The following is a 142,549-nucleotide window of genomic DNA, read 5'->3' as shown; positions in this document are numbered from 1 at the left end:
TGAGTCGGATGACTGAAGAGACTGAGCGCAGACAGATGCAAGTGAGTGTGTTAATGTTCTTGGGAGTCAGCATTCTCACTGTGAAAGAAGAGGCACACAATTATGGAATGGAGGAGGTTAAGAAAGAACCTGGAATCTGAGGTATTAGTGTAAACTCATGATTTTCAAAATATACATAATTTTGTGTATATGTATGCATAAGTGTACCTATATATGATGTATGCATATAGGTGTGTAAATGTGTATGTATGCATGCGTGGTGGTTAGTCACCAAGTCATGTCAGACTCTTGTGACCCCATGGAGCTTCCCAGGCCCCTCTGTCAGTGGGATTTTAGGCAAGAATACTGGGGAAGGTTGCTATTTCCTTCTCCAGGGAATCTTCTTGACCCAGGGGTTGAACCCAGGTCTCCAGCATTATGGGCAGATTCTTTACTGACTAAGCCACCAGGGAAGCCTAGTTCTGTTCCCTGAAATGTCCTAGAAACAAAGGCACCCCAGTAGTAATGAGTACACCTTGATCTTGGTCCCTAATCCTATTCTCCACTAAAAGGTACCAGGGCTACCAACCCCCCCCAAAAAATGGCTGACCTAAGTTCTCTGTTCACACACTGTTGAAGCCTCGCTTAAAGGATTTTGAGCATTACCTTGCTTGCATGTGAAATGAATGCAATTGTACAGTAGTTCTGAACATTCTTTGGCATTGCCTTTTTTGGGGATTGTAATGAAAACTGACCTTTTCCAGTCCTGTGGCCACTGCTGAGTTTTCCAAATTTGCTGGCATATTGAGTGCAACACTTCAGCAGCAGCATCTTTTAGGATCTGAAATAGCTCGGCTGGCATCCCATCACCTTCACTAACTTTGTTTGTACTAATGCTTCCTAAGGCCCACTTGACCTCCCACTCCAGGATGTCTGGCTCTAGGTGAGTGACCACACCACCATGGTTATAAGGGTCATTAAGATCTTTTTTGTACAGTTTTCCTGTGTATTCTTGCCACCTCTTCTTTATCTCTTCCACTTCTGTTAGCCTCGCCATTTCTGTCCATTATTGTGTTTATCTTTGCATGAAATGTTCCCTTGGCATCTCAAATTTTCTTGAAGTGATCTCTAGCTTTCCTATTATGTTATTTTCCTCCATTTCTTTGCATTGTTCACTTAAGAAGGCTTTCTTATCTCTCCTTGCTGTTCTCTGGAACTCAGGATTCAGTTAGCTATATCTTTCCCTTTCTCCTTTGCCTTTTACTTCTCTTCTTCATTCAGCTATTTATAAGTCCTCCTCAGACAACCATTTTGTCTTTTTTGCATTTCTTTTACTTTGGAATTAAAAAGCAGAGACATAACTTTGCCAGTATAGTCAAGCCTATGTTTTTTTCCAGTAGTCATGTATGGATCTGAGAGTTGAACCGTGAAGAAGGCTGAGCACTGAAGAACTGATGCTTTCAAATTGTGGTGCTGGAGAAGATCCTTGAGAGTCCCTTGGACAGCAAGGAGGCCAAACAAGTCAATCTTAAAGGAAATCAACCCTGAATTTCATTGGAAGGACTGATGCTGAAGCTGAAGTTTCAATACTTTGGCCACCTGATGCAAAGAGCCAATTCATTGGAAAAGGCCCTGGTGATGCTGGGAAATATTAAGGGCAAGAGGAAAAAGGGGCAACAGAAGATGAGATGGTTGGATGGGATTACCAACTCAATGGACATGAGTTTGAGCCAACTTCAGGGGATAATGAAGGTCAGGGAAGCGGGTGTGCTGCAGTTCATGGGGTCAAAAAGGCTGGATATGACTTGGAGACTGAACAATGTTCTCATACCTGTTACTTGTGAGGCAGAGTCATTTCCGAAGCCTGCCACCTCTGGAGGGACTCTCCAAAGGGCCAGCCATGTTTTCCTGACTCCTCGATGATCTAATGGTTTCATGACGTCCTCTGCTTCCTCCTGTTGAGAGTCAGGCCTAGGAGAAGGGCCAGAGTGTCTCAAAAGCCCCTCTCCCTGCAGGGTCCTTGGTTTTCCCTCACTCCCAAAGAGAGTTTGGACTTCCCAGGTAGTGTTAGTGGTAAGGAACCTGCCTGTCAATGCAGAAGACTTAAGAGACATGGGTTTGATCCCTGGGTCGGGAAGATCCCCTGGAGGAGGTCATGGCAACCCACTCCAGTATTCTTGCCTGGAGAATCCTATGGACAGAGGAGCCTGGTGGACTGCTGTCCATGGGGTCACAAAGAGTCAGACATGACTGAAGTGACTTAGCACACATGCAGGCAAAGAGAGCTCATCAGTTCTTCCCTCCGAATCCCACCTGTGTTCACCCCCAATTTCCCAGTAAGAGTTAGAAGTGCCCCAGGGCCTTGGGGGTTTGGGAACCTGGAAAGGGGGAGGCAGGGTCCAACAGGCTGGGGTCTCACCAATTCTGCAGCTTCCTTCAGACTCTGCAACAATCTAGCTACCTAGCTCCAATGCTGCCAAAGTCAGAAAGAGCAGTGCATTTGATGACAAGGCACGTGGCCTTGTGTCCCTAAGGCAATCGGGGCAGCCTTTGTTGTCCCAGAAGTGCCACTAGTGTGACCAGCATGCAGTGTTGGCCCCACATCAGGCTATAGTGCTATTAGCACAAGCCTGGTCTCCTGGTCAATTTTTCTTAGGCACCTGCAGCCTGATGTGCAGGTGCTTGTTTGTGTTGGACAGCCTTGAAGGCCATGGACAGGAGCTTATAGAACAAGTGATAAGATAAAGGTAAAGGTGGCCTCCTTGCCTCAGATTCTGCCTGGCAGCAGTTTCCACTTGCAGGTTCAAAGGCCTGGAGATGATGAGGGAAGCAACTTGCTTTCAAATCACCTTGACTCTGGGTTTTCTAAGCCTGCAGGCTACTGGGGAAGCAGGGTAAAGGGGCAGAGAGCATTCACAAATACTATTACTTGATCAGTAGGGGTGAAAACGAAAGAAAAAACATGTCTAAAAACCACTGATCACTGATTTTTAAATAACAGCATCCAGTCCTGGCAAGAATAAGGGGAAAGCTTTCTGAAAAGCAATTAGGCAAGATGTGCCCAAAGGCAGGAAAACGTGCATTCTCTTTGACCTCACAATGCCTCTTCTATTTATCTTGAGACAATCATTTAAAGATATTAATACATGAGAATATTTACTTCTGGGGTAATCACAAAAGCACTGTTTATGGTAAGAAAAAAAATATGGAAACTACCTAAATAGGGTATTCATGACGTACTCTGTGGTAAATTAATTCAACGGAATATTTTGCAAATATGAAAAGTAAAATTAGAGCAGAACACTTATTTACATCAAAAGATGTTTCTAAGTGTGATTAAAGATGAGTAATAAAATAGACATGGTACATTTATCTATGTCATTAAACATTCTTCAATAACTTCATTTAATGGCTTAAGGGTATTTTATTATATGCAAAATAATTTATCTAACACTTTATTGTTAGACTACTGGATACTGTTAGCTCTGATCATTTTTATATTAAGAAATAAAGCTATACTATAGCTGACAATAGTGTATTTTATATTTGAAAGTTGCTAAGAGACTAAGTCATCAAAATTCATATCACAAGAAAAATATTATAATCATGTGATGTGATGTATATTCATTAAACTTACTGTGGTGATCATTTTGCAATACATATGTATATCAAATCATTGTTACACCTAAAATGAATATGGTGTTATATATCAATTATATCTCAATAGAAAAAAAGAAATAAAAGCTATGATGTCCACCCTTGTAGCTCTATCTTTGCTCATGTCTATGATTCAAAAACATTCCCAGAAGTAGAATGAATGAGTCAAAATGAACATAAATTTCAAGGCTTAAAAGCCAAACTGCTCTCTATTAAGGACAGTGTTTGAGATCATTTCATACTCAACCACATTGGGAATACTCAACAGCAAACAACATTAACTTAATAGGTGAAAAATGGGGACCCATTTTTTTGTTGGTTTATTTTTTAAATTGCTTTGTGCTCAGTCACTCAGTCATGTCCAATTCTTTGCAACCTCATAGACTGTAGCCCGCCAGACTCCTCTGTCCACGGGATTTCCCAGGCAAGAATACTGGAGTGGGTTGCCATTTCCTACTCTAGGTGATCTTCCCGACACAGGGATCGAACCTGCATCTCCTGCATTGGCAGGTGGGTTTTTTTTTTTACCACTAAGCCACCTGGGAAGCCCATTGATTGATAACAGAGTGGTTAAATAGATGCTAGTGGTTAAATTTCTACTAGCATTTGAAATTCTACTAGCATTGAATTCTACCAGCATTCTACTAGCATTGAAATATTAGAAAGCCATTACAAATAAAGAGGTAAGTCTACTGATGTGGAAAGATCCCCCCAAACATACTACTAATTGGAGAGAAACCTAAAAAAATAAATAAATAAAACTCATTGTGGGATTGTGTAAACCTTTTTTGAGAGTTCTAGACAAATCTACACCAAACTAATAATTGATATGGTATATATCTGCTATGATTTTTAGCCATCTGGCACCGCTTCCTGTGTTTGGAAAAAATGTCCACTATGTGGGTCTTGGGAGTAGGCTGAGCGTGTCCTTTCCAACGGAAGCCTCAAAGGTTGGATGCTTGTTCTCCCATCCTCCTCTGAGTCAGGAAGCAGCACATGATCAGGGGTCAGGCAACCTGACCTGCCCTCCCTGGACTTTGAATTGAGAGTTAGTGATATAAAGTAGCAGGACAAGGGAGTTCCCTGGTGGTCTAGTGGTTAGAATTGGGTGCATTCTACAATGGCCATGTACTGAACTTTTCATTTTAGCTGTCATATTTTTCACAACAAATGCCTCTGGTGGGGTCGTTTTTCTAAAACTGTGCTCCTCCAGCTTCCTACTCCCAGCACTCTTTCACCTACCAGAGAAGATCAAGCTTACATTCACATCCTGTACTCTCTGCTCCAGTTATTCTGCTGTTTGGAATAGGTGATTCACATTCTCTTTAGTATACACCACTAGCTTTCTCCTAAATACACGTGGAACTTAGGCTGGTCTGTCTGAACTGACACCAGAATCATGTGTGATCAACACCTGGCCAGATTCACTTAGGAGGGAAGGAATAAAGGAAGTGTGAGAGGGGAGGGGAGGACCAGGAGTTTGGGAATAGCAGATGCTAATGATTATAAAAAACAAGGTAGCACAGGGAACTATATTCAATATCCTGTGATAAACCATAACGAAAAGGAATATGAAAATATATATATGTATATGACTGAATCACTTTGCTGTATAGAAGAAATTAATACAACATTGTAAATCAACTATACTTCAATAAAATAAAATTTTAAAAAAGGAAGTGAGAGGTGTCAACAGCCTGGCTTCTGGAAGCAGAGGGTTCTGAACATACTGATTCAGAGAGAAAACTGGAAATGCCTTCATGTATGGGCTCTGGGTTTGAATTCTGACTCAGCACTTTCCAGTCGAGTGCCCTTAGGTAAATGACTAGAGCTCCCTGAGCCTCCATTTCCTCATCTGCTAAAAAAGAGATTACAACATACTTTTATCATGAAGTTGTTAAGATATTAAAATGACTGCAAATTCTTTGTCACTACTCTCACAGAGAGGTGGGGACCATGACCCCTCCCCCCCCGGAATCTAGGCCAGCTCAGGTCTGCTTTGACTCACGGTGTAAGACACAAGTGATGCTGCATGACTTTCCTGGTGAGGTTATAAACGCTCATGGAGTTTCCACTGGTTCTCTTGGTGTATTAGTTTCCTGGGCCTGCTGTATCAAATTGCCACAAACATCGTGACTTAAAAGAACACCAGGGCATTATTTCAGTTCTGGAAGTCAGAAATTTAAGTGGCTTGGCAGGGCCACATTCCTTCTGGGTGCTAGAAGGGAATCCATCTCACTGCCTCTTCCAGCTTCTAGAAGAGGCCACCTACATTCCTTGGACTGGCTGATGGCTCCTTCCTCGCATCACTCTGACCTCTACTTCATTGTGATGTCTCCTTCTCCAACTCAGATCCTTCTGCTTCCCTTATAAGGATGCTTGTGATCACATGGGTCCATCCACATGAGCCAGGATGATCTCTCCATCTCAAGATCCTTGACCTCATTATATCTGCAAAGTCCCTTTTGCCATGTGAAGTAATATACTCACAGGTTCAAGGGATTAAGACATGGACGCGTTTAGGGGGCCATAATTCAGCTGAGCACAGCTGGATAGATGTTGCTTTTCTGTGCCTCAGTTTCTTCATCCTTAAAATGAAGGTGACAGTGGTACTCGGCTCTGAAGTTGTCTCGAAAATTAAATGAAATCATAGGTGCTTGGAAGCAGACCCAGCACCAAGAAGGGCTCAAAAGTATCAGCTATTTTCTTAGTTTAGAATCTCCCAGAAGATGTCAGTGAAATCACACAGTTAATTTGGGAAGTGTAGGAAACAGTGCACTGGTGGGAGGTGATACAGGGAAGGGAAATTGAATAATAAAGGGTAGTCTCTATGCCCGCTGCCACTGCAGGTAGCCAGAGAGCAAGCCAACAGGGAGAGTCTGGGAAGGGGGCAGAGAGCAGACCTGAGGGGCAAGGGTGCTATTTTTGCTCCAGTTTCTCTTAGTTATTACCGGAGGGCTATTCTCATAGGGTGTTAATTTCCTGGCACTCCCAGTCTGGCCCATGCAGGCAGAGTGACCTTCTGTGGTTCCAGAAAAGAGCTCACAGTTACCCAGATGCACACTGGAAGTCCACTAGGGCACCACAGAACACCCAAGAGATGATGGCAAAGCTCTGAGAACAACTCCTGGAGATGTTTGTATTATTACATCCAGCCGAAAAGGGATAAGCATTCACCCGAGCTGTGTGAATTGATCCTGTAACCAAGTCCCCCTAAAACTAAGTTCCTCTGCCCAGTTTATAATTCATCTGTCTATTCAAAATTTTATTCCCTTTCTTAGAAACCTAGATGTCCATCAGCAGATGAATGGATAAGGAAGTTGTGGTACATATAAATAATGGAGTATTACTCAACTATAAAAAAGAATGCATTTGAGTCAGTTCTAATGAGGTGGATGAACCTAGAGCCTATTATACAGAGTGAAGTAAATCAGAAAGAGAAAGACAAATGCCATTTATTAAGGCACATATACACGGAATCTAGAAAGATGGTACCAACGCTCCTACATGCAGGGCAGCAAAGGAGACATAGACGTAAAGAACAGACTTTTGGACCCAGCGGGAGAAGGAGAGGGTGGGATGATTTGAGAGAATAGTATTGAAACATGCACATTACTGTATGTAAAATAGATGACCAGCGCGAGTTTGATGTATGGAGCGGGGCACCCAAAGCCCATGCTCTGTGACAACCTGGAGGGATGGGGAGGGAGGTGGGAGGAGGGCTCAGGACAGAAGTTTACCTATGTTTACCTATGGCTGACTCATACTGATATATGGCAAAGACTGTCACAATATTATAAAGTAATTATTCTCCAATTTAAATAAATAAACTTTCTTTCCCTTTCTTTTCCTGAACCAGTTCCCCCTCAAGATTGAGGAATATCAAAGAAAGGGGAGATTGTCACCATGGGGCCTTCCTGGGACAGGACCCCTCCCCCACCAAGTCCTCCGCCTGCCTCTTGAGTGTAGAAAAACTGTAGCCTTCTAGGTCTTCCTCAAGTTCCAAAGAGCAAATTTAATCAGAGACATGAAAAAATGTGGAAACAAAGGAAAACTGTCAAACAAGACAAAATAATAATAGGTTAGCCACTCAACAAAGGCAAGGACTTTTAGTTCCTCCTCAAGGCCTGCAGATGATAACCTGGGCCATATCCTCAAAGAAGCTAACTGCATGCTCACCACAAGCACAGAGACCCCAAATCGTTTGGAACCAGAAGGTTGTCGATGCTGACTCCTGATTATCTTGTGCGTGCGTGCTCAGTTGCTGCAGTCATGTCCAGCTCTTTGCGACCCCATGGACTGTAGCCCACCAGGCTCCTCTGTCCATGGGATTCTCCAAGCAAAGATACTGGAGTGGGTTGCCATGCCCTCCTCCAGGGGATCTTCCCAGCCCAGAGATCAAACCCTCATCTCTTAAGTCTCCTGTATTGGCAGGCAGGTTCTTTACCACTGGCACCACCTAGGAAGCACCCCCACCCCGGGAAGCCCCATCCCCACCCCCCCCCACTACCTCACCACCAACCAATCAGAAGACTGTCCACAAGCTGATCACACACCCCTCTTCCTCACCCTGTCTTCACAAACCTTCCCTGAAAGCTACTGGAGAGTTTGGGTATTTTGAGCATTAGCTGCCTTGTTGGGTGTACCTCTTGCTCGGTGCCTGCAGTAAATGCTGCACCTTCCTTCACCACAACCTGGTGTCAGAGGAGATTGGCTTTCCTGCTCTCAGGTGAGTGGACCTAAGTTTGGTTCGGTGACAATCCTGAGGTCGTGGAAGACAATGGTCACACCCAGCCAGGACTGCTTTAAGGCACAGCCCTAAAGAATCTGCCTGCAATGCAGGAAACGGGGGTTTGATCTCTGGATCAAGAAGATTCCCTAGAGAAGGGAATGGCTACCCACTCCAGTATTCTTGCCTGGAATATTCCATGAGCAGAAAAGCATGGTGGGCTACAGTCCACGGGGTCACAAAGAGTCAGACATGACTGAGCAACCAACATACTTTGACACTTTTCCGGCTCTTAGTGCCAGTTGAGGCTACTTGGGCCTTCGGAGGGAAGGGTCCCCCTCCCAAAAACCTGTGAGCTCTTGTGTTGTGGGTCATCCCCACTTCACGCCCTTGGTCATGAGACATGAACTAGGTATCGATGGGCAATGGACCAAGGAGGCTCCCTCAGATCACAAGAGAGGGAGAGGCAAGCCACTCCCAAGAGGCTGAGGAAACTGCCCCACTAGGTGGACCCCATATTCAATGAATTAACTCACCCCCAGAGATGGGCACCCAAAGCAAGCCAGGGTCTGGGGTCCCTGAGGAGGCCCATGCCCACTGGCCTCACAGGACAGGAAAGTCCCACATGAAGTCATCCAAATGAAAAGAGGTTTATTATCAGGAGACCAAAGGGTGCCTCCAAATCAAAGACAGGACGGGGCTGGTCTCACGGACCTGAGCAGCCAGGGTCCCCACAACCTCAGTGTGGCGTCTCTCCATCTCCTTGAACTCAGATGGATCAGGTTCAAATTCCACTTCACACCCCACAAGCTGTGTGATCTCCAGTTGCTAGACCCCTATGACCCTCAGCTTCACTATCTGTTCTCACACACAAGAGGGATAATACTAACTTTCCTTCCAGTGGGAACACTGCCTGACCCACAGTATGGCTTTGAGTTTGTTGTCATATTTTTGTTGTTGCTTAGTTGCTTAGTTGTGTCCGACTCTCTGTGACCCCATGGACTGCAGCACACAAGGCTTCCCTGTCCTTCACTATCTCCCAGAGTTTGCTCAAACTCATGTCCAGAGTCCGTGACGCTATCCAACCATCTCATCCTCTGCCGCCCTCTTCTCCTTTTGCCTTCTCTCTTTCCCAGCATCAGGGTCTTTTTGTCACATATTGTTGTTCAGTCACCAAGTCGTGTCCAACTCTTCGTGACCCCGTGGACTGCAGCACACCAGGCTTCCCTGTCCCTCACCGTTTTCCGCAGTCTTCTCAAGTTCATGTTGCCATATATATAGTGTGTGACTATAACATACATAATTACATATAGTGCATATTAACCTTCTTAATTATCCTCTCACTGACAAGCCCTCTCTGACTTCTCACTGATTTTATGCCTCTGAAAGGCAGCCACCAGAGGGCGCCAGACTCCCTGGTTTTAAGTCCCAGATACAACTTTCTGACCCATTTGATTTTTTTTTTTTTTTTTTTTTGAAACTGATTCATTTGATGCTGGGAAAGACTGAAGGCGGGAGGAGAAGGGGACGACAGAGGATGAGATGGTTGGATGGCATCACCGACTCAACTGACATGAGTTTGTGTAAATTCCGGGAATTGGTGATGGACAGGGAGACCTGGAGTGCTCCAATCCCTGGGGTCACAAAGAGTTGGACACAACTGAGCAACTGAACTGAATTGAACAACTCCCTGAGGACTGCTGGTGCCACAGTCCAGGACATTCTGAGGCCTCTTTTCTAGAAAGTTCATGGAAATGGAATCAGAAGTCATGTGATCTTTCCTATCCAGAATATTTTGCTCAGCGTCATGCATCTGAGACTCAAACGAGTTACTCTATAGATCAAGAGCTAGATCTATTTTACGTAAATTGATGCAGCCACTATGGAAAACAGTATGGACGTTCCTCAAAAGACTAAAAATAGAGTTATGGGTTCCTGCAAACCCACTCTTGGGAATATATCCCAACAAAACTATAATTTGAAAAGATACATGCATCCTTAAGTTCATAGCAGCACTTTTTTCACTAGCCAAGATTTGGAAGCAAACTAAATGCCCATTAACAGAAGAATGGATAAGAAGATGTGATATATATATATATATATATATATATATATATGTACGTGTGTGTGTGTGTATACACACACAATAGAATATGACTCAGCCATAAAAAAGAATGAAATAATGCCATTTACAGCAACATGGATGGTCCTAGAAATTAACATACTAAATGAAGTATGTCGGAAAGAGAAAGACAAAAACCATATGATATCACTTGTATATGGACTCTAAAATATGACACGAATGAACTTATCTATGAAACAGAAACAGACTCACAGACATAGAGGAGACTTGTGGTTGCCAAGAGGAAGGGGACTGGGGAGGAATGGATTGAAAGTTTGCTACTAGCAGATGCAATCTATTAATATTACATATAGAATGGACAAACAACAATGTCCTACTGTCTAGCACAGGGAACTATATTCAATATCCTGCAATAAACTATAAAGCAAAAGAACATGAAAGGTATATATATGTAACTGAATTATTTTGCTATAGAGCACAAATTAGGAACACGTTGCAAATCAACTATAGTTCCATAAAAAACATTTCTTTTAAAAAAAAAAGAGCTCATTCTGTTTTCTTGCCAAGAGGTCTCCACTGTGTGGATGGCCCACGTTTTGTTTCTCTGTTCATCTGGTGATGGACATTTGGATGATTTCCAGTTGAGGCTGTCATGAATAATGCACGAACAGACAGACACTGCTGTGGACATTCATGCCCAAGTCTCTGAGTGAAGGCTCTGTCTCAGGTTCGAACTGCGCTTAACGCTATTTGGGGGATGGTCATCCTCAGAGATTGAACTTCGTGGAGCCACTGGAGCCTGCATATTTCTGCCCAGCGCAAGACTTCTCCAAGGGGCTGTCTTGGCTCCAGAGCTCCTCCCCAGGGGGCTGGGACTTTGTCAAGTCAGCACATGGTCTGTGGCCCTTTCTTCTCTCCTGTCGCAGGTGTGTCTTCCTACCAAACCTCTTGCACTGCTGACTCAGCCTTGACGTCAGCTTTCCGGAGCACCCAGCCCAAGGCACATGAAATGTGCTCGGGACAGTACCTGGCACGTTGTTTATCATTGTGATTATAACGTGGAGGCAGGCAGATGGGTTCTGGTGCTGGGTGACTGGGTGCAGCTCCAGTGCCCACTGAGGGGAGAACAGTAGTGCTAGAGCCTGTCCCACTTGGGCCCAGCCATCCAGAAATTTCCAGTAAAAAATCCACCTGCAATGCAGGAGAATCAGGCTCCATCCCTGGCTCGGGAAGATCCCCTGGAGGAGGAAATGGCAACCCACTCCAGTATTCTTGCCTGGGAAAGCCCATGGATAGAGAAGCCTGGAGGGCTACAGTCCATAGGGTCCCAGAGAGTTGGACCAGCTGAGCATGCACGCTGTGAGCATGCATGCCAGGGCTCAGCTCTAAAGAGGGAGGGAGTAAGGAGAGAGGGGGTCAGAATCCCAGGCAGAGAAAATAGAGAATATTCCATTCCTTTTGTTCTTTTTTTCTGACAGGGAAGGAGGATTTATTAGTGAGCATGTGTAAGGAGGGGACAGCGCCAAGGCTCTCATGAGCACAGGATCCGCTCTTTGTCCAGAGGGCCACAATTAGGGGTGTATTTAACCCCGAGCCATCTCTGATGAGCCGCTTTTCTGCTACCATGTTTTCAAATTCATCTGCCTTAAACTTAGTAAATCCTCACTTCTTGGATCTTCTGGCAGCCAGGGAACTTGAACTTGGCCCTGTGGAGAGCCTCAATCACATGCTCCTTGATCTGCAGCTTGGTGCGGACAGACATTGTGACTTGCCCAATGTGGACACTGGCCACTCTGCCCTGCGGCTTTCAAAGGCACTGCACATACCTGTCTAGAGCCTAGACTGGGGACAGCAGGCCATTCATGAATGTCCACTGGAAAGTGCTGTCTCCAAGGTCCCTCAGGGCAGTCGGCTGCAGACACGACCGAGGTGGCTGCTGTCTGCAGCCGTCGCACAGCAGTCCTACCCTTTTTCTGTCCTCAGCTTCCCAGTCTGAGGCCGCCTTGGGGAAGCAAGAATCTCGGTAATGTTCTGAGCTGTCATGATGAAACGGTGCTGCATAATTTTATTACTGAACCGAGACAGCTCTTGGGACAAAAGGCAGTTTCAAGGCCTTTGATTACTGAAGAGGATCTGAAATATTTGCATTTTGCCTGATATTGTGTCCAAAGGGCATGGAGGAATTGTCCTCATAGCTGTCCACAGGAACAAGGAAGGGAAAAAAAAAAAACAGACACCGGGTCAGCTTGTGCCCCTGGAGTCCTGATACTCCACTTGATAGACATGGTGATTCCACAGTGGTCATTTCCTGCCTCTCCCTGAACTCTCTGGGACAAAAGCCATTAGGTGGGACAGAGTTAGTGGGCAGGGGCTGCGGGAGGGCCGTCTGGCCCAGGGAAGGGAGTCAGAGTCTGCCCAGTGTGAAGGAGACATGGAGGCAGGGAGTACGCATGGGAGAAGGCCACACATAATATGCAACAGGGTCCATCACGTAAGCAAGTGAATCCACGATTACAGGAGCGGGGTTCTCACTGTCAAAGTGGCGAGGTCTGAGGCAGGAACAGAGCCAGCACGACACTGTGGCTCTAGGCTGGAATTAGGCATCAGTGTGAACTCGAGGTTCTCCATAGGTCGTCAAGAGATACAGGTAGACGTAAATGTGTGTGTGCACTGAACGGTACTGAGCACACAGATATTGGCCTCGAAGTACCATTAACCACTAACAAGAACCAGGGCTCTTTGTAGAATGGGCTCATTTTGAGGGGGCTGTGTGTGTGTGTTAGTCGCTCAGTCATGTCTGACTCTTTGCGACCCCATCAGTCCATGGAATTCTCCAGGCAAGAATACTGGAGTGCGTTAGCCATTCCCTTCTCCAGGGGCTCTTCCCAACCCAGGAATCAAACTTGGGTCTCCTGCATTGCAGGCAGATTCTTCACCATCTGAGCCACCAGGGAAAGCCAGGGCAGCAAAAGTTCAAGGTGAGCCTGAGACATCTTGTTATGCCGGAAAGTAAAGACGTGCACAAGGAAGGATGGGGTCATGTCGAGAGGATGCAGAAGTCACCTGATGTCCTCTGGCCTAAAAAGGGATAATTGGGACATCAAAATAAAACATAGTAACTTGTTTGATTTCCACAGCTGATGTAACCAAGTGCCATAGAGTGGCTCAAACAACAGAAACGAGTTTGTCTCACAGGCCTGGAGTCCAAGATCCAGGTGTTGGCAGGGCTGGCTCCTTCTGAGGCTCTGAGGGAACATCTGTCCCCTGCCTCTCTCTATGCTTCTGGTGGTTTGCTGCAATCTTTGCCTTCTTTGGCTTGTAGAAGCATCATCCTGATCTCTGTTTTCATTTTCACATGGCATTCTCCCCATGGGTCGTGGTCCAAATTTCCCCTCTTTAAAAGGACACCAGTCATGTTGGAGTAGGGACCACCCTACTTCAGTCTGACCTTATCTTAACTAATGACCCTACTTTCAAACAAGGGCACATTCTGAAGTCCTGGGGAGTTAGGACTTCAATAGATTTTAAATTGGGGGGGTATACAACTCAACCCATAATACACGGTAACAGATTATAATGTAAGGGATCAACAGGAAGCCACATGTCCATATTGATATATAGATACTGATTTAAATAAATTAATTCACTTAAAAAGCTAATGTGTGATGAGGAACAGATTTATATAGTCTCAAAGCACCTCCCCACTAGTTACTTATTCATAACAAAGGGCGAAAGAAGAACCTGTAAAGAGGCCCCATCTCCAAATACAGTCACCTTAGGGTGAGGGCTTCAACATATGAATTTCAGGGTCAGGGAGCAAGATTGGTTCCATAACAACAGCCTTGTTCCCAAAGAGGGGAACTGAGGGGATGTCACACTATGGTTCTCAGAGGTCCCCAGCAGTCACCTGCTCATCAGTACCCCTAGGGTTGCCTCCCTTTCCTCCCATGTCCCCACCCTCTACAGGTGCTTCCAGGGATCCTACAGCCAAATCAACCACATGACCTTGAATCCTGGTCACAGGAACTGCTTCTGGGGACCCCAAACTCACCCAGTACCTCTACCTCCAGCTTTGGACCAGATGTTCAGCCTGGCAGGGAGAGGAGGGGCCAGATGCCACCTTGGGGCAGGGGCAAGCACACCTGTGCAACTTCAGAATCCCAGTCTGGACACCTGACTGGCACTGGCTGACAAGAATCTCTTTCCCAGGGAATTTGGGACCTAGACCAAGAGATTCTGGCTCAGCCTCTCAAAGAGAAGTTATGAAATGGGAGCTGGGGACTTCCCTGGTGGTCCAGTGGTTAAGACTCCATGCTGCCACTGCAGGGGGTATAGGTTCCATTCCTGGTTGGGTGATTAAGATGATTCAGATCCCATGGTTCAGCCAAATAAAATTAAACTAAATTGGAAAAAAAAAAAACTGAGCTGGAGGAAGCCTGCTTTCTCCATGCCAGGCCCTGAGAGACAGGGAAAGCAGAGCTGCAGGAAAGGAGGAGAAAGATGGACAGAGATGCACAGAGGTGAGGTAGTGCGGGGCACTGATGATGCTCTGACATTGTCTCTTTTTCCTTTCTCTTTTGAGACCTGGCTGAGCCCTCTGAGCCCTCTCACAACATGTGCTGTGTCCTAGCACACCCTCCCTTCCCTCTTCCTGTTTTCTTTAAGGCATCCTGGATTAGTGCCCCAGTTACTATTGCTGGAAAACAAATTACCCCAACATCGAGCAGCTTGAAACAATCACGTTATTTTCTCTCCCACTTTCTATGGGTCAGGAATGGAGGAAGGGCACTGTGGGTGGTTCTGGTTTAGGACCCCTCACACAGGTGCAACCAGGCATGCCACTCCCACAGGGCTGATATCACTGCTGCTGATTTAAGCCACTACGTTTGGGCTTCCCTGGTGGCTCAGATGGTAAAGAATCTGCCTGCAATTCGGGAGACCCAGGTTCCATCCCTGGGTTGGGAAGACCCCCTGGAGGAGGAAATGGCAACCCACTCCAGTATTCTAGCCTGGAGAACCCCATGGACAGAGGAGCCTGGCAGACTACAGTCCATGGGGTCACAAAGAGTTGGACATGACTGAGTGACTAAGCTCACACACACACACAGACAGACACACATATCTTTGGGAAGCCTGGCATGCTGCAGTTCATGGGGTCGCAGAGTCGGACAGAACTTAGCAACTGAACAACCACCACCTTTGGGGGCAATTTGTTTATACAGCAATATATAATAAATACACCTAGAAAGTGGCAGAGCTGACATCTTGGACTTGAGATCTAAGACTGGTGTTTTTTTCTCCCTAGAAAATATTGAAGCTCCTAGCCTGGGCAGGGCCAGGAGACTTTTGGGAGACTGCAGGTGGTGATGGTTGTGGAAGGCGGCAGGTTTAATGATTTCCTGAAAGGGGAAGATGGAAGTTTTGTTAATTAACCTAAAGCAAGACAGACAAGGGGAGAGAACAGAGAAGATGGTCTAACTCTGGCCTGTTTCTTTGGGAAAGTTTTATTTGCCTTTAGTTTTACTGTACGTGTTTGTTTCTTTGTAATTCTACCTCATTTAAAAAATAGTTCATTTGTTTATTTTTGGCGGTGCTGGGTCTTCACTGCTGTGTGGACTTTCTCTAGTTGCGGTGAGGTAAGCTGGGGCTACTCTCTAGTTGCAGTGCACAGGCTTCTCATTGCAGTGGCTTCTCTTGTTGCGGAGGACAGGCTCTGAGGCACTCGGGCTTCCGTAGCTGCGGTCCATGGGCTAAACAGTCGCAGTTCCTGGGCTCCAGAGCACAGCATCAATAGCTGTGCCACACAGGCTTAGCTACTCTGCAACCTGTGGGATCTTCCTGGATCAGGCATTGAACCCGTGTCTCTTGCATTGGCAGGTTCTTTACCTCTGAGCCACCAGGGAAGCCCTCTTACTAATTTTTAATTAGGAATTAAATTTTATGAATTGATTTAATTATGAATTAAATTACCTAATTTCTAATTTTAATTAGGTAAGAGCAGTACAACGAACATCTACATTCCTTTACATCAATTTCATAAATGATTAATGTTATGCCTGATGTCCGAATCCCCGAGCGGGAAGAGAGAAGGCCTCCAAGACAATGCAACTCGCAAAAAGGGAAGTTTATTGCTGACTCGAGTCAGGGCTCCTGCCGCATCCAATGCAGTGGTGCGGGGTCAGAGAGCCCCGAGCCCAAGCTGTTACACAAATTTATAGGGTGAGCACACGCAGTTGGTAGTTGGTTTAAGCGGATTGGTCAAAACTTTCGCGCGCGCGGGACTTTCCCGGGGGTTTCCACCCCGTTCCTAATTGGCAAACAGCGGTCAGTGTTAAGCTGATTGGTTGTATCCAGGTGGCCTGACAATCTTACCACCCAGAAGTAGGAAGGCCTACTCCTAATCTAAGCTGCCTGCCATGGCGTTACTTCTGCTCGCCTCATAATTAACATTTTGCCACATCAGTTTTACGACACTCCAAAAATTTTCTCATGCATTTAGAAGAGAAGTATGCAGGACATAAACAGTCCAAATTCTCACAAAGGATGACGCCCACATAAGCATGAGCTAGAGCCTGCCAGGGACAGATGCTGCCCTTGATTCCCCTCATCCCCCACCCACCCTTCTCCCCAAAAGCAACTATCAGCATGCTTCTCGGACCACATCACTTGGGCAGGTTTGAAATGAGATTGTTCTCATCATAATCCTTCTAGGGAGGATTAAAGATTCCTTGGAGAATCAGCAGAAAGCTCTCCAGGCCTCTCTCCTAGCTGAAAATGCAGATAACACACAACAGTTGCCGCTCAACTTGTAGAGATGGCCAGCCCAGAAGCTCACCCCAGAATGAACCTCCAGGAAAAGGCGGAAGTAGACACAGCTGGCTCCAGGGAGCTCCTGGGAGACTCAGCTCAGGCAGTTCTGCAAGGATCAGCAAGAGGGTCCTGCCTGGCCTTCCTCTTCCTCCCCTGGGAATCTAGCTGCTTCCCTCTGCAAGTGACCAGACGATGCCCTTTGGTACAGTTGCTGGCTTTGTCATTTGTGTCGGCGGGCAGATGTGAGCAAGCTAGTCCTGGGCCGGACTGGGCTGACTGATGGGTTCGTGAGCACAAGTGGGATGTTTTAGAATGTAGATTTTATTTCTATTCAGGCGTGGTGAGGCCAAGAGATCAGGAGTCAACTGCCAATGGAAAGCTAGGTGATGACTCACAGGTCCCAAGATGAGGGGGATAAGCCAAGCCATGAAAGGCCCCATGAGAGAACACTGAGGCTGATCTCAGGCCTGGGTGGGGAGGTGGGTGAGAGCCTTTATTGTGGTTTATACAGGAGGGAACCGGGGAAGCAGGGTGAAGTCAGCTTAAAATTGGCTTGTTTGAATCATTTCAGTGGGCCCTGAGGCATAAGGGGCTGTCCCTAGTTGATTGATATTTGGCCCTTGGGTAATGAAGGAAGGGTGATATTGGGCCCAAAGTGGAGCGTTCCAGAAAAAGAAAGTGGCTGGGGACAAGAGTTCTGGGTTTGTTAATTTTCATATGAAAGGCCTACTGGCAGGCAAGCCTTTTGCTATCTCTAGGAATCAGCCTTCCAGGGGCGGGGGAGCCTGGTGGGTTGACATCTACGTGGTCGCACAGAGTCGGACACAACTGAAGTGAGCATCAGCAGCAGGAATCAGCCAACTCTGTAGGCTGTCAAGGGTCAGCAAGGCCCCAGATGCATCCTAATACAGAAAACTTGTAAAATGCGGTTAAAACAATTCATGAGCCAAGAAATCTGTTAAACACTTTCTCTGCGTTAGCTCTTTCAGCCCTGGCAGCGAAATTGTTAGGCATGATCAAATTTATCTGATAAGGACACTGGGAACATTTCCCACAGCTTGACAACTCAAATTTATTCACGTGCAGCAGAGGACTTCCGAATCCCCTGCGCTCTCTCCCCTAGCAGAAGACCTAGGGTTATATGAAATGTGGGGAAGGGTAGTGTGTGGGTGAAATTTAAATGATACTTTTTTTTTTGTCATGCCAAGCAGCTTGTGGGATCTTAGTTCCCCAACCAGGGACTGAACCCATACCTTAAGCAGTGACAGCTGCAGTCCTAACCACTGGACCGCCAGGGAATTCCTGACTTGGTATATTGACTGACAAAGAAAAGCAGGGCTGTGAGCAAGCGGATCAATAAGGCCTGGGCTGCAAAGAGAACTCAGCGTCCCATTTCCTTGGAAGCTATGAAATTAAGCTCAGTATGTAACACTGAGCTTGGAGACCCCTTATCTGAAGCTCTGAACCTGGGCTGGGGCTGGAGGTTATGTCTACAGGTCAGTTATTTAGACCCCTCAGGCAAAAGTGGAATGTCCCATTCTCATTAATTTGATTTCAAATATCCAAGTCTCTGAGAGTCTTTTAGAGAATGATGCTTCTCCACCTTTTGTCCTTGGAAGTCAGTTAACAAAAGCAATTTTACAGATTCACAGATAAGTACTATTCAACACCCATTTCACAGATGAGGAAACTGAGGCTCGGCATTATAAGTCTCTTGTTCTAAGTCACTGTTAGGGGAAGCACACTGATTGAAACTGCCCACCCTGGCCAGGCACCATAGTAACCATTTGCATGAGTTGCTTTATAACAGGAGATCCTGATAAGGAATAAGGATCCTGATAAGGAATGCAGAACTAATAAGCCACTACCAACTGGAAGAGTTCGGAAAAGGTCGTGTCCTTCCACTTCCCAGAATTCCTCTCGCTAGCATCCATCCTGGCTGAGCAATGAGTGCGCCACCAGGAAAGACTCTGAATTAGATTGATTGGTCAAAGACCACCCGGAAACTAATCCCATCACCATAAAACCCGAGACTGTGAGCCACCTGGCAGAGCAGCTCTCCTGGGTTCCCCTACCCTACTGCTCTCCACCCAGGCGCCCTTTCCCAATAAAATCTCTTGCTTTGTCAGCACATGTGTCTCTTCGGACAATTCATTCCCAAGTGTTAGACAAGAGCCCAGTTTCGGGCCCTGGAAGGGGTCCCCCTTCCTACAATATCGTGACTGAAGCAGCAGCAAACCATACCTATCTGGCTCCAGAGCCTGGAGTCTAATACTTCCCAGACTGCAGTGTGGGCACTAAGAGCGGGGCACTCAGAACCCCCTCCTTCGCCCACCCCAGGACTTCTAATCCATCCCAGACTCCCACGGGGGAAAAGCTAGACATAGATTTCTTATATGAGTCTTGAGCATGTGTCAAAGTTGATTTCTCACTAACAGTTGGGTTGCAGGAGGCGGGGGGGTGGGTGGGGTGGGGTGGTGGGAGGCCGGGGTTGGGGGTGGGGGACCAGCAGATAGAGTGAGCCTGGTGAGGTGGGCAGGCAGAGAGCAGAGCAGCCAGGCACAGTCTTGTTTATTTCCCCAGGATGTCAAAGCACCACATTCTCATCAGCGTAGCATTAGATGTGGGAGGACATCTTTAGGCAGGAGACGTTAATTGGAAATAATAAGCAACTTCTGAGAAGCGAAGCCAGTCCACCTGAGGCCATGGAGTTGATGCCCTAGCAGAAGCCAATTAGCAGCCAGGCACCAACAATCCATCTCCAAAGGGTCAGGTGGGGGGTCTGCCCCCACCATCTGCCCAGCAAAGGGGCTCCACGATTAGTGATCTGTACATTTATCTAGTGAGTAGAAATGCAGAACATGGTGGGCTTCAGTTTCAGTTCGGGGACAAAATGTTTTCTTTCTCAGAAGCAAGTAGGAGTGGGACAGTGTTTTGTTTGGGGCAAATTGAGCTTAAAGACTGAGATGGTCTTTGTCAAATATTTTATCTAACAGGCTCACTGCGGGAATTTTAATAATTTCACAAGCCAGCAGCACACAAGATAATGTCCCTTAAGAAGTCAATAAAGAAAGATGGCTCAGACGGTTAAGACTCTGCCTACAATGCAGGAGACTTGGGTTTGATCCCTGGGTGGGGAAGATCCCCTGGAGAAGGGAATGGCAACCCATGCCAGTACTCTTGCCTGGGAAATCCCATGGACAGAGGAGCCTGGTGGGTTACAGTCTGTGGGGTCAGAAAAAGTCAGACATGACTGAATGACTAACACTTTCACTTTTCTGCAAATCAGTGACAGATGAACTACACTATTGTTCTAGGCAAGGGAAGACGAAAGAAATACAGCACAAATTTAGTTGAGCTGTACCCTTATACAAGTTGGTTCTTGGGAGAGGCTGCTTAACCAACCATGAGATGATGTCCAGCTACCAACCAGAGAAAACAAAAGTCCTTTCATTGATAGAGCACGTTGCTAGAGGAAAATGTAGGCGTTGGCCGGCAGGATGATCTTTCTCTAGGCTGCTGACAGCTTTTTGCCTCTGAGGGGAAAAGAGTCACCTTTGCAGTGGCAGAAGCTAAAGACTCAAGGTCGTCAGAGAGTTATTTTTACTTTTTCTCTTTTTTAAAATGTGAAGTACAGTTGATTGGTTTCAGGTGTATAGAAAAGTGAGTCAGTTATACATATCCACATATCCACTCTTTGTAGATTCTTTTCCCATATACTGCAAGGAAATCAAACCAGTAAATCCTAAAGGAAATCAACCCTGAATATTCATTGGAAGGACTGATGCTGAAGCTGAAGCTCCAATACTTTGACCACCTGATGCGAAGAACCAACTTGTTGAAAAAGACCCCGATGCTGGGAAAGATTGAAGGCAAAAGGAGAAGGGGGTGGCAGAGGATGAGATGGTTAGATAGCATCATTGACTCAATGGACGTGAATTTGAGCAAACTCTGGGAGATGGTGAAGGACAGAGGAGCCTGGAGTGCTGCAGTCCACGGGGTGTCAACAGAGTTGGACATAACTTAGCAACTAAACAACCACCACCACCACATAGGCCATTACAGAGTATTGAGTAGAGTTCCCTGTGCCAAACACCAGGTTCTTATCAGTTTTTCATTTTATATATAGTAGCGTGTATATGTCAATCCCAGTCTCCCAATTTATCCCTCCCCTCTTTATCCCCTGGTAACCATAAGTTTGCTTTCTATATCCATGACTCTTTACTTCTGTTTTGTAAGGTCATTTGTACCTCCCCCCCTCCTTTTTTTTTCTTAGATTCCACAGAGAGATTTATTTAGATCAGCAAAAGGTAGTTTTGTCCAGGCAGGACATTCTTGGATGGTCCTCGTAAATTCTGCACATTTATCCTCTAAACACCTGATGCCCATAGCTGCCTTTTCACCTGTTCTTATTGACAAGCCCTCAGTAGGGTCTCCGAGCAGCTGAGCTACTAAGTGCTAATCAGCAACCACAGATGTGGAAGATGACATCCTGACATCCGATTTCACTTTGACCTCAAAATAGTACCTTTATCCTTGAAAACAACTTCACTCTTAAAAACAACTTCATTTTTGTCATAAATAAGTGGATCTGAAATCGTATCATAATCACTACACAGCAGACAGACTGGCTGGACCCAGGGGTCTGGCACTTCACCATTAGGCACTGCATCCACCTGGCGCTTCACACTCCAGTCTAGCAGCCTGCAGCTGCTGGCTGGGGAATTTGCCTAAAACAGGCATCCGGCAGATGGTTTCCTAAAGATCCAACCCACTCTGCATAGTTTACCTGTAACTCACACTCTCTTGAAAGGTTTTTTTCATTCTTTCGTTTTTCTAGGCTTTTTAAAAAAACGTGATACTGAATTAACAGTGCTGCCAGTATCAATTTCCTGATTTTGACAAGGTCCTATTTGTTATATAAAATATGAACCTTGAGGGAAAGCTGGGTGTGATACAATAGAAACTAAATATTTGGTCTTTGACCCCAGCTCCTGGCACAGTTCCTAAAACCCTTGAAATCTTCAAAGTGACAGTGTTCTGTGTAGGCAAATGAGGTGACTGGTCATTGGGGGTCCCTAGAAAGCATCAGGATAGGGGCTGGTCACCAGAAAGACCAAGGCATGATTAGAGGGGTTAAACTTTCTAACCCCAACCCTAAACTAACCCTTACCCTAACCCTAACCCTCATCCCACCTTGGACCTCTAGGGAAGGGACAGGGGTTAGAAGTTGAATGAATCACCAGTGGCCAATGGTGTAATCAATCATGCCTGTGTGATGAAACGTCCATAAAAACCCTAAATGACAGGATTCAGAGAGCTTCTGGGTTGGAAAAGACATGAAGTTTCTAGGAGGGTGGTGCTCCCAGAGAAGGCATGGAAGTTCTGCACACACATACCCCATTCCTAGCCTTATGCATCTCTTCTATTTGGCTGTTTCTGAGTTGCATCCTTTATAAAAAACAAACAAACAGAAAAACAGGTGGACAGCCCTGGCAGTCCAGTGGTTAAGATTCCATGCTTCCACTGCAGGGGGCATGGGTTCGATCCCTGGTCAGGGAACAAAGATCCCACATGCCACGAGGTTCAGCCATAAAATACCAATAATAAATCACAAAATGCAAGTTAAGCGCCTCTCTGAGTTTTACAAGCTGTTCTGGCAAATGACTGAACCTGAAAGGGAGGGGGCTGTGGAAACCCCCAACCTTGTAGGCAAGTCTGAGTGAAGTTCAGGTAACTTGGGGACCCAATGCTGCTACTGGCATCTGAAGTGAGGGCATTCTTTTGGGCTGAGCCCCTAATCTGTGAAGTCTGACTGACTCTGGGCAGTTGTCATACTGAACTGCAGGACATTAGCTGGCATTAGAAACTCAGAGACAGTATGAGAAAAGAAAACCACACATTTGGTATCAGTAGTATTGTGAGTAAAAACATCTCCGTAAGTGAAGGGTGCACACAGGAACCCTTCTCCTATTTCTGCAACTTCTTTTGAGTTAAACTATTTCAAAATGAGATGTTATACTTTTTTAAAAAAGATGTAAAGGGCACTTGGATTTAATTTTTCATTTACAATAAACTTTTTTCAAATTTGCAGCTTTTTGCAAAGGACAGCATTATATTATACACCTCTATTTTATCTACCTTGGCAAGACTTTGTGGACTTTTGAAGCAATTCGCCTAAGCACCTTTCCTTTCTAAAATAAAATTTAAATTTAGCTTTCATTGTCCACTAAATGTAATGTAAAATTTTACAACACTCAGATGCAAATACATTCCAGAGGGGTTGAATGTAAGGTAAGCCACTCATTCAGAGAAGTCACCCAAGATTTAGAAGCAGAAGTTCAGAACCTAGAACCTGCCTCCTTTGGGTAAGTGGAGGTGTTGTCTGCAGACCAGCTCAACCTAAACCTGGACAATGCAAGTAAACATTTATTGAGTGCTTATTGTGTGCCGGGCACAGTTTTAAGAGCCTTACTGGATTAACTCACTTAATCTTTACATCAACCCTGTTGCAGTTTAGTCACTAAGTTGTGTCTCTTTTGCGACCCCATGGACTGTAACCTGCCAGGTTCTTCTGTCCATGGGATTTCCTAGGCAAGAATACTGGAGTGGGCTGTCATTTCCTTCTCCAGGGGATCTTCCTGACCCAGGGATCGAACCGGAATCTCCTGCATTGGTAGGCAGATTCTTTACCACTGAGCCACCGGCAAAATGTCAACTCTACGAAGAAGGTATCAGTAGTTTTATAAGATTACACAGCCAGTGTGTGACAAGACTGAAATCTGAACCCTGGCCATCCAGCACGAGGTCTTCACCACCCTGCTACAGAAGCAGGCTGAGGCACAGGCCTGGCTTCAGACTGGGGTCACAATGTGTGGCCCCTTCCAAGTCCCTTACCAGACTTCACTGCATCCCTCTTTGCCTGGTGTCCCTGGAAACAGACTCAGACAGGAAGCTGCATGTGAGAGGTCTGCCCGGAGAGTGTTTTCAGGTCCAGCCTTGTGAGGTGGTGAGGAAGGCAGGGTTGGGTGGAGAGAAAAGCTGATCTACTGTGGGAAAGAAAGTGAGGCCTCGGAGCACTCTGAGGCTCCACGGGGAGCTCAAGTTGAGACCAAAGATTTACTGTGGGTTAAACTGTGTTCCTACCAAGATGAAGTTCCAGATTCCCAGGACCTGGAGTGAATGTGAACTTATTTGGAAAAAGGGTCTTTGCGCTCATCAAGCTGAGGTCATCAGGGTGGGCCCTCATCCATTAGGACTGTGTCCTTACAAAAGGAGGAGCATCCAGATGGAGGAAGCAGACTGGGCGGAGGGCAGCAGCCTACCCTGAGTCAAAGCAAGGCTGGCATGGTGTGGTAACAAAGAGCCAGGAGCGGGGGTGGCCAAAGGAGGATGAGTGTGGTGGGCAGGGTAGTGAGAGATGAGGGCAGAAAGCTAACTGTGAAGGGGGGTTGAATATGTCAGTGAGGTGAGGACTTGATATTTACTCTGCTTGAGAGGGAGCAGAACAAAGATGCAATTTCTGTTTTAATGGAATCCCTGTGGCTATATGTGGGGGAAAGATGGTGGGGGCAAGAAGGCAATATCAGGGACACAGGGGAGACTATGATGACCTAGACCATGGGGAACAGGGCCCAGACCAGGGTATTCCTAGTTTCTTGAAACTGGAATGATCCAGGTGTCCATCAGTAGAGGAGTGGATAAACAAATGATGCCAACTCCATACAATGGACTACTGTACAGCCATAAAAAGGAATAAGCTATTGATAACTCAGTACCATGGATAAATCTCCAAACGGTCATGCTGAGTAAAAGAAGCCAGGCGGAAACAGAGCACCTGCTGTGTGAGGCCACTTGTATAAAAGATAAGGAAATGTAAACTAACCTATAGTGACAGGAAGGTGACCAGTGGACGCCTGGGGTGTTAGAGGCAGGGGGACCCACAGGGAAAGCAACGGGAGATTCAGGAGATATTCTGGAGGTAGCGCTAACAGGATTTGATGACCTACTGGATCGGGTAGTATGAGACAGAGAGGTGCTGGGGATGACTGCAAGGTATGGGAGGGTTGAGCACGGATGTACTGCGAACAGCGCAGAGTGAAGGTGGCAATGCTGAGTTCCCATGTGGGGCTTGAAGGGCTGGTGCGTCCTATGTGGTAACTTACAGGAAACAGCTGAAAAGATTGTTCTGGGCTCTCAGAAGGGAGGTGGAGGAGGAATCCTCAACAGAGGAGGATTTTTGGGAAACATGGAATGGCGGCCATGGTGTGTGCTAGTAAACTAGTCCCCTGAAAGAAAAAAGCCCTGATTTGTTCTGCTTGTCAGTTTCTGTGGAGTGCATATTCCCACCAATTTCAAGCTACTAATGGCTTCACAAGGAGCTGGCATTCCTGAATATTTAACAGCTCAACCAATCTGGTAGGAGTTGGCTCCAGCAGCCATTATGAAGGGATGGAGACGGTAACAATCCTGAGAATGAACATCTAGCAAGTACTAGTTCTGTCCCAACTGTAACCCATCCTGGCCCCTTCAGTATTGACAATGCGCTCTCCTCTCAAAGGAGAAAATGGAGACAGAGTGGGGCTTTGCTCAAAGCCTCAGCCACCAAAGGCAAGTGGTAAGACTGGGATTCAGACCTAGCGGACAGATGCAGTGCTGCATGTATTCTGTTTTGCTTTTTGATTTGTAATGTTGTTAGTTTTTGCTCTACAGCAAAAGTGAATCAGTTATACGTACACATATATTCACTCTTTTTTGATTCTTTTTCCACAAGGTCATTACAGAACAGAGTTCCCTGTGCTATACAGTAGGTCCTTATTATCTATTTTATATATATTAGTGTGAATATATCAATCCCAATCTCCCAATTCATCCCCCCCCTCCTACCCTCCTGGTAACTATAAGATTGCTTTTTACATCTGTGACTCTATTTCTGTTTTGTAAATAAGTTCATTTGTGTCACTTTTTAAGATTCCATATATAAGTGATATCATATGATATCTGTCTTTGACTTCACTCAGGAGAACAATCTCTGGTCCACCCATGTTGCTGCAAATAGCATTGTTTCATTCTTTTATGGTTGAGTAACATTCCATTGTATATATGTACCACATTTTCTTTATCCATTCCTCTGTCAGTGAACATTTAGACTGCTTCCATGTCCTGGCTATTGTAAATAGTGCTGCAATGCACATTGGTGTGCATGTATCTTTTTGAATTAGAGTTTTCATCTTTTCCAGATAGACGTCCAAGAGTGAGACTGCTGGATCACATGATACTCTATTTTTAGTTAAGGAAACTTCATATTGTTCTCCATAATGGTTGCATCTATTTATATTTCCACCAACAGTGTAGGAGGGTTCCCTCTTCTCCACACGCTCTCCAACATTAACCATTTGTAGCTTTTTTGATGATGGCCATTCTCATGTGAGGTGACACCTTGCAGTTTTGTGTTTCTCTAATAGTTAGAGATGTTAAGGATCTTTTCATGTTCCTGTTGGCCATTTGTATGTATTCTTTGGAGGAATGTCTCTTTAGATCTTCCATCCATTTTTTGATGGGGGTTTGTTTTTTATACTGAGCTGCATGAGCTGTTTGTATATTTTGGAGATTAATCCCTTGTTGGTCTGTTTGCAAATATTTTTTCCCATTCCATGGGTCATATTTTTGTTCATGGTTTCCTTCCCTATGCAAATGTTTTAAAGTTTAATTAGGCCCCATTTGTTCTTGTTTTCATTTTCATTACTCTAGCAGGCGGGTCCAAAAAGATCTTGCTGTACTGTTCTACCTACATTTTCCTCTGAGAAGTTTATTGTGTCCTACCTGACATTTAGATCTTTAATCCACTTTGAGTTTATTTTTGTGTATAGTGTTAGGCTGCATAAGTGTTGATACTTCGATTGCTATGACCCAGAAGCTTCCTGAACTGAGCCACTCACTAGCCAGCAGGCACTATCCTAGGACTGTTACTTCTAACAAACCTAGGAGGTAGATTCCATCACAATTCCATTTTAGATAGGGAAACTGTGGGTAGAAGGAACAATAGCTTGTCTGATGGCTTATAGCTGGCTGATGATGAAGGCAGGACTTGTACCCAGGAAGGCTGGCTCCACAACTATGCCCTCAACCTCTGGGTTATGCCACCCACAGGCCGGGTTGCAGTCCCCACCCTTAATTCAGATCACTGAATCTTACTGAGAAGCTGAGCTCAGAGGTTTCGGAATAAGCAATTTTATCATGCTCTTAGTCCAGTCCATATTATGTCACCAACATTTCCTCCCATTGTTCAGTTTATCTAAAAAGACCAGATTTTAGTGACTCAGGGATTGTTCTAGTTGGCACAATCAGGACAAGGGACACCTGAAAAAAAAGGAATGGGGAGGCTGGGGAGACAGATACTAGCGGTTGCAGTGGGCATGGCTTGGGAGGCTGTGAGGTAGGGAAGCTCAAATGCTGCCCATGATCAGAGCCTCACATCAGCACCCCTCCAGTACACCACTGTACTCAGGATTCCCAGCCAGGGGAGCCTGAGGGAATCTGTTTCCCTTTGGGTGGCCAAAAATGCAAGAGAGCTTAGGGGCTGTGAGTAGCTATGTTCTTGACTCCGTGGAAAAAGTGAAGCTGCAAGAAGGGAGAAGAATGAATGCAAGGTACAGAGGGAGGCAGATATGAAAGGGAGGGAAAAAAGTCCTGCAGAGGTTTGAGCTTCTGGTCTGGGTGTCCTTGAAACACAGCCCCACCCTTATCTTGGAATTCCCTTACAACAAATTTTCCTTTTTCCTTCCAGTGGGATTCCTGTCATGCAGCCCCAAAAGAAATTCAAGAGATACACTTGCCTTGACAGGCTGTATCCTGACTTTCTTCTCCATGATAGAGTATTTTTGTGAAGACTAAGTTCAGCCGCACATAAATGAAAAACCCAAAATCATATAACCTAAACAGGGTAGAAGCTTAATTTGTTTTTACACAGAGTCTGGAGGTAGGGCATCCAGGGCTAATGTGGCAGCTTCATAGTCACTAGTACCCCGGCTCCTTCAATATTATTGCTCTGTCATCTTCAGTATATAACTTGTGATCCAAGATGTTTGATGGAGCTCCAGCCATCATATCCACATTCCAGTCAGTACTGTAAAGGACAAAGGGCTTAGAAAAATTCTTTAAGACCAACCCCGAGAAGGCCCACACAACACTTCTACTGGCACCTATTGGCTGACACTAATCAATAATCCAGACTTCCCATGAGACAACAACAATGAATGCTTACCTGTGACTCCCAAGAGCTGTAAATGGGGAGGGGCTCTGGTCTCTTGCCACCCCCAGTTCTCCCCTGGCCCACTGTCCAGACACCCATCCTACCAACGTCCCCTTTTAAAATACACACCTCCACCAACAGGAGGCGCCATTCACAAAGCATATCCAACAGAGTTATGCAAGGCAGTGGTATCCTGGTCCACATGCCAATGGAGTGGAAAGGGAACAGAAGAACTAGGTTGAGGGGGTCTATAAATTTTTTATGGCATAAAAGTATTACAGTCATATTCATAACACAGTATTGGGAACCTTGTCGCTTTTTAAAAAAAAAAAATCACATCTAAGTAAGTATAGGCTGACACACAGTTTCTCCAATTATGAGGGGGAGGGAGAAAGATATACTGGAATTTAATTCTTTGAAAACAAAGTCACAAAAACACTAAGAAAGCTAACATGTTAATTTTATATTAAATATATAAATATATTCAGCTTATGCCTATGTAAGGGTCAAGTGAAGTGAAATCGCTCAGTCATTTCAGCTCAGACCCCATGGACTGTAGCCTACCACCCTCCCCCATCCATAGGATTTTCCAGCCAAGAGTATTGGAGTGGGTTGCCATTTCCTTCTCCAGAGGATCTTCCTGACCCAGGGATCGAACCGGGTCTCCGCATTGTCGGCAGACACTTTACCGTCTGAGCTACCAGGGAAGTCCCTAGGCACCTCAAAACAAGGCTTGCACGTGATGTTCTACACATATATTCTTGGGTATTTATTGAAAAAAATTTGCGTGTAAGTGGACCCATGCAGCTCAAAACTGTGTTATTCAAGGGTTAACTGTACTCAGCAGTAAAAAGGAATGAAGTACTGGGACAAGCAACCATGTGGCTGAATTTCAAAAACACGCTGAGTTAAATGACTGCTCAGAATGGACTCAAAAGAAGGCATTCAGTGTAATTCCCCTGATGAGAATGCTGAGAGACACAAATCCAGCTTTTTTCCCCTAAAAAAGGCCAATCAGTGGTTGCCTGGGATGGGGGGATTAACTGCAAAGAAGCACAAAGGAATCTTTTGGAGTCACAAAAATGTTTTGTATCGTGACTGTAGTGGTGGTTATGCGTGCGTGCTAAGTCGCCTCAGTCATGTCTGACTCTTTGTGACCCTGTGGACAGTGGCTCGCCAGGCTCCTCTGTCCAAGGGATCCTCCAGGCAAGAATATTGGAGGGGGTTGCCATGCTCTTTTCCAGAGGATCTTCCCAACTTACGGATCAAACCTGTGTTTCTTATGTCTCCTGCATTGGCAGGCAGGTTCTTTACCACCAGCACCACCTGGGAAGCCCAGTGGTGGCTACATGGATTAAATACATCAAAATGTGCACTTGAAAAACAATCAAAGTATAGTTGATTTACAATGTTAGTTTCAAGTGTAGAGCAAAATGATTTGAACCTCCACAGATTCTCAAAATCCCCCATGATCTGGTCCTACCATGCTTATTCACAGTTAGCAGCTATCAGTCTCACATAAACCATCTATTCAAAAACCTGGCTTCCTTACAGTCATCTTGACTTTCACATCTGTAATTTTGCTTTTTTTTTTAACTTTACCTGGTACATCTTTCCCTAAAACTTCAAAGTTTGGTACATGGCGTGTCCTCTACAAACCTTCCCTGGCAGTCCCAGTTTATACTGACCTCTTTACAAACTCAATTGTTCCCGCATTAGAATCAGGTGTGGAGCTTCTGCCCACACCTGTGAGACACTGACTTAGTGGCTCTCACATGGAGCCTGAGTATCTTTATATGTTCACAGAGCTGTACTACTGACTCTGATATATACACAGGAATGCAAAGTACCTCTCTGGCATGTAATATACCTCCTGTACCAATCAATTAAGCATATGTTCAATATTGCCTTCATTGCCTGGGGGGCCCTGGGGGTACACAGACATAGCAGCATCCTTATGTTCAGGTAGCACAGAGTGTAGCTGTGGTGTTCCCTCAAATAAATGTGATGGGAACTATGAAGGAGGTACGGGTCCAGTGCTTTGGGAGCAGAATGGTAAATGGTTACCAAGGGACCATGGAGGAAGTTCAGGTGGCCCTTGAAGAAGAGTTGGATTTTGTTGTTGTTTAGTCTCTAAGTCACGTTTGACTCTTTGTTGAACCCATGGTCTGTAGCCCGCTGGGCCCCACTGTCCATAGGATTTCCCAGGCAAGACTACTGGAGAGGACTGCCATTTCCTTCTCCAGGGGATCTTTCTGATCCAGAGATCCAACCCATGTTTTCTGCATTAGCAAGTGGATTCTTTACTACTGAGCCACCAGGGAAGCCCAGTTGGATTTTATCCACTCTCAAATAATAGGGCTATTTTAGCTGTAGCCACATATACAGTATACACCTCAAGATATTCTGGTGGAGACTATATGGAGGAAATGAGATTCAGAATGGAAATGCTGGTAGAGATTAGAACATGAAGAACATCAAATACCATTCCAAGAATGTCACCGTTTTCATCTGGACAACTGAAAATAATTTAAGGAAGAAACATCCAGCTTAGTTGTTGTTACTGTTTTCTGGCACGGATTCACATGATAGTAATCTCTTTGAGTATGGTGCCCATTCACTTCTATTAAAACTGTGTCAAAAAATAAAAAAAATTTTTGAAAAGGGACCTCCCTGGTAGTCCAGTGGTTAAGGCTGTGAGCTTCCAATTCAGGGGCATGGGTTAGATCTCTGGTTGGGGAACTAAGATCCCACATGCCTTGCTGCACAGCCAAAAGCTAAAAAAAAAAAAGATATAGAAATAACAAAAATAGTAAAAACTTTTAAAAATTAAAAAGTGTCATGACAATCGTTTTGTGTAAGAAATACCAAATCCGAGTCTCTCTAAATGTATAATACTACATTCTCATCTAGTTTTTCTTTCACTAATAATTCATAATACCCAAGTTTCAAGTTATAATTTTCAATGATTCTTAAAGTGATATATCTTAACTACATCTAGCTTCAGTTATAATTACTAACAAATCCAAATCCACCAGAATGATGACCACCTGAAACTAATTTTACGTACATGGTAGCAAACAGATGAAAATAATTATCCTGTCTGCTTTTTGTTATTATTTACAATTTTTGCCCACAGCCCTTAGCCTGCCACACCCTGCAGCATGTAGGACCTTATTTCCCTGGACCAGGGATCAAAAACCATACCCCCTGCAGTGGTAGGTGGAGTTGTAACCACTGGACTACCAGGGAAGTCTTTGTCTTTCTGCTTTTTAAGGTAACTCCTAGAAATTTAAAAAAATATATCTGTGGCATGCAATATATTTCCATTGTTCAGTGCTACTTGAGACTGCAATGCTACCCACTTCCCAAGGATTGGTACATGGCTCAGTTCAGCTTAAGTCTACATGTAAAAGAGACTGATTTTAAATCAGGGGGGCAGGGGGAGTTTGATAAGCCTTAGGAAATACTGAAATAGTAATAGGTAGCATTTAAACAGACCGTACCATGTGCCAAGCACAGGTGCTTATCTATTATCTCACTGAATCCGATGAATCCACGTGGTTTCCGTGAAGGAGCGTACCTACTGCTGTGTAACAAATTACTCCAAAAACTCATGGCTTAAAAAAAACAAAGCAAAAAACTTTTAAAGCACAGCTTCTGTGGGTCAGGAATTTAGGAGCGGCTTACCTGGGTAGTTCTGGCTAAGAGTGTCTCTCATGAGATGGGAGACATAATCGGTCAAGATGAGCAAAAGTAACAGTCAACTAAAGGTTAAAAGATCTTTCTAGATGGTTCATTCCCTTGGCTGTTGGCTGAAGGCCCCAGGTCTCCACCAGGCGGATTTCTCCTGAGGGCTGCTTTGAAGTGTGAGGGAATGCAGAGGGAGGAGCCTGAGACTGGAACTGGTGAAAGGGAAGCCTGTAAATGGGGCTTGGTGAGGTGGCTACGTGCCTCAAATGTAGCAGGTGTGGGAGACTAGAGGAAGCTGGTGGGGTACCTCCCAGTAGCATCCATTCCTCCCTCTCTCCCTCGCTTGAAGTGCCCCACAGCTGTAAAATGGCCACCGTGCCCCCTGCCCTCTGTGGGGAACTAAGCACAGGAACCTGCCAAAATAAAAAGAGTCCTGATTGGTTAATGGCTGAGCCAATCATGATGCTTCTATCACCAGCAATAGACACGTGACCTGGTTCTGACCAATAGCAAGTGAGATGACGTCTTCTGCGGCCGGGGTAGGGGGCGGGGGGCGGCGGCGGATGGGAAAGATTTTATTCTGTCTTAAAGAGAGCTAGTTACCGGGTCGTTTTTTCTGCCTTTGGAAGTTGTTGGCCCACGTAGTGACTATCCCGGACTGTGAAGGGATTTGGTTTCAGAGTTCAACCTGCTGAGAGTAGTGAAGGGAGATACAGAACTTGGGTCTTTGGTGTTATCACTGAGATAACACCGCAGGGTTAACCAACCCAGAACTGCCGTATCCTTGGAATTCCTGCTACATAGGATAATACATGTCAGTATTTTGAGTTGGGTTATCCATTTTTTTTTTTTTTTGCAACCAAAAGCAACCAAGCTGATATTTTGGAGGCTGATTTTCTCACCTGATCATAGTCCCCACTCAATTAAGCATGATATGAGGTGAGGTGCAGAGACAGAGGCAGCAAGAAGGCAGGTCTATTAAAGGGTTTTAAAATGTGAGCTGAACACTAAGGAGAAGAGCCCCACCAACCCACATAAGACTTGAAGACTGGACTTGTCACCACTGTGGACTTCTTAACTTTGCAAGAAAATAACAGTTTTTCAAATGCAACTCTCTGAGAAGTGAGGCGATTGTGCGAGGTAGATTTTTTCCCCCCAATATTTGGGATAGCGGAATGTCACCATTAACTTCCAAATGGTATACAGCTTAAAAGTGACAGGTTATTTATGGGACTTCCCTGGTGTCCAGTGGCTAGACTCTGCGTTCCCAGTGCAAGGGGCTCAGGTTTGATCCCTGGTCAGAGAACTAGATCCCACATGCCAAAACTAAAAATCCAGCATGCCTCAATGAAGATTGTAGATCCTGTGTGCTGCAACTAAGACCTGGCACAGCCAAACAAATTTTAAAAAGAGACAGAGTATCGCCTTCATAGTCAAAACATTAAAAATAAAAAGTGACAGAACCTGAGTCCAAAAGACTGGCTCGGGTTCACAGCCATCCTGATAGAGCTCAAACTACAATTTTTACTTTTCTCTCCAACTTCTTCATTTTAATAGATGCAAACTGTTGCATGCCTCATGTTCTCTTTGTTAATAATCATATTAATCCCATTTGCCTTTATACTGTAAGTTTTGACCATATTGAGACTGCTTCTTTGTTTTCTTAACACTAAAAAAAAAAAAAAAAGTGTGATTGCAAGACTTTGCCTTGAAACTCTAGGCTGTTTTAACTGGTAACAGAAATCTCAGCAACAATCTCTCTTCTACAGCTTCTGAAAAGCAGAGACTTTGGCTCGTGAAATCCTCTTTGTCCATGTATTTTGAATAAAGGAGTCTTATAAGAAACCTAGACTTCAAACGCTGATGTTGCTTCATTTGAAAGCCCCCATTAACCTGCTGAATTAGTTTGCTAGGGCTGCCTTAATAAAATACTACAAGCTAGGTGGCTTAAATCAAATCAGTCAATCCTGAAGGAAAAGCTCTGGAAGTGAAAGTCACTCAGTTGTGTCAAACTCTTTGCGACCCCATGGACTATACAGTCCATGGAATTCGCCAGGCCAGAATTCTGGAGTAGGCTTTCCCTTCCCCTTCTTTTGGGAAGGGGATAGGGGATCTTCCCAACCCAGGGATTGAACCCAGATCTCCCACATTACCAGCTGAGCCACAAGGGAAGCCCAAGAATACTGGAGCGGGTAGCCTATCCCTTCTCCAGTGGACCTTCCCAACCCAGTGGACCTTCCCAACCCTCCTGCATTGCAGGCAGATTCTTTACCAACTGAGCTACCAGGGAAGCCCCCTGGAGGAAATCAACCCTGAATATTCATTGAAAGGACTGATACTGAAGCTGAAGCTCCAATACTTTGGCCACCTAATTCGAAGAGCCAACTCACTGGAAAAGACCCTGGTGCTGAGAAAGACTGAAGGCAAAACAAGACGGGGGTGGCAGAGGATGAGATGGTTAGATAGCATCACCGACTCAATGGACATGAATTTAAGTAAACTTCAGGAGATAGTGAAGGACAGGGAAGCCTGATGTGCTGCAGTCCATGGGGTCACAGAGTTGGACATGACTTCAGGACTGAACAACAATAATGAGATGGCTTAAACAACAGAAAAAATTTTCTCATACTTTCAGCAGTCCAAGATCAAGGTGCTAGCAGATTTGGTTTCTCCTAAGGTCTCTCTTTTTGGCTTGCAGATGGGTGACATCTTACTGTGTCCTCAGATGATCTTTTCCCTGTATGCATGCTCATCCCTGGTATCTTTTCTTATGAGTCACTGGACATGTTGGATTAGGGCCCCATTATTATAACCTCATTAAGCTTAATTACCTCTTTAAAGAACTTTCTCCAATACAGTCCCATGGGGGTTTAGGGCTTCAACATATAGATTTTGGGGGACATAATTTAGTTGCTAATACCTCCCAATCTGGACTAGTTGTTTTAATAATAATCTGTTTCCCCTGGTAATAATAGCTACATTGATACTCCCTTTTCCTGAAAGGTACCAAGATCAGTTTTCATTGCTGTTTCTCTCTTCTTCTACCCTTGTGGAGCTAAGAAGAACACTCATGACTCTGCTAGATCCTTTAGTTAAACAAAGTGTTGTGTCATTTAAATTAATATTTACCTCCTATTGCTATGGGCCATGACTTAAAAGAAGGTGAGAAAATTGCTTTCACTTAGGAGATAATATTGCACTTGTGTTTTCTATATGTTGGGAAGGTAGATGATCTGGTGGTATGACATTCTTGTGTATATGATTTGACTTAAGAGTGGATTGATTTTTTAAATAAATTTATTTATTTATTTTTGGCTATGCTGGGTCTTCATTGCTGCATACAGGCTTTCTCTAGCTGCAGCAAGCAGGAGCTACTCTCTAGTTGCAATGCATGGGCTTCTCGTTGTGTTGGTTTCTCTTGTTGCAGAGCATGGACTCTAGAGCACAAGTTCAGTAGTTGTGGGGCAAGCAGTTAGTTACCCCTTGGCATATTGGATCTTCCCAGACCAAGGATTGAACCCATATCCCCTGAATTGGCAGGCAGGTTCTTAACCACTAGACCACCAAGGAAGCCCTGGATTAATTTAAATTGGCTGAAAGGGACAGATCCACACCTACCGATATTACAGGTTTAGTTCCAGGCCATTACAATAAAGTGAATGTCACAATAAAGCAAGTCACAGGAATTTCTTGGTTTCCCAGTTCAGATAAAAGTTAGACTGGAGTCTAAAGAATAGACTGGAGTCTGTTAAGGGTGCAACAGCATTATGTCTAAAAAAATGCACATACCTTAATTTAAAAATACTTTATTGCTAAAAAACACTAACCATCATCTGAGCCTTCAGCCAGTTGCAGTAACATCAAAGATCACCGATCAAGCCCACTATAACAAATAGTGTAATAATGAGAAAGTTTGAGAAATTGTGAGAATTACCAAAATCTGACACAGAGACATGAAGTGAATAAATGTTGTTGGGAAAATGGCACCAATCACTTTGCTCAGCACATGGTTGCCACAAACCTTCAGTTTGTATAAAACATAATCTCTGCGAAGCACAGTGAAACTAGTAGGTCTGTACTGGCCTTACGTGTTGAATTCATACTTGCTGAATTCACAAAGAGTCTCCCAAAACACACAAAGTCAGTCACTGGTGGTGCCTTAGAATAAACACCAGTCTGTCCATGACTGGCTTTACAAAAATCCATAGCAGAAGCATCATGAGCAAAGCTTCCATTTCACTTTCATTTTCCAAGTCTCATTCAAGTATGTCAGATTGGTAGAAGTCTGGCTTCAAGGGAAGTAAGGAAATATAGCTTCCCACCCTCTGTGGTACTGGAAGGTATTCTAGAAGGGGAAGGTCTCAGATCGTGAGCAAAGAAACGCAACAATCTAAAACCCCTGGGACATTTTCTCTTCAGCTTCCTACATCCAGGGGGAACTCCACCACTGATCTTTCTCCTGCATAAGTAAGGCCTGCTTTCCAGAAGAAAGTCCAGATAAGCTCTGGTTTCTTTACACCCATTTTTCTACCAGTAGCTGTGTGGAGATTGAAGATCTCAGTGAATATCACCCCTTGTCCTGGTCTGCAGGTAGTAATAATTGAGACAGAGAAAGAGATGCCGGGGTGAGTAAGAGGGAGGATAACATGATGGTTTTATTACCTGAACTATAAGCAATAGCAGGGAACATGGCCGAGTCCTGTGGCCCAATGGGTTTACCATCACCTTCCCCTCCTTTCTGCTGCCCCAAACTGAACAGCTTAAAATTTGGCTGCGTATGACATATTCAAAATAACGATAGCTTGCATTACACAGAAATGTCATTTCTCTCTCCTGCCACAGCCCAAGCTGGTGTGCAGCTCTGCTCTGTGAAGGTGCCAAGGGTTCTTTGATACTATGACCCTTGTCCCCTTGACCCAGGATGCCAGCTCACGATGTCCCCACTCCAGCCTGAAGAAAGGGAAAACGAGAAAGGGAGGCCCTCTTCCTTTAAGTTCAGTTCAATCACTCAGTTGTGTCCAACTCTTTGTGACCCCATGAACCGCAGCATGCCAGGCCTCCCTGTCCATCACCATCTCCCAGAGTCCACCCAAACCCATGTCCATTGAGTCGATGATGCCATCCAACCATCTCATCCTCTGTCGTCCCCTTCTCCTCCTGCCCTCAATCTTTCCCAGCATCAGGGTCTTTTCAAATGAGTCAGCTCTTCCCATCAGGTGGCCAAAGTACTGGAGTTTCAGCTTCAGCATCAGTCTTTCCAATGAACACCCAGGACTGATCTCCTTTAGGATGGACTGGTTGGATGTCCTTGCAGTCCAAGGGACTCTCAAGAGTCTTCTTCAACACCACAGTTCAAAAGCATCAATTCTTCAGTGCTCAGCTTTCTTTATGGTCCGGTTCTCACATCCATACATGACCATGACAGAAAAACTCCACCTCTGCTTATGTCTCACTGACCAGAATCTGGTCACATGACCATACTTGTTATAAGAGAAGCTGGGAAATGTAGTCCTTATTCCAAACAATTAAGGGCCCCACTAAAATTTCTTTAACTATTAAAGAGGAGGCTAATAGATCAGGGAGGGGGCACCACTAGTTTCTCTTCCTTATAAACCTACCTTCCACAGGCCCTATAATCACATGACAGGAGGCAACAGACTGAAACGTGCAGATCCAAAACAAGAGAACACAAAATAGGACAAAAACCAGAGTCACATGAGCCTTACTCCAATCCCACCTTTCTAACTGGTGTGCTATTGGCCTTTTCTTTTTTTTTAAGTATTTATTTATTTATTTTTATTTGTTGGCCGCACAACATGTGGGATCTTAATTCCCCAACCAAAAATTAAACCCTTGCCTCCTGCATTGGAAGCACCAAGGCTTAACTACTGAACCATCAGGAAAGTTCTGCTATTGGCTTTTTAGGTGAGACAAATCTCTGGTGTATGGGACAGTCCCATCTATTATTGCTGGATCTTTACAGCAATGAATGTCAGTGTTATTTCATCCTCAGGCATGTGACAAGCAAAATGTAGGCAGATATTTCCAAAACCCCTGGAAGGGCCTGTGGATGCCTCTGATGAATGGCAGGACATCCTGCCATGGAAATGTGAAATATGGGATAAGCTTTGCCCCAATTTCACTTTTCACTTTCATGCACTGGAGAAGGAAATGGCAACCCACTCCAGTATTCTTGCCTGGAGAATCCCAGGGACAGGAGCCTGGTGGGCTGCCGTCTATGGGGTCGCACAGAGTCGGCCACGACTGACATGACTCAGCAGCAGCAGCATCCACATTTAGCCCCTGACGGGACAGGGAGTTCTTTTGGCCTTCAAGTTGCATTTCACAGTTCTGTCCAGAACTGCCCCACACTGGCTGTTCATAAATAACTTGCTATTAATAGAACAATGCTTTAGACTTCCCTGCTGGTCCAGTGGTTAAGAGTTTGCCTGCCAATGCAGGGGACAGGTGTTCAATCCCTGGACCGGGAAAACCCCACATGCCAGGGAGCAACTAAGTCTGTGTGCCACAACTACTGAAGCCCATGCACACTATACAACCTGTGCTCTGAGAAAAGAGAAACTACTGCAACGAGAAGCCCACTCACCGTAACTAGAGAAAGCCCGAGTGCAGCAACAAATACCCAATGCAATGAAAAATAGTTTTTTTTAAATGATGCTTTACTGCTCTCCTCCGATGCACCATCACACACACACACACACACACACACACACACACACACAAAGAAATAAATGATGCTACAAGTATTCCAGGAGCCAAGGGGACAGGATCTGACCTGTGTCTCAGGGAATGCATTGTCTGAGGACAGGAGGAAGGAAGTGAGGCAGGTTTGGGGTGACTGTGACTTACATGTGTGTGACCTTGAACAATTTATTTAACCTCAACCATGTATCTCTGTTGCCTCATATGAAAATATGAAAATAATAATATCTACCACTTAGGGATGTTAGAAGGCCCAAATGACTTTTAAAAAAAAAATTTATTGGAGTATAGTTGATTTACCATGTTGTGTCTGTTTCCCAAATGACATTAAAAGATTGTTGTATATAATGTTTAAGGTCGCAGACTCTGGAGACTGGCCCCTGGACCTGCCCAGCCATCCACCAGCTGTGTAACCTTAGGTAAGTCCCTTACCCTCTCTGTTCCCTTGATTCCTGCTCTGTAACAGGGGAATGGCAGCACGTGCCTCAGAGGGCTGCTGAAAAGATAAATGAGCTAACAGATGTAAAGTGTTTACAGCAGTGTGCCATTCGGAGTTGAGTTCTCTGTAAATGTTAGCAATTGCTATGTCAGGATTATGTCCTCCAAGTAGGACTCATGTTTGTTTGTTTGTTTGTTTCCATTAAACTCTAGACTGTATTCTAATTTCACCAATTTTTCCATTAAAGTTCTTCTGTTTTGGGATGCAATCCAGATGACCATATCACATGTTGTTTCCATGTCTCCTGGGTTTCCTTTGTGACAGTTTCTTAGTCTTACCTTGTTTTTCATGGTTGTAAAGGTTTTAAGGAATACTGGTCAGATATTTTGTAGAACGTTTCTCAGTCTGGGTTGGTCTAAGTTTTTCTCATACTTAGACTGGGATTATAGGTTTGAAGGGAGGGGAGAAATACCATAGAAATGAAGTTCCCTTCTTATCACATCATATGAGGAGCTACATAATACTCACATGACATCACTAGTGATGGTAGACTAAGCTATCTGACTCTAATGAAAATTAGAGAAGTAACTTATTAGATATTACATCTCCCATTTGCATTCTTTCTTCCTATTTGAGTATTCAGTCCCTTCCCCAGGTTAACTACGGACTTGATGATGGTTTGTTATGATTTCTAGATATGTAATTTTTGTTACTTATTGGAATATAGGCAAGGATTTATTTTAGACTGTAAAGACATTATGTACATGATTGCTCCTGGCTCTCTTCTGGTTAAAAAAAAATTTTTTTTCATTGTGGCTGCAAAAAACACCTCATGATACAAAATTTTAAGGTAGAGTTAATTTTATTTTTGAGGTACAGTTCAGAAATGTTAAGTGTCTTCACATCACGAAGCAACAGACTGGGGCTCGTATTCTTTTGGTGACACACCAAAAAATTTACACCGGTTATGTGGAAAAATATGTTTTATATTCATCATTATGTTTTAATTTTCATTTGCATTAATATAAGTTGCATATTAGTATACAATTTTGTGAATGTTAGTGTTTAAAAACTGAGTTGAGCTTATTTTAGTTGAGCTGTTTTAAGGAAAACTATGAAGTAAATAAGTTAAAATGTATGTGGGTGTGCATATGGAAGGTATTATGATGTGGTCAGAGAAAGGCTGAGGTTTGTGAAACACTGACCTGCTAAATCCTCCTCCTCCCCCAGGGTCAATTAACCATCTCCTTCACAGGGCACTTCCCCTATCATCCTCAGTCTCTGCTAGATCCCAAATCATATGGTCTCAAAACTCTATTTTTCACTTTTTCTTTCAATCAAATTTCTTTTAGAGAGAAGTAACTGAATCCCAAATCAAACTGGTCTGGGAAGATCAATGGAATCATATAGACTCACGGCAATACAAAATGTGAAGTCAACATTAGTACCAACTTCAGGCACAGCTAGATCTAGGTGTTTAAATGATAGCCCCTAAAATTTCTATTCATTCTGCCTATGCTTTCCTGTGTGTTGGCCTCATTCCTTTACAGCCTCTCCACTCAAGGTAGAAAGAGGGCCCCAAGCAGCTCCACATTTAGATCCCTTCTGCTTAGCAAGCCCAGGAGAAAGCAGTGCTATATTTCCCAGAATTCCAGTAAAAGCCCTCATTTTGCTCCTCCTTGGCCTGCTTTGGGTATGAGCCCAAGTCTCAAGAAATTACTGAGGCTTGGGGCTAAAATGCTCTGATCGGTTAAGCTTGAGTCACAAGTCCAGCCCTCACTCAGTCACTGTGGTTGAAGCGTATAAAGTGCTCTGATTGGTCAGATCTGGGCTCCTCGGCTCCCTGGAACCAAGAGGAAGTTGGTTTCTCAAAAGAAGCTCCACTTGTTGTCACCTGGATAAAAGAATGTGAATACCGGTGGAGCAGAAACCACAGAGTTCTCGTTCATAGACGGTTATTAACCATACTGCAAATATTTGTTTATTACCCATCCCTGGTCCCCTGGCCTGGCTAGTTGCCCTAGCAGAGGCCTTCAGGAAAATCATAAACAAGGCAGTATGGTTAGTACCAGTAAAGACATAACCCTGTCACTTGATGAGGGCTACTTTTAGAGATTCAAGGGGAAGACTTTGTCCCAGGGTCGGGTAGAACCTAGACATCTCTGGGAGAGAAAAATAGGAACTTCTGAGTCAGATATGAGTTCAAATTCCAACACTTCCATTATTTCATTATTTCCAACATTCATTCTTTCATGCATTCACTAAAGGAAATTTATTGGGCATCCATGATGTGCCAGGTATTAGTACTGTTCTAGACCCTGGGACATAGTCATGAGCCAAACATGACTGAAGGGCTCCTCCTGTATCTGACATTCTAGCCAGGGAGGTGGATGTGGGAGATAAGAGACAAATAATAAACAAATGGACAAAAAAAGAAATGATTTCAGATTGTATAATAGTAAATATTATAAAGAAAATAAAGCAGTGTATCTTGCTAGCAAGAAGCAGGAGGGGGCTGACTTACAGTAGGTATTAGGGAAGACCTTTGTGGGGAATTACTATTTGAATTGATATTTGACTTGAGATTAGAATAATGAGATGATTATTATCCTCATCTCAGCCAGTCATGAGATGATTTGTGAAAGCCTCCAAGGAGTAGCAGTGCTAAGGCCCTGAGGTGGCTCACTCCAAGAACTGACAAAAGCCATTATGAATAGCTGTGTGGCATTGGGTGAATTTCTTAGCCTTTGTGTACTGCTGGAAAATGAGGATCTTCATACCAATCCCTCAAGGTACTATGAGGAGCCAACCAGAAAACAATTGTAAATGGCGATAACTGGCACCCAACGGTTGTTCAGTAAATCCAAGCTATTATTGGGTGGTATTATTACTAATTTGAGAAGGAAAGACTAGGCCTGGAAGGCCAAAAGGATGAGAGAAAGAAGCTTTGGTAGCTTCTCCTTCTAAAATCCAAAATTTAGGATATATAATATGAGCACAGCCGTGAGAAAGGGCTCCTGATCATGACTTGAGAACATCCAAGATACCAATAATAATCACTGTAATTAGCATTATTGTAATAGCCACAGACATTTTTTGAGTACCTATGACATGCCACTCTGCTGAGCACCTGATTTATGTGTGCATGGGCCCCTCTGACCCTGGGGAAGGCACTGTTATCAACACCCTCATTTTACAGAGGCTCAGAGTTAATAGTCTGGAGGTCTGGAGCAAAGTCAGGAGGCCAGCAAGAGGCCCAGCTCCCCGCCTACCTGATGACCTTTGGCCCATTGTTGCCTCTGATGTGGGGTTTCAGGGACAGTTCTGTCCTAGTTCTTCATCTTCACCATTCTCCCAGCCCAGAGGGGATGGGAAGGGGAGCCAGAGAGAGAGGCGAGCTCAACTCCAGAGCCTCTTCTCCAAAGACCCTTCCCCAGCCTCCTCCCCACCCACCACTGCCAGGAACCCAGTGCTAGAGAAGAGACTTCCCAGCTCATCACTGGAGACCAAGGCTGGGCACTGTGGAGGTGTGGCCAGGGAATGGGCTGGGCCTCGCAGGGGCGGAGCCACGGCTGTGTACTTGATTGACTGTGTGGTCTAGGGGACCCCACTCCAGAAGGGCGACCTCTTCTGCGCTGCTGCCTACGCCGCCGCAGGACAGAACGCGGCATGAGGTGGCCTCTGGGCACCAGCTCCAGCCACAGCCCCGCCTGGACAAGGCTGCTTCTAACAGGTGCGTGAGAGACAAGGGCTGCACTCACAGGTTGGGGACAAGGAGCAGACATCCCTGGGGAGGGAGAGAGTCTTTATCCAAATCAGAGACGCCCCCACTCTGAGTTCTGACTCTGGTCATGTTACAGCCCACGCAGCATGAGCAACCCACGCATAAGAGCTCTTGAAATCCCCAAGAGGCCCCTGTGATTGACCCCTTTTACAAAGGAGTAAAGTGAGGCTCAGATAGGGGTGGGGTCACTTGCTCAAGAGCAGGTGGCTGGCAAAGGCAAAATAAGAATTCAGTACCCCCACGCCAGCCCCTTTCCACCAGAGCACCCTGTCTGACCCTAGCTACCCATATCTAATAATAATTTTTTGATAACAATAACAATGAAAAAGTATAACAATCATAATAAAAAGAGGCTATTGTGACTAAGTACTTCTACATGTCAGCCTCTTCTAAGTGCTTTCATGTAGTAACATTTAATTCTTAACCCCAGAAGGCTAGAGTTACACAAGCCCCATTTCATAGAGCAGGAAACTGAGACACAGAGAGGTTATGGGTCCTCCCCAGGCCACATAGCTTGAAAGTAACAGAAGGACTTGACCCCAGATGATCTGGCCACCAAGACCACACTTTCCAGAAGCCACCCACATTTACCTCTTGGAGAGTAAATGAATTGCTTCTTTTTCCAGGCCTTAAAAAGTCCAGTTCTGTGTAATTTCAAAACTTCAGCCACAGTTGAGAACTTCACTTCTGCCCCAGCTCGGACCTGGGTCAGGCTGCAGTGAGGATGTAGTGGGATGTGGTGGGCCTTGTTTCTATGTCTCTCTGTGTCCTTTCTCCCCACCCAGAGGTCTGTGTCCACCCCCTCCACCCCCCAAGGCCATGGGTAGAGGAGAGGAAGGCAAGGAGGGTGCAGGAAGGTTTCAGACTGACTACTGTAGCAGTAAGGTGGGGACATGGCCTTCTGTGTGGCTGAGGCATGATGCTGAGATCTTCCTGGGTGGGGAATCTACCCAGCAAGTCGTCTCCAATGGGGCTTTTTGCCAGGACAGGCTCCAGAGATGCCCCCATTTGGAGCTCTGACTGGCTCCTTCAGCAGCATTCACACTGGCCCATGGGAAACTTGTGGACGTCTCTGTTGTCCCACCAAATGCAGGAGGTGTGGACCACATCCATCCTGCCCACTCCACCTCCATCTGTCACCTGAAGATTTACAGGCCTAAGTTCCCACAAACTCCACGGCACACATCTCCAGCGCCCCAAGAGGTTCCCTTGGAGCTCCCCCCTCACTTAGCAGGAGGTGGAGGAAAATCCCAGCCCCAGTGGGGACCTCCAGTCCCCCAGAAAACCTCATTCTGAGCCATCTCCTCTTCTCCATGAGCTCTCAGCCTTCTCTCTTGGCAGGGGTAGAGTGGCTGGTGCTGGCAGAACTGGTGATGGGTAACCCCTGTTAGCTGGGCTTCCCTGGTGGCTCAGATGGAAAAGAATCTGCATGCAACCTGGTGGACCCAGGTTCAGTCCCTGGGTTGGGGAGATCCCCTGGAGAAGGGAATGGCAACCCACTCCAGTATTCTTGCTTGGAGAATTCCATGGACAGGGGAGTCTGGCGAGCCACAGTCCTTGGGGTCGCAAAGAGTCAGACATGACTGAGTGACTAATAGAACAACCCCTGTTAGCTAGACCTCAGTTGGGAATGGGGAGTTCTTGGTGTCTGTTGTTTTGTTCTCAGCCTCTGGAAACTTTGGGGAGATTCTGCGGCAATGGAAGTCAAGTTTAACATTCTGCTGTATTTATATTTATATATAGTGATTCAAGGAACTGTTCTGGGGTCAAATAGGGAAAAACTGAATAGTGACTTTTTCTCATTTGACTGAAGGTTAGAAATGAAATAAAATAGCCATGCTCCAGGCAAGTAGGACTTCTGGAATGATCTCTATGGTTGTAGAGATAATATATATATTTTATATATATATATATGTTATATATTATTATATATTATATATAGATTTTATAGGTATTGTGTATATACATATACATGCAATATATATTGCATGTACATGCTAAGTTGCTTCAGTTGTGTCCAGCTGTCTGTGACCCCATGGCTGTAGCCCACCAGGCTCCTCTGTCCATGGGATTTTCCAGGCAAGAATACTGGAGTGGGTTGCCATACCCTCCTCCAAGGGATCTTCCTGACCCAGTGATCGAACCCTTGTCTCCTGCATTGGCAGGCAGATTCTTTACCACTGTGCCACCTGAGAAGCCCCTCCTTTCTATTTATTATCACCCTTGTCACATCAGCTCTCCACAGCACTCATTCTCACCAGCGCGGGAGGGTTGGCGGCTGGGGCAGCATCTTGCCTTTGGTCCCATTGCTCACTTGCTCTCTCTTCTCCCTCCAACCCTCCTACAAGGCACCCTGCTCACATTCAGCACCTGCTCTGACTCGTTGGAGCTGCCCTCCTCTGTGTCTTTGGACCCCTTGACCGAAGGAGCCGATGCCCACCTGCCAGTCCCCAGAAGCCTGGATGGGGTTCTTTCCACTTCTTGGTTCCGAGGGCATGAAGTCCGGCCAGAAGCCATGATCTTCTCTCCCGAGGGCCTCCCAGGGCCTGGCCACCCTGGCCGGGAGACGCTGGACAGCCAGGGCAGCCTGATCATCAGAAACGTGACGACTTTAGATGCGGGCAGCTACACGGTGGTGCTGGAAACCAGAGGGGGGCGCAGGAGCGCGACTGAGCGGATACAGGTCAAGGGTAAGTTCACTCCCCATGCCTCCACGGCGGGGCGGGAGGGACAGAGTTCTCAGTCCGCAGAACTTAGAATAGCAACTAATTTTTTTTTAGCTCAAGATTCTTGTGAACAGTTCTGGTCTCAGCTAATTTTAGCCAGGCTCACTCCAGAGTCTGCAGTCAGCCGGTTTGGAAGGATTGCCTGGGCACTAGTGCGGGATGGCCTTCATATGTCTGGCAATGGCCTGGCTGGCAGTTGGGGCGATGTCGGTAATTGGGCCACGAGCCTTCCCATCCTCCAGCCCGTAGCCTGAGCTCGTTCTCTTATCAAAGGAGCAAAAGCTGCAAGGCTCTGGAGGCCTGGGCTCAGAACCAGCCTGCCAGTACTGCCGCCATGTTTTATTGGCCAAAGTGAGTCACATGACCGGCTTTGCTCCAATGGGAGGGAAATAGGTTGAGGTCCATCAGTCTGGGCTTCCCAGGGGGCTCAGTGGTAAAGAACCTGCCTGCCAATGCAGGAGGCATAAGAGACCGGGTTCGATCCCTGGGTCGGGAGGATCCCCTGGAGGAGGAAATGGCAACCCACTCCAGTATTCATGCCTGGGAAATCCCATGGACAGAGGAGCCCGGCAGGCTGCAGTCCATGGGGTCACAACAGTCGGGCTCGATTTTGCAACTAAACCACTACCACCATCAGTCTATATATCTGTGATTTGAAGGCCAGTTCTTCTAGAAGCCTACTCTGCCTAAAGCGTGTGCAGACTCTGAAACCCAAACCACCTGCGTCGAGTCCTTGCTTCTTCACTTCCTAGCCACATCCCTTTGCAAAGTGACTTGCCCTCTGTGCACTTCAGCATCCTTCTCTGTAAAAATAGAATCATGGTAGACCCTCCCTTGTAGGAGTGCTGTGAGGAACAAACGAATTCATCCACACCAAATACCTAGAACAGTCCCTGGCACCTGTTGCCAAAATCTTGGTTCTCTGTGTGAGATGCCAGGTAAAAATACAGAGACAGGGTTTTGGAGGAAAGAGGAGTAGCTTTATTTCTTTGCCAGGCAAAGAGGGAACACAGCAGGCTACTCCATTAAGAACTGTGTCCCCGCTGGAGGGGGTAGTGAGGAGTTTTATAATCTTTATAATGGGGCTCATGGTCTGTCATATGTGATAAGGATCAAAGTAACGAAGGTCTTGTATTCTTCTTCCTTTTGTAGAGTTTCAAAACAGTCCTAGTTGACATCAGGCAACTCAGTGACTCCCTCTTTCTGTCTCCCAGGGTTGTTGGCCTGTTATCTTCTTTCTGAAAGGAAGAATGCTATAGAGGATTGTTACAAGAAGTGTAGGGGATCAGCCATTAAAAAGAATTCATTTGAATCAGTTCTAATGAGATGGATGAAACTGGAGCCCATTATACAGAGTGAAGTAAGCCAGAAAGATAAAGACCAATACAGTATACTAACACATATATATGGACTTTAGAAAGATGGTAACGATAACCCTATATGCAAAACAGAAAAAGAGACTCAGATGTATGGAACAGACTTGTGGACTCTGGGAAAAGGCGAGGGTGGGATGTTTCAGGAGAACAGCATTGAAACATGTATATTATCTAGGGTGAAACAGATCACCAGCCCAGGTTGGGTGCATGAGATAAGTGCTCGGGCCTGGTGCACTGGGAAGACCCAGAGGGATTGGGTGGAGAGGGAGGTGGGAGGGGGGACTGGGATGGGGAATACATGTAAATCCATGGCTAATTCATATCAATGTATAACAAAAACTACTGTAATGATGTAATTAGCCTCCAACTAATAAAAATTAAAAAAAAAAAAAAAAGAAGTGTAGGGGAATGTGAACCCCAGGTGCAGGGGGTAACTCACATAGAGTCTGAGAGTGGTTAAGGGATTAGCTTTGTAAAAGGCAGCAGGCCGTGCTACATGCTCAGTGAATCAGTAGCAGTTAAACTAGGATTGCTTACCTCTTTCAGGCCAGTGTATGCTATTTCCCCAGCCTGTTCACTGGTTCCTTATTTTCCTTCCTTATCAGAAGAGTCTCATTTCTGTCTTTGCTGCAACGCACAGAGCAAGCAAATGTTTGCCATGAGTATTTCAGGGGACTTGACCTCTTCGAGCCCTTGTTTTTCCATTAAAAGGATGATAACAAATTTGAAATCTACCCTGTAGGGTTGTTGTGAGGATTAAACAAATAAATCCAGTGGGTTTCAAGTTTTTTAAATCATGACCCAGTATGTTCATATATCTACACATCACAAGTCACTTGCCTTTACAAGTGTCATAAAATAACAATTATTGCTAAGTGTGATGCATTCTGATACTTTTACATCTCATTTCACATTTTAAGTGCTGATTATTCACTCAGTGTGCTCAGTCATGTCTGACTCTTTGGGACCCCATGGACTGCAGCCCTAAATGCTGATGACAACCTACTAAGACAACCTACTAAATGATTTCACCCAAGCATGGGTCTTATTCATAACATAACAAGCCAGTAATATAACGAGCTGTAGTTAACATGTATTTAGAATGGTGCTTGGCTCATAGTAAGAGTCCAATCTAGATGGCTATTACATCAATTCATTTTTTTTAAATAATTTTATTTATTTTTGGCTGTGCTGGGTCTTCATTGCTGTATGGGTTTTTCTCTAGTTGCATTGAGTGGGGGCTACTCTCTGGTTGTGGTGTGCGGGCTTCTCCTGTGGTGGCTTCTGTTCTTGCCAAGCACAGGATCTAGGTGCATCGGCTTCAGTAGTTGTGGCTCATGGGCTCTAGAGCACAAGCTCAGTAGTTGTAACAGGGGCTTAGTTGCTCTGTGGCATGTGGGATCTTGCCAGACTAGGGATCGAACCTGTGTCTTCTGCATTGGCAGGCAGATTCTTTACCACTGAGCCACGAGGGAAGCCCCTACATTGATTCTTGTTTCCACACCCGTGGGTTCTTTCTCCTCCTGCAAGGCTTAGCTCAGGCACCGCCTCCTCCAGGAAGACTTCTCTGAGCTCTTTGGCTGGATTGAAGTTTTTTTTCACTTTTCATATTGCACCAAATGGTAATCAGCTCCATATGAAGGTCCCCAGCAGTCACCATGACATCAGATCCAAATCCCAGCTGTGCCTCTCTCTCTCTGACCATGAGTCCTGGCCCTAAGACCCCCAGACCTCAGAGTCTTTCACCTGAAAAAAAAATAAAATAAAATAAAGAACTATGGTGAGGAGGTGGGGAGGGGAGCTTCCCTGGTGGCTCAGCGGTAAAGAATCTGCTTGCCAGTGCAGGAGTTGTGGGTTCCATCCCTGGGTCAGGAAGATCTCCTGGAGAAGGAAATGGCAACCGACTCCAGTATTCTTGCCTAGGAAATCCCCTGGACAGAGGAGCCTGGTGAGCTACAGTCCATGGGGTCACAAAGAGTCAGACACGACTCAGTGACTCAATAATAACAACAAATGGTGAGGATGATGTATGCTGTCTGTAAGGAGCCCTCCCAGTAGCCAATGGCCCAGGCCCCAAGGCTTGGAGGACCCCTTGACTATCACCATCCTCACCTACATCCAATCTATCAGCAAATCCTGTGGACTCTACCTGCAAAATAATCCAGAATCTAGCCACGCCTCCAGAAGTTCCTTGGCTTCTACCCTGGTCCAGCTGAGGGCAGGGGACCCAGGGTATTTATATGCCAGTCCACACTGGTCGCTGTGGGAGGCTCTGTGCCCACTCTCCAGTGCTTTGGCTGCTCCTTCCATGAGCAGAGCAGGCTCTGGCAGCCAGTGAATGCCCTGAAGCCACAGATGCAGTGTTGGCAGTCACATGTGCTGAGGACAGCTCAGCTCCATCCAGTGTCTGGATCAACAGTGGGCACAGACCAGGCCCTCCAAACATGTTGATGAATGAATGAATGAGCGAGTAAATGAATGAACAGATGCCTCTGTGGGGAACAGAGGAAGTGCCCAGCCTCTCTGAGTAGTCTCCACCCATGTGACCTTGCTCCCTTGTTTGCACAGCCACCTATGATGGGGTGCAGCTGGTGACATTCCCGGGAAATAAACAAGGTGTCCTCCGGAGTGACCTCAACTACTCTGTGATCCTGCAGTGGGCGGCTTTAATCACACCTGAACCTGTGCTACAGTGGACCTTCAACGGGAGACCTCGTGGAACTGGAGAAAGGCTGATTGTCCACAGGTTGTCCATGAAGGATCTGGGCACCTACTTATGCTTGGCCGAGAATAGCCAGGGAGTGTACCTCTCCCAGCCTGTGACTATCATGCTGCCACGTGAGTCTCCCACCCTCACCCCAGACCCCTGGTCAGTGGCCAGCTTTCCTGATACCATTGAGCCATTTTCTGTGAGCAATTCCCTATGAGACCCTTTATAGTCAAGATGACATCCCATTCTTTCATCCTCCTGGCAGAGTGGGGATTATTAGCCCATTTTACAGATGAGAAGCTGTGGCCTAAAGACTTGAATGCTAATGAAAGCTCAGGGCAGGATCTGGAACCAGCTGTCTGGGTCCTCCTGGCTCCAATCACTTTCTACTCTGTGAGTTTGAGAAGTCTCTTTGCCTCTCTGAATCTCAGCACCTGCCAGAGGAAAAATGAAGGTGGTAATATAACAAGTGGTTCCAAGCACAGGCTTTGGAATTTGAATTCTGGCTCCACTACTTGCTGGCTGTGTGATTCTGGGCCAGTGCCTTGACTTCTCTGTGCTTCAGTTTCCTCAGTATTCTGAGGAATATAAACTTGGAAAATAATAGTGCCTACCCCAAAATGTAGCTGTGAGTATTCAGTGAGATAGGCTGGTGAACAGCTTAAAATAGGGGCGCCTAGCACTATGGAACACTAGTGAGTGCTCAATACACATGAACTGGTATCATTGCTATGATTAGTATTATCCATATTATTATTACTTTTGTGCCTATTACCGGAGGCAAGAGTGTGTACAGAGGCTCAGGTGGCAATCACAAGATGAGCCAATTATTGGGATTAAAAAAAGTGGTTGGGGAACCAGTCAAAGTGGAGTTCAGTTTCTGCCACTGTGCCTTCTTGGCTGGGTGACTTAGGACAAGTGGTGCTCCTTCTCTGGAGCTTCAGTTTCCTCCTGTGTTTAACCAATGTGATCACGTAGACCTCTAGAAAATTGCTGTTAAGGAACTGAAATGGTAAATGCCAGAAGCTAGTAGAAAATCAGTCAGCTGGTGCTTTAAATAGCAGCAGTTACGTGCATGTTATTTTTAGTATTTCTACTCATAGAGTGGTGAAGAGGAGCTGCCTAGAGAAGAGGGGGAGGCATGTAAGCAGCAGGAATCACTTGAGCCAAGGTCCAGGGCAAGGAAAGGTTGGAGACGGTGGAGAGCCTGGCTTGGCTACATTCCTAGAGCTGCTTCCTCTCCCCAGCCATGGTTCAGTGGGAGGTTTCAGGATTTGATTTTAGATAATTTATTGGGAGAAAAAATATAAATCTTGGAGCACCTGGTGACCCTGATACACTCACTGAGAATGACAGTACTTCTAAGACCCCCTTTCCTTGTTCATCAACTGTTCAGGAAATGTTTATTGAGCACCTATTATGTGACTGGCCTTTGCTGGGCAGTGCTGAGGACAACTGGTAACAGAGACAGTCCTAGTCCTGCCATCACAGGACTTCCAGTGCAGTAGGGGACAGACCTGTCCACAAATAGTAATGACCAGAGTGGGCAAAGCTGGGGTGGGAGAACTCAAAGGGCTGTGAGACCCAAGGGGACGCCTGACCCAGCAAGGGAATCAGGGAGGGCTTCCTGGAAGAGGGGACATCTGAGTTGGTACTAGGACACATAGAAATTGTCCAGGCCAGGGGGAGAAAAATGGCATTCCAGGGGCACAGATAAAGGCTTGGAAGTAGGAGAGGGAAGTAGAAAATTAAGTAGAATCCAACAAAGCTTGGTTATAAATGTAGAGGGTAGAGAGAGATGAGACTGGCCAGATGCAGGTTCTTGAAGGTCAAAGTGAAGTCCTGGAAAGCCATGGGAAGGTTCTGAGCAGGAGAGGAACAGGGTCACGTGTGGACTTTACAAAGACCCCTCTGGGGACTTCCCTGGTGGTCCAATGGTTATGACTCTGTCCTTCCAATGCAGGGGGCACAGGTTCGATCCCTGGTTAGGGAACTAAGATCCCACATAACGAGATGTGGCAAAAAAAAAAAAAAAAAAGAAAGAAAAAGAAAGAAACCTCTGGCTTCTATGTGGTGATGAGATGGGTTGGAGAGACTGAAATAGGAGATCGGGGAGGAAGCTGGGGTGGAGACAGGGAGGATGGGGGAGGAGGTGGAATGGCAGGGCAAGTGGGGGTATTTAGGGAGGGTGTCTCCTCCAGTCTCTCCCCTTCTTGGTTCCCAGAAGCTGACGTGGAACCCACAGAACCTGCACCCATCTCTCGGAATCCCCCGCTCTCCCTGTCAGGAGGATCTGCCATTACTCTCATCGTGGCCGCATCTGTGGTAGGCTTGGTACTGGTTGGAAGCGTGCTCTTCACCTTCATCCGGAAGCTAAGGTACCTGCCTTCCCTTCCTCCCATCCACTCAGCTCCACAAGGCACAGAGCTCTCTCTGCAGCAAGACTGAAGCCAAACCAACAACCTTATCCCAGGGAGCATAAAGTTCATTCAGAGAGGATGACATAGACCCCCAATGTGCCCCACCTAACTAGTCAGTTCCCAAAGTAGCCCCAGGGAAACAAAGAGACAGGAGACAGTCCTGGAGCTGGGTTCAAATCCCTGTTCTGTCACTTACCCAAAGTGAGGCCATGGCAAGTCGCCACCCACCCTGGGCCTCAGTTTCAATTCAGTTCAGTTCAGTCACTCAATTGTGTCCGAGTCTTTGTGACCCCCATGAACTGCAGCATGCCAGGCCTCCCTATCCATCATCAACTCCCGGAGTTTACCCAAACTCATGTCCATTGAGTCAGTGATGCCATCTAACCATCTCATCCTCTGTCATCCCCTTCTCCGCCTGCCCTCAACCCTTCCCAACATCAGGGTCTTTTCAAATGAGTCAGCTCTTCACATCAGGTGGCCAAAATATTGGAGTTTCAGCGTTAGCATCAGTCCTTCCAATGAACATCCAGGATTGATTTCCTTTAGGATGGACTGGTTGGATCTCCTTGCAGTCCAAGGGATTCTCAAGAGTCTTCTCCAACACCACAGTTCAAAAGCATTAATTCTTCAGTGCTCAGCTTTCTTTGTAGTCCAACTCTCACATCCACACATGACCACTGGAAAAACCATAGCCTTGACTATATGGACCTTTTTGGCAAACTAATGTCTCTGCTTTTTAATATGCTGTCTAGGTAGGTCATAACTTTCCTTCCAAGGAGTAAGCATCTTTTAATTTCATGGCTGCAATCACCACCTGCAGTGATTTTGGAGGCCCCCCGCAAAAAAAAGGTCTCTCACTGTTTCCACTGTTTCCCCATCTATTTGCCATGAAGTGATGGGACCAGATGCCATGATCTTAGTTTTCTGAATGTTGAGCTTTAGGCCAACTTTTTCACTCTCCTCTTTCACTTTCATCAAGAGGCTCTTTAGTACTTCTTCACTTTCTGCCATAAGGGTGGTGTCATCTGCATATCTGAGTTATTGATATTTCTCCCGGCAATCTCGATTCCAGCTTGTGCTTCTTCCAGCCCAGCATTTCTCATGATGTACGCTGCATATTAAGTTAAATAAGCAGGCTGACAATATATAGCCTTGACGTACTCCTTTTCCTATTTGGAACCAGTCTGTTGTTCCATGTCCAGTTCTAACTGTTGCTTCCTGACCTGCATACAGGTTTCTCAAGGGGCAGGTCAGGTGGTCTGGTATTTCCGTCTCTTTCAGAATTTTCCACAGTTTATTGTGATCCACACAGTCAAAGGCTTTGGCATAGTCAATAAAGCAAAAATAGATGCTTCTCTGGAACTCTCTTGCTTTTTTGATGATCCAGAGAATGTTGGCAATTTGATCTCTGGTTCCTCTGCCTTTTCTAAATCCAGCTTGAACACCTGGAAGTTCACGGTTCACGTATTGCTGAAGCCTGGCTTGGAGAATTTTGAGCATTACTTTATTAGTGTGTGAGATGAGTGCAATTGTGTGGTAGTCTGAGCATTCTTTGGCATTGCCTTTCTTTGGAATAGGAATGAAAACTGACCTTTTCCAGTCCTGTGGCCACTGCTGAGTTTTCCCAATTTGCTGACATATTGAGTGCAGCACTTTCACAGCATCATCTTTCAGGATTTGAAATAGCTCAACTGGAATTCCATCACCTCCACTAGCTTTGTTCATAGTGATGCTTCCTAAGGCCCACTTGACTTCACATTCCAGGATGTCTGGCTCTAGGTGAGTGATCACACTATTGTGATTATCTGGGTTGTGAAGATCTTTTTTGTACAGTTCTTCTGTGTATTCTTGCCACCTCTTCTTAATATCTTCTGCTTCTGTTAGGTCCATACCATTTCTATCCTTTATTGAGCCCATCTTAGCATGAAATTTTCCCTTGGTATCTCTAATTTTCTTGAAGAGATCTCTAGTCTTTCCTAATCTATTGTTTTCCTCAATTTCTTTGCATTGATCACTGAGGAAGGCTTTCTTATCTCTCCTTGCTATTCTTTGGAACACTGCATTCAAATGGGTATATCTTTCCTTTTCTCCTTTGCTTTTCGCTTCTCTTCTTTTCACAGCTATTTGTAAGGCCTCCTCAGACAGCCATTTTGCTTTTTTGCATTTCTTTTCCATGGGGATGGTCTTGATCCCTGTCTCCTGTACAGTGTCATGAACCTCTGTCCACAGTTCATCAGGCACTCTATCAGATCTAGTCCCTTAAATCTATTTCTCACTTCCACTGTGTAGTCATCAGGGATTTGATTTAGGTCATAGCTGAATGGTCTAGTGGTTTTCCCCACTTTCATCAATTTCCGTCTGAATTTGGCAATAAGGAGTTCATGATCTCAGCCACAGTCAGCTCCTGGTCTTGTTTTTGCTGCCTGTATAGAGCTTCTCCATATTTGGCTGCAAAGAATATAATCAATCTGATTTCGGTGTCAACCATCTGGGGATGTCCATGTGTAGAGTCTTCTCTTGTGTTGTTGGAAGAGGGTGTTTGCTATGACCAGTGCGTTCTCTTGGCAAAACTCTATTAGCCTTTGCCCTGCTTCATTCTATACTCCAAGGCCACATTTGCCTGTTACTCCAAATTTGCCTGTTACTCCTGTTTCTTGACTTCCTACTTCTGCATTCCAGTCCCCTATAATGAAAAGTACATCTTTTTTGGGTGTCAGTTCTAAAAGATCTTGTAGGTCTTCATAGAACCATTCAACTTCAGCTTCTTCAGCATTACTGGTTGGGGCATAGACTTGATGTTGAATGGTTTACCTTGGAAATGAACAGAGATCATTCTGTCACTTTTGAGATTGCATCCAAGTACTGCATTTCAGACTCTTTTGTTGACCATGATGGCTACCCCATTTCTTCTAAGGGATGCCTGCCCACAGTAGTAGATATAATGGTCATCTGAGTTAAATTCACCCATTCCAGTCCATCTTAGTTTGCCGATTCCTAGAATGTCGACGTTCACTCTTTCCATCTCCTGTTTGACCACTTAACGATTTGCCTTGATTCATGGACCTAACATTCCAGGTTCCTATGCAACATTGCTCTTTACAGCATCAGATCTTGTTTCTATCACCAGTCACATCCACAACTGGGTATGGTTTTTGCTTTAACTCCATCCCTTCATTCTTTCTGGAGTTATTTCTCCACTGATCTCCAGTAGCATACTTGGCAGCTACCGACCTGGGGAGTTCATCTTTCAGTGGCCTATCTCTTTGCCTTTTCATACTGTTCATGGGGTTCTCAAGGCAAGAATCCTGAAATGGTTTGCCATTCTCTTCTCCAGTGGACCACATTCTGTCAGACCTCTCCACCATGACCCGTCTGTCTTGGGTGGCCATATGGCATGGCTTAGTTTCATTGAGTTAGACAAGCTGTGGTCCGTGTGATCAGATTGGCTAGTTGTCTGTGATTGTGGTTTCAGTCTGTCTGCCCTCTGATGCCCTTTCTCAGCGCCCACTGTCTTACTTGGGTTTCTCTTACCTTGGACATGGGGTATCTCTTCACAGCTGCTCCAGCAAAGCTCAGCCGCTTCCCCTTACCTTTGACGTGGGGTAGCTCCTCTTGGGGTAGCTCCATTTTGCATCTGCAAAATGGGGGTGGTATTAATAGCACCTGCCTCATGGGGCTCTCCTTTGGATTTCTCAAGCCATTTGGGGCTTCCCTTGGTGGTCTTGTAATTAGATCTCTGCACTTCCACTGCAGGGGGTACAGGTTTGATCCCTGGTGGGTAACTAAGATCCTACGAGACACACAGCAAAAGAAAAAAGAAAAAAAAGACTTTAAAGCAGGGCCTGGGATATGGTCCTCATTTTCCACATGAGTAGAACTAAATTGCAGAAAATCCATCAACTTGCCCAAGGACATGCTGCTAACAAAGAGTTGACCCTGAATCAAACCCAGGTCTAACTCCAAAGTCACATTCTTAGAGGGGGGGAAAGGTGAGATATCAGGTAGTATGGAAATGCTCACTCAGACTACTCAGAGTCCCTGCCTCCATGAACAGCAGAAGGGATCACTTCCTGTCCTCCCTGCCATTCTGGCCAAGACCTATTTATGAGAGACCACTGCTGATGTCATCCAGAAGGAACCAGCCTTGTCCAATCAGCTGGGACCTGGGAGATGAGGTCATGAGGACAAGCATGGCTGTCTTGACTGTCCTGGTGGGAAGAGGCAGTCTCCAGAAAAGAGGGGTCTGGACTGAGAAGCACCCCAAGAAGGCCTGCCAAACCCACCAAGGGCCAAGGGAGATTCCCCGTAGTTTTGCAGTGAAGTTCTTGGACCCTGACGCCTTAAGCTCATCCTAGCTCTGCCATATGCTAGCTTGTGGGACTCCGGGTGACCCCTTTAACTGTTTTGTGCTCCATCTGTAAAACAGGGATAATGGTAATATAATATCTGCCTCAAAGAGTAGGTGTGTGAGGGACTTCCCTGGTGGTCCAATGGCTAAGATACCGTGCTCCCAATGCAGGGGTCGTGGGTTAAATCTCTTGTCTGGGAACTAAGATCCCACATGCCACAACTTAACAGTTGAGTTCACATGCCCCCGTGGGGCAACTAAGACCTGGCACAGCCAAATAAATAAATTAAATTAAAAAAAATTTTTTTAAATAAAGGGTAGATGTGGGACCTCCCTGGTGATCCAGTTGTTTAGACTCCATGCTTCCACTATAGGGAGTGTGGGTTTGATCCCTGGTCAGGGAACTAAGATCCCACATGTGGCCAAAAAATAAAAATAAATAAATACTAAAAAAACAAAAAAACAGGGTAGATGTGTGGATTACATAAAATGGTGGGAGTGAGATACTGTCAATATTGCCTGGCACATGGTGAGCCTTCAAAGAATGTCAGCCACGTGTATTATTATTATGGCTATTTTTGTTATTATTATTTCTCTCTCCATTGTAGGTCTGGCTGACAATGAAGAGATGGGTGAACCATTTGGGGTATTTTTCAGTTTAAATAAATTGAATAAAAATAAAAATACAAACAAATGAATCTAGACAAAAGGAGACATTACAAGCAGATCTTAATCATGAATTTTTCCATGGTATTAAAATACTAACAGCTATGTTGCCATATCCAGCCAAAATATACCTTTTGTGGAACATGTCTACTTTTCTGTTCAGTATATAATTAGTAGTGGAATTTCACAGTTGTAGAATATGTATATCTTCAGCTTTTATCTAACAGCTTTTATAAAACAGTTTGGGAGCATCAGTAACTGTTTTCCAATCAAATTCAATGTCTTTTCAGACAGTGGTTTCCACAGTGAAATACTACATAGTAGGACTTCCCTGGTGGTCCAGTGGATAGGACCCTGTGCTTCCAATGCAGGGGATGTGGGTTCGGTCCCTGGTTGGGGAATTAAGAGCCCACATGCCATTCGGCATGGCTGAGAACAGGCTCCTGGGCTCTGAAATCCCTATTTCCAATCATTCTACTGCCCCATTGCTCCCTCCCTGGAGCCAGTCCCCCCTCCCATTGCCCCCTCCTATGTCAGGGGGGTGTCCTTGTGTTCATGTACATAGCTAACAGCAAGTTACAGAGAGGGCAAGTGATTTGCCCAAAGTCACACAGCCACATCCGATGCCAGCTCAAGTCTGCCCAATGCCACAGCCTGTTTCTTAGACTAGCACTGTCCGGGAACACTGATGGAAGTGTCCATATCTGTACTGTCCACTACAATATTATCCAACACAAGTGGTTATTGAGCCCTTGAAATGGATATCATGTAACTGAGGAACTGCATTTTTTAATTGATTTTTAATTAATTTTAATTTATATATCCACCCATGGCTAATGGCTATTGCATTGGACAGTGCCACCCAAACTCCTAATTGTTAGAAAATAGTAATAATAAATCCCCCAGCAGCCATATGTGTATATTACTGACTCCATGGCAGTTCTGGGGTCCTTGCCCTGATCTATCCAAGGGTCCAGATTTGCTCAGAAACCCCTAATATTGAACCAGATCCTTTCCTACCTGAGGCATCCCACCCTCCCACATCCCTCTACTATAAAGGACAAATGAATCATTTCCTGCCTGGGCAATGGTGAAGGCAGCTGGTTCCCTGGGTCTCAAAGCTGACTGCAGCTGCCACTCGGCCACCAGCTAGAGAACAGGTGAGAGTCATTACGATAGTCCTCCCTCACTAAAAATAAATTGTGCGCATTTTCTCAAAGAGATTTTCTGACCACCTCTGTTATAAATTCACTCGCCTGGTTGAACTTTCCCATAGGACTGTTCTGCTTTATAGTACTTAGCATATTATGTGATTAAATATTTATTGGTTATACCAATTGATAATTTAACAATTATCTCCATAATAGGGCTTCCCAGGGGGGCTCCAGTGGTAAAGAATCCACCTGCCAAGCAGGAGATTTGGGTTCAGTCCCTGAGTTGGGAAGATCCTCTGGAGAAGGAAATAGCAACCCCCTCCAGTATTCTTGCCTGGGAAATTCCATGGACAGTGAGCCTGGCGGGCTACATACAGTCCATGGGGTCACAAAGAGTTGGACACAACTTAGCAACTAACCAACAACAACATCTCCATGTTAAATGTCAGCCTCATGATAGCCAGACCTGTATCTGCTATACAGTATGTGCTCAATAAATGTTTGTTGAATGAGTGAATGAATGAGAGACTAAAACCACACCACTGGGAAAATTCAAAAGCTCAGAAATGAAAGCATTGACTGAGTCTCCAGCCTTCTCTAAGTTGGAGTTTAACAGGAAGAACAACCTGACTTGAACTCCTTTCACTCTGTCTCCCAATCAGAAAAAAATAAAAAGGTCAGGCATCTTGAGGCCCCTCCCCCAACCCCATGTGGAGGGTAAATGATCATCTGGCTGCAGCAAAACAGCCCAGTCTCAGCAACCGTGGTAGCAGTTACCTTCGGAGTCCCAGAATTCATTCTCTCCTCGATCTATGAAAACCAAATCTTCAGTTTCAGCTGGGCACATGATGTCCAAGGGGAAAGAAAATCAACCTTGTCAGCAAAATGTGTAAGGGTTATGTGTGACTTGCAGAACATACCCTTCAGGTGAAGGAGCATCTTCTCCTGTTGGCAGGAATGAAAATGTGATGACTGGAACCAAGCAGATATATAGGATCATGAGGTGACAGTCTCACATGAAGGAGGACAGAGTGGCAAGTGTGAAGTGTGCCAAACCCAGCTTGTGCTGGCTCACAAGAACTTACTTGGGGAAATTCCCCAGCAGTCCAGTGGTTAAGACTCTGGGCTTCTGCTGCAGGGGGCTTGGGTTCAATCACTGGTCAGGGAACAGATCTCATGGGTCTCAGGGCAAAAAAAAAAAAAAAAAAAAAGCCCAGAAAACATAAAACAGAAGCAATATTGTAACAAATTCAATAAAGACTTAAAATGGTGCACATCAATAATCTTAAAAAAAAAAACAACTTACTGTGTACATCTCTTCCTACCTCCACATTCAATGATGACATGTTGGTAGATTGAAATCAATTGTGATAGTGATATTTACATCAAGGAAATTGGGAATTACTACAAATCAGGAAATGTTTTATCTCTCTGTTATCCCAGAGAGATAATTTACCAACCCTCCACTGAAAAACAGATATCTGGAGATTTTGTGAAGCTGTTCAACTAGCCCTGTCTTAAACACATGTGCAGTTCCTTTTACATGAAAGAAGAAACAAAAGTCTATCTTGCAGAAACCACTCTTGTTTTAGTTCCATTGTTTTTTGCAACCCAGTCTACTCCTTTTTTAAAATATTTATTTATTTGGCTGCACCAGGTCTTAGCTGCAGCATGTGAGATCTTGTTCCCTGACCAGGGATTGAACTTGGGTCCCCTGCATTGGGAGCTCAGAGTCTTAGCCATTGGACCACAAGATGTCCCAACCTGGTCTACTCCTAATGGATATATCTAATCCTAAGATTTAAGCCGTAAAGTCAAAGATTTAAATGCCACTTGGGGGACTTCTATGGTTGTCCAGAGGTCCAGTGGAAGAATCTGACTTCCAGTACAGGGGCAAGGGTTCGATCCCTGGTCAGGGAATTAAGATCACACATGCCTCTGGGCAGTTAAACCCGTAGGTCACAACTCAAGAAGCCCACGCCCCACGAGGAAAGATCTGAAGTGCCGTAACTAAGATGTGACACAGACAAATACGTAATAAATGTTAAAACAAAATAATAAATAAATGCCACTTGGCAAAACAGAGGTTGAATGGCTGGAAGAGAGCCTGTGACCATATATAGGCTTGAATGAATTGGGTCACAATGAAAGTGTGAGACAGGAACAAGGAAAATAATATGCTAACTTCCCATGGTGGCAGTGGGCGGTGGGGCAGGCAGGCTGGGGAATGCAACTGTCAGAAACATGAAAGAACTGAGAATCCCACAACTTGTTCTGGTTTTCTGGCTCTCATTGTGTAGATGTTCTGTATTCAGACAAAAGAAAGATAAAAACAAAGAAAAACTGGAACTTCCCTTCTCTGGGCAGGAATTCTCTCCTTCCCGGGCAGCTACATCTGCCGTGATGAGCTCACTGTCCATAGGCAGAAGCAAAGAAGGTAGAATAGACTAGACGTGGGGTCGAAGGAGAGGGCAGAGAGAAAGCTGAACTGCCTTCAGATTAGAGGAGATTCAAGGAGGAGCAGAAACTGATGAGGCAAGGTTACCTCCAAGATGTGTCCCAAACTCACAGCTCATCCTCTCAACTTGCTCTTCTCCCAGGGATCCCCATCTTGATAGGATATAAGCTTGGCAGAAACTCCAAATCACTGAGGCTTAAACAAGATAGAAGTGGGCTTCCCTTGCAGTCCAGTGGTTAAGAATCCACCTTGCATCAGTGTAGACACGTTCAAGTTTTGCATTAAACTTCAAGCATCGACAAAAAAAAAAAAAAGAATCCACCTTGCAGGGGACCTAAGTTCCATCCCTGGTCGGGGAGCTAAGATCCTACATGCCAAGGGGCACCTAAACCCACATTCCACAACTAGAGAGCCTGTGTGCTGAAACTTAAGATCCAGTGCAGCCAAAAATAAATATTTAAAAGGAAAAAAAAGAAAGATTCCATGCTCCCAATGCAGAAGACATGGGTTCAATTCCCAGTCAGGGAACTAAGATTCTGTATGCCACACAGCATGGCCAGGAAAACAAAACAAGATCAAAGTTGGTTTCTCTCTCGTGCAACAGTCCTGATGGATGCAGTCTGGGAATGGCATAGAAGCTGTGCTTGGTGATGTCATCCAGGAGGCCTGGTTTCTTTACCCTGTGGTCTGGCCATCCTCAGGGTGTTACACAGTCAGAATGGTGCATGGCCAAGTCCTCTTTCCAGCCAGCAGGAGGTGGCAATGTTGGAGACAGTCTCACTGCCTTCCTTTGATGGCACTACTCACATTCCAGGGGTCAGAACTTGGTCGCATGACCCCACAAGACTCTACTGGTAATTTGTTGTTGTTCAGTCGCTCAATCATGTCTGACTCTTTGCGGCCCCATGGACTGCAGCACACCAGGCTCCCCTGTCCTTCACTATCTCCCAGAGTTTACTCAAACTCGTGTCCATTAAGCAATGATGTCATCCACCCATCTCATCCTCTGTTGCCCCCTTCTCCTCATGCCCTCAATCTTTCCCAGCTTCAGGCTCTTTCTAATGAATCAGCTCTTCACATCAAGTGGTCAAAGTATTGGAGCTTCAACTTCAACATCAGTCCTTCCAATGAATATTCAGTATTTATTTCTTTTAGGATTGCCTGGTTTGATCCCCTTGCTATCCAAGGGAATCTCAACAGTCTTCTCCAGCATCACAGTTTGAAAGCATCAATTCTTCAGCACTCAGCTGACCACTTCGTGGTCCAGCTCTCATATCTGTACATGACTACCGGAGAAAAACCATAGCTTTAACTGTTCACTTTGTTGGCAAAGTGAAGTCTCTGCTTTTTAATATGCTGTCAAGTTTTGTCGTAACTTTCCTTCCAAGGACCAAGCATCTTTTAATTTCATGGCTGCAATCACCATCCACAGAGATTTTGGAGCCCAAGAAAATAAAGTCTGTCACTGTTTCCATTTTTTCCCCTTTTATTTGCCATGAAGTGATGCACTGTTAATTACCCACTCACATCTCTAGTCTCATTTTGCCCCCTTGTTGTCTCTCTCCAGCTGCACCGACTTTAGTCAGGGTTGGATAACTGCTGTAACAAATATCTCCAAAACATCAGCGGCGTGACCCAGTAAAAGCGTATCACCCACTCATACCATAGTTCACTGCAGGTCACTGAGGAGACGCCGTCCCTACACAGTCACTCCCGGACCTACTATGCTTCTAGCCTGGGTCTTTGCTCTGGGTCATGTGACCACAGTACTGTGAGAGATTCTGAGAAATGAAATCTTCCTGAGCTCCTGGAAATAAGAGGAAACAGGTTTAGGGGAACAGCTAGCCAGTTATACTTAGCGAAGTTCTCTCATGCCACCAGTTGTCTGCACATGCTATTTTCTCTGCCTGGAAAGTTTACTTACCTTTCTTCGACCAGTTAATTCCTAGTTATTAAAAAAATCTCAACTCAGTCACCACCACCTGCCTGGATTTCACTCCCCCACCCTACCTGCACACACCCAGGAAATCCCTCTAATAGTCATCACAAGTTGCCAGGTTAGGGACTTCCCTGGCCATCCTCCTTTCTACTACAGGGGGTGCAGGTTGGTTTCCTGGTTGGGGAACTAAGATCCCACATGCTACACAGTGCGGGGGGGAGGGAGTTTATAAGTGCTGGGGTGATACTTTGACAATGGAAGACAATGGACTTCCTTGGTAGCTCAGACAGTAAAGCATCTGCCTCCAATGTGGGACATCCGGGTTCACCCCCTGGGGTGGGAAGATCTCCTGGAGAAGGAAATGGTAACCCTCTCCAGTATTCTTGCCTGGAAAATTCCATGGACGGAGAAGCCTGGTAGGCTACAGTCCATGGGGTCGCAAAGAGTCGGACACGACTGACTTCACTTTCACTTTGACAATGTCTGTCTCCCCAGACAAAACTGAAGTCCCAAAGGGCAGGAACTGTATCTCCCCTTGGTCAACATCTTGCCCCGTGAACCTACAGTAATGCCAGTCCATGACGGGCACTCAATAAACACCTGCTAAAGGAATAAATGAATGGATAGAAGAAAGTTAAATATTTTTTGAGCTCCCAAAGTTCTGCAGCATGGAGTAAAACACTAATGTGAGTTCTTTTCTGTCCTCATGGGGTGAACCAAGGCATCCAGGATATAAGGGAAGGTGAATGAACAAACCTAAATGCATAAGGAATGCCTAACTATAATCTCCAGCCATAATTTCTCTCCCCAACTCTTATTTTTCACATCTGTTTGCCAGGGATGACAAAAACATTTCTTCTCAACTACCATTTTTTAAAAAATGTGATCATTGTTTTAATTCACAGTTTCCTTTTCTTTCTTTCTTTATTCTGGGCTGTGCTGGGTCTTCACTGCTGTGTGGGCTTTTCTCTAGTCGTGAAAAGCAGGGGCTACTCTTGGCCGTAGTCCATGGACTCCACAGTGCTCTGGCTTCTCTTGTTGCCAAGCTTGGGCCCCAGAGCACCCGGGGTTGAGTAGTTTCAGCATGTGGGCTCAGTCGTTGCAGGTCCCAGGCTCTAGAGCACAGGCTCACAGTAGCTGGGGCACGTGGGTTTACTTGCCCCACAGCACGTGGGATCTTCACAGGCCTGGGATCGAACCCGTGTTTCCTGAACTGTTTAAGGATTCTTTGCCACTGAGCCATCAGGGAAACCCTCAACTGCCATTTTTGATAGACTGGCAGTGGGTCCTCAGAGATCAGTATTAAGAATTCTGGGAACCTACTCATGCTCCCCAGGAAGGAATGCTGGCACTGTTGGTCGATGCCTGCTGAGAGGCCTGGACGTGAGAGTGATGTCAGCAACCCCGTATTTGCTTCCGCTGCTCATCAGCTGGGTGTCACATTCTCTGTACTCTCTGATGGGAACCGAAAGAATTTTCGGCCTACCCAAAATATACTATGATTCACAATTACAGAGGGACAGAAACATTTCTGAGCTATTTTAACAATGTCTGACACATTTATTGGGCCAAGAAATATGAACTGAGCACCATCTAGGTGACAGGCTCATGCTAGATGCCGGCAACACTACCATGAACAAGACAGATTTGGTCTCTTCTTAACAGTTTACCAATTCAGTCTCCAACATACAGCCCATTTCTTGCCCAAGTTCTCAGCCTTTCCCCTCTCTTCCAGCCCACCCTCCATTTCTTCCCTCTTTCAAACACAAACAAAGGTTCTTCTTCAAGTTCTCTCAAGCTCACTCTCTACCTCTCTCTCATACACCCAGACCCAAGTCAATGAGTAGTGAAAGTGAAAGTCGCTCATTCATGTCTGACTCTTTGCGACCCCATGGACTATACAGTCCATGAAATTCTCCGGGCCAGCATACAGTAGTGGGTAGCCTTTCCCTTCTCCAGGGGATCTTCCCAACCCAGGGATCGAACCCAGGTCTACTGCATTGCAGGTGGATTCTTTACCACCTGAGCCACACAAATCAATGAGTAAGTTTTGTCTAAATTCCAGTATTTACAGAAAACACAATTGTATATGCTAGAGCAAGACAAAGGAATTAAGGTCATATAACAATCAGAGATCAGATAATCACTAAAGTCATTCATTCATTCATCCAGCACACCTTCCTCTGGCAACTGGTATTGAATTCTGTGCTGGGCCGTACTGGGGACCCAGAGGTGACCATCACAGCCATGCCCCTGTCCTCCCAGGGCTCACAGTTCACTGGGGGACTCAGAACCATGCCCAGATAATGACAACCCAGAGTAGTTGGGGCTGGGACATGGGAGCCCAGAGAGGGCTCCTGATCCAGTCTGGGGGTCTAAGAGGTCATTTTGTGGGAGGGGTCAGCTGTATTAGAGAACACATTAAGATGATTAACAACAAGAGCAGCCATATATCCTGAAACTGATATTTACCAGACATTGTACTGAAGGGCTTTAATGCATCATTTCCCCAAACCCTGGAAAGTAGATGTTATTATTAGTTCCATTTTACAAGATGAGGAAGTTGAATTGTCACTGCCAAGCTGTCAGTTACACAGTCCTGGGTTCTGCCTCTGTGGAACTTTACAGCCCAGCAGGTAACAGATCCATTCCTAGAGAGTGATAACTCAGAGTGGGCAAGGCTGAGACAGCAGAGCTCGGGGGGTTCAGGGAGAACTGAGGAGAGATAACCCAGCCTGGGGAATCCAGGAAGACTTCCTGGAGGATGGGGTGGCTTAGCCTGAAGTGGGAGCCATTAACTCGTGAAGACCAGAGGGGAAGTGTTCTAGCCTGAAGGTGAGCAAATATGGTTTGCTTAAAAGGATTACAAGGGTTTCCGTCTGGCTGACACATAAAAGGGGAGTGGAAGAGCCTTTGACCAGGGGCCAGGTCATGCAGGAACTAGTCAGCTAGGCTTTAGAACTGGGACTTGCTCCTGCTAATGCCAGGGATGCATAAAACGGTATGGTTCTGATGAGTCATCCGTGGACAGAGGGAAGGGCAGGAAGGTTTCATTTCCTTCCTTGGGGGGCGAGAGGACTGTGGGGTTTGGAAAGGAAGGATAGAGGGGAACAGCCATTGCGAGGCACCAGTATATCCCAAATAGAAGTGCGGTTAGCAGGGCTGGTGGGAGGTGAGAGGGAGGAAGCGTCTGCTCTGGTAGCCCTTGGGGAAGAGCGAGAAAGTGGTTTTTGCTTGGAGGTCTCTCTGCCAGCTTTTCCTGCCTAGCCTCGGAGTACAGAAGATGGAAGCTCTGCCCGCCCCCCCACCCATTCTCTGTCCCAAACCGCAAAGAGGGCAGGACCACAGGGCATGTCACTGCTATTTTCCACATGAGGAACATGAGCTTTATTAGCTGCCATGAGGTCCTCATCCTGCATAACACCGAATGACTCTCTGCTGCCCAAGACTGTCCTTCCTAACCAGAGTGCACAGCAAGGCAATACAAGGTGGTCTCCCAAGCCCCAGGACGTCAGTAGTAACTGCTGCCATTTGTCAGAGCGGCAAAATAAATAACCTTTTTAGCCATATAACTTATTTAACCACCACTCTATGTTTTTGCGATCTCCTGTTTTCCAGATGAGATAAAGGAGGCAGAAAATCCATACAGGTTGCCTAGGCTCACCAGCTGTTAGTTGGTGAAGGTGGGATCTGAACCAAGGGAGTCACATTCAGGAGCCCCCACCACATCGTTCCTGTCTCACCTTCTTCCATTCTCTCCCACCCCCACCACCTCTATCTCCCTCTCTCCCTTTCTCCCCTCCCATCCCGTTCTGCCACCCCCCCCCCCTTTTTCTCTTTTTTCCCTCCCCACCCTCCCACCCAGCCTCCAGGTTCCTACATCCAATCATTTAGGACAAAACTTCACATCTGAAGTTGTAAAAGCTTCAGTTCACTGCCACATGAATCCCTGGGTAGGAAACACTGCCACGTTCCTAGTTGGCTGGCAAGAGTGCTAAATGACAACTAGGCAATATCCTCCAAAACCACAAATGTGCATGTGCTTTGACCTGGCAAATCAGCTTCTAGGAACCTAGGGAACTGATACTGTCACAGGCGTGGGAAATGGTGTGGACATGGTCACTCATCAGAGGATAGTTTGCAAATGCAAAGAGTTGGAAACACCCAAAGGGCTCATCTGCTGAGGACAGGTTCACAATTTATTGTGGGTTCGTGCACTGGAATGCTGCATAGCTGTGAATGAATGAACCAATGAATGAATGAATGAATGCTATGTCCTTGCCTAGAAAGATCACCAAGATTTGTTGCTAGGTAAAAAGCAGGAAGAGGCAGAACAATGCTACTATTTTTTTTTTCAGTGTGGGAGGAAAGAATAAGGAAATTATGTATAAGGAATATATATAATATTTATATATGTATATAAGGAAATTTGTATATGTATGTATATATAAGGAAAATACATATACAAAATAAATTCCTTATATACATAAGAAAAGAATAAGGAAATATGTTCATATTTGCTTAATTATACAAGCTTCCAGATGATTCTGTTAAAACACAAATCTGATCACATTGGCTCAAAACCCTCCAAAGTCTTCCGATCTCTTAAAATGTCAATGTTTTATCCTGACCTGTTCTTGTGATTGTTCAGTTGCTAAGCTGTGTCTGACTTTTTTCGACCCCATGGACTGCAGCTCACCAGTCTCTCCTGTCCTTCATTATCTCCAGAGTTTGCTTAGATTCATGTCCATTGAGTTGGTGATGCTATCTAATCATCTCATCCTCTTCTGCCCTCTTCTCCTTTGGCCTTCAATCTTTCCCAGCATCGGGGTCTTTTCCAATGAATCAGCTCTTTGCATCAGGTGGCGAAAGTATTGGAGTTTCAGCTATAGCAGCAGTCCTTCCAAAGTATATTCAGGGTTGAGTTTCTTTCGGATGGACTGATTTGATCTCCTTGCAGTCCAAGGGACTCTCAAGAGTCTTCTCCATCACCACAGTGCAAAGGCATCAATTCTTTGGTGCTCAGCCTTCTTTATGGTCCAGTTCTTACATCCATACATGACTACTGGAACAAACATAGCTTTGACTATACAGGCCTTTGTTGGCAAAGTGATGTCTCTGCTTTTTAATATGCTGTCAAGGTTTGTCATAACTTTCCTTCCAAGGACCAAGCATCTTTGAATTTCATGGCTGTAGTCACCATCCACAGTGATTTTGGAGCCCAAGAAAAGAAAACCTGTCACTGCTTCCACTTTTTCCCCTTCTATTTGCCATGAAGTGATGGGACCAGATTCCATCATCTTAGTTTTGTAATGTCCTTGTCTCCTTTGCTTGTCTTATTTTTCTTCATAGCTTTTACCATCCCCTGGTATGTATAGTACCTGTCTACCTTTTTATTATCTTCCTCTCCCCAACTCTCATCCAACCCAGGACCTCCAGAAGGGCAGGAACTCTGTTTCTTGAACATCGCTGTATCTTTAGCACCTAGGACAGGGCCAAACACACAGTAGGTGCTCAATCAACATGTATTGCTTGAATTAATACAAAGAGCAAAGGGCCATGGTGGGAGAGCCCAGGGAGCTGTGAGAACCAGAGGAAGGTGGTTTCAATGGGACACCAGACCACTCTCAGGGCTCAGAGGTGGAAAGGGCCTGGAGTGGGGCGGGGGGGTGATCGGGAACCAGACAACTCCTTAGCTCCACCCACCCATTCCAGCTGGCACCCTTCTCTCTCCATCACGGCCTTGCCCAGCCATATTCAGACCTGCAACAAGATGTTTGATTTTATTAATTTATTTTATTTTCGTTGTGCTGGGTCTTCATTGCTGCACACAGGCTTCCTCTAGTTGGGCCTAGATGGGGCTTCCCTTGTTGCCAAGCACAGGTTCTAGGAGCATGGGCTTCAGCAGTTGTGTGGTGCAGGTTCAGTAGTTTCTGCTCATGGGCTCTAGAGCACAGGCCCACACGCTCCGAGGCATGTGGAATCTTCCCACAGGCTCAAACCCATATCCCTTGCATTGGCAGGAGGATTCCCATTCACTCTGTGTGTGTGCCAAGTCACTTCAGCCATGCCTGACTCTTTACAACGCTGTGGACCGTAGCCCACCAGGCTCCTCTGTCCATGGGATTCTCCAGGCAAGAATACTGGAGGGCAATGCCCACCAGGGAAGTCCAAGACATTTTATTTAATTCAGAGATTTTGACAGCCTGGAGCTTTTGGCCTTCCCAAGTATTTATCGACTCAAAGGGTTTTTCCTTGGGAATACCAGCCACCAAAGGACCTTCCCCTCCTAATGACCCTCACCACATCCTAACCCTATCCCCAAGGCCCTCCCTTTTTGACCCCATCTTTGACTTCATCCCTAACCTTCACCCCATCCCTGACCCTCAGCCCTGCCTTGACCCCACTTTTCAGCTTCAACAACAGAGCCTATGGTATCCGCATTGCATGAATTGTTCAGGACCAAGGTTCTAATGGTCTGATTTGAAGCAGAGGCCCCACTCTTGTTGCCAGGAAGTCAGATGTCCAGTGAGGAGAAGACAGAATGTGGGGTGACTTGGGCCCCAAATATGACGTCCAAACATTGGTGAGGACAAGGGGGCAGCCACTAACCATCCAGAGTCAGAGAGGTGGCTACTGAAACCACAGTAGCCGTAGCTGGGAGCCCTGGGAGGAGGGGGAACCCCAGAGGTGACATCACAGCTCAGGGAGGAACAAGGCAACAGGCAGTTTCCCAGTTTGGAAATTACTCACAGGCTCCGGGCAAGAGTGCCAGAAAATTCAGAGATTTCCCCGAGACCCGCTTCCACATTTCCATTCAGAAATTCACTTACGTACATGCAGAGCGAGAGACACCCAGCATCAGAACCACCCATCCACGGCTGTGTGCCAGGAGTTGGCTGCTCCGGGACCAAGCAGAGAGGACAGCAAGAAGCAGTATCCTCCGAACTGGCCAAAGTCCAAAGGGGGAATTTTCTAGAAAGACACGAGGATGTCACAGAACAAGGGTCAGAATTGCTAGTGGGCCAGGTGGGGACCCTGGCTAGGATGAACAGGACTGGGGACGAGGAAGTCTCACAAGGTTTATATCTGAGCACAGCGCCGTCTGGGTCTCTCTGTCACCTCTTGATTCTCTCCCACCTTCCCCTCTGTCCTGTGTTTCTGTATCTTTGCGTCTTTTTTGTTTTCTCTTTCTCCCCATCTCCCAGTGACTATCTCTGAGAGTGAATTTATCTCCATTCCTCTGTCATTCGTCTCTCCCATCTCTCTCCCCTCTATGTTCGTCCCTGACCGTTATCACCTCCAGACATGATGCTATTCTCTGTATTGCTCTTTTAGTGGTCTGTTTCCTTCCACTAGAAGTGGGCTTCATGAAGGCCAGGATTTTTGTCCGTATTGCTTTCTGCTGTGTCCCCTGTGCCTGGATTACTGCCTGGTTCAACAAGTATCTGTGGAATGATAACTGAATGAACTGTCATTCTCATCTAAGTGAGGATATTAATAATCAATGCCATCAGTATTATTTTATAATAACTGTAAAGCAACATGAGTTGTTATTTGTGATCACGGCTGTTTTCTGAGTACAAAATATATATCAGAAATTGGACCAAGTGTTGTAGAGAAGAAGCCAATTCTGACTCCATGTTGGAACTGTTTCTTTGACTTGCTTTTTGTTGCTTTTGTTATTATAATCATACAGAATGGCTGACCTCAGAGAATCCTGCCCCTCTGCCTGACTGTTAAATTAAGGGTTTAATTTAATTAATTGTAAGGGTTTGGTCCACCTATCCATGGCAGGAGGAAATGAACACATTCCCTGCCTCAGGCTTGCTATTCTGGGAGATGTTTGCAAGATTAATGGCTTTTTTACTTTGCCTCCTCAACTCCTCCCATCTCTGATCTATAAAAGAACCTGGCACCCAGACCCCATAAGATGGTTATTTTGAGGCACTAGCCTGTCATCTTACTCAGGAGAGAAACCGAATAAAATCTCTTCCTTGCCTCAACCCCTGATCTGATTCATTGGCCTGTTTGGCAGGGAGCAGAACCAGCTTGGACTCGGTAACATAAGCAGTTGCATGTTTAAGTCTTTACAAACAGACTGGGTATTGTTATCCTGTCCATTTTTCAGATGAGAAAACAGGCCCCAAGAGGAGAGGCAACTTGCCCAATGTGACCCCAGGGGTGGCAGCTTTGGTGGTTAGGAACGCAGGATCTGTCCCCATGATAGACTCGAATCCCTGCTCTGTCCCTGAACTTTAGAAAGTCGCTGAACCTCTTTGCCAGCGCCTCCGTTTCCTCGGGGCTCAGCGGTAAAGAACCTGCCTGCAGCGCAGGAGGAAACCCCAGTTGGATCCCCGGGTGGGGAAGACCCCCTGGAGAAGGAAATGGCTGCTCGCCGCAGTACTTCTTGCCTGGGAAATCCCATGGACAGAGAGAAGCCTGGCGGGCCACAGTCCGTGGGGTCCCCAAGAGTAGGACCCGACTCAGCGACTTAAGCAACCACACATCCGAACCCGAGTGCTAGGGAAGTCACCGTCGTAGGTGACGTCAGTGGGGTGTAGCGAGGGGGCGGAGGGAGGGGCAGTGCCCTGCGCCTCCACGGGCGCCGGGGGAGCCAGACGGGCACCTGCGAGGGCGCCCATTTCTACTTCTTCCTCGCTGCTAGTCCGAGGAGGTCCTCCCCGAGGCTGCGGCGGCTGAGTGAGGCCGGGATTCCTGCCCAGAAGGTGCGGAATCAGCACGAGCCGCGCCCGCGCGGCTGGCAGAGCGTGCGGACTCCCGGCTCGAGCGGAGGAGGCCGGGCGCGTCCTGCCCAGCGGTGCCGAGAGGAAGCCGGCATGGCCTCTACTTTTCTCTTCACTCGGCGGCTGCTGCTGCTGCAGTTCCTGCTGCCGTTGTTCTGGGCGCCCCTGGGAGCCGGTGAGTGACCCGTCGGGATCAGGCGACCCCCGTTCCCCCTCTCCCTCTCCACAGGCCCGGGCGCTCGCCCCACCCTAAGTTGCTCGCTGCCCTTCGCCGCCCGCCCGCTCCCCTCCGCCCCAGCGATGCAGGAAAGCCGGGCCTGGACCAGACTCTTCTGATAGCTTCCCGGAAAACCGCCGGACTTCGGGAGATTTCTGAAGGGCAGGGCGGGCAGGCCTCCGGGGAAAAATAAGGCGGAAGGTGAACTTTCTCCGTGCCACACCTGCCCGGGCAGCACACCCGCGCACCTGCTCGCCGTTTGAGCGCACCCTTCTCCCCAGCCCTTAACAGCCAGCTAACAGCCACCGAGGATACTTGATGAGGGGAAGGAGGGCAGCGGCAGATAACCCCGTTCTCTCGTTCCCCTTCGACCGCGTCTGGCTCTAGGCCGCGGCCATTCATTCATTCATTCACGCATTCATCCCACACACATTTATTGAGTGCCTACTGTGGGCCGCGTTCCGCTTACTGGGAGTATAGCTCTGACGTCAGACAGCGGTGAGTTCAAAATAGCTTTTGGCATTTAACGCCTGTGTGAGCTCAGGAAAATGACCTGAGCTCCCTGTTTCCCTGAAATGTCTACTGGGGGCTGGGAGGAAGAAGGAGAGGAGAGTGGAATCCCACCTACCTTGTAAGATAGTGTCTTGGAAACACCCTGAGCTAGATGCACTGAAGAAAAACAATAATGACTGTGATGACTCACATGAACAGTAATAATACTGAACACAGACTCGAGGAAACCAGAGTCTCCTCATTTCCCAGAAGGTCTCAACCCAGGCCCTGCTCCTCGCTTGCTGGTTTACCCAGGCAGGTAGCTTGACCATGCAAGGCTCACTTGACCCCCCTGTCCAATGAGGGTGAAAATCCTAGTGCTAGGAGTGCGGATCTCATGGACCTTGGAGAGGGTTGGAGGACTGGCCCACAGTGAAATTTGGGCCTGGCTATGACACAGGGTATAAACCTAGAGAAAGGTCACTTCACCCAGTGTCATCCTCACAGAGGTCTTACCATCAGAGAAGGAGACACGCTTGCCCAGAGCTGCACAGCACATCCATGGATGAGCTGGCATTCGATCCAAGACTAGGGTCCTTAGCTCACCATTCAGTCGCCTCGTGTCCAGACCATGTCCCCCCTCCACACGCCTTGCTCCAAGCACCCCAGTCCACTATGTCCTGACCTCCTCTTCCTCGTAGCAATAATTATAATATTCACCAGTATAGAGTGCTTGGCATATGTCTTTACATAAATTTCATCATTTAGTCCTCCCAACTCCCTCTGAAGTTACAACCACCCCCATTTTACAGATGAGAAGATGGAGGCTCAGAGGAGTGAAACCATGGGCACAAAGGCCACAGTTTGTGAGTGAAAGGACTGACATTCAAAGCACTTAACTCCTTCTTGCCTTCTCCTTTATCCCTATTATTATTAATAAGGATGTTTATTAATTATGTTTATCAATATGGATAAAAGTCAACACATATTGAGGATCTAGTGTGTGCTGGGACTCTAGGGAGAATGATTTTCCTATGGAGTCTGTGGATTAGAGATCAGGAGTCTTGATTGAAGATGGCCCAGGTTCAAATCCCACCTTTGCCATTTGCCCTCAGCGTGACCTGCAGCAAAAGACTCTGTGCTTTGGATTTCCCCTCTATAAAGTGGGGCTGACAGTGGTGCTTTGCCTCAATATGCTGCTTAAGTACTAAATGCTGGGAGATGTGTGAAGCACTTTGAACAGCTCCTAATCTGTGTAAGCAACCCCAGAATGTTAGCTGTAATTAGTCCTATTTTACAAACTAGCAGTAAAGAATCAGAGACGGTAAGGAATCTGCCTGAGGCCCTCACAGCAGAGAGCTGAGGGGATCCAAAACCTTGGGGCTATAATCACCTCCCTTCTTTTTAAAAAAAAAAAAACATTTTTTAAAAAATGTGGACACTTTTTAATGGTCTTTATTGAATTTGTTGCAATCCTGCTTCACTTTTATGTTTTGGCTTTTTGGCTGTAAGGCATGTGGGATCTTAGCTTCCTGACTAGGGATCAAACCTGTGCCTCCTGCATTGGAAGTCTTAACTACAAGACCACCAGGGAAGTCCCATCAACTCCCTTCTCATGCTTGGACCCCCTACAAACATTTTCCTAACCCAAGGCCACAAAGAGTAATAATACTACTTTATTTCATGGATCCTAAGACGTTGAATTTCTTCCCCCTTGTGTGTGTGTGTGTGTGTGTGTGTGTGTGTGTGCGCGCGCGCACGCATACTCAGTCATGTCCAACTCTTTGTGACGCCGTGAACTGTAGCCTACTAGGCTCCTCTTCCATGGAATTTTCCAGGCAAGAATGCTGGAGCAGGTTGCCTTTTCCTACTTCACGTGATCTTCCCCACCCAGGGATTGAACCAGCATCTCCTGCATTGGCAGGTGGATTCTTTACCACTGAGCCACCTGAGAACCCCTTCCTCTCCTTCCCATACCTCTAAATCGGAAATGCTCTAAGAGCATCCCAGTGCATCTTAAAATTGATGACTGGAGTTAACAGAAAAGTTTTGGAACTAGATAGTGATGCTGTCTGCACAACATCATGAATGTACTTAATTGCCACTGGATTATATGTTCTAAAGTAGTTTAAGAGGCAAATTTAATTTTTTAACCACAACACAGACCGCAATTTTAAAAACTGACGATGCTGAGATAGAGGCTATACGGTAATAACAACCCAATTGTGGGGGGAGGGGGTGGGCAGGGAATGGGACCCAGTTGCAGACCCAGTCCAGCCCCCATCTCATCCTCACCCCTGGACCAGGACTGGTGCTCCGCATCCCCATTCCCCTCAACACACAGACACCCAAGGGGCTCCAAGCTCCAGGAGCCCCCTACCCCATCCAGATCAGGGACACTCAGATGTGACCCACCCTGTGTTTCCCCGCAGGGATCAAGATAATCACAGTGCAGGCCCCACTCCAGGTGTCCGGCTTCCTGGGAGAAACCGTGATACTTTCATGCCAGCTATACCCCCTGGAACACGATGTGACGGTGACGCAAGTGACCTGGACAAAACAGAGACAGGCAGAGCTCGCCCGCAGCGTAGCGGTCTTCCACCCTGCCCAGGGCCCCAGCTTCCACGAGTCCAGCCGGTTGGAATTCACGGCCGCCAAGCCCGGTGAGAAGCTGTGGGACGCCTCGCTGGTTGTGCGGGAGTTGCGCGTGGAAGATGAAGCTAATTACACCTGCCAGTTCGCCACGTTCCCTAATGGTGACAAGAGCGCTCGAACCCTGCTCCGTGTGCTCGGTGAGCTGGGAGGAGGGAGGAGCCGAAAGGGAGGGATGTGGAGTGGGGTAGGGAGGTAAGCAAATAGAGGGAAGGGCCCAGGAGGGAGGGAGAAATTCCGAGGGAAACAAGACGGAGGTAGGGCAATGACCCTGCGGGATGCAGGGGAGGTCCAGGGATGTAAGATCTTGGAGGCTGTGGGCCAAGGGGATCGGAGGGTCTGGGGATGCTAGTGGTATAGGGGAGAGTGGCTGATGCAAGAAGTAGGTGGGGACAGAGACTGGCCTGGGAAGCTGGGAAGCCACTGCTAGCTTGGGCAGGTGGATTCATCTTGAAACCTGCTTTCTTCATCTGTAAAAGAGGCTTAGTAACAACAGTGCTGCCTTCAGAAAGCTATCCTGAGGGTCCAAAGCAGTTCATCCAGGTGAACCGCTTAGAGCAGAGACCTATGTGGGCTGGGGATAGTGGGTCAGTTACTGTTACTCCCTTTGGTGAGGAAGTGAGTGAGTGACTGCTTAGTCGTGTCCGACTCTTTGTGACCCCAGGAACTGCAGCCCGCCAGGCTCCTCCCTGTGGGATTTCCCAGGCAAGAGTACTGGAGTGGGTGGCCATTTCCTGCTCCAGGGCATTTTTCTAGCCCAGGGATCCAACCCATGTCTCCTGTCTCATGCATTGCAGGCTGGTTCTTTACCCACTGAGCCAAAGGGAAAGTTGAAATAGACTGGGAGGGGAAGATTCTGATATCCAGGAGTAGAGGGCTTTCTCCAGCCAGGGGGTGGGAGGGGAGAGCATGCCGTTGGCATTGTCATGGAAACATACGTTCATTTTTATGAGTACCAGAGAAAATATGACAGGCCTTCCTCTTGGCAACTGAGTACGAAGTCTCTTTGCCTGTTTTCTCATCTGTGAAATGGAGATCGCTATGAGGATGAATAAGAACTTCCTTATTTGCTTCTTTTTTGTTGTTGTTTCTTTTTTGCTTCTGTGTCAGGAACTGTTCTGGGTCTTGTATGAATGACTCACCATTCTCCAGGGGGTCTTCCCAATGCAGGGATCAAACCTGGGTTCCCTGCATTGCAGGCAGATTCTTTACCATCTGAGCCACCAGGGGAGCTCACTATCACTTTCTGTGTCAGGAACTGTCCCGGATCTTGCATGAATGACTCATGAAAGGTTAATTCCTTGGAACAGTGCCTGACACATGCCCCCAACCAAAGGCATCTTTCATCATTTCAGAAAACTTAAGACCTCAGGTCTTATGATTTAGGATGAGAGTAAAACAGAACTGGTGAGTCAAATTAAAGAGAAATCTTGGGTAATAAGAACACAGGTACCGAGGGAAAAGGAACCACTTGAAATCCCAGGTCTGGGAATCACCAGAAAGATGAAGAAACGGGCAAGGTAGTTTTGGAGTCAGACAGACCTTGTGGGAAGATCCAGTTCTGTCATTTACGACTATGGAACCTTGAGCCAGTCACTCTTGCCTGAATCTCCATAGCACAGCTCAGCCCTCCCCTCCTCCATGCAGCCCTCAGTAACCACCGCCCCGCCCCCCGAGATTCAGGCACCCCTTCCGGGATCCCCCATCCCAGCCTTGCCCAGTCTTAGTCATCACTGTCTGGGGAAATCCGTCTTCCCTTCCACAGTCCACCCCATGAAGGCAGGGGTAGGGCTGTCTCAGTCCTTCCTGAGTCTTCAATACTGCCCATCACAGAGCCAGGCACCGTATTCAATTACCAATCATAATTACATATATTGAGCACTTATTACCTGCCAAGTACCGTTTTAAGAGCTTTACCTATAAATTCTCATCGCTGGTCATCCTCCCCTTATCCCCAGTTGACAGACAAGGAAACTGAGGCACGGACTTGCCCAAGGCCACCCTGAGACTGGGGCAGAGCAGGGATTTGAACATGGCCACATCTGGTATCCTCATCTCGGCACTCCCCTGCTGCTGAGACGTTTGTTGCATGACTGTTGGTGAGGCGTAATCCGTGTCTTTTGCTCCTCTTCTCAGCCAAGCCCCAGAACAAGGCTGAGACCCTGGACATCTCACTCAGCCCGAACCCTGTGCCAGTGGCCCGCTGCATCTCCGTAGGAGGTCACCCACCTGCCCGCATCTCCTGGTCCTCAGATGGAAAGACCAATACCACCCAGGTGCCCGGGCCCCTGCCCGGCACCGTCACCGTCATCAGCCTCTTAATCTTAACACCTTCCAGCCAGATGGACGGCAGAAACGTCACCTGCAGAGTGGAGCACGAGAGCTTTGAGGAGCCCGAGGTGCTTCCCATAACCCTTGCTGTGTCTGGTGAGTGGGTCTAAGTGTGAGCAAGGACGGGAGGGGCTGCCAGACTGTCTCCATCCTCCCCCTGCCATTGGCCAGTTGTCTCCACCCTCTCCCTGCCATTGGCCAACTGTGTCCACACTCTCCCTGCCATTGGACAGCTGTCTGCACCCTCCCCCTGCCATTGGCCAGCTGTCTCCACCCTCCCCCTGCCATTGGACAACTGTCTCCACCCTCCCACTACACTGACTCCGAGGGGCACTTTCAACATTACATCATTTCATCATCAGAGCTGACTCTCTGACTCTTGCCTTAACACCCATCCCCACATCATCTACACCGACCCCCCTGGGCCATAGATAACCCTGTCCTTCATTGTCTATATCAGCTTCTTTTTTTTTTTTCCTTTTGGCCATACCACAGGGCATGTGAGATCCCTGTGCCTACGTGCATGCTGTCACTTCAGTCGTGTCCAACTCTTTGCGACCCCATGGACTGTTCCAGGGTCTTCTGTCCATGGGATTCTCCAGGCAAGAATACTAGAGTGGGTTGCCATGCCCTTCTCCAGGGGATCTTCCCCATCCAGGGAGTGAACCCGAGACTCTTATGTTTCCTGCATTGGCACCACATGGGAAACCCTTTAGTTCCCTGACCAGGGGTCAAACCCATGCCCCGTGCAATGGAAGCGCTGAGTCTTAAACACTGGACTGCTAGGGAAGGACTCTGCCAGCTTCTTATACCACAGTTCACACTGCTCCCTGGGGGCCGCTGTCTACACGGACACCCCACGTACACTCTCTTGAGCCCGCACACAGTGCCTACACCCTCTTCCCTGGGCAACTGTCCACACTGACCTTGTGCACACTGCTACACTGCTTCCCCACCATCAATACCAACTCCCTTGTGTTTCCTACGCTGCCATAATATCGTCTGGGCTTCCCAGGTGGCGCTACTGGTAAAGAATCTGCCTGCCAATGCAGGAGATGCAGGTTTGATCCCTGGGTCGGGAGGATCCCCTGGAGGAGGAAATGACCACCCACTCCAGTATTCTTAGAAAATTCCACAGACAAGAGGAGGCTGGTGGGCTACAGTCCATGGTATCGCAAAGAATTGGATGCTACTGAGCACACACACACACTATTGTCTACACTGGCTCCTAAGGGCCCCAGACAGCATTGCCCTCACTGTCTACACCACTCCTTTAGGCCACCAGCTGAAGGCAGTTGGCAGTTGACCACTGCTGCCTTGACACCCTGCATTTTCTAGATACTCTCTCACACCGACCCACAACATTGTCTACACTGGCTGTCCTGGAGAACTGCCTACATTGTCCCCACCCCCACCCCCCGTGTAGTCTACATTCCCCTTTGCTCCACTGTTGTCTGCACTGGCTCATCTATGGACTGGGTCCTCCCATCACTGTCTGGACTGACTACTCCCTGCCTGACAGTTGCTGCACTGTCTACACCCAACCCCCTCAACTGGATCTGAGTGAGGACGGTGCCTATACTGACTCCTTCCCAACACACATACAAAAACACCCTGTCTCATTGGCCTTCCCCCTGGAGACTTTAAAAATCTTCCCTGTTGATCACATTTGGGTTGGGTAAGACGCAGACTGAAATGCGGTCATCCAGGATTCTCTTCTGCAGGACTTGTCAGAGCCTTGAATATGCTCACGTGTGTTATGAACACCCAGAAGGAGGCTTTTTCTCACAGGACGTCCCAGGCATGCCAGGACCTGGCTTTATAGGGGAAACCAATAGAGAAGCAGGTCCTGAGAAGCGCTCTCTGTTACCCCCATCCTAGCACCCTGCTGAGGACTCCCAGGCTTCTATTCTTGGGGCAGAAGCTGGAACCCATTGCCCAGACCCCTCCCAGGCCTCTCCACTGTGAGCTGTTCCCCAAAGCCGCCAAGGCCCTCTTCCTGTTGTGACATGAATCCCAGCTATCTTTGGGCCCCTTGAAGGCTCCCTGTCTCTGAGCCTGTGTGTCTCTTTCACCCAGCCCCGCCCAAGGTTTCCATATCCGGCTATGATGACAACTGGTACATCGGCCGTAGAGAGGTTGCCCTGAACTGTGACGTCCGCAGCAAACCAGAGCCCACAGGCTACAACTGGAGCACGTGAGTTCCTGGGTCAGAGGAAGGAGGGGCTGGGGGCCTGGACTCCAGGGTCTGAGGGAGGAGGGGCCGGGGACCTGGACTCCTGGGTCTGAGGGAGGAGGGGTGTAGGCAGGAAAGTTAAAAACAAAACAAGAAGTCAACTGTGGGCCCCCAGGAAAATATCTTGTATGCACAGAGTTAATGAGGTGATAAAGTCCAGGTTTATCACCTGCTCTTTATGGGGTGCCTGCTGTGTGCCAGGTACTTACCTGTACCCCACGTGATCCCCACTCTCTGGCCACAGTTTGCACTATCGCCAGGCCCAGGTTAAAGATCTGCCCAGGAGCTGTGGTCATCTGCCCGGGCACACGGGTATAGAGGTGACTGTCCTGTCGGCGTCTGGCTCCAAACCCAGTCCTCTTAAGCCCTGGGCTCTGCCACCTCCCCAGCCACCTTGTGTGACCTGCTCAGTGACCTCTTACAGAGCAAATACTGTCCCGTCCCCAATCTCATTTTTTAAAAATATCTATTATTTGGCTGCATCGGGTCTTAGTTGCGGCACGTGGGATCTTGGTTGTGGCGCACAGACGCTCTAGTGGTGGCATGCATGTCAGCAGTCGCAGCACACAGGCTCAGTTGCCCCAAGGCATGTGGGATCTTAGTTCCCCAAGTGAAAATCACTCAGTCGTGTCTGACTCTCTGCGACCCCATGGACTATACAGTCCATGGAATTCTCCAGGCCAGAATACCAGACTGTGTAGCCTTTCCCTTCTCCAGGGGATCTTCTCAACCCAGGGATCGAACCCATGTCTCCCGCATTGTGGGCTGATTCTTTACCAACTGAGCCACAGGGGAAGCCCAAGAATGCTGGAGTGGGTAACCTATTCCTTCTCCAGGGGGTCTTCCCAACCCAGGAATCGAACCTGGGCCTCCTGCATTGCAGGCAGATTCTTTACCAACTAAGCTACCAAAATTCTTTACCAACTGAGCTACCAGGGATCAAACCCACATTGCAAGCCAGATTGTTAACCACTGGAAGCTACCACCAGGGAAGTAGCCCCCTCCTGATTTTCTTGATTGAGGAGCAGAGCAATCAAAAAACTTCCTCAAATTCCTATTGAGACCAAGGATAAGAGTGGGGAAAGATAAAGGCAAAGGGGTGAACAATTTAACCTAATTTTTATTGGGCCCAGTTTTTCTTATTACAAAAATAACTTTTGAGCACTGTAGAAACTCTAGGCAATATGGTTATGAGTAAAAAGAAGAAAATAGCTCCGATAGTCCTGTACCCAGTCATCTCCAGAAACATCACTCTTACCCTTTGTTGTATATCCTTCCTGTCCTTCTTTCAATATTTTTTTCTTTCAATATTTCTAAAAAAAAAGAGAGAAAGAAACTGTGCTGTATGTATAATTTTGAAAACTTTCCTCTGTCCATGAATACATTTCTTTCATTTTTGTTTCGTCTTTGCCACACCTCACAGCATATCTGATCTCAGTTCCCTGACCAGGGATGAGACCCACGCTCCTTTGCAGTGGAAGTGCAGAGTCTTAACTGCTGGGCCACCAGGAAAGTCCCTCTCGTGAACACCTTTCCAAGTCAGGGCACATAGATCTATTTTCCCCCAGCATATTATCAAGAAATGTTTCAAGCCTACAGAAGTCTTGTAAGCATTTTCCAGTAAACATTCAAAAGCCCACTATGTGGATTCTCTCACTAACATTTTCCTGGACTTGCTTTATCACATTCCTGCCCTTCAGTCCATCCCTCTTGCCAGCTATCCAACAGTCCTCATCATTTATGCATTTCGAAACCCCACCACCTGCTTCTTTGAGGGGCTAGGGCTCTGTCACAAGTGAGGCTGTCAATGACATAACCAGTCCCACCTGGGGATACAGAGGTGCTTTCCCGTTCTCAACTATGCAAATGTCGTGGTGGTGGGCATCCCCATCTGTCCACCTCTGTGGACAGCCAGTCACATCTCAATGGTTGGCCAGCGGAGCTGCCAATCAAAGGTTTTCGATTGGTATTGACAGCTGGCCTTTACCTTCCTGTCTCAAAGCACCGCAGTTCAGGCTCACGAACCATACAGCCAAGGTTTCCATGCCAGCCCTGCAGAATACCCAAACCCATGCCCTGGTCTCCTCTGTCCATTAAACCAGAGTTTCTTTCTTTATTTTTAAATATTTATCTATTTATTTGGCTGCACCAGGTTTTCGTTGTACCATGTGGGATCTAGTTCCCTGACCAGGGATCAAATGTGGGCCCCCTGAACTGGGAAGGTGGAGTCTTAGCCACTGGACCACCAGGGAAGTCCCTAAACCAGTGTTTCTTGACTACTTACTGTGTGTCGGATGCTACTGACCCAGGTGCTGCATGCTAAGTCACTTCAGTCGTGTCCGACTTTTTGTGACCCCATGTACTATAGCCCACCAGGCTCCTCTGTCCGTGGGATTCTCCAGGCAAGGATACTGGAGTGGATTGCCATTCCCTCCTCCAGGGGATCTTCCCCACCTAGGGACAGAATTCGCACCTCTTATGACTCCTGCATTGGCAGGTGGGTTCTTTACCACTAGCACCACCCACAGGCTTCAGTAAATGAAAAAGAACCAAATTTCCCCTCTCAGATCTCCAGATCTGGGGAGAGAAACAAACAAGGTAATGTCAGAATTCCTTGCTGGGTCACAAGTTATGTTTCCACACTTTCACTGCCAAGGGCCCCTGGAGTTCAATCACAGGTCAGGGAACGAAGATCCCACAAGCTTTAGGACATGGCCAAAATTAAAAAAAACTTTCTTTTAATTTAAATAAAAATAAACAAGATACCATTTTTAAGGATGGAGTATGTCAGGTGGTGATAAGTGCCATGGGAAAGATCATGCAGAGGAGGTGGGGGGTCGCTACAGTTGAAAGAGGGTAACCAAGGAAGGTGTCACAAAGGTGATGGCTGAGTAGAGGACTGAAGGAGGTGAGAGTGAGCAGTTTGGGTACCAATGGGAAGGGCATTCCAGGCATAGGGAACAGCATATGCAAAGACCCTGAGGTGGGAACATAACTGAAGCGTTCCAGGGTCAGCAAGTCAGCCACCATGGATGTAGAGGCAGGAGCAAAGGGGTCAGTGCGTCAGGGGGCCAGTTTGTGTGGGACCTGTGCCCGTGATCAGGACTTTTCCTTTACGGAAGGGCTCTGGACAGAGCGCTGAAGAACTGATGCTTTTGAAGTGTGGTGCTGGTAAAGACTCTTGAGAGTCCCTTGGACTGCAAGGAGATCAAACCAGTCCATCCTACAGGAAATCAACCCTGAATATTCATGGAAAGGACTGATGCTGAAGCTGAAGCTCCAATACTTTGGCCACCTGATGCAAAGAGCCGACTCATTGGAAAAGACCCTGATGCTGGGAAAGATTGTGGGCAGGAGGAGCAGAGGGCAGCAGAAGATGAGATGGTTAGATAGCATCATTGACTCAATGGACATGAATTTGAGCAAACTCCGGGAGATAGTGAGGGACAGGGGAGCCTGGAGGGCTACAGGCCACGGGGTCGCAAAGAGTCGGACACGACTCAGCAACTGCACAACAACAACTGGGCAGAGGAGAGACTTTGGTTATGTTCTTTTGTTTTTAATGTTTATTTATTTTTGGTCGAGTTGCATCTTAGCTGCTGCACGCGGGACCTTCCTTGCAGCGCGTGGGCCTCTCTCCAGTCATGGTGCGCGGGCTCCAGAGTCCGTGGACTCTGTGGTTTGCACAGACAGGTTCTCTAGCAGAGGCACCTGGGCTCAGTAGTTGTGACTTGCAAGCTTAGTTGCCCCTCAGCATGTGAGATCCCAGTTCCCCAACCAGGGATCGAGCTCACGTCCCCTGGATTGATTGGCAGGCAGATTCCTAACCACTGGACCACCAGGCAAGTCCATCTGTGCGGATTTTGAACGTGGGGCAGACAGGGTTTGCTGATAGGCTGGATGGGAGTGTGAGCGGCAGAGTTGGGGGAACTCCAGGCTTGCTCTGAACTTGTATTATAGATGGCGTGAGAGTTTCTATACAGTGAGTGCCCCAACACCAGTTACTCTAGGCCTCCAACTGAGACCACTTCCTCACCCATCTGTCTCTCCTAGGACGAACGGAACCCTGCCACCCTCTGCTGTGGCCCAGGGCAGTCAGCTCCTGATTCATACTGTGGACGAGACCATCAATGCGACTTTCATCTGCCTTGTCACCAATGCCCTAGGGACCAGCCAGGCAAACGTGACCGTCCTGCTCAGAGGTGAGGAGCCCCCTAGGTGGGGAGAAGGGAGGAACTTAGGATGGATATCAAAGAGGATATCAAAGTAGGATTCCCTCTGAGGGAGGGGTTTAGAGGTGGTCCCTGGTTAAAGGAGTCCCTCAACCACAAGAATGCTCCAAAGCTCCCATTGTTTCCCTAAGCCCCTTCATGGAAGGTTCAACGGGCTCAGCTTTACTGTCTGTTAACTCACCAACTGAACCATTGAAACCACGGTACAGCCCCCTGGGCACAGCCGCTCTGCAAACCCAGGCTGGGGTAGTTGCATAATGCCTCTTCCCAATGGACTCAGGCAGGCTTTCCCAAGTATATTAGACAGACTCTGTTATTTGCAATTGATAGAAGCACAACTCAAAATAGCCCAGGCAAAAATGGGACTTTATTAGAAATTCACCTTCAGGTATGATTAAATCCAAGTGCTCCAACTATGTAATCCAGGAACTTTTCTTGACCTCTATTGTCTCTGCTTTTCTTTTGCTGGCTTTATTCCCTGGCGGGCTTTCCTCTCAGGAAGGTAAGATGGTCCCCAGCAGTTTATAGGCTCACAGCCCACCAGTTTAGTAATCCCAAGAGAAAGAATACACCACTTTCAGTAGCTCTAGCCAGAGTCCAAAGGCTGGCTCTCATTGACTCAACTTAGGTCACAGTCCACCCCCACCTCAAGAACCAGTTGCAGCAGCCGGAGAGAATGGAATGTTCTGATTGGCCAGGCCCAGTTCAAAGTCCCATCCTCCTGCATCTACACACTGCTATATTTAAAATGGATAACCAAGGACCTACTATATAGCAGGTGGAACTCTGTTCAATGTTATGCGGCAACCTGGACAGGAGGGGTGTTTGGGGGAGAATGGATACATATATATGTATAGCTTAGTCCCTTCACTGTTCATCTGAAATTAACACAACATCATTTGTTAACCGGCTCTACCCCAACACATAATAAAAAATTTAAAAAAAAAGAAAACCCAAGTCCCACCCTAGGAACCAGAGGGTGGAGTGAAGCTCAGCTAAACCATATAGACTGAGGGAGGCAGAGCGGTAGCCTCCTTCAAAAGTGAAGTCTAATATTTTGGGGGGCAGGTGAAGCCCCCCCAAAAGTCTCTCAGCTTAAATCTCTGCTTCCTTCTCTTCTGGCAGAAAGTCCTAGGGAGCAGCCACACGAGGGTTCGTCCTCTATGACCGTTATCATCGTGGCCTCGGTAATCCCGTTGGTTGTCATGCTGGTGTTGCTGATTTGTTACTGCTGGCACCGAAAGTCCCGTGAGTCCCCTCTTTTTTGACATATCCCCCGCCTGCCTGCTGTAAATGAACATTAAGCACCTGCTATGAGCCTACAAGCTCTGTACTAAGCCTTCCACGTGGCAACCTCTCTCTGAACCCTCATGCCCACACCATGAGGTTCCCCCGTTGGACAGACAGGGACACTGAGACCAGGGAGTTTTATTCATTGGATCACTGATTCATTTTTACAAAGTGGGAGCAGCTCCCGTACACAGTAAGGACTTGGCTTTCAATCCAGGTGACGTAGAAGCTCCTGCCAAAGGGATGCAGTGTAGAATAACACTTAACCCCCTCACCCCCACTTTCCCTCATCTGCCTTGCTCAGGACTGGCTCCCTGAAAGGAGGGCTTGCCCCAATCCCTGGCTCCAAAAGGTGCCCAGATCCCAGCTCAAGGGCTTCGCAAGGCTGTTCCCCTGCCTGGAGCCCCCTTCCCCATGGCTCCCTCTGGCAAAGTCCTGTGGCTAATTCTGTAATCAAAAGAGCTACGTTTTGCTGAGCACTTTCTCTGTGCCAGGCACTTCTTGGGCACAGCCCCCATGAATGCTCACCACCACCCTGTAAAGAGAGTCCCACTGTGAGCCCATTTCACAGATGAGGAAACATTTTTTCAGAGAGGTGACATTACCTGCCAGCTGGCACACAGCTGGAAAGTCAAGAGTTGAAAGTAGATCTGTTGGTTACAAAGTTTTTTTCGTTCAACCACTAAACAAAAAGGCCTCCTCGCATCCCACTGGGGAGCCCTCTCCTCCAGGGAGCCCTCCCTGATCTTCCCCTGAAATGAACCAAGCACCTGCTCTGGTCTTCCCCACCCCCACCCCTTGCCCACTCAGGGGCATCATGGGGTGGGGACTTGTCTGTCTCTCCAGCGGACTGGGAAACCCAAGAGCACAGAGCTAGAACTGTCAGTCATGGCTGTGTCCCCAGCACCACCTACCACTGGATCGGGCACAAAAGAGGCATTTGAGGAAATGTTTGCTGAATGCATCACGTCCAGAGCCAGACTGCCTGTGCCTGAGCCCACAGGAGTCACCGTGGGCAAAAGCCTTACTATGACTCAGTTTCCTCATCTGTGAAATGGGCATGTCCATACCTGTTAATGTAGACCCAGCACTTACCATAGCATTTGGCACATTGTAAGCCACACACTGGGTATTTTTGTCTGTTTTGTTTACCTCTCTATCCCCAGCACCCAGAATGCATCTGGCACAAAGTAGACATTTGCTATTTGCTGAATAAATCCTTGTTGGATGGCTGAGGAAACTGAGGCACAGAGAGGTTAAGTCAACTGCCCATGGTCACACAGCTCCTAAAGGACTGGGATTTGAACTCTTCCGTCTGGTTCCAGAGCCCATGCTCAATAAAGATTTATGTGTACTTAATAACTGAAGGAATAACGAGATGAAGCCTATACCCCAGCTGTGTTTTTAAATGTAGAAACCATTTTGGGACATGACTCCCCCATGTCAATAGCAGAGCCAGGACTTAGAATTCAAGGGGCCTGGTCCCCCACGTGTGTCTTCTTCCCATGCTTTCCAGCATTGCCATTCACTTCTTTTTTTTTTTTTTTTTTGCCATTCACTTCTGATCACTTCTCCTCCTGTCTCCTCAGGTCAGAACCAGTACAGTCCCTCTACTAATGGGGTAAGTATGGTGGTGGAGCTGAGGAGGCGGTGGGGGTCTGCACGAGCCCCAGATTAATCGCCGTGGGCTTTCCCAAGAAAGGGCCAGGCATCTCTGTGCACCCACAGCACTTAACCGGGGAATCTGCATTTTCAGATCTCCCCTTTCCTTCCCGTTCCTGACCATACCTGGAGAAGTGCTGCCCTGGCTTCCAGGGTTGGGAAAGGAGAAGGCCTGCAGCTCTCTGCATGCTGGGCTTCGACAGGAAGAATTTTTGTTATAAGGGCTTGAGGCTAAAGTTAGGAGAGAGGATGAGATGGTTGGCATCATGGACATGAGTTTGAGCAGACTCCAGGAGATAGTGAAGGACAGGGAAGCCTGGTGTTCTGCAGTCCATGGGGTTGCAAAGAGTTGGATACAACTGAGCAACTGAACAAGAGGCTAAAATTTGCATATTTCCCTAGATGGTCAGATATTCAGCTGTTGGCAGCAATTTCCAGGATCCACCAACAGAGGGCACCGGGTGACAGCGTGGACACTGGATGGTGAGCCTGGAGCTGGTGAGGACCTGGATCTTCCAGCTGGACTCCCTCCCCTGCCTCATTGGAGGGAGTCTCCCTCCAAAGACACCGGCCACCCTTCCCCTGCCAGACCTCAAGGATGCCCCCTCTGCCTCACAGCATGGTGACCCAGGCGGAGGGCAAGTTCAAGGGTCTACAAGACCAGCTTCAGGTGGAGTCATTCGCTATGAGGACTATGGAACTCAGGAAAGCTGTTTACTCGCGGACATAATTTACTATACTGCAAGGATGAGATCAAGAACAGCAGTGTGAAAAAGCTCACAGGGCTGGGTCCCAGCGCAAGCTTCTGGTTGTTCAGTCCCGGTGGAGTCGTGCGGACAGCACTTACTTCTCCCGGCAATGACGTGTGACAGCACACACAGAGTGTTGCCAAGCAGGAAAGCGCGCCTGAGCCTTGGTTTCCAGAGGTGTCAATCGTGTAGACATGGCTGACCACCCATGCAGCTGACCTTGGCACCAACATAGAAAGAGTTGAAGAAAGAGCGCATGCATGATCAAGCGTGTATGACTCTTTGCAACCCCATCGGTGTCCATGGGATTCTTCAAGAAAGAATGCTGGAGTGGGTTGCCATTTCCTCCTCCAGGGGGTCTTCTCGGCTCAGGGATTGAACCTGTGTCTCTTGCATCTCCTGCATTAGCAGGAGAATTGTTTACCGCTGCGCCCACTGGGAAGCCTGTCACCAACATAGGTCAAGCCATTATTATGTGGCCTAATGCCCCCGCCATGAATCACACCATCGGCATAGATTATCCTGTATAGCCCACAGCCCCAGGTAAACAAAGCTTTCTATCAGCCAGAACATTCCAAAGAAGGGCTAAGAATTTACTTCACAGGAACCGGGGGCAAAGGGCCAGGTCTTTTTTTGAACAAGGTTAATCCTTTCCTGCATAGTAGGGCCACACAGAATGTTGCAGCTACCAGAGGTTTATTTGGTAAGAATTTGACTTCTGGCCTTGAGCTTCTAAATCTCTGATTTAGTTGAATCTCGGTGGCTTACAAGAAATAGTCACTGATCCTTGTCATCGGAAGAGGCCGGAACTCAGCTGCCCCGGGACTGTCCAAGGAGCAGGAGCAAGTGGTGGCGCTGAACTGATGCGGTCCCAGGAGAGCACCTGTGGCGTGCTGGGGTTAACAAGACCTTGGTCATCCACAGAGGAAAGCAGGAAGTTATTTCCAAAACAAGGAGGAAAAAATAGATGCTGAAGAATGAGACGCGACAGCTGAGCAGCACAGGCTGCCCTCCGACCTGGAGGGACATAGCCCAAGCCCCAGGACGAAGAGCTTCTCTGATACTCTGACCTGTTTATTTTATAACTGTCCATGATCGTGGGGGCGGGTACCAGAATTCCGCTGTCTGTTGGAGAAAGCAGGCAGATAGAGACCTTGGGGCAGAATGCTAAGCCGGAGAGCAGGGCATGAGTCACTCTGCAAGAGACAGTGAGAAGGACTTGTGGGCTTCTGTCTGGGCAGATGGGAGAATGCAAACCAGAGAAGGGTGGGGAAGAGATGGGACCCAGCCAAATGGGAGGGATGAGGGCACGACGAGGATAGCAGGGCTCCGCAGTGCAGGCGCATGAAGGGAGACTGGTTGCCTAGCTGCCACGTAAACCCCCTGTCCGCTCCCAGCCCCCAAACACCTTATTAAAGTTAATTTATTACACCTCGAGCGGCTGTGTGCAAGGGGGTCTTTTGTGGGAACTGGGGAGGAACAGAGTTTTGCCCAAACCGTCACCATGAGAGACAGAAACAAAGGCGTGGAGGCAAGACCTTGAATCAAGAGGGCCACAAAGAGGGACTGCCCTGGTAGTCCAGTGGTTAAAGCTCCCAATGCAGGGGCCCGGGGTTTGATCCCTGGTCAGGGAACTAGATCCCATGCGCCGCAACTAAAGACCCTGAAGGCCACAGCTAGAACCAAGCACAGCCAAGTGGATAAATGGTGGTGATGGTTTTGCTGCTGAGTCATGTGCAACTCTTGCCACCCCATGGACTGTAGCCCGCCAGGTTCCTCTGTCCATGGAATTTCTCAGGCAAGAATACTGGAGTGGGTTGCCATAACCTCCTCCAGGGGATCTTCCCGACTCAGGGATCCAACCTGCAGCTCTGGTGTCTGCTGCCTTCTCAGGCAGATTCTTTACCACTGCACCACCTGGACTTCAATGAACACACCTTAATTTTAAAATGCTGTATTGCTTAAAAAAAAAAAAATTCTAACCATCATCTGAGCCTTCAGTACATCATCATCTTTTTGCAACAGTAACACCAAAGATCACAGATCACAGACCATGATAACAGATAGAATCATAAAAAAGCTTGAAATATTGCAAGAATTACCAAAATATGATACAGAGACACCAAGTCAGCAGATGCTTGGAAAAATGACACACACCGACAATGTGGAGCTGCTCAATTTAAAAAAAAAAGCACACACACAGTATCTTCCAAGTGTAATAAGGCAAAGAGCCATCAAATGAGGTGGGCCTATACATAAAACCCTCAAACCAAAAGTTATAAAAAGATATCAGGGGTGCACTTTGAGTTTATTTGCACAGAAGTAATAAAGTGAGGGTTTAGCTCAGTCCCTCAACAGATGAATGGATAAACAAAATCTGGTCTATCCATACAATAGCATATTATCCAGCCATGAAAAGGGATGGGGTACTAATGCATGTGACAGTCTTGGAAACATGATGCTAAATGAAAAATGACAGACACAAAAGGTCACTTCTTGCATGAGTCCATGTAAATGAAATATCCAATATAGGCAAATCCATAGAGACAGAAAAGATGTAAGTATTTACTGGGGCCTGGGGGAAGGGGGAATGGGGAGTGGCTGCTTAGTGGGTTCAAAGTTTCCCTTTGGCATGATTAAAAACGTTCTAGAAATAGATAACAGTGATGATTGCACAAGATCATGAACCTACAAATGCCACTGAATTGCACACATTAAAACGGTAAATTGTATGTGGGTTTTGTCACAATAGAAGAAATAATTTAAAATTTTTATTTAAAGAATTTTTTCATTCCCCAGAGGTTATTGGAAGAATTTTCAGGAACCAGTTAAACTCATGAAGGGCAGGTGATTTGTTGGAGGAAAAATAATATGCTAACTGTTAAAGAAGAAATTACTTAATGACACCAGTTAAAACATGGTGTTCTCACACACTCAGTCACATCTGACTCTTTGTGACCCCCTGGACTGTAGCCTGCCAGGCTCCTCTGTCCATGGGATTTCCCAGGCAGGAATACTGGAGTAGGGTGCCATTTCCTCCTCCAGGGGATCTTCCCCACTCAGGGATCAAACCCACATCTCTTCCATCTCCTGCACTGGCAGGTGAACTCTTAACTGATAGCGCCACCTAGGGAGCGCAGTTAAAGCATCAAGTGAAAGTGTTAGTGGCTCAGTCACGCCTGACTCTCTCCAACCCCATGGACGGTAGCCTGCCAGGCTCCTCTGTCCATGGGAGTTCCCAGGCAGGAATACTGGAGTGGGTCACCACTCCCCTCTGTAGGGGGCCTTCCAGACGCAGGGCTCCAACCCAGGTCTCCTGCATCGCAGGCAGATTCTTTACCATCTGAGCCACCAGGGAAACCTAAGGCAGACTTTTATTTAGGGAGATGGGGTCATCACCTTAGGTATGGGGAGCATCTGCCAAGGGGAGAGGGACTGGACCCAGGTCCAAATGCAGAGTGAGCACGTGGCGATTCATCGCCAAGGAGCTGGCTGGGAGTCAGCGGATGGAAAGCAACTAAGAGGTGGTGATAGGGAGCAAGACCTCTGTGGGCTTCTGGGCGCAGACGCCTTTCTGTGTCCCCCATTTCTTGATTACAGGAAAGATGCTTCATTCAGTCTCCCTGACCTTCCCAGAGTTCCAACGGCAGGTTCAAACAGTTGCTATGAATATTAGGGAAAGGAGAGGGTGCGGAGACAAGGGAGGAACAGTCAAGAGAAATATCAGTGCACACTTGGGGCCGGGTCCTGGCTCACCCTCAAGGGATACACATAAACAATATCTTTGAGCTGTTTTGCACACACTGGAACCCCCACGAGACGGGAGAAGTTAAGGGGTGTGCTGCCCACAAGGACATAGACCCCAGACCGGTTGGCACCAGAAGGTTGGTGATGCTGAATCCCACTTACCTCACCACCAACCAATCAGACTGTCCATGAACTAATCGCACCCTCTGTAAACCATTATTATAAAACTCCTCACTGGAGTTCCCTGGTGGTTCAGTAGTTAGGACTTCATACATCAACTGCAGGGGACATGGGTTCTATCCCTGGTGGGGGAACTAAGATCCCATGTGCCACGTGGCATGGCTAAAAGTAATATTGACCATAAATTAGGAGCTTCCCTGGCTGCTCAGTGATCAAGAATCCTCCTGCCAATGCAGGAGACTTGGGTTCGATCCAGGAAGATCCCACTTGCCGAGGAGCAACTAAGTCTGTGCTCCACAACTTCTGAGCCTGTGCTCTAGAGCCTGAGAGCCACGACTAGTGAGCCTCCCGTGCCAAAAGTCCTGAAGCCTGAGCACCCTAGAGCCCACGCTGTGCAACAAGAGAAGCCTACTGCAATGAGAAGCCCGTGCCCCACAGCTGGAGAGTAGCCCCCACTCACCACAACTAGAGCAAAGCCCGTGCAGCTCTCAAGACCAAGTACAGCCCCAAACAAACAATAATAAATTATGTTAATAATCATAATAAACAAACGCTAAACATATGTTAAAATAAAACTCTTCACAAGCCACTGTAGGTCAGGACAGTTTCAAGGTCATTAGCCCCCTGTTGTCCCCTTACCTGGCAAAACAAGAAAGACGTCCTTTTCTACTTCTCCCAAGACTGTGTCTCTGAGGTTTAGTTCAGCAGAGGGGTACAGAGGCTGGATTCAGCTTCAGTAGCTTCAAGGGTAAGAAAGAGTTTAGTTATGCCAACGTAACAGGATTCTTACTGGATCAGATATCACCTGGGGGGGGGTGGGCGGGGCGCGGGTGGTGGAGGAAGAAGAACCCGATCAGACATCAAAGGAAGGCAGCTCTGGCTGAACTGATTTAGAAGGATTCTTGCTCAAAATGGACAAGGCCAAGATAAACAACAGAAGTCAAACGTCAATCCTAGCTGGGAAAAAGTTCAAGAAAGCCTAAGCAGAGTTCAGTCAATGAGAGAGACGTAACAGTGGGGGTGCTTCAGGCTCCAACAGCAGAAAACCCCTCTCGCCCCTCCCACCCTCACCCCAGACTCCCCAGGCTGAGGTTAAAAACAAAGAACTGGATTGTCTAATTCAACTCCAGGGACTATGTGTGATGTTCAGCTCTGCTTCTCTGCTGTTTACTCTGTTTTCCTCCACATACTGGCTGTCATCCTCAGGCTGGTGCCAAAGTGGCTGCTGCATTCCAGCCATCACAGCCAAAAACTATGGGGAGAAGCAGCCCACTCCATTCTGGGAGAGCTTCCCCAGGAGCCTCCCCTCAGCTCTCATTGGCCAGCACTACCCACTACTCAACCAATCCCTGGCCAGAGAATGGGACCACCTGGGAGTGAGGCAGGAAAGAGATGGGCTCTAGGCTCAGTTCAGTTCAGTTCAGTCGCTCAGTCGTGTCCGACTCTTTGTGACCCCATGAATCGCAGTACGCCAGGCCTCCCTGTCCATCACCAACTCCCGGAGTTTACTCAAACTCATGTCCATTGAGTCAGTGATGCCATCCAACCATCTCATCCTCTGTCATCCCCTTCTCCTCCTGCCCCCAATCCCTCCCAGCATCAGGGTCTTTTCTAATGAGTCAGCTCTTCGCATGAGGTGGCCAAAGTATTGGTGTTTCAGCTTCAGCATCAGTCCTTCCAATGAACACCCAGGACTGATCTCCTTTAGGATGGACTGGTTGGATGTCCTTGCAATCCAAGGATCTCTCAAGAGTCTTCTCCAACACCACAGTTCAAAAGCATCACTTCTTCGGCGCTCAGCTTTCTTTATAGTCCAACTCTCACATCCATACATGACCACTGGAAAAACCATAGCCTTGACTAGATGGACCTTTGTTGGCAAAGTAATGTCTCTGCTTTTTAATATGCTATCTAGGTTGGTCATAACTTTCCTTCCAAGGAGTAAGCTTCTTTTAATTTCATGGCTGCAGTCACCACCTGCAGTGATTTTGGATCCCCAAAAAATAAAGTCTGACACTGCTTCCACTGTTTCCCCATCTATTTCCCATGAAGTGATGGGACCAGATGCCATGATCTTAGTTTTCTGAATGTTGAGCTTTAAGCCAACTTTTTCACTCTCCTCTTTTACTTTCCTTAAGAGGCTTTTTAGTTCTTCTTCACTTTCTGCCATAAGGGTGATATCATCTGCATATCTGAGGTTATTGATATTTCTCCCGGCAATCTTGATTCCAGCTTGTGCTTCCTCCAGCCCAGCGTTTCTCATGATGTACTCTGCATATAAGTTAAATAAGCAGGGTAACAATATACAGCCTTGACGTACTCCTTTTCCTATTTGGAACCAGTCTTTTGGTCCATGGGCTCTAGGCTAGGCATTTATAATTATCCTCCTGTTTACATTTCCTGGGGAAAGAGGCAGGCAGGCTCTATGCTAGATATTTACAATAAGCCTCCTGTTTGCACTTTGAGTTAGAAATAACAACAGGAACAGGGTAAATAACTGGACTTTGTCTCCTGTGGACACTTTAACAGTCACAGCAGGGACAGAGACAGACTAAATTCTGTTTGAGTAAAAGATCAAGAGGTCACACATTTCCCATCCTTGGGGCAAGGAGAGACATAGCACATGTGCAGAAAGACTCCTTGGGGGTCCAAAAGGAGGAGGCGCCAACCCATAATAGGTAGTGCCAAGGTCCTCCATAGACCTCTGGGATGAAATCCATCTTGGAAAAAGTTGTGCATCCTTGTTGGGGAGGGTCCTAGGGCAGGTCAGGTGTGAAAAAAGAAATCAGATAATTGGCCAAAGGTAAACAAAGACCTGGGCTTCCCAGGTGGTACTAATGGTAAATAATCTGCCTGCTAATGTAGGCGATGTGGGTTGGACCCCTGGGTCAGGAAGATCCCCTGGAGGAAGATATAGCAACGCACTTCAGTATTCTTGCCTAGAGAATCCCGTGAACAGAGGAGACTAGTGGGCTACAGTCCAAAGGGTCACAAAGAGCTGGACACAACTGAAGCAACTTAGCACACACGCATAAAGACCCAGAAGAATTGCACTGTATTCTGTGCTCCTCCTCCTCAGTGGGGGAAGCCCACACCCTCTCTCTCCAGGTGAGCATCTTGCTTCTGTCTTAACTAAACAAACTGTTTCTGTGTGCTCTCCCACTTGTTGTACTATGCCTCCAATAATAAACCTTGCATGTGTTTTCACAGCTTTTGCCTCCTTAAAACATTCTTGCCTTCAAATGGAAGCGAGAGACAGGGAGATTCTTCTTCTAGCCTCTAGCCCTTTGTGGTCTGGTGACTAGGACTCCTGGTTTTCACCCAGGTTACCCAGGTTCAATTCCTGGACAGGGAACTAAGATATCACTTCAAGTCACCACTCACTGCTGCCTCTGTGAGATTAGGAGGCTTGGACCAGCCAGGACCTGCTTTCTGGGGCTGGTGAAAAGCCAGGATGAAGACTACAGGACAGAGGATGGAGCTAACATCTGGTATTAACAGTGACCAGTTTCCCTGGCAGCTCGGCAGTAAAGAATCCACCTGCTAATGCAGGAGACATGGGTTCGATGCCTGGTCGGGAAGATCCCCTGGAAAAGGAAATGCCAACCCACTTGGGCTACAGTCCATGGGGTCACACAGTTGGACACAACTGAGTGACTAAACAACAACAACAATTAACAGTGATGCTCTCTGGGCAGTTGGAAGCTGGCTGAATTTTACTCTCTTTCCTTTTGAGTTCTTTCTGTGTAAATGTTCTAAATAAACCTTGACTTTCCTTTTAGTAGTTGTAAGAGGAATCAAGGTCATCAGGTGAGAGGGAGGCAGGAAGGAAGGAGGGAGAGAGGGAGGGGGGAGAAAGAGAGAGAGAGGAGCTTCGGGAACTGGAAAATCTAGAAGAACTGGCTTTGCTTACTGCCCTGCCTCTCCCCCTCCCAGCTCAGAGAACATTTGATCCTGAAGTCTAACAGGGAAAATTCATCAGAATCCCTGTGGCCCCTTAACTCCACTTCTGGTGTGCCCCAAATTCCTACCAGAATGAAGCCAGTTTGGGCAATCTGATTGCAGCCCAAGATTGGGGCAATGACCTTAGAAATAAAGACTGGGTTTGCAACAGTCCCCCTGAGGCAGATGGACAGAGCAAACCTCAAAACAGCAGCGAAAGATCCTGGAAGAATTCTGACCCCAGGAACACAACCAGGAACACAGCCTCAAGACCTTCCAGGCTGTAGAGACCGTTTGGGAGGTGAGGATTGAAAACACCGCCAGGGAAACACACTTTCCATGAGCAGGGTCACGAATCTGGGAGGCAGGGCAAGTCCATAGACAAGGTGGATAATAATTACAAATAACAGGCATTTACTGGCCCCTGCCTGCAAAGTCTCCTTACTCCTCCCAATAGCCCCATAAGTAAGGGTGTTTGCCCCATCCTCCAGAGGAGGAAACCAAAGTTCCAAGAGGTGAACTCTTTCGCCCAAGATCCCATAACCAAGTGGTGGCAGAGCTGGGCTGAGAGCCAGGCTCACCCACTCACAGCAGGGCAGTCCTGGAGTCTACAGTTGTTCAGACATCTGGACCATGCCCGCCTCAAGACAGTTCAAAGTCAAGATTTCTTTCCTGTCCCAACCTAGGGACTCTGGGATTTCCCTGGTGGTCCAGTGGTTAAGATTCAGTGCTGACAATGCTAGGGGCTCGAGTTCAATCCCTAGTCAGGGAACTAAGATCCCACGTGCCATGCAGAGCTGCCAAAAGATTTAAAAATAGAAGAAGAAAAAGGAAAAGGAAGAAAAGTGTTCCAACCTGGGGACTGTGGAAGATGCCAATCTGCTGAAGTGTGTCCAACACACACACACACACACACACACACACACACACACACTGCTGTGTGATGTATGGTACCCTGACTTGGTGTTGTCTCCTCCTACAAGACAAGAAATCTAACCTGGCATCGACCCCCTCAGATCCCTGGATGTGTGCTGTCCCATAGAAATTTCTCTGACAATGATGGAAATGTCCTGTACCCATGCTCTCAAGGGTGGTAGCCACTGACCACCTGGGGCTGTTGAGCACTTGAAAGTCTCTAGTTCGAGGAACTAGGTTTTTTAAGGCATTACATTTCAATTAATTTACACTGATATTTAAATAGCCTTATGTGGCTACGGTCATAGCACAATCCTGGACCCTCCAGCACCCAGGTCATGCCCCAACAGAGCTCAAAATTACACTTGGTCCCTCCTACTTCTCCAGCTTCACCCCTCAACACACACCTCCTCCCTGCTCGGCCCTCCATTCTTCCAGGATTTTGCTGACTCCTCAGTGCACCTCGAAGGCTGTCTCAGCCTCCATGCCTTTTGCCTATGCTGTTTACACTGCCTGGTATACCTTTCCCCAATCCATCCCACCTCATTCCTCCTCCTACTCTAGGTCTCAGCGCAACATCCCCTCCTCCAGGAAGTCCTCCCTGCCTCTCTGGCTGAGTAAGGCATTCCCTCAGGTTCTCCCGGGTCCTGAGGCTCCTCCAGCCCAGCGTTGGGGATAACTCTGTATCATCATCATCTGGAGATGGGCCTCTCTCACACACACACATGAGCACGCACCTACACACACACAGAACTGTGAGCCCCACTGTGGACCGAGGGCAGAGCAGGAGCTGTCTCAGTCATCACCCATGTTCTCAGCATCACTTGGCCCAGGACTGGGCATAGCGTGTGCATGTTGGAATGAAGGAACAAAGGGATGTTTTTGAACAACTATGCTAAGAGCTTCAGAGTGAGCCAGCCACAGGTCAGCTCTCCACCTGCTGATCGACTTGCCTCTCTCCTTGAGCCTCAGTTTTCTCATTCCATGAAATGGAAAGTTATGCATGGTGGATATGGGATGAGGTATTTGGACAAGGTATTACCTACCTCCTTGCCTGGCCCAGGGGGGTTGCTCAGTTGGAGGCTGCTGTGGCTGTTGTTTTTGCTGTTATAATTACTGCCTTGCTTCTGACAAGGAAGAAGAGATGTAAAAGGGTCAAGGGAGGAGTCTTGGGAAACCCCAGGAAGTTCCTCAGTCTGGAAACCCTGGAAAACTGGTTTAACCAGCTTCTGTGTGGATCATCCCTCATCTGAAGGAGCACAGGTGAGGCCTTCAGAGCTTATGGAAAAGGGATACTAGGCTGGGCCAGCCTCAGCCATGTCTCAGAGGCACCCCCGGGATCCCCACTGAGTGGGCTCGCTTCGGATAGCCAGGACCCCACCTTCGGGCCCCCTTGGTGTCCAGTAGGTGGCCCCTTGGCATCTCCATAGGACCCCAAGATGGAGATTCCTGCTGGGGCCCAGCACGCCTTCCCCAAGAGCCTCCTGCTCTCAGGTAAGGAGGAAACATACCCCCCAGGGCTGAGGGGAGAAGGGATCCTTAGCCCAGGGGCTGAGGTTTCCTCTTGAAAGAAGGGAAATTTTGTCCGGGGAAAGGAAATTATGAGAGTAAGATGGGAGGGAAGGGCAGAAGAATCATAACCTCATCCCCATTTAACCTGTGGAGTTTTCTAGAATGCCAGGTCCACAAAAGCTGGAATTTACTTCTGTTTGATTCCCTGCTGAATTCCCAGGGCTTAGAAATCTAGGGAATTTTATTTTCTTTTATTATTTTTTTGTATCACACAGCATATGGGATCTTAATTCCCTGACCAGTCATAACTACTGGACCACTGGGGAGGTCCATAGGAATTTTACACATATCCTATATAACTGGTATTGTAGCATGAACAATATATTGGTTAAACAATTATTAGTTAGACAAACTAATAAATTAGTCCAGACAGTCCGTGTGTTTGGAGGCAGACCACATACCATCTCCAAGGGGAAAAACTTTCTGGACCAATGGGATGGCAGATCTGTGACAGTCATACCTGGGTTACACTCTTGCACCCAGAGCAGACATCACTAATCAATCCCAGCACTGCTGCCAATGAGCAGCACTCAGAGCCTGCAGTTGAGGACCTGTAGGGAGGAGAATGCTATGGTCCCTGCCTAACACTTCTGATCCCAGGCCTCCCCTGTAACCCCACAGCCTCCATCCTGGCCCTCTGGGTCCCCCAAGGCTCCTGGGCAGCCCTCCACATCCAGAAGATTCCGGAGCAGCCTCAGATGAACCAGGACCTTCTCCTGTCTGTCCAGGGCATCCCAGACACCTTCCAGGACTTCAGCTGGTACCTGGGGGAGGAGGCCCATGGAGGCACAATGCTATTCACCTACATCCCCAAGCTACTACGACCCCAGAGGGATGGCAGTGCCATGAATCAGCGAGACATCGTTGGCTTCTCCAACGGCTCCATGCTGCTGCGTCGCGCCCAGCCCAGCGACAGTGGCACCTATCAGGTAGCTGTCACCATCAACCCTTCCTGGACCATGCGGGCCAAGACTGAGGTCCAGGTGGTCGGTGAGTGTTGGGCACTGGGGGAAGAGGTGGGGAGGCTAATGCATCCTGAGCAGCCACCAAGCTCTGTGCAAACATTTGGTCCTCTCGTTCCTTCATGCAACACATATTGGCTGAGCACTTACTCAGTACCAGCCCCGAAGTTGTCATTTAATCCTCTGGTGCATTAACTAAGAACACATCTATCAAATGCCTACTTTGTGCCAGGCACTGAGCCGGACCCTGGAGAATGCACCATCTCATTTATTCTTCACATGCATGAATTCATGAAATATGTACTGAGCACCTACTGTATGCCTAGTCTTGAGGGATCTATGTTCATAAGTCAAGAATTTATTGGGAATTCCCCGGCAGTCCAGTGGTTAGGACTTGGCACTTCCACTGTGGCGACCCAGGGTTGATCCCCGGTCAGGGAACTAAGACCCCACAAGCCTCATAGTACAGCCAAAAAAAAAAAAAAAAAAAATGTATTGATGAATCTACTCTCAGCAAAAGAGATATAGACATAGCAACAGCTAATATTTCCTGGGTACTTGTTATGGATCAAAAACAAGTTCTAAACACCTGCCCTAGAACACAACTTCTCAACCTGGGCACTATTAACATTTTGGACTGGCTATTTCTTTGCAGCAGAGGCTACGCATTCCGTCCACTGTCGAGTATTTAGCACCTTCCCTGGGCTCTCATCACTAGATGCTAATAGAACCCTCCCAGTAGTGACAACCAAAAACGTTTTCAGACATTGCCGAATGTCACCCCTGTTTGAGAACCACTACCCTATATTAATTCATGTGTATCTTTTCTCAGAACTCTGTGAACTATTACATGCCAATTATATCTCAATAAAGCTGGGAGTGGAATGACTTAACTTTTCCAGGCAGACTTGGTCACTCATCATCTAGGTCCCCAGAGGACTCGGCTCATCCCTTTCCCTTTGTGATTGTCATCACATGTTCTGATTTATAACCTTAAAAACTTGTCTTGTGGTAATTCCCTGGTGTTCCAGTGGTTACAACTCCTTGCTTCCATTGCAGAGGGCACAGGTTCGATCCCTGGGTGGGGAACTAAGATTCCACATGCACATCAGTGTGCCCAAACAGACCACAGAGTGAGAAAAATGGAACATGCTCACCCTTTTATTTTTTAATTAATGCTTACTGAAGTATAGTTGCTTTACAATGTTGTATTACTGTTCCTATTGTACAGAAAAGTGAATCAGCCATACATACATCCCCTCCCTTTTAAACTTCCTTCCCATTCAATTCACCATTAAGTAGAGTCCCTATCCTATACTATTAAATGACTTGTTATAGGTAAATGCCAGCTTTACCCATAATAACTCATTTAATTTTCACTGCAACTCTGCTAAGTAGGTAACATTATTAGATCCATTTTACAGATGCAGAAACTGAGGCACAGAGAGGTTAGACTTGTCCAGTAAAAATAAATAAATAAATAATGATGTGATCTAGAATAGGCTTTGCTGAGAAATTAGGAAAGGAAGGGCGTCCTGAGGATTTCTAGGGCAGGAGTTCCTGGTAGAGGGCATAGCATGTGCAAAGGCCCTGAGGTTAGACTAGTTTGGTGTGTTTAAAGTATAGACAGATGGACTCCATAGCCAGAAGACAGCGAGCAAGTTGAGTGTGGGGAGGTGAGGGCTGAGAGGTAGACAGGGGCCAGGTTCATATGCCATGGAAAGACTGACAAGAAGCCACGAGAGGGTTTAAGCAGGAGAGTGATCGGATTCACAGCTTAACTCATCCATTGGGCACAGGGCAGGCTGAATCTCTGTTTTATCCCGAAGGTTTGAAGCAGGGTATCAGGCAGCTCACCATCAAATCAGCAGCAGAGATGGGACTCAAATGCAGTGCCTCCTGAATTATACACACAACTGCCTCTGCCGGAGCTAAATTCCTCATTCATTCCTTCAGCCAGCACCCCCTAAGAGCCCTCCTCAAGGCCTCCTCTGTGTCTAGCTGGTACTGGGCCGTGCTGGGGACAGAGTGGTGACCAAGGCAGCCCTGACCTTCCCCTCCTGGGGCTCACAGCCCAGTGAGGGAGACAGATATTAACTTCATAATCACACACACATACAATAGATTCTTATGCACAGTGCAGGTACTGGGAAGGAAAGTGTAGGAATTATGAGATTGTAAAGAGGGATGTCAGGGAGGTTGCCTGAAAATGTGATCCTTCAACGAAGTTTGAATGATAATCGACAGTTCTTTTTTTTTTTTTTTCCCACTACTTTTTGTTTTGGTTGCCCTGGGCCTTAGCTGTGGCATGTGAACGCTTAGTTGTGCCATGTGGGATCTAGTTCCCTGACCAGGGATTGAACCCAGGCCCCCCACTTTGGGAGCACAGAGTCTTAGCCACTGGAACCACCAAGAAAGTCCCCTGGAAGTTCTAATTAGAGAAGAAAGGAGCTCTGGAAGGTATACGGGCAGAGGGCTCAGCCTGTGCATAGGGCCTGGGGCAGGAAGCTACAGGGCTCATGAATTAGCTGGCAGGAGGCCAGCATGGCTGAGACAGGGCAGTGAACAGGGGGCATCCTAGGAGGTCAGCACTGCAGGATAGATTTGAGCCAAGGCCAGGGGCTTCCCTGGTGGCTTAGATAGTAAAGAATCTGCCTGCAATGCATGAAGACCTGGGTTCGATCCCTGAGTTGGGAAGATCCCCTGGAGAAGGGAATGGCGGCCCAATCCAGTATTCTTGCCTGGAGAATTCCATGGACAGAGAAGCCTGGCGGGCTACAGTTCATAAAGTCATAAAGAGTCAGATATGACTGAGCAACTAACACTTGGGTTGTAAGAATAGAAGCTCTCTCCAACTGACTCAGAGTGGGCGTGTCTTGTAGAGCCCCAGAGGTAGCCCCTGGGATGTGGGCTCTATATTAGGCCAGGGTTCACAGCTGCTTCTTCGGAGCCTAGAACAGGGCCAGACACACTGTTGAATGAACGAATGGACCAGGTACCAAGCCTGGAGGGTGGGAAAGGAAGTTTTGCGGGGAAAGCAGGTGCTCCCTCCGCCTCCAGGGGGCGACATCTCCGGTCTCATCTCTGCTCCAAGGCTCCATTCCCCTCACAGCCAAGGATTCCTACCAAGACACTACACAGGCTTCTTTGAGCATTCTGAGTCTTCTCTTCCAAGATGCAGAGATAGAGAGAAAGGGAGCTGGAGAGACAGACAGAGAATCTGGTTGGTCCTATCTGGCCTGTGGGTCTGCTTCCCCTTGAGTCAAAGGCCCACCCCTTTTCCAAGGAGATGGGATCAAGTACAACAAACCAGAAGGGGAGCTGGGGATGACAGCTGGGAAGACAAGCCAGGATTCAACAGTCACAAGGTAGACTTTATCATTTTTTTCATCATCAATCTCCTAGTGCCTAGAGCATGGCTTAGCACACATGAGCCGCTCAGCAAATATTTGCAACCCCATCTCTAATTTATGAAGCACTTACTACTTGCCAGCACCTCCAACTAAGTGCTTTGCCAACCTCACTTCATTCCATTCCTGTAAGAACCTTGCAGGTAGCCTCTGGGAAGGGGAGGAGCCAAGTGCATGGCCCTGGCCCTCCTGCCATGCGGTTCTTACACATGGACTCCCATGGAAGTACTGAGGGGTCCCCGTGGAGAAAGCAAGCAAGGAGGGCGGGGAATGGCCTTGATTTCAGAGGGCTGAGCACAGGGGGCAGGGAAGCCAGGCAGTTCAGCCCAGTGTAAAAAGAAGAGCAAAGGCAGAGGGAGTTGGGGGTAGGCTCGGTTGGGAGGGTCCTCGAGATAGGGCGGGTGTCCTCAGCCCCAGACATTTATACTGGAGGGCCCCAAATTCAGCCCCCCAACCTAGGTGGGAGTGGAAGTGGCCGACATCGCTCCTAGCATCCCAGGTAACTCACACTCTCAATCTCTCTTCATCACGAGGGAGTTTGGCTGTAACAGAAGCCAACTCCAACCGGCATGTGCAGGAAGGTGTTTTTAGGGTTTTTTTTTTAATATTTATCTTTTAAATTTATTTATTTGGCTGTGCCAGGTCTTAGTTGCGTCACGTTCCATCTTCTAGTTCCAGTATGTGGACTCTAGTTCCCTGACCAGGGATTGAACCCAAGCCCCCTGCATTGGGACTGTAGCGTCTTAGCCACTAGACCACCAGGGAAGTCCCCAGAAAGGGGTTTAATAAAGCTTAGCGTGTCTAAAAAAAAATAATCACATCAATGTATTTAAAACTCAGACTCACAGACATGAAAAATAAACTTATGGTTACCAAAGGGGATAAGGAGGGATAAATGAGGAGTATGGGATACAGAGCATTATATATAAAATAGATAAACATTAGGGATTTACTGTATAGCACCGGGAACCACTGGAGAAGGAAATGGCCACCCACTCCCGTGTTCTCGCCTGGAGAATTCCATGGACAGAGGAGCTTGGCGGGCTACAGTCCATGGAGTCGCAAAGAGTCAGACATGACTGAGTGACTAACACTCTTACAGGGAACCATATTCAGTATCTTGCAACAATTGACAATAAAAGAATCTGAAGTTATACAGCTAAAACTAGCCCAATGTTGTAAACCAACTATAGTTAAATTAAAAATAAAAAATAAAATGAAAAAGGTAGTACTTGTTCACAGGACCTTCCCAAGGCTAGAAACAAGGAACAAGGTATAAATAACTTGGTGGAACTGCTCCTACTGAAGTAGCCAGTGCCCACAACATCTGGGCCCCTGGAGCTCAGAACCCCTGCCTGCAGGCCCCTGGAAGGCTGCATTCATTCATGTATTCATTCAACGAGCATCTATATCGAGCACTTACTATACACCAGGCATTAAGTTTACAGAAGGAAAGTACAAAGATCACTGCTCTTGTGGAGTTTATATGTTGGTGGACGTGCCGGCTCTAGCCTCACCATCACAGGCTCCATGTGGTACCTGCATCTCTGGCTTCACATGGATGCATCTGATCAGGGAGCCTGGGCCACATGACAGGTCCCCATGGAAAAAGAACCTAAGAAAGAGAGTCTCTGGCAGGACTCCCAAGGCATATGATTCACAGAAACACAAGTGAAGGTTCAGGATGTGCAGATACTGTAAACCATCCCCAGTTTACAGATGACAATACTGGAGCTCAGAGAGGGGAAGTCAGTCTCCTGAGGTCACACAGCCTGCAAGCAACAGAAACTTGGTTCAAAAATACAGAGGGGAGCCACAGTCCCAGAAACCTTGTCATGAGGGTTTGGGGCCTTTGAGCAACTCTGACCAGTTTCCTCGAAGTCTTCAGGCCCTTTGTTACCCGTGGGGGTTAATTGCGGAGCTGACTGCCCTTGACTGACTGTGTACAGTGCATTTTTCACACAGTTATCCTCTATGACCTCCCAACCATGGTGTGATGATCCCCATTTTACAGATGGGAAAACTGAGGCACAATCTGAGTAACTTGTCTAGGTCACCCACATAGGGAGAAGCAGATGCTGAACTGGAACCCAGGCTAGTTGCCTCCAGAGTCTATGCTCCCAGCTAGGTCTTGATTCTGCCTGAGTGTTAACAGCTATCATTGTAAACTAACTATATGGAGTCAAGAGTTTAGTCCCGACCCACAATGCAGTTACAGAGTTAGACACAAAGTCTGCCCTTGGGGCCCTAGCTGAGCCCAAAGCCCCCCTGGCTCAGGGAGTTATTTCCCACTCAGGCTCAAGTTTGAGCTGCCAATAATGAAACTGAATTTGGTGCAAGCAAGACAGGCTTGAGAGTGGCCAGAGAATGGAGAAGGGGAACTTCTACTCTAAAAGCCTCTTCCCTCTGAAGGGAGAGGAGTAGGGGGATTTTAAGGGTTAGGAAACAGGTCACCAGGGCTCTAGAAAAGGGGTGGAGACTTCAAGGGCAGCCTTGGGCACGCGCAGTCACCCACGCTCCTTTGCACGTAGCTCTAGTTGAGCCTTTGTTGTTTTAGTTGTTAGGTCATGTCCGACTCTTTTCAACCCCATGGACTGTAGCCCACCAGGCTCCTCTGTCCATGGGATTTCCCAGGCAAGAATACTGGAGTGGACTGCCATTTCCTTCTCCAGGGGATCTTCCTGACCCGGGGATCGAGCCCACGTCTCCTGCATTGGCAGGTGGATTCTTTACCACTGAGCCACCAAGGAAGCTAATTTTTCCTAGCAGAGTATAAATCCCCTCTTTGGGCAGAGATCTAACGAAACAAAGGTAACTCGTCAGACACCTCCAGGTCTCAGCTGCACAGGATGCATTCATGGGGTCATGTCAGAGCCAGTTTTGGGGCGGCTGACCACTGTGTATCTCTCAGCGCACAGCTGCAAATCATCACTGGAAGATACCAAGTGCTTTGAAACAAACACAGAGATAAATCAGAGCAAGTGTTTGTCAGCTCTCAGGCCCTGGTATGAAAACACAGAGATAAACGAGGCAAGGAAAGTCGGCCTTCTTGGATCTAGCCAATTCGGTCTGGTTTTGTCTTGGGTCTTTGCAGCATCCTGTTGATAAAACACAACTAACCTGTGTGGTTTTAAAAAAAAAAAAAAAAAAACAGTTTCTGTACCTGGGACCTGGACTGCATAACACGGGTGTCAATATGACCTTTAGTGAAATGGCCAAAACTTTCAGAGGCTTTGTTCCTATGTCTGTAAAATGGGGGCAACGACATCACCACCATCACAGGATCCTTTAGATCCCCAACATTTTTGGCACCAGGGATTGGTTTCATAAAAGACAATTTTTCCATGGCGGGTGGGGTAGGGTGAGTAGTTTGGGGATGATTCAAACGCATGACTATTATTATGCACTTTATTTCTGTTTATTATTACATCAGTTCCACCTCAGATCATCAGGCATTAGATCCCAGAGTTTGGGGATCCCCTGTTTAGAGGACTGCCTTGGCAAATCCATGCGAAGCTGCTACTTCTGAAGCTGTGGAAATAAAGGATAACCAAAGGAGGAAAACGAAGGCTATTAATTCAGAGCTTGCATGTAGCAGGGGAGTTATCTACTATCCCTTGCATTTTGGCAGAGACTCAAAGGCAGGCAGAGAGGTGGAAAATCTTTGGAATGAAAAACAGGAAAGGCTACAGGTGTGTCCTTGTGGGAGGCTGTTGGCACAGAAAAGCAGGACATCCTAGGTGATTGGTTAGGGGACGTGTTTGGTTTTCTCTGGCTGGCCCTGAGTTAGAAAAAAGGGACAAAAATTAGGGAGGCTGTTAGTTGTTAATCAAGTCCCGGCCATTTGGCACTGATTGTTACAGAAGTTATTGTTCAGCTTCCTGCGTTGTCACTAGAGATAGAAATCTGGCTTCCTGTAAGTCTGACTTCAGCAGGCTTCCTGGGTTGTTTGTAAGAGGGTTGGTTTCCTAGGCAGTTCGCTGTACCTTGTGAGTCACAATTCTGTTTTCAGAGCAGGTCTGACAGTTGTCGGTTTGCATACTGGTCTCTCAAAGCACTTTTTCGATGTGATTCTATCTAATCAAAGATCAACATGGAGGGACTTCCCTGGTGGTGCAATGCTTAAGAATCCACCTGCCAACACAGGGGCCACGGGCTCGATCTCTGGTCTGGGAAGATCTCACATGCCGTGGGGCAGGCACACCTGTATGCCACAAGTACTGAACCCACGCTCTAGAGCCTGAGGACCACAGCTACTGAAGCCCATGCGCCCTAGAGCCTGTACTCCGCAAAAGGGAAGGAACCGCAATGAGAAGCCCTCACACAGCAATGAAGCGCAGACCCGGCTCCACAACTGGAGAAAGCCTCCATGCAGCAACAGAGACCCAGTGCAGCCACAAGTAAAAATAAAAGGATCAACATGGATCAATCTGCTCCATGGAAGACCCAGATTGTTTCTTAGGAGAACTGAGAATAGATGGTCCCAGAGACCAGTGAACAGAAAAGCCAAAAGAAAAGAAGTTTCAGTCCTGGAAGAAGAAATAGAATATGTGGCTCAGTTCCAGCTCCTTCTTGCTGTGGGACAAACTCAGTGGTATAAAACAACAACCATTTTATTATGTTCATGATTTCTGGGATCAAGAAGACAGAGAGCTTCGTGATATCCAGCCTCAGATGAAAGGCTTCAAAAGGCTGAGCTTGGCTCAAATGCCAGAAGCTAAAAGCACCCAGAGGTGTCTTCATGCACTTGCTGTCAGCTGGGTGCTCAGCTGGGGCTATCAATAGGATCATGGATCCTACTGGTCAATGTGTCCTCACCAGTGTGACTGCTTGGGCTTCCTCACAACATGGTGGCTGGGTTCTGGGTTCATGATGGGAAAACATGGAAGGAGTAAGTGTCCTGGAAGACCACAGCAGAAATTCCGTGGCTTCTTCTGACCTAGCCTTGGAAGTCACACCTTGATCGACATCATATTCTTCTGATTACAAGTGAATCACTAAGGTTGGCCCACATTCAAGGGAGGGAGATTAGACCTTCCACTGGATAGGAGAACAGCAAAGTCATATTGAAGAAGAGTGTTCAGTTGCAATCAACTTTGGAAAATACAGTGATTCACAGGCTGGCTCTTCACAAGCTCACTGTCTATAATAAAAGGCAGAAGAACCTCCTTGGTGGTCCAGTGGTTGAGAATCTGCCTGCAAGGCAGAGGACACCATTGGGATCCCTGGTCCAAGATGTGCTTACATGCCTTGGAGCAACCAAGTCTGAGCACCACAACTACTGAAGCCCTCGCACCCTAGAGCCCTGGATGCAGCACATGGCAAAGACCCAGTGCAGCCAAAATAAATAAATAAAAAATTTAAAATAAATAATATTTTAAAAAAATAATAAAATAAAAGGCAGAAAAGATAGCCAAAATAAATAAAATTTTAAAATAAATATTTTTTAAAATAATAAAATAAAAGGCAGAAAATATAAACAAGCTGTGAAAATCATGTGAATCAGGGAAGTTTTTTGCTACAGCAACAGAAACTGCTTCTAGCTGATTTAAACAGAAAAGGAACAAATTCAAGGATCCTACAGAAGTACATCAAGGCTGTATATTGTCACCCTGCTTATTTAACTTATATGCAGAGTACATCATGAGAAATGCTGGGCTGGAGGAAGCACAAGCTGGAATCAAGATTGCTGGGAGAAATATCAATAACCTCAGATATGCAGATGACATCACCCTTATGGCAGAAAGTGAAGAAGAACTAAAGAGCCTCTTGAGGAAAGTGAAAGAGGAGAGTGAAAAAGTTGGCTTAAAGCTCAACATTCAGAAAACTAAGATCATGGCATCTGGTCCCATCACTTCATGGGAAATAGATGGGGAAACAATGGAAACAGTGGCTGACTTTATTTTGGGGGACTCTAAAATCACTGCAGATGGTGACTGCAGCCATGAAATTAAAAGAAGCTTACTCCTTGGAAGGAAAGTTATGACCAACCTAGACAGCATATTAAAAAGCAGAGACATTACTTTGTCCACAAAGGTCCATCTAGTCAAGGCTATGGTTTTTCCAGTAGTCATGTTACGGCGTGAGAGTTAGACTATAAAGAAAGCTGAGCGCTGAAGAATTGATGCTTTTGAACTGTGGTGTTGGAGAAGACACTTGAGAGTCCATTGGACTTCAAGGAGATCCAACTAGTCCATCCCAAAGCAGATCAGTCCTGGGTGTTCATTGGAAGGACTGATGTTGAAGCTGAAACTCCAATACTTTGGCCACCTGATGCAAAGAGTTGACTCATTTGAAAAGACCCTGATGCTGGGAAAGATTGAAGGGAGGAGGGGAAGGGGACAAAAGAGGATGAGATGGTTGGATGGCATCACTGACTCAATGGACATGAGTTTGAGTAAACTCCGGGAGTTGGTGATGGACAGGGAGGCCTGGTGTGCTGCAGTTCATGGGGTCACAAAGAGTTGGACACAACTGAGCGACTGAACTGAACGGAACTGAGACAACTCAGAGAGTCTCCAGAACGGCAGGGAACCAGCCTCAGAACGTGTTGTGTGCTGAATTGCATGCTCAGTTGCTTCAGCTGTGCCCAACTCTTTGAAACCCTGTGGACTGTAGCCCACCAGGCTCCTCTGTCCAGTGGGGATTCTCCAGGCAAGAACACTGGAGTGGGTTGCCATGCCCTTCTTCAGGGAATCTTCCCCACCCAGAGATTGAACTCGTATCTCTTATGACTCCTGAATTGGCAAGTGGATTCTAAACCCCAGGCTTAGCTACAAAGAAGGACTGGGATAAAACAGATGTCCAGACTGAGATTAAAGGCTGGAGGTTCTCTTGGAGGGGGCTGGAGTCAGGTAAGGCTTGATCCCAGATCTGGCAAGTTGAGCTTGAGAATCCTATGAGTCCTTTATGTCCCTGACAAAACACAGTCCAGAACCTCATTCTTTTCCTGGAAGGACAGAGGGGTCATCAGCTGAGGCAAGAAAAAGCTGGTCGGTGGAGCGAGGGTGGGGCAGCATGTCAGGAGGTAGGTGTGGGATGTGCTGAGGCTGGAAGGAAATCCAAGAGAAGCAGAGATGTTGAGGTGGGGGGAGCCAGGGTGTTCCATCTGGGACATGTTGTCTTTTCCGTGCGGCAGAATCAACCAGACAGTTGGATGGTCAGATCTAAAATACAGGAGAAAGCTCCGAGCTGGGAAGATGGAATCACACATCAGTGTTCTATGGACTCTCACTGATACAGTGGGGAGGGTGGTGAGGAGGCCTTCCAAAACATCACATGGTCCTCTCTCTCTCTCTCTCTCTCTCTCTCTCTCTCTCTCATTCCCCAGAAAAGCCTAAGGAGCTGCCCGTTACCAACCTGCCTGTGAGTGCTGGGATTGTGGCTGCTATCGTCATTGGATCTCTTGCCACTGGGTGTATCTTCGTCGGCAGCATTGCCTATCTCCTGGTGACAAGAGGCTGGAGGGCTCAGAACCACAGGTACAGGAGCCCCAGCCCTCTCTCCTTCCCATCAGTTTGCTCCCCCTCCCCTCTTGGATCCTCTTGATTCTTCTTCCCCAAGTCACATCATCCAACTCATACACAATCTCATCCATCCTGGAACCCCTGAGGTAGAGAGGATCTTCCTATCTTGTATTAGACAGAAGTCTGCATTGCAAGGGACAGAGACCTTACCTTTTCACTGGCTTACCAAGTAATAAGAAATGTTCTTGTCCTATATAAGTGAGCTGCAGGTATGGCTGGATCCAGGGGCTCAATTCTATCAAGAAACTCCTCTGTAGACCTCTCAACTCTCCTTTTCTCTATGGTGGCTCCATTTCCAGGCAGGTTCTTTCCTTAAGGTATGTCAAGATAGCTAGCTCTCAGTGGCTCTAGGCTTATATTACACCAGCTCAGCCACCCAAGAGGAAAAATAGTACATTTTTCCCGATAATTTCATCAAAATCCCCAGAGCTGCCTCTCACTGACTTAACTAAATCACATGTCCTTACATGAAACAATCACCACAGCCATGTCTTAGAATGCAAACTTGAGCTACTTATATAACCGTGGAACCAGAGAGGTAAACCCGGCTCCACATGATGAAATGGACTGAGAGTGGAGAAGGTTCCTTAGAAGAAAACCAGATGTAATTGCCAAAGAATGGGAGTGGATGGTGTGCAGGCAAAGGCATCACATGGTGCCTACCTCTGAGGGATTGGGTAGGCAGGAAACAGGGAGAGGCAAAGACACAGAGAGAAGGGGGAGGAGGCCTGTGTTCCCAGGGAACAGTGTATTCATGAAAAATTCCTTTCTCATGAGATCAGCCTCTTCAGAACTTTGTCTCCTACCTTGATTCTGAGCTAAGACGTCTAATTTCACTTCCACTCAGTAATCCCTAGAAAATGAAAGCAGTAACTTTGTCTCCTCCCTCAACTCTTCCTTATGTGTTATAGTTTCCTGACCTTCAAGATTTTGTCTTCCTTGAATATGTTCTAAATTAGGGGTGGCAAACAGCTTTCACCTCCCAGCCCAATTCCGATCAGTAAATTAACCTACACATATTTGTTGAGGGCCCGCTATGGGCTAGGCACTGTTCTAGGCACTAGACAGCTTGACGGATAAAGAAGTTGGGGGGGGGGGGGGGCGGGTGGTGCGGGGAGGATTCCATGTAAGTTAGTGAGAAAAGATGCTGCGATGGATTAACAATGTCTGCCACAGTCATATCAAAGGTAGTGGAGGTACATAAGCCATGCCTGCTAGACATTCTTGTTGTCTCAAAGGTTATGCAAAAAGAGGTGATGGGGGACTTCTCTGGTGCTCTGGTGGTTAAGAATCCACCTTGCAAGGCAGGGGATGAGGGTTCAATCCAGGGTCGGAGAACTAAGATCCCACATGCTGAGGGGCAACTAAGCCTGTATCCTGCAACGAGAGAAGCCCGCATGCCACAACTAAGACTGGATGCAGCCAAAATAAATAAGTAAATAAAAGGGAGCTGCAGTTCATGGAGTCACAAAGAGAAGGACACGACTGAGCAAACACACACACACACGCACAAACACCATAGTTTGCCATAGCCTTAGAGACTAGAAGTCATTTACCAAATGGCACAGAACTGGCCCGTGAATGGCAAAAATTTTTCTCAAGATATTGACCCTTACCTGCCTACCTTGTAAGCTCCAGAACCAAAGCTAGACACCGTATCTCCTGACCCTCTGACCAGCTTCCTTCCTACAGGGCCAGTGATTCTAGGTTAAGTTTGAAACATTTCCAATTCTAAAAATTTTTAACCTTTTGATGACATTTTTTTTCATTTATTTTTATTAGTTGGAGGCTAATTACTTTACAATATTGTAGTGGTTTTTGCAATACATTGACATGAATCAGCCATGGATTTACATGTGTTCCCCATCCTGAACCCCCCTCCCACCTCCCGACATTTTTAAAGTTATGATATTTTTAAAGGCGTTGAATCAGATGGGGAAAAGAATTCCTTTTTCTTCTCTTTTTGCAGGATTCTGAGAGCAGCAAATGAATACCTTGATCAGGGTTTTAATGCCTTTCTAATGCTTGCTAGCTTCTATGAAGAGAAAATCAGCAACATGTGGAGCTACGAATCTAAACCATTGTTTGACTTTTATTTTCTCACTTTCTATATTTATGTCCAGCTGTATGGAGTTTTACTTTCATTCACAACGTAACAGCTTCCAACTGGTCTCCCTGCTGCCACTCCCACCCCACAGTCTGTCTCCCATTCTCCCGTTTAGCAGCCACAGAGTGTGTTAAAACTGGTCAGGGACTCTCCTGGTGCTTCAGTGGTTAAGAATCAGCCTTGCTATGCAGGGGACAGTTCCCTGGCCTGGGCACTAAGATCCCATAGGCAACTAAGCCCAGGCGCTGCAGCTACTCAGCCAGCAAAGATCCCACATGATGCAATGAAGATTCCCCCGGCCTGCAACTAAGACTCGACAGAGCCAAATAAATAAATAAATCAGTCAGCTCTGGTCCTGGAGTCAAGGCCAAAGTCCACATAATGGCCCCAAGACTCAGCCCAATCTGCCACCCACCCTCTCGCCTTCCTGACCTCACCTCTTGCCACTGTCTCCCTCACTCTCTGCCTCAGCCACACTCCTCTGCTTATTATTCCTTTGCTGTTCCAGCTCCTGCCTCAGGACCTTTGCACAGACTGTCATCTCCTCTTGGAACTCTCTTCTCTTGATTTCTGCACACTTGGTACCCCTGGCTATTTCAAGCCTTTCCTCAGTTGTCACCTTCTCAGTGAGGCACCCCAAACCATCCTGCCTGAAACTGCACGCACATACACACCACCCTCTGCCCCCTGCAGTCTTCATTTTCCTTCATCCCCCTTTTCATTCCCTAATGTTTGATGTCCCATCATTTATTCGAATCCTCCCCCTCCCTCCTCACTATGGTGTCCACTCCAGGAGGCCAGGGGTCTTTGTCAGTCTTGTTCCCAGCTGTGTCCCCAGTGACTTCAACAGTACCCAGCCCGTGATCAGTGTTTTTATAAATATTTGTTTAGTGAATTAATGAATTGGTGGTAGGGAAGTCATGTACTTTTTAAACAAGGGTATTCAAATGAGCCAATGTAAAGAGGAATATTAAGGAAATCATGAAACAGGTAGGTGGTGCTGAATCGTTCAGGTGGTCTGTGTAACTGACGAGGTTAAGGATGCCCTGTGTGAGGGGGCAGCAGGGGAAACCTGACGGAGGACCGTGTGGCTGGGAATTATGGGTGAAGAAGCTGGGATGGGGCAGGACTTGGCCTGGGTCATTTTGAAGCAGGGACCCTCTCTCTCTCTCTAGGGCCTGATGGATTTTCCGGCTTCTCTGAGTCTCTCTCCAGTCACCTGAGCATCTTACAATTCTAATAACCTTTCCTCCATGTGCCCCCAGGATAACAACGGCAGAGAAACCAGAGCTGGGCCCCAGTCATCATGCCGGTAAGCCAGAGGCCCCCGACTCACAACCCGGCCCTCCTCCTCTGCCTCCCAGCCAAAAACCCCCTTGTGGTCCCAGTTTGGGGCCTCCCAATCACTTCCCCCACCCAGACCTTGCTGGGACTCCCCAGATTCAGCCCACAGAGACTGAGCACATTAGCGTTCACCCCAAACCTGTTTCTCCTCCTTTTCTCAATGTCTAGTCCTCCCATCCTCTGTCACCACAACACTGGTGGCTCCTGTGCCCCAACGGGTAACAACCCAACCCAAGCTCCATCTTCTGGATCTCCTGACCTAGTTCCTCACTGTCCTCCCAGCTCCCACACTCACCTCCACCCCATTTCTGAGCAGAGTCCTTCTAAATCTCTGACCCTGTCTCTCGTCTGCTCAAAAACCCTCTATGGCTCCCTAGTACCCTTAGGACAAAGTTCAGACTCCTTAACATGACTCTCAAGGCCCTCATAAACTGGTCCCCTCTGTCTTTCTTGGCTTCATCTCTCATATGTAACATTTCCATCCCCGAAACAATACAAAGAAATAAATATATATATTGGGGTCACCAAAAAGTTCATTCAGATTTTTCCACTTTTTGACCTACCCAAAATAACCCAGACAGATAAAACATAGTTCCTCAAACACCAGCGTTCCCACTGCCAGGCCTCTGCACGACCGCTCTCTTGCCTCTGCATGGCTCTCACTTCTCTTGCTATTCTCAGAGGTCCCCTCCTCCAGGAAGTCCTCCCTGACCCCCCTCCAGGAGCCCTATGGGCTCCCCCACTCCAGCTCTGCACACTCTGGGTCATCCCTGACTGGGGACAGGCTTGTCTCCCCCACTGAACGATGAGCCCCAGGAAGGCAGGGCAAGGCCAGCGCAGCCTCAGTCACTACTGTGTCCCCAGCACAGGGCTAGGCAAGAAGAGAGTTTAACACAAATGTTAGTTGCAGCAGCTGGAACAGACCTGTCCTCTGCTTCAGGTGACGACATCTATGAAGCGATGCCATCGCCAGTCCTCCTGGTGTCCCCTCTCGGTGACATGGGGCCCATGAACACCGCCTCGGTGAGCCCCCACCCCTCTCCCCTAAAGCCTACTTTTGACCTGTTGCCTCCCCTCCGAGTGTGCTGGGGTGCCCTAGGGTGCCTTGCCACACAGTTTGGGAACTGCTGTTCCCTGTCTAGGCCACTCCCTATTTTAAAAATATAAACAAAAGAGACTGAAAGGAAACAGCAGAACACAGAGACAGTTTGTCTCCAGGCGTGGCGGCTGCTGGGTGGGCTCCATCTGCCTCTTATAAGTGTGGCAACTTAAGACAGGATTCTTACAAGAGGATTTTCTTGAGTAGATATGAGTAGATATTCCCTTTACAGTCAGGTGGAAAGGGTTGATTAAAGTAAGAAATAAGAAGAGAGACTGGGAATTCCCTGGCGGTCCTGTGGTTAAGACTGTGCACTTTCACTGCCGAGGGTGCAGGTTCAATCCTTGATCAGGGAACTAAGATCTCACAAGCCTCATGGTGCAATCAGAAAAAAAAAAAAAAGAAAGAAGAAGGTGGAGGCGAAGAAGGAAAAGGGACTTAAACAGTTAAGACTGAAAGCTTAGAACCACATGTGTTGACGGGGAGGCCGAGCATTACCTGGCGCCAGGCCATTGGCCGCACCTCGCATGCACCCATTTCTCAGAGGGGAACTGAGTGCAGGGGGGTTAGGTCCCTTCACTTAGAGGCCTCAGAGGCAGGGAGGGGCGATGGGGACCCGAAGCCCAGGTCTGTCCCGACACCAGAGGGCAAAGGTGGGGGGTGTTGGGGTGCTGGGGGGCCTGGCTCACCCCTGTTCTTCCCCTGCAGCCGCCAGACCTGCCTCTGCCTCCGCCTCCACCGCCCCCACTGCCGAAGCCTGAGCCTGAGCCTGAGCCTGAGCCTGGGCCTGAGCACCACCCCTACCAGGTGTGGAGCTGGGGGGCGGGGCGGGGCGTGGGCGTGGGCGGGGCGTGGGCGTGGTGGAGCGGGACCAGCGGTCTCGGTGGGTGGGGCTTCCTTCCGACCCCGCCCCCGACTCCCGAGCTCCCGGGAAGGAAGTGCGTTGCCCCTTCGCTGAAACTTCCCGGGCAAGTCATTTCCCGTCTGCGGGACGGAGGGCGGGTTACAGTTTCCTCCTTCGTTCAAGGATTCCAATGCAATGAGCTTAGACCGGAAGAAATGAAGCCCAGAGAGGGGAAGGGGCTTGCCTAGGGTCACACAGCGAGTCAGGGCCCACCGCAGGGGCCCCCCCCTACCCCGTTCCTGGGCCTGGGTCTCAGCCAGTCGCCCACTGTCTGCCCTTGAACTGCCTCTGCCTGTGTCCTGTCTTCCGTGTCTCTCTACCCCGTGGGTCTCCCCACCCCGCCCCGCAGCTCCGGTGTCTCTCCCTCCTTTTCTGTGCTCTGCACTTTTTGTTTCTCTGTCTGTCTCACTCTCTCCTTGTCCCTCCTTTCCTGTGTCTCTGTCTCCCCCTGGCTCTCACCCCCAACCACAACAACCCCTCCGTCTCTTTCCCTCCTCTTCCCCCCAGGATCTGCTGAACCCCGACCCTGCCCCGTACTGCCAGCTGGTGCCCGCGCCCTGAAGGGGTCCCAGGAGACGCCAGCCAGGGAGAGGAGACACCTCAGACTTCCCCGGGGGCCTTGAACCCGCAGAAAAGCCTCCGCAGAGATGCAGCACGACCGGGACCCCGGGGCTGTAAGGTCAACAAGATGGACGCGGCCAGTGGCTTAGGCAGCATCCAGCAGGATGGTGACAGGCCTAGCTCCTCACTCCCCAGCTGAACGAACAACTCGCCCTGAGGTCTGGCCCTCCAGCAACCTGGCCTGGGCCCATGTCTGGGAAAAGTAGGCTCTTGCTACCCCCACTCCACTCCAAAGCCCCCCAGAAGGTAGTCTCAGGCCTACTTCCAGCCAGACCACACAAGCGCCTTCTTGGCCAGGCTCCCTCATCTCAACCCACAGCGTCCCACCCAGCTCTGCTGACCTCCCTGGAAGCCCCTTTCCCTGGTCTTCCCATCACACGTGCTCCAGAGCAGAAGGCACATGACTGCAAGTTCTGGCCTCACGAACCTGTGGCCCCAGAGGACATTTCAGGCCAGTTTCCACGGCCACCTTCCCCGTCCAGTCAGATCCAGCCCCTCTTAAAATTCGATCTCTCAGAACCTGTAGCCAACTTCTGCCCTTTTCCCCCCTATACCCCCAGTTCGGGGCAGCCACTTTCTCCTCTGCCCCCACTCAACCCTGTCCTCAATGTGGGTTCCATCTCTCGCTCTAATTTATTCATTCATTCAGCAGTAAATAAACTGTGTGCCCTGCACAGTTCAAAACAAACATCCCTGGTCTCCCTGGAGGGTCACTCTGGCAACGGAGAGTCAAGAAACAAATAACATATGTGGTGGGTTGACAGGAGGCATAAGGAGAGAAGGAGGGCTGGAGTGTTGGGAGACTGTGTGCATGTGTGCGTGTGTGTGTGTGTGCGTGCGTGCGTGCGTGCGCACACACGCGCTCAGTAACTCAGTCGTGTCTGACACTTTTGCAGCCCCATGGATTGTAGACCACCAGGATCCTCTGTCTGTGGCGTTTTCCAGGCAAGAATACTGGACTGGGTTGCCATTTCGTCTTCCAGGGGATCTTCCCAACCCAGGGATTCTTTACCACTAAGCCACCCATGGTGTGTTGGGGTGGGAGGGATAGAGAAGAGTGAGAGTGTTTGGGGATTGAGGTTTTAAACGAAGGGGGCAGAGGAGGCTTAGCTAAGAAGGTAACAGTGAACAAGGACCTAGAGGAGAGGGAGGGAGCCATGAGGGGATCTAGGAGGAAAGCATTCCAGGCAACGGGAACAGCAAGTGCAAAGGCCCTGAGGCAGGAGTCTGCCTGGTGTGTCCGAGGAGCAGCAAGGAAGCCAGCATGCAGAAGCAGAATAAAGAAGTGGGAAAGGGTCGGGGGTGAGGTCAGGGAGATGGGCAGGGGCAGACCATGCAGGGCGTGTAAGCCCCTGCGAAGATTGGCTTTTCCTCTCGGAGCGGAGAGACAAAGACTGTGTGGTAGGTGGAAGAATGACCCTTGCATTACTTAGGGATTCTGTTACATCCAGCTCCCTGGAAATCCTAATTGAAATGACACCCACATCCATGATGGCAGTACTTTCAAGAGTAAGTTCTCTGAGACTGACTGCATGCCTTCTAGCTCCCTTGTACCAGCTTTGTTCTACAATAAATTATGTTCCCCCAAATTCATGTTGAAACCCTAATCCCCCATGTGGCTCTTTTTGGAGTAGGACCTTTAAAGAGATGATTAAGACTCTCAAGAGTCCCCTGGACTGCAAGGAGATCAAACCAGTCAGTCCTAAAGGAAATCAGTCCTGAATATTCATTGGAAGGACTAATGCTGAAGCTGAAGCTTCAATACGTTGGCCATCTGATGCGGAGAACTGACTCATTGGAAAAGACCCTGATGCTGGGAAAGATTGAAGGGAGGAGGAGAAGGGGACGACAGAGGATGAGATGGTTGGATGGCATCACCAACTCAATGGCCTTGAGTTTGAGCAAGCTCTGGGAGTTGGTGATGAACAGGGAAGCCTGGAGTGCTGCAGTCCATGGGGTCGCAAAGAGTCAGACACGACTGAGTGACTGGACTGAACTTAACTGAAAGTTTAAATGAGGTCGGGGGTAGGGCTGTAATCCAGTACAATTAGTGTCCTTACAGGAAGAGGAAGGGAGTATTCCCTGGCGGTCCAGTGATTAGGACTCCTTACTCTCACTGTGAAAAGCCTAGGTTCAATCCCTGGTTGGGGAACTAGATCCCACAAGCTGTGCAGTGCGGCCAGAAGTAAATAAATAAAAATTTAAAGTAAAAATATAATTAAAAGAAGAGAAGGAGACACTAGGAATGCACACGCATGGAAAAGAAAAACAACATGAAAAAACATGAGAAAGAAAAGAAACAAAAGAAAAAAACATGAAATCATCATGAGGCAGTCATTCATAAGCCAAAGAAGGACGGCTCAGAAGAAGCCAAGTCTGCTGACACCTTGATGTTGGACTTCCAGTCTCCAGCATTGTGAGAAAATAACTGTTGAAGCCATCAGGTCTGTGGCATTTTGTCATGGCCATTCTAGCAGAGTAATATAGGTTCCTAGGAAACGGGCACCATTTCTTCTTCCTCCACCACAATGAAGCCAGATTTAAATATAATGATAACTGGACTCCCCTGGTGGTCCAGTGGTTAGGAATCTGCCTGTCAACACAGGGACACAGGTTCCATCCCTGATGGGGGAAGATTCCACATGCCGAGGGATGCCTAAGCTGCAACTGCTGACTAGACTATGCCTCTCCCTATTTGAATTTAAGTTCTCAGAACAGCTTTGGGAGGCTGGGACTATTGTATTCCCATTTTGTTGATGGAGAGGTGGAGTGACTGCCTCAAGGTCACACATCAAGCATAAGGAAAGACCAATGATGCATCAGGATGGGCTGGGTTATGCTGCAGTAACAAGCAACCCCACACGTTCCATGGCTTAGAATGTCAAGAGGTTCGTTTCTCTCTCTCCTTTGTTTGTTAACATTATTTATTTATTTGGCTGCACCAGGTCTTAGTTGTATCACGTGGTGTTTTTTATCTTCATTGTGGCATGAAGGATCTTTAGTTGCAGCATGTGGGCTTGAGTTCCCTGACCAGGGCTCAAACCTGGGCCCCTGCATTGAGAGTGCAAAGTCTTAGCCACTGAGCCACCAAGGAAGCCCATACCCAGAATACGTGCATGTGTGCGTGCTAAGTCACTTCAGTTGTGTTCAGCTTTTTGCATCCCTTGGACTGTAGCCTGCCAGGCTCCTCTGTCCATGAGATTCTCTAGGCAAGAATACTGGAGTGGTTGCCATGCCCTCCTCCAAGGGATCTTCCCAACCCAGGAATCAAACCCATGTCTCCTGTGGCTCCTGCATTGGCAGGTGGATTCTCTTACCGCTGAGCCTCCAGGGAAGCCCTCATACCTAGAATTTGGAGAATCAAAATATATGTGAACAGCCCAGTCAATACACCATCAGGATTCATGTCAGAGCCCACACTCTCACCCACTATACTTTCTGGAGAGAAATTCTCAGGCAGGTCTGCCCTCCCCCATCTATTCATTCAGTGACTCATCCATTCATTCAGCAAGTGCTAGACCAGGATGGAGGGGGTGGCTGGGGAAGAAGTGCACAGAGCTGAAAGATATTTAGAATGAAATATTGATATTATATAATTTTATCCTGGATTAGATGTGGCGGATGAAGGAGAAAGGGTGTTGTCAACAATGTGTCCGTTCATCTATTCAACAAATATTAATCGATCACCTCCTGTGTGCAGTGCTTCTAGGCTCTGAGGAGACATCTGTGAACAACCCATAAAGAGAACTCTGCCCTCAGAGAGCTGACAGCAAGCAGCACTGAAGGTAATGTCTGAGGGGAATGAGGGAGAGGGGCTATGAGGGAGAAGGAAACAGATGCCAGGGTACCAGAATGCCCAGGTGCCTGGCTTGCCACTGAGGGGTAGGGAACAGTGGTGTCATCCAAGCTAGAAGAGGGCAAGGTTTGCAAGAAATGAAGACATACATCCCCACAGAAACGTGTTCACAAATGTTCATAGTGGTGTTATTCATAACAGCTGGAAATTAAAACAACCCAACTGGCTATCAGCAGATGAATGAGTAAGCGTACTGTGATCTACCCGGAGAGGAATGAAATAGGAGCTTCCCTGGTGGCTCAGTGGTAAAGAATCTGCCTGCCAATGCAGGAGACACAGGTTCGATCCCTGGTACGGGAACATCCCACATACCAAGGAGTAACTAAGCCTGTGCACCACAACTACTGAAGCCCATGCTCTGCAACAAGAGAAGCCCCCACAATGAGAAGGCTGAGCACTGCAACTCGAGAGGAGCCCCTACTCGCGGCAACTAGAGACAAGCCCATGCAGCAACAAGAAAGACCCAGCGAAACCATAAATAAGTAAATACATGGACTGAAATACTGATCCACACTACAGTGTGGGGGAAACTTGACAACACTATGCTAAGTGAAAGAAGCCAGACACCAAAGACCACCCAGTGTGTGACTGCACTCGAATGAAGTATCCAGAACAGGCAAATCCAGAGAGACAGAGAAGAGATTAGTTCTGGGCAGGGGGCTGGGAGGGAGAGAGAATGGGGAATGACAGCTAATGGAGACAGGGTTTCTTTTGGGAGTGATGTAAATGTTGTAAGGTTGATTGTGGTGATGGTTGTACAACTATAGGAACACACTAAAAACTTGGCATGTGCGTTACATCTCAATAACACGGTTTTTAAAGAAAGAAAGGGGGAGGGCTTGGGAGGCCAGTCATGAGTTTAGTTCAGCAGGGGGAAGGCAGCTGGAGATGCAGGTCGGTGGTGTTAGACTGGGGACAGTGAATGGCAGTGCACCCTGCCGCATGGCTGCCCAGGTAATATCTTTGTCACTGGTTGGGTTTGGGCTTACTGGACCCATCCTGGTTGCCAGGACTTGCCCGCGGAGCCAGCAGGGGGCAGCAGAGGGCAGCGCAGACCACGGGCCAGTGCCGGGCAGCGTGGTGCCGCGCATCCGCTTGCCTCCAGCCTCGGCCCCTTTCTTTGCCCCTCTGGGCGCCCATGGAGTCCACACGGCTGCCCAGACCCCGAAACATGGGCGCCTCCCTCCCTCGGTCTCACTGAGGCAGGCCGCGGACCCTGCTCCCTAGTGTCCTGAGCTAGGCCTTCCCTCCTCTCTGCAGTCACCACAGCTTTCAACTACCTGCCGGGTCTGCCTCCTGGGGGCCCCTCAGTCTTACCTCTCAGACTTCTGCCCCTCCCTCCAACCCCGTGGTCTGTGATCTGAGGGACTGAAATTCTTCAAGAACCTTGAGGAAGGTATTCTCTTCCCTCTGCCTGGAGTATGCCTGTAGCCACACCACCCCCACTGCACACATTTATTCATCCTCCAATCTTGGCTCAGATGCTTCTTCCTCCAGGAAGTCCTCCCTGACTCCCAATCTGGGTCTGATCTCCCATTCTGAGTGCCTGTCCACCACACCCTGCCCATGCTAGGTCATCATCACTGTCTGGAGATGGGTTTATCTCCCTGCTGGACTGTAAGTTCCCCAGAGAACACAGTCAGGGTCACCCAGTGAGTCCCAGCACCACCCAGCATGGGGCACAGGGTAAGGGCTCCAGGAATGTGTGTGGAATAAGTGAACCTGTGTGAATTCTCATTATCTGTATCTTTTCCTCCTGTGTCCAGCATCTCCATTCATTCATTGACAAATATTTATTCAGCAATTACTATATATCAAACTCCGTTGCGTGAACTCAACTGAGCACCAGAGACAGGAAGATAAACTGGACTAACCCCCACTCTCAGGGAGCTCAAAGTGTAGTGGAGGAGGAAATATGGAAGCCAATGTAATAATAATAATAAATGTTTCATGAGGCCAGGCCAAACGCCATGCAATAAGTGCTTTACTTCTTTATTTTATCCTCAAAACAGTTTTATGAGGCAAGTACTATGATTCCTCCTATTTTACAGATGCAGAAACAGAGGCTAAGAAAGGTCAAATAAGGGACTTCCCTGGCAGTCTAGTGCTTAGGACTCCAAGCTTCCACTGCAGGGGGCATGGGTTCAGTCCCTGGTTGGGGAACCTTTAAGATTCCACATGACCCGTTGTGCGGCCAAAAAAGAAAAAGGTCAGGTCACACAGGCTATAAAGGGACACAGTGGGAATGGAAGCAAAGACTTTCTAACTCCGCTTTATCCTCTGCACAGTTCCAGTCTGAAAGGACGAGGGACCAGGATGTAACCCACACCCACTCAAATGCTGGGATCTGTGTGTCCAAGCAGAGGGAAATGCTTAATCCGAAGGAGGTATTGCTGATGGTGGAATTTCAGGCACTGGCCCAGTTTTTGGCCCGGTTAGGAAGAGACCAATGCCCTTGGCTGGGACTGGGAGCCCCGAGGCTCCTTGGCTCCCTCAGCCCCATCTCTGTCCACTAGAGGTCGCTGCCCACCACCACCTACTTCCCATGAGTCCACGGTCACCTCTAGACTCTCAGGCCCGTGGCTCCTTGTTTTACAAACGAGGAAGTGGCTGCGTGGGGAAGGAAGTGCGCTGGGCCATGACCAAGAATGATAATGATTCATGGGGAAAACCCTTCTCTCCCAAATTCAACCCCTTTGTATGCAAAAGGGCACTGCACTCTGAAAGAGTCGGCCGGGGTCAGATGGTGCCAGTAGCCTGGCCTCAGAGGTGTGGACGCCCCTTCACCACCCTCCACCTTTGATAGGGGTGCAGGTTTGATCCTCTGCTCGGGAAAGGGGCTGAGTCGAGCCCCAAGGTACTTTTATCTGCTGGATGCACTGGGGTTCCACAGATGATTTCATCTAAGGAAAGCATTCCACTGAATGGACGCAAACACACCTGAAGTGAAGCAAACACTTCAAAATATTGAACCATTTTTGGATCTTGGCACAGGGAAACCCTTGAGGGGTGATGAAAGGGTTCTAAAACTATATTTGGGGAATGGCCACGTATTATGAATATTATGGGATGAATATTCCAAGGTGAATATTATGGGATGGAAAGTATCACACACACACACACACACACACACACACACACACACACACACCCCACACACACCCCCACCAATGAAGCTGGCAAAGACATTATGATGTTCAGGAGGTGACTGGAAATTTGGACACATTGGGTATATGAAGATACTAAGGCATTGTTCGCTGTTGGTTTTGTTTTCACTTTTTAGGTAAAGCAATGACATTGCGAGTATGTTTTTTTAATGAGTCCTTACCTTTTAAAAAGACCCTGGTGCTGGGAAAGACTGAAAGCAGGAGAAGAACGGGACCACAGAGGATGAGATGGTTGGATGGCATCTCCAACTCAATGGGCATGACTTTCAGTAAACTCCAGGAGTTGGTGATGGACAGGGAAGCCTGGCATGCTGCAGTCCATAGGGTCACAAAGAGTTAGACAAGACTGAGCAACTGAACTGAACTGAACCTTTTAGAGATACACAGTGAAGTATGAATAAAAACAATACCATGGCTGGAATTTGTTTTCAAAATCAAGTGGGAGAAGAACATGAGTAGGGACAGGAAACAAGATTGGCCTGAGCTTGGGGGAAAGGCATTGTTCTGCCCTCTGCTTTGGATGAGCACGTAAAATCTGAAGTTTTCCAAAGCTTTTAAATTGCTTTTAACCATAACTCAAAATCCAAGTCCAGCCCCTTCAAATATTCTTGATGGGGAAAAATGAGGCCCAGAGAGTAAGAACACTTAGCCAGGTTGTCCCTCCCAGGCCCTTCCTGCCCTTTTGGGGTCCCCAGAGAACCCCGGCACTCTCTCTGCTCCCCTCCCACCTCCCTAATTCTGCCCTTCACTTCCAGGCCTCCACCGCATTCCAGAAAAACCCAGCCCCTCACACGTGCCAACCTGGCCCCCTGTGGCCCCTCACCCTACACCTAAACCTTCCCTTCTGTTCCTGGACAAGGGAATGGCAACCCACTCCAGTACTCTTGCCTGGAGAATCCCATGGACAGAGGAGAGCCTGGTGGGCTACAGTCAACCGGGTCACAAAGAGTCGGACACGGTTGAGCGACTTTCATTCACTTTACTCACTCTGTTCCTCATTAGCTCTCATCCCAAGTTCAACTTTACCATCACGTGATTCATCTATAATAGGCCATCTTCTGTCCAAAGCACCCTATTCTGGGTCCCCTGCTCCTTTTTTAATTTTTTCTTGGCTGTGCCACACGGCATGTGGGATTTTAGTTAGGGATCCTGGTTCTCCGACCAGATGTTGAACTTGTGCCCCTTGCAGTGGAAGTGCAGAGTCTTAACCACTGACCCACCAGAGAAGCACCCCCTCTTCTGTAACCAGCTCCTCCCGTGGTCCTCCCTCACTTCCCAGCCACACCCCATCTCCTTGCCTTCCTCACACTCATCCTGGCCCTTGCTGCCTCGGGGCCTTTGCACTTGCCCTTCGTTATTTAGTCATTAAGTCATGTCCCACTCTTTTGCGACCCCATGGACTGTAGCCTGCCAGGCTCCTCTGTCCATGAGATTTCCCTCAGGCAAGAATACTGGAGTAGGTTGCCATTTCCTTCTCCAGGGGATCTTCCCAACCCAGGGATCCAACCCGCGTCTCTTGAGTCTCCAGTATTGGCAGGGGGATTCTTTATCACTGAGTCACCTGGGAAGTCCAAGACTTCTGCCAAAAACACAGCTCCCCTAGATAGTCACAGTCTTCCTTGGTCTCCTCCTTCAGGTCTCAGCTCAAACATCACCTCCTAGAAAGACTCTCCCTGACCTTCCTACCAAGAAAGCAACCCCTGCCACTCCCGGTCCTCTGGCCCTATCTCATATTTTTATAACACTTATCTCCACTTGACATGATATTCTCTATCAGTCTTTCCATTATAACCCTTCTCCCTCCAATAGGATTTAGCCCCACAAGGATAGGGATGTTGTCTGTTTCCCCAGCCAGCCTGGCAGGCAGGCAGTGTTCGATAAATATTTGTTCAATGATTGAATGACCTGGAAAAACCCAGGTGACTAAGGTGAGACTGGAATGGGGGCAGGGAGCGAGACAGGTATCCAGGCAACGGGAACAGCCAAGGCGAAGGTCTGAGGCTGGCCCCTCCAGTCCACTGTCCACCCCCGTCCATGCACAAGTAGCCTGGATGTTCTTCCGAAGGTGAGGAATTAAGGGGACGTGGAATTCTTTCTCCCCAACAACAGCCTCCCCAAGACCAAGCCCAGACCTTGCCAAGCCAGCACAGGAAGCCACACCCTGAAGTCAGATCCATGAGTAAATATTACAGCACCCTCAGCCTCACCCTGGACAGATAAGGAGAACAGAAAAGAGGCGTCCAGAAACCTGCTTCAGCCTCACTAAGGGAGTAGCTCTCAGAGTGAGGGCTCCGACCAGAGGGACAGGGCAAGTGTCTTGAGCGAGCGGCAGCCGAGGGTTCCATCTTAGAAATGTTGTCAGTCATGGGTGGAGTTTCGGAGAGGAGGCAGAAGGGAGGAGGCCCCAGGTCCCCTCCAGCTCCCTAGGGCACTAATGACGTGGCTGGTGAGATAAGAAGGCTGGGGTCAGGGGACAGAGCTGACAAAATAAGGTCAGAGAACACTGTCCCCAGCTGCAGAGAAGATTAAGACTTGCCCACTTCAATTTCCCAAAGCTAAGGTCTGAGCCTCAGTTTCCTTGTTCTGCAAAATGGGTTTTCAGGGAGGGAGGGTGATGCTGGCTGAGACAATAGGTAAAGCCAATAATGTCAAAATAATGCATAAATCGTTAGTAAAATATTATCAGTGACCCAACCACTTCTCCCCTCCGTGGGCCAGCCATGCATACACTTTAAAATGTTCTAGTATCACATGAAGAATAATAAAAAGAACCACATTTATGTCAGCCGTCATCTGAGACACCAGGGAAGCCCAACATAGGCAAAATGTTATCATTTCAACACGCTGCTAAGTCTCTCTCAGTCGTGTTCAACTCTGTGTGACCCCACCGACTGTAGCCCGCCAGCCTCCTCTGTTCATGGGATTCTTCAGGCAAGAATACTGGAGTGGGTTGTCATAACCTCCTCCAGGGGATCTTCCTGACCCAGGGATCAAACCCAGGTCTCTTATGTCTCCTGCATTGGCAGGTGGGTTCTTTAGCACTAGCACCCATCATTTAAACATGGACTCAATATAAAAAGTGAACAATAGGTTTTGCATTCTTTGTATATGTGTCTGTAAGAAATCTTCAATATTTTGTGGGCTTTTTTTTACCCTTTTTACTTTCAGGGTTTTTTAAATTTTTTCAGTTTTAATAAGAAAAAATTGATATAGGGAGTTCCCTCATGGTCTCCATGCTCTCACTGCAGAGGGCCCGGGTACAATCCCTGGTCAGGAAACTAAGATCCCTCAAGCCATGCAGCATGGCCAAAAAAAAAAAAAAAAAAAGGAAAGAAAAACCTGAATATATCACTGTTTAAGGTGCACCGCAAGATGGTTTGATTTACATATTTTGTGAAATGACTGTCACAACAGGTTTAGTTAAACCTATCACCTATAAATACAATAAGAAAGAGAAAATAATTTTAAAGTTATAGATGTTATAAGACATGAAGATTTAATACCTCCACCTCTCCTTCCTCGTCCTCTCTTCAAAATTTTATCATGCATGCATGCACGCGTGCATGCTCAGTCGTGTCTGATTCTTTGCAACCCCATGAACTGTAGCCTGCCAGGCTCTTCTGTCCATGGGGTTTTCCAAGCAAGAATTACTGGAGCGGGCTGCCATTTCCTTCTCCAGGGGATCTTCTCGACCCAGGAATGGAACCCATGTCTCCTACATTGCAGGCAGATTCTTTACCACCATGCCACCTAAGAAGCATGCTTTTAATTATATCAATAATTAGTGTTTGCACCATTATAATGACAATGTAAATATTGTTCACTGCAGGACCTATTAGGATACTGTGATTATGTGTCTTTTCTTTTAATTGAAGTGTGATTGACTCACAACACTTAGTTTCAGGTGCACAACATAATGACTCAATACTCCGTACATAAATGTTTGGCTTCCATTGAAAAAAAAAAAAAATACTCCGTACATTACAAGACGATCACCTCTTGGTGTGTACGTTTCACTCACAGCTCATCTAAACTCGGATAAGCTCATCGCAGTGACTACCACACTGGATGAGATGGTTGGATGGCATCACCGACTCAATGGACATGAGTTTCAGCAAACTCTGGGAGCTGGTGAAGAATAGGTAAGCCTGTCGTGTTGTGGTTCATGGGGTCACAAGGAGTCAGACACAACTGAGTGACTGAACAACAACCACCACCCTGGACAGCATGTCTAGACTTCTGCAGTCACCCCACTGCCTCCCATCACCTGCTGTCACCTCCCACAGTCTGTGCCCCACATGCAGTCAGAGGCCCTATTAACACCTAAGTCAGCTCCCGTGCCTTCTCCACTCACATCTCTCCCAGGGATCCTATCTCAGAGTGAAAGCTAAAGTCCTCCTATAGCCCACAAGGCCCTGCAGGATCCACCTGTGTTCCTCTGCCCCCTCCGCTCACTGTGCTCCAGCCACACCAGCCTCCCACTCACCAAAACACTGCTGCCTCAGGGCCTTTGCACTTGCTGTTCTGTCTGCCTGGAATGCTTTCGCCCCAGAACCCCCCAGAGTCAATTTTCCCTCATTGAGTCTCTACTCTGATGTCACCTCCTAAAACATCTTCTCTTGACCCTACATAAACCAGTGCCCCAGACACCTCCATCCCCTCTCCTGCTTTCTTCTTCTCCATCACTTTATCTCCACCTGATATATTACATCTATTTCTTTGTCAGCTGACTATCGCCCCAACAAAAGGTCAGCTCTATGGGGCAGGGATTTTTCCAGTCTTATTCATAGCTATAACCCAGAACCTAGCACAGTGCCCGGCACCTAGTAGATGCTCAATAAATGTTTGTTGAATGTTTGTGAATGAACGATGGCCCCTGAGTACCCAATGCCCACCCTGGGGTAGGCACAGCACTGAGCCCTCCAGGCACCTGCTCTCCCTTACCCCCAGAGAAACCCCAGAGAGGTCAGAGTCATGATCACCTACCACCCACTTGCCAGACAGGCAAAGGCCCCTGCCCAGAATGGCCAGGTTTACTTTCTGCCTAGCTCTGGGCCTGGCACATAGTAGGTGCTCAAGAAACCACAGCACTCAATGGGACCAAAAATCCAGGCTCATGTCTGGGAGAACCAGGCGGGGGAGGCTGAGGAGATGGAGCTGGGAGTGAATCAGGAAGTGCAAGGACCACAGAGAGAGGAGGATCTGTGTGTTACTGAGGGTGGTAGGGAGCCATGGTGGAGTCTGGACAAAAGCCAGGATCTGTCCTCAAGACTCTCGGAGCCAAAGCCTCTTCTCGCTACTCAGACGGCAAATCCCCAGAAACCCAGACCTCCCTGGAGACTCCTCTGTGTCATCCGTCCCTGGTGTCCAGTTTCACAAACACTGTCTCAGCCTCTGCTCCATCATCTGATCCTCTGCTTGGGACACAGTGATGCCCACAGCACAGCAGCCCTGGTCCTGCCCTCCCACGACTCAGTCACTTTGAAGAAACAGACCTAACCCCTGACAGTGAAGACCCAAGGTGGTCAGGGCTGGGACTGACTGGGGATGAGGGGTGCACCTCATGAAGTCTGGGAGTCCAGGAGGGCTTCCTGGAGGAGGAGGGGGAGTTGTTGAATAGGCAATGAAATACAGCAGGGGGAAGCAGGGATGTGCTGGGTGGAGAGAGCACAAGTGAGGCAGAATAACTGGAGCAGAGTTCCCAGAAGGAATGGGTGTTCAAGCAGGCAGGGGCCAGGCCACGCGGGGCCACAGTGACAAGCTGGGCCTTCTCCTGAGGGCACTGAGGAGCCATAGCAGGTTCTGGGCACTGAGAGGGAGCCAGACCAGGGTCAGAGACCAGGGAGGAGTTGGGGAGGGGAAGCCAGATGAGGGGCCAGTGCAGGCTGGGGAGACCTGGACTAAGGCAGGAGCCACAGGGACAGAGACAAAGACGCACAGGGCATTTAAGAAGCAGGCATGATAGAGTGGTATGCAGGGACGGGGTGGGGGGGGAGGAGGGGGAGATTAGAATCAGGGACAAGGCCCCGTCTATGTCCCAGTGACGGTAGACGGTGGCGCCATCTCTGATAAGATGGTGGGGAGGAGGAGCAGGTCTAGGGGAAGATCTCGAGGTCAGTTTGGGACGGGGTGAGTGAGAGGTGCCCAGAGACATCTGGGGAGGTGGAGGGGGAAGCATCCTGAATGATATCCTGAGCCCCTGGATGAGGTTCCTGGGGCTCAGGGGAGAGGGCTGGGCTAGGACAGAGAAGGGTGAGTTGAGGTCACAGGAGGGAGGGGGGAAGCAGACCATGCCAGGTCACCCACAACTCACCTGGCTGCACCCACCCCTCTCAGCTCACCCTGTCCCCCACATCAGAGCCCCGCCCTTCCAGGGCACCTCAGGACATGGTGCTGGAGGAGCAAATCAGGACAGGTGAGCCACAGGTATGGCCCCTAGCCCAGAAGCAGGATGCTGGAGCCTCAGAGACACCAGGACCCAGACGCCATGGAGATACTGATAACACATTTGTCAAGAACTAATGTTCTTGACTGGGGAGTGGGGGGTGCTTCTCACGCCCACCCCGTTCCCCCATGGCCTCTACCAAGCATCACCTTCCCAGAGACAGCCCCCTTGCCCCCACCACCACCACCTCTGGCCCCAATTCCAAAGTCGCCAGCCCCCTTCCTGGCTTGATTTTTTCCCCATAGCACTTATCTCCATCCGACATGGGATAGATTTTATGTTTGATTTGTTTATCCCACAAATCTCAGCCCCACAAGGGCAGGGATCCTACCTACTAGCCCCTAGGACCGTGCTTGGCAGACCAACAATGCTGATTAAATATCTGTAGGATGAATGAATGAGCAATTTCTTTTTTAAAAACTATATTTTATTTGTTTATTTGGCTGGACCGGGTCTTAGTTACAGCATGTGGGATCTAGTTCCCTCACCAGGGATCAAACTTGGGCCCCCTGCATTGGGAGCATGGAGTCTTAGCCCCTGCACCACCAGGGACTTCCCTGAGCGATTTCTTCTTGAGCCTCCACTCTGTGCCAGGCATCATGGCAAGTACTTCACACAAGCTCATTCATTTCATCCTTCCAACAGCCCACGACGTGGGTATTATCATCGCTCCCATTTTACAGATGAGGAAACTGAGGCCCAGTGGGCTCCATAACTTGCCTATCGTCATGGAAACTAGGAACAATGAAACTAGGTCCAATAACACCAACCACCCCTTATGTCTGGGACCCAACTCTGCCAGGCGCTAAGTTCCTGATACATGGCATCTCACTAACTGCTCAGCAACCCTGATTAGAGTCTACACATCCCTGGTGTTCAGAGCAGTCAACAGAGACTCGGGAAGAGGCTGCTTCCAGCCCCGCTTCCAGAACGTGTAGAGCCAAGGTCAAGACTGGACTCTCTCTGGCCCCAAAGTGTTCACATATGCCCATTTCACAGACAGAAAGAACAAGGCTTCGAGGGAAGAAGAGAGAGAATGTGGACTGCTCAGCCCCAAGTAGGAAACCAACAAGAAACACAGCCCCTGGAACGTCCAATGGTTAAGATCCCACACTTCCAATGCAGGGGGCCCAGGGTCAATCCCTGATCAGAGAACTTGACAATATGCCACCACTAAAGATCCTGCCTCCCACAACGAAGATTAAAGATCCCATGTGCCGCATCTAAGAACCGGTGCAGTCAAATAAATAAATATGTATAAAAAACAAACAAAAAACAGAGCCCCAGAGAAAGGATGCAGTCACTAGCCTCCTTCCCTTCTGTGTGGGCTCAGAAACAGCAGAGTTCAGAACCCCCTGCCTGCAGGAAGTTGGGCAAGTCAGAGCCCTTACCCCATGCCTCAGTTTCCCCATCTGCCCGCGGGGGCTCTGACAGTGATCACACCACAGGGCAGCCACTGAGATGAAACCTGAGGGTCACCCACAGCTTTGGGCCTGGGAAAAGAGCAGTCACTGTGGATGGGTTTTACCCCTTGGTGTCCCCCACACGTGGGCCCGCACCGTGGGTAAGCACTGCCTTAAAATCTCCCCCTGGCCCTCCTCCCCCGTCCCTGGTGACCTGGTTCCTCTCCCGGTACCAAACCCAGGCCCTCGGCACAAAGAAGGTCAGGCAGCGCCCCAGGAGGCCTGACCAGGTCGTGGCCCCTGGCCCGTGCCTGCCACACCCGCTCTGGTACCCAAACGGGGCCCCAGATCCTCGGTGACTCGATCCCTCCAAATTCAGGTGATCTCCCCCAGCTCCAAATCACCGAACCCTCCCAGGTCCAGCGCCAGACGGAGCCAAACCCCAACCAGGAAGGGCCTCGGAGCGCCAGGCCGCCAACGCCGTTGTCTCCAAGAGCCGGCTTTGGGGTGAAAGATGGTGCTGATCCGAAGCAGATGGCTCCTGCTCAGTGGTGAGCGAGAACAGCACCCCTAGAGCCTTAGCCCCCATGGTCTTAGGGAAGGGAGGGGAGCCTGGGGAGGGAAGGTATGAGCCAGAAACCCAGCAGGTGGGGGCGACAGCTCTGCTTCATGCAGGCACGATTTGCTCCTCCAAGAATCACCAGTGTGGGGCAGGCCGGGGACTGTCCCCCAAAGAGATTTTTGAGGTGACTTTGGAGATTTCTAAAACCAGGGTGTAAGGTAGGGTTAGGGAGCCACTGCTGTACCTCATTCATGTAGCAAACCCTTACTGAGCTACAGAAGCCTTAACTAGTGTGAGTTATAATCAACAGCTCAGCCCCTCCCTCAGGATGTGGTTTGGGCAGTTGCTTTCCTCTTCTCAGCCTCAGTTTCCTCATCTATGAAATGGGTCTAACTCCTGGGGTCATTTGAAGGTCATCCCCAGCAGCATTTACTACCATCTACTGGGTGTTGTCCTATATGCTTTTTGTGTATTCATAACCACCCCACCCATGACCCCCACTCCATAGACCAGAAGCCTGAGGTTCAGAGAGGTGAAGTAGCCGGTCAGGGTCACACAGCCAGAAAGTGACAGGGCTGAGTGCTAGATCCAGAGCCCTTGCTCACAGCCAGGCTGCATCAGCATGGAAAGCACCAGAAACTAGGCCAGGCATGTAAGCACTTCTTACGTGAGAACTGCCGCAGCTTCCTGATCCAGGCAGTCACACACAATTCCATCCCAGGCAGACCCGACCAGCTAGTCGGGTTTGGGGCTTATCTCCCGGGTTGAGAACACAAGGGGTGGAGTGGATTAATCACAGCCCTACTTTCTGCTGTGATTGAGCCTGGGGCGGCAAAGTAAGCGCACCCAACCGGGAGCCGGGGTTCCCGGGGGGCTGGATGAGGCAGCTTAATCTTGTAAGTGGAGGCCTGATGACTCTCATGGCCAGGGAAAACCCTCTGGGTCTCGTCCTGGGTCCCACAGGCTGAGTGGGTGCTGTGAGCTTGCTATAGCAAGGCCTATGCTAGATCCTTAGCACAGCCCATCAAATCCGGTCCTCAGATCACAGCCCCCGCCCCCCCCCAGGACTGAGACCCCCGTTAGCACCTGGCAGACAGTTATTGAGCACTTACTGTATGGAAGGAACACATGTGCCAGGAGCCCATGTCTCCTCCCCCATCAAATGTGGGGAGCGGTCAAGCCCGCCTCACCCCACCCTTCTGGCTCCTTTTCAGCCGCATTCCTGAGTGCGGGGGCTGAGATCATTATCACCCCCGAGCCTGCCCAGCCAGCCGAGGGCGACAATGTCACTCTGGCTGTCCAAGGGCTTTCGGGGGAACTGCTGGCCTACAACTGGTACGCGGGGCCCACGCTCAGCCTGTCTTACCTGGTAGCCAGCTACATCGTAAGCACAGGCGATGAGACCCCAGGCCCAGCCCACACAGGGCGGGAGGCTGTGCGCCCCGACGGTGGCCTGGACATCCAGGGTGCCCTGCCTGGGCACTCGGGCACCTACATCCTGCAGACTCTCAACAGGCAATTTCAGACGGAGGTGGGCTACGGACACATGCAGGTCTATGGTGAGACACCCCCCAGAGCCCCCTCTACCCTAGCTGGGCTTTCCCAGCTCCTTCCCAATCCTTCTTAAAAAAAAAAAAGAAAAACTAAAAAATGTTAACCCATCAAAAAAAAAAAAAGTCCTAAAATAATATTAAAATGCTCACTGCCTCCCAGATGGCTTCCAGGATTAAACCTGCTTCTCATCCTGTTCTTTGCCCCTCTGGCTGGGGTTTCAGGGGTACTGCTGGGATCCAGCCATGCCCCCTGCCTGGGGAGGGGGAGACCCTGGGAGCAGGCAGTGCCCGGCCCCCTCCCCCTCTGTCTCTTGCCCCACAGAGATCCTGGCCCAGCCCGTGGTCATGGCCAACAACACGGCCTTGGTGGAGCGCCGGGACACCCTACACCTGATGTGCAGCAGCCCCAGCCCCGCTGAGGTCCGCTGGTTCTTCAACGGCGACACCTTGCCCATCGCCGTGCGCCTTGGCCTGTCCCCCGACGGCCGGGTGCTGACCCGGCATGGCGTCCGCAGGGAGGAGGCCGGCGCCTACCAGTGTGAGGTCTGGAACCCTGTCAGTGTCAGCCGCAGCGAGCCCGTCAACCTGACCGTGTACTGTGAGTCCTCCCGGCCCAGCCCCCAGCCTCATAGATGGGGAAACTGAGGCCAGGAGAGGGTACCCGAGGGCACACAGTGAGTCAGTAGGCCAGCTGGGGTTAGAAACCAAAGAGTCCCCTCAAAATGCACTTGACCCATTTCCAAAGGACGAGAAGACCACGTTTGAAATTGAATCATCTTTCCCTTTGAATCAATACCTCCGGGACTGGTTGTTTTCGAAAGGGAGAGGGGACATGAATGGTGGAATGGGAGGGGAAATAAAATTAAAAACATAACCAAAGTATGGAGTCATCCCCAGGGGCAGCAGATACACCATGTGGCATTCAGAGAAAGCACTTCCCAGGTGGCTCAGTGGTAAAGAATGCACCTGCCAATGCGGGAGATGCAGGTTCGATCCCTGGGTCAGGAAGATCCCCCGGAGAAGGGAATGGCAACCCACTCCAGTATTCTTGCCTGGAGAATCCCATGGACAGAGGAGCTTGGGGGGCTACAGTCCATGGGATCAGAAAAGAGTCCAACACGACTGAGCGACTAAACAGCAACAACAACTCAGAGAAAAGAATCACTCAGGTACAAGAGGGATGGCAATGTAGAAAAACTTAGAACCTAGAATCCTACAACCAGGGAATTCTGCATTTGAGGAGCTCTGGACTCTAGACTCTGAGAACCCCAGAAACTCTAGAGGCAGAGATTCTTAGACTCTAATTCTAAAAACTTAGAGCTGCCCAACCCTAGAATCTTAGAAACATAGATTTCTAGACTCTTAGCCTCCTAGAACATAGAAACACCTGCTTTTGGAACCCTAGAATTCTAGATTCTTAGAATGGCTTGTTGGAAACCAATCATTTAGATCTTTTTTTCCCTTAATGAACCCGTAGATGTCAAAAACATCTTGCAGTGTTGTCTGCTCCAACATCGTCTTTCTACAGAAAAGACAACTGAAATCCCCTGAGAGGGAAAGTGATTGTCAAGATCTTAGAGCAAGTTAGAGATCCGTGTGGGATTTGCAAAGGCCAGAGCACTGTTTTCCTGCAGGTTTTCCCAGGGGCCCCTCCAGCCGGGCGGGTGCCCACGCCGACGGCCCTCTCCCTCCACTGCCCTGTTTCTCTCCCTCCTGCCCTCACAGTTGGCCCAGAACGCGTGGCCATACTTCAGGACTCCACCGCCCGCACAGGCTGCACCATCAGAGTCGACTTCAACACCTCCCTCACGCTGTGGTGTGTGTCCCGGTCCTGCCCGGAGCCCGAGTACGTGTGGGCCTTCAACGGGCGGGCCTTAAGGAACGACCAAGACCACCTGAACATCAGTGGCATGACGGCCGCCCAGGAGGGCACGTACACGTGCATTGCTAAGAACCCCAAGACCCTGCTCTCTGGATCTGCCTCAGTGGTGGTCAAACTCTCTGGTGAGTCTCCCCCCGAGCCTGGCCACCGCCCCCTCCCCTTGGAGGCCCAGTTGGACCCCAGCTTTGGCTGCCCCGCCCACCATTCTGCTGCCGTTTGCCCACCAGATGATGGGAAAGGGAGAGATTCTCACCCCATTCATTGGCCAAGGGACCAAGTGGCATTTCAGGTGGACCCTCTTCATCCCCAGGTGACAAAAGGAAGGCAGTCTGTGCCTTATCACACACACCCACCCCCCGAAAAAAAATCAACATATCAGACTCTTCCTTGAGGGGTGGCAAAGCCAGAAACGGGCCACATGTCCCAAACCGTGCAGCGGTAGAGTGGAAAAACATTCGATGTCCCTTGACATGAATGCCCCTGTTTTAAATTCAGTCTGTCACAGCAGCTGCAGGCTGGAACCCCCTCCCTGCCCCAGAAACAGCTGAACCCCCCCGCAGCCAACTCAATTATTCAGTTATCTGGCGCGGATGCTGGTAGGCGCATGCGCCCACCCGCGCACAGGCAAACGCACTCCCGGGGAAATTACAGTCATTCATTGGCAAATGGAAAAACACAGCGAGAGAGGCACTGTCTTGCCTCTGTCCTTAAACAACCTGGCGGTGGGGGTAGCACGGACACAGCTGGTGTTCTCAGAGCCATCAGGATCCTCAGGGGACATCTGCTCATCCCCTGGGGATGGTGGCTTTGAACCTGAGGGCCTCATTCATTCCGCCTTGGTTCCTTCCCAAGTGGCCACCATCCCCCCGGGACAGTGGGAGCAATCCTTCCCTCCCTCGTGCCTCCCTCCTACTAACAGGCTGGGTCTCATCCAAAGGGTGGAATCTCTTTCACCCAAAGCAGAAATGGCATCCCCAGAGGTAAGTGTTCCTCCTGCCCCACCCTACAGGGGGCCTTGGCAGCTGGTCTTGGTAAGAGACAGGGGGGTGGACCAGATGACCTGAGGCGCTGCCCAGAGCCCTGTCTGCAGGTCAAGATGGGGGGTGTCCAAGGTGTGCAGGTATGTGCAGGGAGTGGGTACAGCGCCCCCCAAGGGCCTCCTGAGCTGTCGGCCACCCTGTGGCAAGTACCAAGGCGGGAGACAGAGGAAAGGGAACCACCGCTCTGGCCCCACCTGGTCTGATGGAGGAGACATGGTCTCTGCCCTCGGAGAGATGGTCTTGAAATAGGGAAGCACAGCCTCCCTATTCAAGAGCTGCCAGTCAGAGAGAAGAGGCAGCGCCTCACACGCCACCCGAGCAGTGATGAAGATGACATGACTTCTAATCAGATGGAGGAGACACAGGGGACACTTAAGGAGATTTTGTATTCTGATGGGGGAGACAGGGTCTTAAAGAGACATGGCTTTTTTTTTTTTTTTTTGAGAATTCCTAGTCTGATGGGGGAAACACAGTTTCCACCTTTGAGGGTACTCCCAATCTGATGGGGGAGTACAGGCCCACCACTTTCTAGGAATTTCCAGTGTGATGGGATAGACATGCCCCCCCCATTCAACTTCTGGGGTCCCCAGCTGACTGGACAGACCCAGCCCAATAATAAATTGGAATTTCCAATCTGATGGAGGAGACATGGCCTCCCACCCTGTGGAATCTTTCCATCTTAATGGGGAACTATAGCTCCCCCTATTCTGAGGTCTTGCAAGCTCACAGAAAAGACAATGCCTGGAGTACATAGCTCCCAACAATCTAATGGGGGAGACACGGCCCCCATAATCTGAGAATTTCCAATCTGATGGGGGGGACGCAGCCCCTGGACTTTTAACAATTTCCAATCTGATGGAGGAGACATGACTTGGCCCCCTAGGGTCTTCCAGTTTAATGGGGAGAGATAGTCCCCCAAGGACTGGAAATTCCTAGTCTAAGGGGAGTGAGACGGCCCCCACGCACGGGGGTCTCCCAAAGTGATGAGGGAAAATGCAGCTCCCTGGCGGGCAGGCATTGTTGAGACACAAAGTCCGCCTCCACTGCCACACAAGTCACCACCTCCTTCCTCTGTCTCCCTCCTGGCACCCCGGCACGGGGAGGGCCAGTCAGTTGGGGGAGGCATAGATGAGCAGGCTGGGGGTGGGCGGGGGGCGCTGTGACCCATGCAGGCCCAGCTGACCCAGCCGCCCTTGCTGTCTCCCCAGCGGCCTCGGTCGTCATGACCATCGTTCCGGTGCCCACCCGGCCGGTGGAGGGCCAGGACGTGACGCTGACCGTCCAGGGCTACCCCAAGGACCTGCTGGTCTACGCCTGGTACCGCGGGCCTGCCTCCGAGCCCAACCGGCTTCTCAGCCAGCTTCCTTCGGGTAACTGGATCGCAGGCCCCGCGCACACAGGCCGGGAGGTGGGCTTCCCCAACTGCTCACTGCTGGTGCAGAAGCTGAACCTCACGGATGCCGGCCGCTACACACTCAAGACCGTCACGCTGCAGGGCAAGACGGAGACGCTGGAAGTGGAACTGCAGGTGGCCCGTGAGTGCGCAGGAGGGGACGGGGAGGGGCGGCTCTTTTCAGACAAGGGCTCCCCAAAGTGGGGAGGGGGCACTCTGCCTCCTCCAGCTGACTTGGGCCTCCCCAGATGGAGCTCCTGCCTCGTCTGTCAAAACCAATAGACCCAGGGCAGACTGGCTTCCTCCATCAGACTGGGGGCACTCAATGGGACTTCCATGCCTTCTCTCTTCTGTAAGAAGCACGCCAGACCAAAGGTTTCAAAATACAGGGTGTAGACTGAGGATAAGGTACCCTTTCTCCTGGGACATAAAATACAGGAGACACTGCCGCTACCCTCATGCTGCACCTCTCCCATCCGACGAGCAGTATAGAGTGAGGGTGGATCCATGCCTCCCTCTTCAGACTGTCATCTTACACAGTGCAGATGGTGTTTCATGCTTTGTGTTACAATAAGAGAACAGAATTTCTACCCTCAGAGGGTACATTTCTTTTTCAAGCTGAAATAAGGACGATCTTCTCCATCGGGATGGAGACCCCTAGGTAGCGGGAATTGTGTTTCCTCTGCAGACCGGAAATTCCAAGTGGTCAGGAATAATGTCTCTTCCATCAGACTGGGAATTTCCAGATGTTGGGGACCATAACTCCCAATCAGACTGGGAGCTCCTGGAAGTCAGGAATAATATCTCCTCCATCAGACTGGGAGCTTCCAGATGTTGGGGACCGTGTCTCCCCATCAGACTTGGAGCTCCCAGAGACAGAGATCATGTCTCCTCCATCAGACTGGGAGCTCCCAGAGACAGAGATCATGTCTCCTCCATCAGACTGGGAGCTCCCAGAGGAAGGACCATGTCTCCTCCATCAGACTGGGAGTTCCCAGAGGAAGGACCTTGTCTCCTCCATCAGACTGGGAGCTCCCAGGGATAGGGATCATGTCTCCTCCATCAGACTGGGAGTTCCCAGGGGTAGGGACCATGTCTCCTCCATCAGACTGGGAGTTCCCAGAGGAAGGACCTTGTCTCCTCCATCAGACTGGGAGCTCCCAGGGATAGGGATCATGTCTCCTCCATCAGACTGGGAGCTCCCAGGGGTAGGGACCATGTCTCCTCCATCAGACTGGGAGCTCCCAGAGGAAGGACTTTGTCTCCTCCATCAGACTGGGAGCTCCCAGGGGTAGGGACCATGTCTCCTCCATCAGACTGGGAGCTCCTAGAGGCAGGGACCATGTCTCTCCCATCAGACCGAGCATCCTCAGAGGTCTGAGAGGCCATGTCCCTGGAGCCTTGCCTCCCACATCAGACCTGCAGTCTCAGAAGACATGTCTCTGAGTCAAGGACTCTGACCCCCCTCCCTCAGACTTGAAGTGCCCAGGATCAAGGTCCCAATCACTTCCAGACACTCCTAGCACCCTCCTTCATCCATTCACTCATCAAAACCTAGTTTTCTGGGTCAGTGTTGGGGGGAGAATGCTGGTCCATGACAGCAGGTCACCCCCTGATGAAGCTTCGGAACTCCTTTTCACCCTGTCTCTCTTCTCACAGTCAACCTTCCTTCCTCGCACAAGGACCAACGCCACACCTTCCTGAATCTGAACCTGGCGCAGGCTGAGCATGGGGCGGGTGGGGCCACCGGGAGGCCAGGGTCGGGCAGGGGCGCAGGAGGAATGGGGGCACCGGGGACCTGGTCCCCCGCCTCCCCTGATGGCTTCCTCCACCCCTGTGCCCCGTCCCTCCCCCACAGTCCTGGAGTAGCACTGTGGACCTGGAGACCTCCAGAGAGACGAGCTCTTCACGTCACTCTCCTTGTCTCCTCCCCTGGAGCAGAGGACCACTCGCTTCCAGCAAGGATGCCGGACCATGGTCCTCTGGTCTCCTGCTTTCACCCTAGAGTTAGAGCCAACATGGCCCTACTCCTTCACCGAGCTGTCGGAGAGCCACAGAGGCTATAAACATCCTGGTTAACAACGCCTGTGTCAGCCTCTTCTTCCACCGCTGCCAACCTTGTCATTCCTGGTGGCCACACTTGCTTCCCTTCCCACCCAAGATGATCTCGGTCTGGCTACGTGCATGCACAAGGATGCCCAAAACGCAGGGCTCCAAGCCCCCACTGCTTCATGTCACAGCCTCAGGCCCTTCCCACAACACCCCAGGTTATTTCTGAGGGTCCTGCTTTCCAGTGGCTGAAAGAGTGCCTCTCCTGTGGCACCAAACAGCTGGGGGACATGCCACCCCCCCACACACACTGCACCTCCCTCCATAACCTGGAGCCTGACGCAAAGCTATTTGTGCACAGGACAAGGAATGACCAAATTTCTCAAAAAGAGTTCCAGCACCTTCTGGCCTACATTGATTTAATCAAAGATGCCCTTTTGCGCCCTCCACTGTCCTGGGATTCCCCCACCCCCACTCCATGTATCTCTCAAGCATCACCTGCAGAATCCTAAAAATATCTCCCTCCCCCTCTACACACACCAGAAAAGCCCCTATGAATAAATGAATGCAAATGGGGCAGGGGTGGGGTTGAGGGGTGGAGAGCAGGGGAGAGTGGGGACCAGAGGGTGAGTGTCTTCTGACCCCTCTCACTAGGGTCTGAGCCACAAGCCCCACCCAGCTAAGATGACCCACTATAGCGAGACCTGGTATTAAACAGAAGTGTGACAGCAAACTCCAGGCTCAGGGTGGAAAGAGAGGTTTGGGCAGGGATGGAAAAACTCAGTAAAGCAATTTCTCAGAAACTTTTAAGACAGAGCCTTTCTGGGGATGGCCATGTTGAACTGAGATGGTGAGTGGTGAAAGGCACCCAGAATAAGGGTTCTAAAATCTGGGCTAGAGTCCTTCATTTGCTATGGATTCACTAGACCCTCCATTCACTAAACCAGTAAAAAGGTGTGGACTTAACAATACTGGAGTGGATTGCCATTTTCTTCTCCAGGAGAATCTTCCCACCCAGGGATCAAACTCAGATCTCCTGCATTACAGGCAGATTCTTTACCATCTGAGCCACCAGGGAAGACCTAGGATAGACTAGAGTTTTCCAAACATTTAATTAGCCTCAGAGCCCTTTCTTCAAATGCAAGCTTACATGGTATATCAATATGTTATTTTTTAAACATTTTTAATATATTAATTTAAATCACAATGCAATAAAAGCAGATATCAATTCAAAAGCTATAGCCCTCTTCTCCCACCACCACCAACTTTCTACACACTGTTGAAAAAAAAAATTCTTACATTTAAGTAATACTTGGATTACAGACGCAATTAAAATGCAAAACAGCAACCAAAATCAAATGACAGTGAAAATATTATGTATAGAAACTGTGGGATATGATCAAAGCCACACTTGGGGCAGGATGATAGCCTTAAAATGCTTAAATATATTGAGAGTACCAAAAAGAAAAGATTTTGAAATTGAGCAAAATAAGGTTACCACTCAAGAAACTAGAAAAAGCCCATGAAATAAACCAAAGAAAAAATGTAAGAAATTAAGAAAAGTAAAAGCAGAAATGGATGAAATATAAAATCAAACAGAGCTAGTCAATAAAACCTAAAACTGGTTCTTTGAAAATACCAGAGAAATGGACAAACTTTTTGCAAGTATGATAAGAGACAGAGAAGAAGACTATTATATAAAAGAGAAACTGTTCTGACTGATGTAGAGGAGGTTAAATGCTCAATAAATATATATAATGAGGGAAGAGTATGTGGATACTTCCCTAGCAGCCACTTCTCTTTGCTCTTTTATGACGGAGGCACTGCCTCCCATAAAGGAAGCTGAAAATGCCAGATACTCACTTTCCCAGACTGCCTTGCAGTTTCATGTGGTCATGTGACCGATTCTGGCCAATCAGGAAGGAGAGAACTAAAAGTTCTCCCTCTCCCTACCTAAGTGGGCACTGAGGGAATTCCATGGAGTTGAAAGCTACTGGCTAAATCAATGTTCTCCAATATGAGGTTTCCAGGCAATGGCACAGCTAGGAAGTGAGGATGGATTTTAGCCTATACTCTTAACCCGAACAACACTATCCAGACCCAAAATGGGCAATAGCGTCCGTATTCACCCCACACCTCCAAGTTCACATAAGAGTCAGTGACATATATATCAGTGAGAATTTTTCTTCAGTGGCTAGTAAGAGAGATTGGACATAACACAAACAAAGACAACACTAGAATACAAGATAAAAGAGAAACTGACACGTGTAGGAGTGGCTTACATAGATAGATTATTTCTCTCACACATGAAAGTTGACCCTAAGCAGAGCTGGGATGATGGCTCCACAGCGTCATTAGAAACACAGCTCTTTCTGTCTTTCTGCTCCATCATTTTTAGCTTGGGGCTTTCATTCTCTTGATCACCTCATGGTCCAAGATGGCTGCTGGAGTCACAGCTGCCTCATCCACATTCCAGGCAGGAAGCAGAAAGAAGGGAACAAAAAGTAAAAGCAGCTCCATGCCTGATTATGGACTGTGTCCCCCCACCTGCCCATTTTTTTCATTTTTGGCCACTCTGCGTGGCATGGGAAACTTTCCTGACCAGGGATCAAATCCATGCCTTCTGCAGCAGAAGCACAGAATCTTAAACACTGGACCACCACGGAAGTCCTAAACGGTTCCCTTTTTAAGGAACCTTCCCCAAAGTCCCATCCTACAACTTCCACTTACATCTGATTGACCAGCTCTTAGTCATGTGGATATCCTAGCCGCAAAGGAGGCTGGGACATGTAGTCTTTCCCCTGGGTATGTCACTGCTCCAAAGAACTCAGGACCTTCAGAACTTCACTGCTGTCAAAGACGGGAAAGAATGGATCCCAGGTGGGCAGCTGTCAGGCTCTGCCATGACAGACCTTGAAACTCCTACTTTCCAAGCTGGACGAAATGGCCTTTCTCACCTAAGCCCAAAGGAAGGAGCCCCAGATATAGTAGCCAGGATTTGGGGAAGACTGGGGCGGTGCTCGGCCAGGGCTTGCTTTGTGCAGTGGAGAATGAGGCCAGCAGGAGGGGTGAAGGAGGGGAGGGGGTGGCAGCTCAGTTTTCTAGGTCAAGCTGGATCCCATATCCTCAGGGTGTGGAGGCTCAGATGTCCCCAGGACTAAGTCTCCTGTCCCCCTAGGCTCATCTGGGCTTCTGGACCAGGCAGTCCAATCCCCCTCTTTAACAGTCCAGGAAAGAAAAATAGCAACAAAGCTTCTCAGGTGGCTCAATGGCAAAGAATTCGCCTGCCAATAAAGGAAACCACAGGAGACATGGGT

The 142,549-nt window shown here is 48.1% G+C and overlaps 4 protein-coding genes, 2 long non-coding RNA genes and 1 pseudogene across 6 annotated transcripts; 4 read left to right on the top strand and 3 right to left on the bottom strand.

Moving 5' to 3' along the window:
- Nucleotides 1-12,329: 12,329 nt before the first annotated feature.
- On the bottom strand, nucleotides 12,330-12,446 carry LOC139030089 (small nucleolar RNA SNORA70; annotated as a pseudogene).
- A 15,741-nt stretch (nucleotides 12,447-28,187) lies between these two features.
- On the bottom strand, nucleotides 28,188-32,586 carry LOC110137014 (uncharacterized). The gene is made up of 2 exons (XR_002313807.2): nucleotides 32,200-32,586; nucleotides 28,188-28,383 (listed from the first exon to the last, which is right to left on the bottom strand). It is a non-coding gene; the product is annotated as an uncharacterized lncRNA (long non-coding RNA).
- Nucleotides 32,587-42,970: 10,384 nt separating this feature from the next.
- On the top strand, nucleotides 42,971-54,089 carry IGSF23 (immunoglobulin superfamily member 23). The gene is made up of 4 exons (XM_020893157.2): nucleotides 42,971-43,097; nucleotides 45,497-45,838; nucleotides 49,819-50,088; nucleotides 52,185-54,089. Exons 1-4 carry the CDS (start codon nucleotides 43,034-43,036, stop codon nucleotides 52,406-52,408), a joined length of 900 nt encoding a protein of 299 aa, XP_020748816.2. The 5' UTR covers nucleotides 42,971-43,033; the 3' UTR covers nucleotides 52,409-54,089.
- LOC139029843 (uncharacterized) lies at nucleotides 46,833-49,824 on the bottom strand. The gene is made up of 2 exons (XR_011482083.1): nucleotides 47,788-49,824; nucleotides 46,833-47,127 (listed from the first exon to the last, which is right to left on the bottom strand). It is a non-coding gene; the product is annotated as an uncharacterized lncRNA (long non-coding RNA).
- Nucleotides 54,090-71,269: 17,180 nt separating the features above from the next.
- Nucleotides 71,270-88,990, top strand: PVR (PVR cell adhesion molecule). Its single transcript, XM_020893155.2, has 8 exons — nucleotides 71,270-71,867; nucleotides 74,834-75,193; nucleotides 77,190-77,480; nucleotides 79,464-79,581; nucleotides 83,674-83,822; nucleotides 84,978-85,100; nucleotides 86,732-86,763; nucleotides 87,207-88,990. Exons 1-8 carry the CDS (start codon nucleotides 71,786-71,788, stop codon nucleotides 87,267-87,269), a joined length of 1,218 nt encoding a protein of 405 aa, XP_020748814.2. The 5' UTR covers nucleotides 71,270-71,785; the 3' UTR covers nucleotides 87,270-88,990.
- An 8,597-nt stretch (nucleotides 88,991-97,587) lies between these two features.
- Nucleotides 97,588-116,570, top strand: CEACAM19 (CEA cell adhesion molecule 19). The gene is made up of 7 exons (XM_020893143.2): nucleotides 97,588-97,831; nucleotides 98,531-98,899; nucleotides 109,612-109,762; nucleotides 113,180-113,226; nucleotides 114,199-114,281; nucleotides 115,066-115,164; nucleotides 115,769-116,570. Exons 1-7 carry the CDS (start codon nucleotides 97,777-97,779, stop codon nucleotides 115,820-115,822), a joined length of 858 nt encoding a protein of 285 aa, XP_020748802.2. The 5' UTR covers nucleotides 97,588-97,776; the 3' UTR covers nucleotides 115,823-116,570.
- A 15,892-nt stretch (nucleotides 116,571-132,462) lies between these two features.
- On the top strand, nucleotides 132,463-139,265 carry CEACAM16 (CEA cell adhesion molecule 16, tectorial membrane component). The gene is made up of 5 exons (XM_020893145.2): nucleotides 132,463-132,874; nucleotides 133,191-133,466; nucleotides 134,594-134,872; nucleotides 136,999-137,325; nucleotides 139,042-139,265. Exons 1-5 carry the CDS (start codon nucleotides 132,478-132,480, stop codon nucleotides 139,050-139,052), a joined length of 1,290 nt encoding a protein of 429 aa, XP_020748804.2. The 5' UTR covers nucleotides 132,463-132,477; the 3' UTR covers nucleotides 139,053-139,265.
- The last annotated feature ends 3,284 nt before the right edge of the window (nucleotides 139,266-142,549 follow it).

This window comes from Odocoileus virginianus, chromosome 20 (assembly GCF_023699985.2).
Source record: "Odocoileus virginianus isolate 20LAN1187 ecotype Illinois chromosome 20, Ovbor_1.2, whole genome shotgun sequence".
In the NCBI taxonomy this organism is placed as follows: domain Eukaryota; kingdom Metazoa; phylum Chordata; class Mammalia; order Artiodactyla; family Cervidae; genus Odocoileus; species Odocoileus virginianus.
The sequence above is the reverse complement of the archived record's forward strand: the minus strand, read 5'-3'. Positions and strand labels throughout refer to the sequence as shown.

Coding starts and splice junctions, on each gene's coding strand:
- IGSF23 (XM_020893157.2), top strand. CDS start 43,034: ATGAGGTGGCCTCTGGGCACCAGCTCCAGCCACAGCCCCGCCTGGACA. Junction 43,098..45,496: donor GACAAGGCTGCTTCTAACAG/GTGCGTGAGAGA, acceptor CCCTCCTACAAG/GCACCCTGCTCACATTCAGC. Junction 45,839..49,818: donor TGAGCGGATACAGGTCAAGG/GTAAGTTCACTC, acceptor TTGTTTGCACAG/CCACCTATGATGGGGTGCAG.
- PVR (XM_020893155.2), top strand. CDS start 71,786: ATGGCCTCTACTTTTCTCTTCACTCGGCGGCTGCTGCTGCTGCAGTTC. Junction 71,868..74,833: donor CTGGGCGCCCCTGGGAGCCG/GTGAGTGACCCG, acceptor GTTTCCCCGCAG/GGATCAAGATAATCACAGTG. Junction 79,582..83,673: donor ACAGGCTACAACTGGAGCAC/GTGAGTTCCTGG, acceptor TGTCTCTCCTAG/GACGAACGGAACCCTGCCAC.
- CEACAM19 (XM_020893143.2), top strand. CDS start 97,777: ATGGAGATTCCTGCTGGGGCCCAGCACGCCTTCCCCAAGAGCCTCCTG. Junction 98,900..109,611: donor GACTGAGGTCCAGGTGGTCG/GTGAGTGTTGGG, acceptor CTCATTCCCCAG/AAAAGCCTAAGGAGCTGCCC. Junction 109,763..113,179: donor TGGAGGGCTCAGAACCACAG/GTACAGGAGCCC, acceptor ATGTGCCCCCAG/GATAACAACGGCAGAGAAAC.
- CEACAM16 (XM_020893145.2), top strand. CDS start 132,478: ATGTGGGGAGCGGTCAAGCCCGCCTCACCCCACCCTTCTGGCTCCTTT. Junction 132,875..133,190: donor CGGACACATGCAGGTCTATG/GTGAGACACCCC, acceptor CTTGCCCCACAG/AGATCCTGGCCCAGCCCGTG. Junction 134,873..136,998: donor AGTGGTGGTCAAACTCTCTG/GTGAGTCTCCCC, acceptor CTGTCTCCCCAG/CGGCCTCGGTCGTCATGACC.